The sequence below is a fragment of the Gigantopelta aegis genome, chromosome 2 (genome assembly GCF_016097555.1).
Source record: "Gigantopelta aegis isolate Gae_Host chromosome 2, Gae_host_genome, whole genome shotgun sequence".
Taxonomy (NCBI): domain Eukaryota; kingdom Metazoa; phylum Mollusca; class Gastropoda; order Neomphalida; family Peltospiridae; genus Gigantopelta; species Gigantopelta aegis.
In genome coordinates this window covers 27,227,593-27,357,419 of record NC_054700.1, presented here as the reverse complement: position 1 = coordinate 27,357,419, position 129,827 = coordinate 27,227,593, and the positions used below count along the sequence as shown (strand labels likewise).

The 129,827-nt window shown below is 37.2% G+C and overlaps 4 protein-coding genes and 1 long non-coding RNA gene across 12 annotated transcripts in view; 3 read left to right on the top strand and 2 right to left on the bottom strand.

The window, feature by feature from the left end:
* Window positions 1-3,195, bottom strand: part of LOC121383337 — a 32,504-nt gene extending 29,309 nt beyond the window's left edge. Inside the window, exons 1-3 of one of the 3 annotated variants that reach the window (XM_041513322.1) lie at window positions 2,958-3,195; window positions 1,309-1,372; window positions 336-477 (exon numbers count right to left, since the gene is read on the bottom strand). The gene's annotated coding sequence lies outside the window, so the exon portion shown is untranslated. The remainder of the gene's footprint in view (window positions 1-335; window positions 478-1,308; window positions 1,373-2,957) is intronic. The other 2 variants (XM_041513304.1, XM_041513313.1) reach the window with 2 other exon arrangements.
* A 5,283-nt stretch (window positions 3,196-8,478) lies between these two features.
* Window positions 8,479-41,633, top strand: LOC121383316 (treslin-like). Its single transcript, XM_041513270.1, has 19 exons — window positions 8,479-8,607; window positions 11,810-12,086; window positions 12,630-12,699; window positions 17,205-17,315; window positions 17,695-17,854; window positions 18,521-18,631; window positions 20,167-20,489; window positions 21,407-21,528; window positions 24,201-24,419; window positions 25,286-25,434; window positions 26,206-26,315; window positions 27,579-27,666; window positions 30,468-30,550; window positions 31,212-31,436; window positions 33,192-33,276; window positions 34,635-34,710; window positions 36,069-36,200; window positions 37,068-37,226; window positions 38,036-41,633. Exons 1-19 carry the CDS (start codon window positions 8,515-8,517, stop codon window positions 40,267-40,269), a joined length of 4,827 nt encoding a protein of 1,608 aa, XP_041369204.1. The 5' UTR covers window positions 8,479-8,514; the 3' UTR covers window positions 40,270-41,633.
* A 2,887-nt stretch (window positions 41,634-44,520) lies between these two features.
* LOC121383324 (arrestin domain-containing protein 17-like) lies at window positions 44,521-80,334 on the bottom strand. 2 transcript variants are annotated; one of them, XM_041513291.1, is made up of 8 exons: window positions 80,287-80,334; window positions 72,515-73,376; window positions 65,722-65,868; window positions 56,913-57,139; window positions 52,503-52,685; window positions 48,607-48,789; window positions 46,916-47,096; window positions 44,521-46,189 (listed from the first exon to the last, which is right to left on the bottom strand). In XM_041513291.1, exons 2-8 carry the CDS (start codon window positions 72,630-72,632, stop codon window positions 46,032-46,034), a joined length of 1,197 nt encoding a protein of 398 aa, XP_041369225.1. In that variant the 5' UTR covers window positions 72,633-73,376; window positions 80,287-80,334; the 3' UTR covers window positions 44,521-46,031. The 2 variants fall into 2 exon arrangements, with proteins under 2 accessions (XP_041369225.1, XP_041369217.1); XM_041513283.1 differs by lacking the exon at window positions 80,287-80,334 and adding an exon at window positions 77,830-77,848.
* Window positions 80,335-94,150: 13,816 nt separating this feature from the next.
* Window positions 94,151-119,075, top strand: LOC121383302. 5 transcript variants are annotated; one of them, XR_005959288.1, is made up of 6 exons: window positions 94,151-94,226; window positions 101,863-102,003; window positions 103,324-103,464; window positions 112,652-117,781; window positions 118,151-118,290; window positions 119,013-119,075. It is a non-coding gene; the product is annotated as an uncharacterized LOC121383302 (long non-coding RNA). The 5 variants fall into 5 exon arrangements; XR_005959286.1 differs by lacking the exons at window positions 94,151-94,226; window positions 101,863-102,003; window positions 103,324-103,464 and adding an exon at window positions 110,765-110,941 and having other exon boundaries at window positions 111,291-117,781; XR_005959287.1 differs by lacking the exons at window positions 94,151-94,226; window positions 101,863-102,003; window positions 103,324-103,464 and having other exon boundaries at window positions 110,765-114,575; window positions 114,925-117,781.
* Window positions 119,076-128,315: 9,240 nt separating this feature from the next.
* The window catches only part of LOC121383301 (alpha-aminoadipic semialdehyde dehydrogenase-like), a 53,964-nt gene continuing 52,452 nt past the window's right edge, over window positions 128,316-129,827 (top strand). The window contains exon 1 of the mRNA XM_041513235.1: window positions 128,316-128,680. Coding sequence (XP_041369169.1) covers window positions 128,483-128,680 — 198 coding nt within the window. The 5' untranslated portion in view covers window positions 128,316-128,482. The remainder of the gene's footprint in view (window positions 128,681-129,827) is intronic.

The window sequence follows — 129,827 nt, the reverse complement described above, 5'->3', positions numbered from 1 at the left end:
ATACAGATAGACAGACAGACAGATATACACACACACACACACACACACAGAGAGAGAGAGAGAGAGAGAGAGAGAGAGAGAGAGAGAGAGAGAGAGAGAGAGAGAGAGAGAGAGAGAGAGAGAGACAGAGAGACAGAGAGGGAGGGAGATAGAGACAGAGAAAGAGATGCCGACATACAGACAGACAGATAGACAGATAAATAGATGGAAAATGAATGATTATAGTTTTAAACTTTGTCATTTGTGTTTTAGTGTAATTTAACCATCTCAAAAGTTGTGGGACGTTATGAAACATAGCAGTTGAATATTTTAAAAACAAAAAATAACTAGCATACCTTACAAACAAAAGCACTATCACCAAACTTTTCTTTGCATTGTAGATCTAGGTTGAGAAGCTTGTCCGGTGTAATATATAAAATAATTTCCCAGGCTGAGTACTCTAGTGTTTCGTGTTCATTCAGGAAGCACTGGTGCCGGCTTTAAAACAAAAATTACTAATTCTATTCAAATAATGATTTTTATATATATAAATGTATTTGTAAAGAATATCGCAAGCAGATTGCTCTTATATGAAACTATTGCGTTTTAAATTAATTTTTGGAAACCAAATCTAGCTATCGCATCACCTTAACTGAACCATGATAGAGTGAAATCCATGTCATCTTTCTCGGCAATTTTAGTTTTTGAATTATGGACCATTGCCATACTTCAATTATTTGTTTACAAAATGTCATTAATAAATGGAGTATGGTGGTTATGAAGAAGGTTGAATAAAGTACATTTAGGGACAAATCAAATTATTTTTATTCAGGTAATACTTTATTAGACCATTAAATAGGTCAGTGGTCTGAGACAATATGCCTTTAAAGACCAAACAAATTCAACGACTTTTACCTGCCATTTTCAAAGACTTTCAAAGACTTTTACACAGCGGTCAAAGACAATAGAATGCGATAAAAATACCAAATCAATTCGTTTACGTTGTTGTCCATGGTAAAATAATTGAGCTTTTTGACATGCATCATGACAAATTAAACCTTATAACTGGAAAATATCAAATGCATGCAGCTGTAAAAGATATCATCAGTGCTTTGGCTATGATTTGTGAGAATTTAAAGACTTTTGAAGACTTTTATTACAATTCAAAGACTCAAAGACCTGAAAATCTTCTCTTTTTTTCTTTTTTTCTTTTAAATTAAAATACTTTTAAGGAATTAAAAGACCGCTACGAACCCTGCATGTGGTTTAATGCTATTGAAAATATATTTATTTATTTTCTTATGTCATTATCAGATCAAAATATTTCACCTTGGTTGATCCACATTCTCAATGTGTTCCAATTCCATGCCTGCATCATCATAAGAATAACCATCTGTAATGCAAAATATGTGCATGCTAATGGTGAATTTAACTACATAAAAACAATACCATCTGTGGCAACACTAGTGAAGATTGTCGATATTGAAACTCCATAAAAAGTTACCAATAACGTTAAGATATATCAATTATTTCTCTAGCTCTTATGACATTTACATAAAGATAGACAATAAGTGTGACCCTCGTGTAATACACAACAATGTTAGTTGTTCAAAATGTGACAATGTAACGTTATACCAATTAATATTCTATTACTTTTCCTTTTTCACGATTATTGTGGAATTCATATTATTATTGTATTTCACTGATTCAAAACCTATGTCAGCATAAGCGTATGAGACTGGGGGCAACTCCCCCCAGTCCTGGTGAAAATCCTCAAATTCGGGCAAAATGAGATGGCCTGAACACTTTTCGCCATATATTTCTATCATTCTACCCACAATATTAGGTGTAATCCATGTAAAAATGCGTGGCGATTCGCTTGCAACCATGTATAACTGTCTAGCAGTAATGCTAATATGAATAAACGTTGTAATTCAAATCCTGGCACTTTTTATTAATTCGGGCCAAAATCTGCCAGCCCCTCTACAAAAATGGGAGCCCGTACGCCTATGTAGGCCCTATGTCAGAAATTATAGTGGATACCACAAACTATCTAGGTTGTAGAATATTCAAACAACGGAGAGCTAAACAAACAGGGAACTGATTCGCCGTGTATCATAATGCCAACTAAAACCTGTTCCAGTTTGTTTATGTGGGTTATGTTTGTGAACTAAGAAGAAAGGGCGTTGTCCCAGGGTGTGGACGTGGTGTCTAAATATATCCCTTTATTACTACGTTCACGTTCACTCACGTTCACACACACACACACACACACACACACACACACACACACACACACAACACACACACACACACAGAGAGAGAGAGAGAGAGAGAGAGAGAGAGAGAGAGAGAGAGAGAGAGAGAGAGAGAGAGAGAGTTTGTTTGGTTTAACGACACCACTAGACGACATTGATTTAATAATTATCAACTATTGGATGTCAAACATTTGGTAATTTCTACATATAGTCTTAGAGAGAAAACCCGCTACATTTTGCCATTAGTAGCAAGGGATCTTTTATATGCACCATCCCAGAGACAGGATAGCACATACCAAGGCCTCTTTGATATACTAGTCGTGGTGCACTAGATGGAGCGAGAAATATCCTAATGGACCCACAGACGGGGAACGATCCCAGACTGGCCGCGCATCAAGCGAGAGAGAGAGAGAGAGAGAGAGAGAGAGAGAGAGAGAGAGAGAGAGAGAGAGAGAGAGAGAGAGAGAGAGAGAGAGAGCAGACAAAAACAAGGACAGAAGAGTGGTATACATAAACGCGCGCGTGTGTGTGGGGGGGGGGGGAGGGGGGATCGAAACCCTCTTTCTTAAGCAAATTTTCTTTTTAAAATGTTTCGGAGGAACATGATTTGACCCACGCCACCTCCCTCCCCCTTCCCTCATAAACTTCGCTCCCACAGTCAAGACCCTCTCTAGCTGCATAAGGACCAGAAGACACTCGGGTTACAAAAAACATTCTTACCATTGTTGATCCAAGACGTCTGCGTATGCCTAGTGACGATACAAATCATCGCCAATAAATGTAAAATATCCATCAGCCAATTTCAAATACAAATAAATCTTCACTAGCTTGTTCATAAAATCGAATGTGATTCACACCACTCAGAAGTTCATAATTAGCCTAAAATCCACGTTTATATATTTGTCTCGGCTACCCGTATGAATACCACACACTGTCTCTCCTGCATTAAGGTGTGTAATATCCTCACATTCTACCACCAACAGGGGTTGTCTCAAATTCGAATACTAGTAGTTATTAAGACCGCGTTTGATTTGAACGAACGCATACACGAGTATTGAAAAAGTAAGGGTTTTTAAAATGTCAAAAAACCCCACAAAACAGTTACATTAGTTATGGGACTCGAATTTCCCCGTTCCAACCAGTGACCTACGACTGATATAAAAATGACCGCGGTATGTACTTCCCCTGCCACGGCCTTTGATGTACCAGTCGTGGTGCACTGGATGGAGCGAGAAATAGCCCAATGCGCCTCCTGACGGGGATGGATCCAAGACCGACCGCGCATCAAGCGAGCTCTTTACCAATGTTTTACATCCCTCCCTGACAGAGAGAGAGAGAGAGAGAGAGAGAGAGAGAGAGAGAGAGAGAGAGAGAGAGAGAGAGAGAGAGAGAGAGAGAGAGAGAGAGAGAGAGAGACAGAGACAGAGACAGAGACAGACGGGGGGAGGGTAGAGAGATCTAAAACAAGTATGGGAGAAAAAAAAACCCATAGAGATCAAATAGTTGTATTTAAAATATGCTGAGGTGTCATTAAACAAGTAATTTTTTCCTCTTTTTTGACAAAAGAAACGAATATTTATGTGTGTGTGTGTGTGTGTGTGTGTGACAGGTAAAGTGAAGTTAAAAGTTCGGGGGAAGTGGGGGGGGGGGGGAGATATTAAACACAGAGACTGTGTACGGCAGTCTGTCTTAAACGCAGGTGTTTAAGCATTGTAAATATATTTAGTTACATGCGTGTAGGTCTAAAACAGGCGGCGTAAATTCGGCCCGTACTGTTTATTTTGTCACAATCGGCTAGGGGGCGGAACGTAGCTCTCTAGTACTGCGCTCGCCTGATGCGCGATCGATCTGGGATCGATTCCCGTCGGTGTGCCTATTGGGCTATTTCTCGTTCCAGCCAGTGCTTCACAACTGGTGTAACAAAGGCCGTGGTATGTACTATCCTGTCTGTGGGATGGTGCATATAAAAGATCCCTTGCTGCTAGTTGAAAAGAGTAGCCCATGATGTGACGACAGCGGGTTTCCTCTCTCAATATCTGTGTGATCCTTAAACATATGTTCGACGCCATATAATCGTAAATGAAATGTGTTGAGTGCGTCGTTAAATAAAACATTTCCTTCCTTCCTTCCAATCTTTGTGTCTATTCTCTGTAACTGGGATAGAGAATAGTCATCGTATATGCAACCTACTGATGATCTTCTTGACGTAAACATTATTTTACATTATCTGTGTTTTTGTATACTTTGAGGTTATCCCTAAGTGAAAGATGCCTTGCCAGTTAAAAAAAAATCAGGTATTTATATCCAAAACCACGCTATATGACAATTCATATAGAGCCAAATATAGCATACTCTCTCGCTCATATGACACGCAACACGATCGTTTATTGTTTGTATAACTGAATGAAAGCCGCTATATACTCGTGTTATTGTATGAAGAGATCTTTGTCGTTGGCAAGAACGATTCCCGAGTGTTAATCCTAATATGACATGGCACATTTTGTTAGCACATTAATTAATATACTGGCAAAATCTGAACCTTCAACAGTCTGTTTAAAACTGTTTAACAATATATATATTTTATAGCATATGTGAAATGATTTTTTAGTTTATTATTACATTATCAAAAGTAATTATATCACATGTAATGTTTTATAGTCGTGATGGAGATATTATTTTTATTATTTATTTACAATTTTAAAAAATGTAATTAATGGAGAGAGCGAGAGAGCGAGAGAGAGAGAGAGAGAGAGAGAGAGAGAGAGAGAGAGAGAGGGGAGAGGGGGGGGGGGGGGACAGGCTGTCGCCACACGTATACGATCGATACACTTACAAATAAAGCAGTAAGTTGACGTTTGCATGCACTTTCCTATAGATAGGACAGTATATACTATGTTCATTGATAGTGCCAGCCATGGGGTACTTGGCACTAGTTGGGAGTGGAAAATCCCGAATCCATTGAAGGCGATAGACCCTGCAACCATCCGAACCCCAGTTAATAACAAAAAACTACAACAAAAATACATTCCGTGTTTTCAATTATATTTCATATTTACATTATCAATTATAGAAACAAAGAAATTACATTCTGGAGCTTGTCTTGTATAACACATGACATGCCCTATCACTATCACAATATATGTATATCATATAAATTGTATTATGGTAGCCTCTGATAATTTTCGAGCTCGCTTATAACAAATATTTGACACATTAAAGGGACATTCCCGAGTTTGCTGCATTGTAAGATGTTTCAGACTAATAAAATATTTTTACGATTAAACTTGCATATTAAATATATTTCCTTGTTTAGAATATCAGTGTCTGTATATTCAATTTGTAAGAAGCCCAAACTGTATTTTGTCTTCAAATAATTTGTTATGTATGAAAAAAATAGTTCCTAGGAAATAAAATGAAATTTAACCTTATACAAATATTAGAACGATCAGAAACACGTTTAATATACAGCCACTAATATTTTATGCAGAAAAATATATTCGACATGTAATTACAGTCGTCAAAAAGTCTCTGTTAGTCGATAACATCTTAAAAATTGCAAGAAACTCAGGAATGTCCCTTTAATCACTAATACACAACTACATGAAGAAACCAGTCGGCACCTACGTACATTATATTTAACCGGAACATTATTGAAAAGAGGTAGGCCTACTGTCAGGTTTCTTCCTAGAGTGTTTATTATTGGTTACTATGTGAAAACTCGGAAATAATCAATGTAATGGTATTTAAAGTAAAACATAGCTAGGGTTATTGTTGTATTAGAGCGGTAATTATGTTTGTCGTTGCGTTTTTCGCTATAGCCTACAGTTAGCCTATCTCTGACGACAGAGAACGATCATAAACGCATGTAACCGTCCAAATGTCCGTCTAGCTTTCGAACGGCAGAGTATTCGGGCTATACGTCGAGACACCAGAATTGGCGTATGCAGTCATAATCATCAAACAAAAAAAGGTTTAACAGAAACTTTACACTGAAATCTGTTCAGTGTTCTGAAAACGCCAAAATTTCTACTAGTTTCTTTTTATGTGAAGATATTCATGAATGCTAAGTCAACGTCATTCCCATTCAAAAAGGCACAACGCCACATATTCATGCCGGTTGATATATAATAGAGGATACTCCCCTCATGTCTTGTGATAACTTAATTTATCAGCACGAGTGCTGATAAATTATGATATCACAAGACATGAGGGGGTATTCTTTTTATCATCCAATATCATTATTTTCATTTGCGACAATTGTAAACAATGTCAGTAATATGGGTTGAATGTCACTATATTTGGCAGCGGTATACTCGTTAACTTGCAGAACGACAGTGGCGTGACGTCACTAATGATAGGTTTAGCGCTGAAACATACTCAGTGATGTAACAAAAGAAGCGATATCTCCTAGGAGAATATCGCAGGAAATATCGCAAATTATAGTGCCAGCGATATCTCCTACAAAAGCTTTTAACGGATGATAAAGTAACATATCGAGCATGAGTGGAGGCTCTAAGTTCTATAACTGTACAATAAGAAAGAATACGGTAGATCTCATGACTATCTTCTTGTAGGCCTATTTATATTGTCGCTACTAGGGAAAGAGGGGTGCGATATTAGCCCTTCTTTTATTCATGGCTGGAAATATTCACAAAACTCCAGGTCCGATCCCAAATATCTCTATTATTAATATCAATGTTAGTGGTTTGCAATCCGACACTTCATTGCTAAAAGCAAACGTTTTGACTGATAAAACCTTCCATCTTCTCTTTATTCTTCTTGTTTCTCTGTTCTAATTTATATACAAATACTTACATTTTGACAGGTTAAAACTACAATAGTTTTTCTTTTTTCAACACTAAATGCACATATTGTATTTTTCTCATCATGTCCATGTTGACCAGTTATTAAATATATACTTTAATTGTAGGCCTATAGATAATGCAGGGAAAGGTATATAGACTACGCATATTGACCAATCCCCTATGTGAATACATAAACAGAAATAAATATTAGCATATTCATACACCATTTGAATTCGATTATGGCGGACTGGAATTAAAATTGCGCATAGGCTACAGTTTACAAAAACACGTATTATTTAAAATATCCATATAATTCAATGATAAACAACATGGGAAAAATAACAATGTCTGAATGTGAATATCAGCTAAGTTACCAGCTGATATACATGTAAAAATACACAATATTGCTCTAGCTATACAACTAACCAGACTATTTCATTCAAACAATCACACCACTATAATTATTATTATAAAATTATTAGATAGTCCCTATTAGATAGTCAACTCGATCCAACCCATACAAGCCAAATCCTGAGACCTAAATGTTCTCAATTTAAAAAAATAAATAAATGCTTGTATAATATCTGTTCCCAATGGTGTTTTAGTGCCAACGAGGACCTGTTCTATTAGCAATCCTAATTTGAAGCTGGGCAATTTAGTTAACATGGATTTCAAAGACAAATGGCATTTGTGTAGTGAGACCCTGCATATGTAGGCGGCGCATCAAAGTGAAATATTAGTTTGGGTCAATTTTTAAAATGGCGGCGGCAAATTATAAAAGTGATAGTTTAGACAGTTTGAGACGATTTGTTTGTAAATGAGAAATATTAACCGAGCAAACTATGGAAAATGAACCGGATCACTTCCAAGCTCTGTTTTTAATTGATACCCACTTAAATTGTAAAGGTCACTCCGATATTATTTCAAAATATAGCCGTGTTGTAAGTTTATCAGTATTTCGAGTTTTAAAGACATTACATTATTATGGTGTTAACCAGTCGTTGTCATCATCAGTGAGGCCCCTTTCCTGGTGTTACAAATTCTACAGCTCAAATTCAGATAAAGCACGTCTGCGTAAAGCATGCCTTACTGACTTTAAAGTAAGATATTTCGAAGAATTCGAAAGACAATTACACGAAAAATTGAAAATAGGAAATCCTCCCCTTTCAAAGCTTTCTCGGGAGTCAAATGAACATGATATCCCAGTGATACCAACCAAAGTTAAAGTGAAAAGTCATGCTGAATATCTTAAAGATGCTTTCACTGAAATTGTTACTGATATACTGTGGGAATCAAATCAGTGTTCACCAGTTAAGAAATATCCCAAACAAATACAGCCTTATAAACAGAGCATGCAGAAACCACGAACAAATTTAGTGTTTTTGTTTTCACAAATTCCATATAATCAGGTCAGTCTAAGGACATTTGCTGGAAAACGAGTGATTGATTCAGAAGTTCTTGTGGATTCATTTATGACGCCGTCACTACACGCCACATTTTCTGAACATGCTCGTTTGTCTTTGATTTGGGTTGATACTAGCTGCCTGCATGAAGTTCATCAGAGTGTAAGTGTTTTGTTAATTTCAAAAATGGTGAATCAAATTTTACACATTTCTACATGTATGTATAGAAATGCCATGTTGTTGCTGTTGTCGATTTTAGCACCACGAAATACTAAGAATGCTGACTTGACATGTTATTACAACTATTCCCCAATGATTAATAAATCAATGTGCTCTAGTCACAAACAAACTTTTAACTTTTTACATCAATTCCATTTATGTCTATTGTTTTTTTATTAAAAAATCAAAAAACAAAAACGATAGCTTATGAGATGTCACCTCAGTCTTACAAATATAATATTTTATCTTTAGAACAAATGTCATGATTATTGCAAGTTAATTTTATTCAGTGTACGTTTAACTGCAATTTGTATAAATACTGCATGCTCATTTCCCACAATCACGATCTACATGCGAAATTAACAAAGTTCAAGGAAATAAACGAAGCTGCAGTTAAGTATAATTCATTGATGAAAACAATTTTTTTTTTTTTTTTTTTTTTTTTTTTTTTACAAATTTCCATTCATTATTGAAGAGTATGTATATATGCCAAATTTCAGGAACATTCAGTATAGATCTGCTCATAGTTAGTGGGAATTATCCTTAATTAACGGTACTAACTAAATTTTTAAAAATTTCGATTTGCTTTTGTGGACTGCAGAGGAATATTACACCTGGTTCTGTTATATTCAGGGTTTAAGCTGTCATTCGCCAAATGGCCAAATGCGAATTAATATTATATTTGGTGAAAATATTTCATTATCAAATCGCCAAAAAGCTAATTCGAAAATCCTGTTTCATTATTTTCCGATATTTGTTTTTGAGGAGTATTTGTTAATTAATAGTATAATACATTAAAATGCATACAGGTCAGAAATAACAACTTCCGAGTAAACGTGAATGCAGCATTAGCCTCGCTATTTGTTATTTGTACATCTACTTTGCACATGCTTGTTTTGGGTCGCTTCCTCCAAGTGGCTGATGTCATGTGATTTCTTGCATGCAGAAAAAGCCGACATGTCTCAATTGACTGTTCATGGAATACCGCTTACCGGGTATATCATAAATTAGGATCAATTGTTAAAACGCTGATTAAAATGTTTAACTGTCTTTATTTTTGCTGAATATTTAACAATACTGTCATTGCAACTCCTAGCAATATATTTAGCGATAAACTGGGTGCAGTAAGCCTTGGCAGACAATTGCGATTTAGTTGCATGTAATATTTTTTATCATCGCACATATATAATTAGAAATGTTACACAGTAGCCATGAAATGCACTTCACAATGTAGATTTTAAAACTGGGCAGAACTGATGGATACATTAAAGTAGTAACTGGGCATGGACACCCATTTTCATTCATAAATTATGGGTTAGAAATAAATTCCTTTGAAAAGAGCCTTAATTTTGTCATTATATTTTTGGCTAATTGAAACCTGACCTTGGCTACAGATTTTTGGGTCAAATTAGCCAAATGGCTAATAATGTTTTAAGTCCAGCTTAAACCCTGTATATTTTGTAGAAAACATGTTGGGCTATAATTCTGTCCAATTTTCAGTTCACGGTCACGAGGGCGTCAAAGTGAAGGTCAAAAGCTCATCATACTTTAACTTACCTAGCTACATAAAAAATAATGGCAGATTTGGAATCCTTGGGCATTTTTCCAATTCAGAGATGCTATTCTCAAGAATGGACCAATGGTTACTTATTTATGGATGTTCAAATATAGGGTGCCCATGCATGTGCCAGCCCTCCCTATTTTTGTGATTTTTGTCAAAATGGATGGGCCGTAGCACCCAAACCGCTGATCAGGTTGAGCTCATCTTTGAAAATTAAGCTTTTTCAGCCAAAACGAAATTCCAGATAAATCTGATGGGGGGGGGGGGGGGGGGGGGGAGGATTAAGGTTAAAAATTCAATTATTTTGGAGTGATTTGACACAGAAAGATCCCACTTGCAAATTAAAAAATATTTTTACCCAATGGCTAATTTGGCTACTAAAAGCGCGAGCCCTGGCAATTATTAATTAATGGCATGTGCTCAACATGTATGGAAACAAAAATCTGAAGCTTAAGTTTATAAAATTTTATAATATACTCACACTGAATAAAATTAGTTTATAATAATTGTGAGATGAAATGCTATATTAATAATACATTGAGATGATATCACAAAACTGTCAAAGTTAGCTGGATTTTAAATACACCCTCAGTGTTTCTGCCAGAAAGAAATTTTTGGGTATGGCGATATGAAATTGAATGCAACCACAGTCAACTTGGCATGGGGGCTTCCCCCAGAAAGAAAATGGGTTAAGTTTAGGGTTAGGGTTAAGAAAATTGTACACTAATGATAAGAGTCATTAATTTTGTCAAAATTTTAACTTAAAAAAATTAAAATTTGGGTGTGGCACCATACCCGTTTTACCCTCTGGCAGAAACCCTGTATGGTGAACTTATTTCATTCACCATAGCCTATTAATTAAGACTCAGGGGAGTACTTTTGCGGGCCAAACAATAGTCTAAATGAAACAATAATAGACGGGGATTTCCCTGAAGCATTAAGCTTAAAGGGGAACTAAACTCAAATATGAGCCTTATGTGTTGAAAAGATGCATACCTGGAATGGTCACCAACACATACTGACACTTTAAGAAATGAAAAACTCGTATTTTTAGAGTTAATAAAAAAACGTGATTATTCCTGGGGGCAGCCATTTTCTTTTGTTTTCGTTGTGTCCGGTAATCTAGCTTGGGGAGAAGTGACGTCAGCACCTACCAACTTCTATATACACATTGTAAACAAACACAGTGCCAGAGCTAGCCCTGATACATACAGGTAAAAATATTGTGTTCAGAGCCCTCAAAAGTACCCGGTCTCCGGCGGCAAATCGCTGCCTGAAACAGCTTTTTCCGCCGCCTACTTTTCGTTGATGGTAAAAAAAAAGTGCTTTCTCTTCTTTAATGCATCTCAGAGGTTCGATTTTTCAAATGTTTCTTGGGGAGGGCCCCCAGACCCCCCGCTTTGCCCCCTGCTATCATCACTGTTGTAGCCTGCTACTTCTTAAACTATTGAGGGCACTGTGTGTTACATGGTTGTGAATGCTGAGTACATGTACATATTGTCATTGTTATGTACCTGATATACATGTACATGTATGCAATATTACATTCATGAGTAATAAAGTGTATTTTTTATTTATTTGCAGGGTACCCGTGATCCTGAAAGTCTAAAGATTATAGAATCATCTGTTGCTGCACTTGATGGAGCTGTGTTTTCAGTGGATAGCATCGTTTCTGTGTCTGGACCGTGGCTTTGTGGAAGATTCAAGTCACGTTCTAACATCCAAGACGAAGACTGCACCAATGGAGATATCAGGACAATTTCTATGGCCTCCATTTTGTCGGCGACCAGCGTGTTTAAAAATTGTTTTCAGTCAAAGCCTAAACACCATTGTGAAAAAATACACGGCAGTCTTACTTTATGTAAGGATTATATTTTGATTATTTTTTGTGTGTATTGTATTGTTTATTATTAATTTTGGCTCGCATACAGCACATATATGTATCAAGTTGCTAATCTGTAGAATTGTGTGTGGCATTTTGCTATTCTGACTTCCTAGCAGTGTGTCATCAACATTTAGTTAAAGTTCATATATATATATATATACATATATATATATATATATATATATATATATATATATATATATATATATATATATATATATATATATATATATACACACACACACCTGTTTTTAAACTTCAAAGAATGGTGATAAATCTTGACTGATGTGCATATAAAGTACTAAGTAACGGGGCCACACGAATCACTGTTATATCAAAGGCCATGGTGTGTGTTGTCCTATCTGTGTGAACTGCATATGTTTAAAATCCCATACTGCTAATAGAAACTTATAGCAGGATTCATGTGAAGACTTGTCAGAATTAGTAAAAAGTAATGTGTTGCAGAGCAGAACAGATCTGTTTATTAATTGATCCATTTATTTTCTTCCTATTTTCAAGCTGAAGAAAGCAAGTCCACAGAACTGTTTTTAGAATTAGTTCCAGCAGCAGACGAGCCTTCATTACACAGGTAACTTGTGTTAACAAGAAGAATAAATTAGTCTGTCACTTCTAACTAACAAAATCATTAGAATATTCATACATGTATGTAGAACAAGTTTGTATTGATACAAGTTGGAGTTGATGAAATATTATACTGTAAAACATGAAATAATGTGTGTATAAAATAATGCGAGAATAAAACCTTTCCAAAAATATATGTATTAATTAATGTGAGGACTTTTACCCAGTACATCATTTTTGGTTGGTGCAGTGCATACAGTTACCATTATGATTGGGACAGCACCTACATGTAAAAACTGGACATTATAAATATGTGGACCATATCTTGCATACCGATGCTTACAGGACTGTCAAACCTCACATGTAGAAACAACTTAGGATGACGGTGTGTCGCATACTATTACTAGGTAACTGTGACCTACTTTTTATGGTCTACTGCACATAACAGTAAATCGTTGTCCGGACCATATCTTGCATACAGGACCATCAAACCTCACATGTAGGAATAACTTGGGATGGCAGTATGTTGCGTACTATTACTAGGTCACTGTGACCTACTTTTCATGATCTACTGCACATAACAGTAAATCCTTTTGTGGACCATCAAACCTCACATGCAGGAACAACTTGGGATGGTTGTATGTCACATACAATTACTAGGTCACTGTGATACAAATAAATCAAATAATTTGTCTATATTCTGAACATCATAGGAAAATCTTGTTTAGCCTTTGAAGAAGTCAGGACCGTTTACTTTTTAATAAAGAACAATAACTTCTTCAGTCAGACAGCACCTTCTCCAATGGATACAGTATCATCAGTAATTGGTCCAAAACAAACTGTTCATCCATCCCATTGCAAAAAATTAACATAATTAGAATTGAATCATACCTGTAACATATTCATTAATATATCTATGGTTTTCCACCGGACTCCTGACAGGTGTATCATGTACCTCACAGGTACTCTTCTTGGTACTTGAAATTTTACTTATATATATTATATTGTTAGAATAACTATTTCTTTACATCTGAAATCAGGGCTTCTAGATTATGGTAGCCTCACTCCCATGGCTAGTGATGTTCAGTGTTGGGCTAGTAAATAACTACTATTGCCATGTCCGACGGCTAATGAATTTGTTTTGGTCAAATGTTGCAGTTAAGTCTTATTTTGTAAATATGAATATCCTGCCCCACCCCACCCTCAGTGTTAGTGGTTTTAAGCTCTATCTCCATATTTAGGTGACATATCCGATTATTAGTATTATTTAGTAAAATTGTATTAACGTAAAGTAAAGTAGGGCTGGTGAATTTTTAATCGTGGCTAGTACATTTTTTAAATCACTAATCCCGTGGCTAGTGGTTTTAAAAATAATTCTAGAAGCCCTGGAAATGTTTGTGGTCATCATGTTTATACATACCCCGTACATGTGTATAGAGCCACAAAATGCATTTTTTAATCATTCTAAAAATGCACACACCTGAGAATTACCAGTTACGGAGATGAGCTCTAGTCAGTGTTTTGAGAGTATTTCCCCATTCTTGGTTCATTCTATTGTAACTATATCCAGATGTGTTACCAGTTACGGAGATGAGCTCTAGTCCGTGTTTTGAGAGTATTTCCCCATTCTTGGTTCATTCTATTGTAACTATATCCAGATGTGTTACCAGTTACGGAGATGAGCTCTAGTCCGTGTTTTGAGAGTATTTCCCCATTCTTGGTTCATTCTATTGTAACTATATCCAGATGTGTTACCAGTTACGGAGATGAGCTCTAGTCCGTGTTTTGAGAGTATTTCCCCATTCTTGGTTCATTCTATTGTAACTATATCCAGATGTGTTACCAGTTACGGAGATGAGCTCTAGTCCGTGTTTTGAGAGTATTTCCCCATTCTTGGTTCATTCTATTGTAACTATATCCAGATGTGTTACCAGTTACGGAGATGAGCTCTAGTCCGTGTTTTGAGAGTATTTCCCCATTCTTGGTTCATTCTATTGTAACTATATCCAGATGTGTTTACCAGTTACGGAGATGAGCTCTAGTCCGTGTTTTGAGAGTATTTCCCCATTCTTGGTTCATTCTATTGTAACTATATCCAGATGTGTTACCAGTTACGGAGATGAGCTCTAGTCCGTGTTTTGAGAGTATTTCCCCATTCTTGGTTCATTCTATTGTAACTATATCCAGATGTGTTACCAGTTACGGAGATGAGCTCTAGTCAGTGTTTTGAGAGTATTTCCCCATTCTTGGTTCATTCTATTGTAACTATATCCAGATGTGTTACAAGTTACGGAGATGAGCTCTAGTCCGTGTTTTGAGAGTATTTCCCCATTCTTGGTTCATTCTATTGTAACTATATCCAGATGTGTTACCAGTTACGGAGATGAGCTCTAGTCCGTGTTTTGAGAGTATTTCCCCATTCTTGGTTCATTCTATTGTAACTATATCCAGATGTGTTACCAGTTACGGAGATGAGCTCTAGTCAGTGTTTTGAGAGTATTTCCCCATTCTTGGTTCATTCTATTGTAACTATATCCAGATGTGTTACCAGTTACGGAGATGAGCTCTAGTCAGTGTTTTGAGAGTATTTCCCCATTCTTGGTTCATTCTATTGTAACTATATCCAGATGTGTTACCAGTTACGGAGATGAGCTCTAGTCAGTGTTTTTGAGAGTATTTCCCCATTCTTGGTTCATTCTATTGTAACTATATCCAGATGTGTTACAAGTTACGGAGATGAGCTCTAGTCAGTGTTTTGAGAGTATTTCCCCATTCTTGGTTCATTCTATTGTAACTATATCCAGATGTGTTACAAGTTACGGAGATGAGCTCTAGTCAGTGTTTTGAGAGTATTTCCCCATTCTTGGTTCATTCTATTGTAACTATATCCAGATGTGTTACCAGTTACGGAGATGAGCTCTAGTCCGTGTTTTGAGAGTATTTCCCCATTCTTGGTTCATTCTATTGTAACTATATCCAGATGTGTTACCAGTTACGGAGATGAGCTCTAGTCCGTGTTTTGAGAGTATTTCCCCATTCTTGGTTCATTCTATTGTAACTATATCCAGATGTGTTACAAGTTACGGAGATGAGCTCTAGTCCGTGTTTTGAGAGTATTTCCCCATTCTTGGTTCATTCTATTGTAACTATATCCAGATGTGTTACCAGTTTGTAGAGTGTCTATTTTCACCTTAACGTTTTTTCAGTGCTAGCCCACCGGTCTACCAGGTTATAAAATCTGATAGCCCTCAGTAAAAATTGGTAGCCCCATAATTTTAATAAATTAAAAAAACTAAATACTTTATTTTTATTTAAACATGTTGTGTTAGGTGGGTTTTTTACGTGTTTAAGCGTCTTGTTGATTGGAATCCTGGAATATTGCTAATATGGTATCCGTAAAAGACAAAGAAAAAAAAAATGTTTTATTTAACGATGCACTCAACACATTTTATTTATGGTATATGGCGTCAATCATATGATTAAGGACCACACAGATAAAGAGAGAGGAAACCCACTGTCGCCACTTCATGGACTACTTTTTTCGAATAGCAGCAAGGGATCTTTTATATGCACCATCCCACAGACAAGGTAGTACATACCATGGCCTTTGCACTGGCTGGAACGAGAAATAACCCAATGAGCCCACCAACAGGGGACAAAGTAAAATACTAGATATAAAGCAAGTTTGGATGAAAGCCGATCTAGAGAGAAACAATAGAACTTGTCATGGTCATTGTTCACTAATTGGCATTTTAGAGATTCTACATGACACAAATTCTTTAACCATTCCTACAGTCATGTAGTGTCATGTTTAAATTTTAACTCTAGGTTATTTTTACCAATTCATGTTAATATGTGGTCAAATTGATGTATCTGTATACAGTATAGTTTATACAAAATCTTCAGTGTTCTTTGGCTATGCTGAGAACATTTTGTTCAAGATCACATTGCCATTCTCTGTGCAAGTCTTACAGCTTACTGCACAGTTCTAAAATATTAAATAGTAGTTGCTAATCACTTTTCAGATAGGGGTAGGACGTAGCCCAGTGGTAAAGCTCTCGCTTGATGCGCAGTCAGTTTGGGATCGATCGCCGTCGGGCCCATTGAGCTATTTCTCGCTCCAGCCAGACAACCATGACTGATACATCAAAGGATGTGGTATGTGCTATCCTATCTATGGGATGGTGCATATAAAAGATCCCTTGCTACTAATCGAAAAGAGTAGCCCATGAAGTGGCAACAGCGGGTTTCCTCCCTCAATATCTGTGTGGTCCTTAACCATATGTCCGACGCCATATAACCGTAAATAAAATGTGTTGAGTGCGTCGTTAAATAAACCATTTTCCTTCCTTTTTCACTTTTCAGATTGATAAGTAACTGTCACTAATTAAAACTTTGAAAAAAAAAGAGTTCCCTGCAATGTCATGTGAACTTCATTTACATTTTAATTTTAAAACAAATCAGCTGTTTTTGTCAATTGCTATTTACTTTCCTGTGTTCATGTGATTACAGGCATGAAGAAACCGGTGACACCTCAAATGATGTCTTTCCAACTACTTTGGCAACAGCTCCTTCCAGCTCCTGTAATGATAGGAGCATCAACAGCCGGCTGCAAAATCCAAGGTTAGAATTCAGACAGGTCTTATGTAGACTTTTAATACACATCTTACAGTTACTATTAACTTAAATATCCACAATGAAATCATTCTTATGAACATGAGGTTTAGTCATTAACAGTAAGAAGTGTAATAACACAGGTGCATTGTGATAATTAAATGTAGTAATTAGGCATTGTAAAACCAAATTTTTGTCAGGGATATATATATATATATATATATTTGGATCGATTAAGTTGTAGTTATCAGAAATCAATTTGAAACAGCTTAATATTCTTGCACTTGCATCTATGATAATGTATCTTTAACATATTATGTTAGACATGCAGTGATGTATCTGTGTGCATCTGGCATTGAGTGATTCTAACCATTGTTTTGTGTTTCAGATTTTCGGTGATAGCAAGTGTTGAGAAGACCACAGCACTGTCATGGCTAGTGCAGCCCAGTAGATCATACATTGTGTATGATGCACAGACACCACCGTTGTCCCAATCAGTCACGTTGTGTGACTTGCTGCTGGAAATGTCAAACTGTCAACAGATTTTGGTATGTGTTATATTAACTCATATTAACTCGTCTCTCAGATAATAGGGGTGGGATTGTAGCCCAGTGGTAAAGCATTCACTTGATATGCAGTCGGTCTAAGATCGATCTCCGTCGGTGGACCCATTGAGCTATTTCTTGTTCCAGCAAGTGTTCCACAACTGGTGTAACAAAGGTTGTGGTATGTACTATCCTCTCTGGGATGGTGCATATAAAAGATCCCTTGCTGCTTATCGAAAAAGAGTAGCCCATGAAGTGGTGACAGCGGGTTTCATCTCTCAGTATCTGTAGTCCTTAACCATATGTCCGATGCCATATAACCGTAAATAAAATGTGTTGAGTGCGTCGTTAAATAAAACATTTCCTACCTTCCTTCCTCAGAGAATACGTTTGTGAAAGATACTTAATATTTACTTTAATATGTACATTAAACCAATTCCTTGAGAAAGCAACATGGCACTGTCTACATCTAGATTCATTAATTTTGTTTGTCCTCTTTATGCCAGATGGTATACTATTAACCTAACATCAGAAGAAAAACAGTTAAAAACAGAAACCTTTATTTAGAAATTGTTCTATCCCATAGAGAACACAACATAAATTCTGTCCAAAAAATTGAAATAACTATCTAATGTCTTTTTTCTCTCTCTCTCTTTAAAAAAAAAAAAGGTTTTGCAAGTTCAAGAAGCTGATTATGTGTTGCCCAGTTTGGCAATACTGGACCTGCATACACTTGACTCAGCATGTATTTCCTTCCTTTCTATTGGATCAAGTTTGGAGGTAAGAAATACACCAGTAATCTACATGTAAATTAACATTCACCTGGTTGACTGAAATATTGGTCATGGACAGTTTTACTGTAATGCATTAATTCTACAAGATAGTATAATAGAATGATTGAAACTTAACAAATAATTCTGGCAGTGCAGACAGGGTCCACCTTGTTCAGGCACTCATCTAGGAGTGAAAACAATATTCAAGCAGAGTTGTCATTTAGCTTGCTCATTTCTTTCATCAGTGCTGCACAGGGTTTCTGCCTGAGGGTAAAACGGGTATGGCGCCATACCCAAATATATTTGCAGAATTGGTTTTTTTAAAGTTAACATTTAACAAAATTAATTACTGTTACCATTACTGTATGAATTTTTTAACCCTAATCCTAAGCTTAACCCATTTTGTTTCTAGGGGAGACCCCCGATATCCTCTGTTGACTGTGGTTGCATTCAGTTCCATAATGCCATACCGAAAAATTTATTTCTGGCAGAAACACTGGTGCAGACTACATACCCTTTTACCATGGATTTATCCAGGCCTTGTATAGTACCGATCACTGGCCCCTGCAAAATGTAATTGCCATTTTCCAGACTATAAATTGCAAATGTGATAAATTATTAATAACAAAGTAAATTAATTATATTCTTTAATATTACAGATGCATAAATTCATTAGTCCGAAAATATTCCCAATTATGACTAAAATTGCGCTAATAATCTCAATCCAATCAGCCCAGTGAAAAATCCTGGATAAATCTGTAAGCTCATTTTAGTTGTTTTTTCTGATTCGAATTTTGATATTTGGACCATGGTTTGATTTATTAACAATAGTTTTCATAACACCCCAGGGAGATCATCTGTGTGTGTTTGATCATAAAGTGATTTGGTTATGAAACAAGGTATACTGGTACCAGCTTATGTTCTTCTATTGTAGCTGGTGACTATGTTTGCTGGAAATATGGCAAATTATAAGTTTAGATGAGTGAAATCTGCTCTATAACTGCACCTGCGTATGTTCATCTCAGTGTTTCTGAAGTTTTATTAATTGTATGGTTTTTAACATGCATTGAGATCAACATCTATGGATGCAATTATATGAATGAGCAGTGTTTCTGCCGGAAAGAAATGTTTGGGTATGGCGCTATGGAATTGAATGCAACCACAGTAAACAGGGTATGGGTGGGTGGGTGGGGCCTCCCCCAGAAAGGTTAGAGTTACGAAAAGCATACAGTAATGATAAGAGTAAATTAATTTTGTCAAAATTGTAACTTTAAAAACAAAATCTGCAAAAATATTTGGGTATGGCGCCATACCCATTTTACCCTATGGCAGAAACCCTGCATTGAGTGAAATCAGCAAAACATTCAATTCCTTAGAATTCTTGTTGTAACATTATTGGAGGTTAATACTTGTACTACCACATGTTTATTTTCAAGTCAGCCCTGCTATGTACTCTAAAGTTATCATCAAGTTTTATCATTCTTGTTCCTGTATGTTATATTATTAACAGTATTTTCTGTTTTTATTTTCGTTGAAAATTAGGTTGAAAAAGCTGTGTTTCGGAAATTTCATAATGTCAGCCCAACATCTGATGACACAGAAGAGATGAAAGAACCTATTGTTGGTGTGAAAGATTTTAGAGTATCTGACATGAAGAGAATCAACGTAAGGGAAAGTAAGGAAAGAACTAAGAACATTGAGATGCATCTCGATCACATCAAAAGCAAGTGCAGCCTGCATGAGTCCAGTAGAAAGAAATCTGGTTGTGTTTCGCAATCATGGTACGACCCTCAAGTTCTCAATCCCTGGCACATAGCTGGCAGCACCAAAGGCTTGGTTTCTGTTATTGAAAAACTAACTGCAAGGTATGACAGTAACTGCATCTTAGTTAATTTCTTGCATGTCAATGATTGTTGTTAGTTTTAGTGCATTTACCCCCATTCTCTTGGACTGACTTCAACATCCTAGTAGCCAGGTAAATGACTTGTTCTAATTAAAGGGTTTGAACAAATCTTGAAACGTTTTTAATGTTTATCTATCTGGAAGGTCTTGTACTTCTGATTAGTGTAACAAGTAATTGACGATATTCCTTGCGTAACATTTATAGTACAGCCAACTGTCCAATTCATCACTCAGATCAGAATATCTGTATGAGACAATTTTCACAAATTCGAACAAAGAAGAAGAAGAAGAAGTATAGTACAGTAAACATGTTGTTGTTATGTGTGTGATATTGAAACTATTTCAACCGAGACACTTTGGCAATACGTGACTATGTCATCAAGACTCCATTCCATGAAACATTTGTAAACTTGGAGCACTTATATCATTCTAAAAAAAACATTTTTCCCTACAGCCAGTTGCACCATATATCTTGCATTCTGTTGTCTTAAGTTATTATAAAAATTTACAATTATTTATAGGTCTGAGGCCCTTGTAAAGTAGAAAAGATAAAATGGAAGTTAGATGAATACTTGATGATTTTTGTAAGAAGGGTACATACTCTTTGATAAGCTATTTGTTTAGTGAAAAACATTTTTATTTTGATTAGATCATTTGCAACCTTTGCATTAACATATGGGAGGTAACGCTTATGTATTATGCATTCGTCAGTTATTGTTTCAAAAATCAGCTGGCAAAGTCTCATGGATTTCTGATAAAACATTGAACAATAATGGCTGACTAACGATTGTGTAATGATATTAACACACGTTTACTTAATAAGTACACGTTTATTATTAGATAATGATTAATTTCATCTCAGTTTTATTTTTATTTTCAGCATAGATCAGCTAAATTTTCTCACATTGCCTGAGAAAGAGATTTTGATAAACATCCAGCAACAGTACAGAAAATGTAACCGACCATTTATTGTCCAAAAAGCAAAGACCGTGTCTGTTGAAGGTTTGTATTCATCTCCTAATTTACAAGTGTAAGGATGCACTATACCCGATACGTAGCTTGCAAACCGACCAATATCACAATACTTAATGAAACTGACCCAGTTGTTAGGCAGCAGTGGTGTAGGAAGATGCCAAAAAGGTGTGGGGGGGGGGGGGGGGGGGGGGGGGGGGGGGGGGGGGGGGGGGGGGGGGGGGGGGGGGGGGGGGGGGGGGGGGGGGGTGGGGGGGGGTGGGGGGGGGGGGGGGGGGGGGTGGGGGGGGGGGGGGGGGGGGGGGGGCACACTTTTATATTTACACACTTTTACACTATTATAAAGCAAATATAGAGCAAAATATCTGTGACGTGCCCCACTTTTGCGTGCAACATTTCACTGGTTATGTTTCCGCCATTTTATTCCTTACACTGGCACTCCAAGAGTTGTTACTCTTAATAGTTCTTCATAAGCACACGCATGTATTTTTCATTTTGAAGTTGTATTATGCCGGATAATAAAAATATATCAACATAAAATTTTAGGTGTGGAGTTAATGTTAGAAAGATCATTATAGAGGATTCGTCATGAGTGTTATTTAATATGGAAAATATCAACCAAGTCTTTGTTAATCAGTATTTGTTGAGGCTTCCAAAGTTAGAATCCCAAAATGAAGCAAACATGAAGATTATTTATGATGTGAAGTAAAAAAAAATAGGGATGCTATTGTTTTCAAAATATATAATCCTTAAGTTCTAAATGGAGTCATAGAATTAGGTCTATATAATATGAATGTTTCTTTTCATACTCAGTTGATTGAGCGCTCATCTAAGGTGCTTGCATCACAGGATCGAACGACCTCAGTAGATCCATTCAAATGATTGGGTTTTTTCTTGTTCCAACCAGTGCACCACAACTGGTCAAAGGCCGTGGTGTGTGCTTTTCTGTCTTTGGGAAAGTGCATGTAAAAGATCCCTGCATTAAGAAAAATGTAGCTGTTTTCCTCTCTTGACTACGAGTCAGAATGACCAAATGTTTGACATTCAATAGCCGATGATTAATTAATCAATGTGATCCAGTGGTGTCGTTCGCAAAACAAACTTTTTGTACATAACCCGACCTCTGACCTTTGGGCCTTTACACCTGTTCCTACTGTAGAATGTGAAGGTGAATGAAGTAGTTATTATGTTACCGGTAGTACAGACTGTAGCCACTTGATTGGCACTACGAAGTTTGGGCCAGTCCATGGAACTAGGGCAAAAGTGCTACAGGTCCGAGGTTAGGTTAAGTATTGATGAAAAGAGAAAACGTTTCTTCAGTATGTTAATGGAACATGTCATTAATCTCATACAAATTGATGTGCGAGTACACTTCTACAACACTAGGTCCAAACGTTTTGTGAAATGTTCGTAAAACAATTCTTAAGCTCTTATGGGGAAATGATACTATCGCTGAAATATACAAAGTGACATAACAAAATACCGTCTATATAGACTATAGCTATAGTCTGCTTTTAGTTTTCAAAACATATATTATTTTTACTTGTATCAATGTAGAGGAAAAAGAAAACAGTTTTGTCAAAAAGAGATGATGCTCTGTGAATATTTAATACAATTCTATAAAAATTATTTAAGAAGGCTGTGGTGTACTTTCATATTAGCCTAGTCATAAAATGGATGGCAATCACAGGACTGTCATTTTGGCTTCATATTCAATAAAATATCACATATCTAAGTGTGATTTGTTTGACTAGTTTGTCACGTTTGACAGGTAGTATCAGTACATGTACATACAGATGTGTGGGATTAATGACCAACACCCTCCACCCATCCTCCATTCCAACCCCAGCCGCACCCACATCCACAATGGAATCTTTTATGGAAAATAATGTTATTTGTACTGTTTGTGTTTTTAAGAACATTGTTGATCACTCCAATGAAGCTGTTTTTAAAACAAAAGTGCTCAAACGATTTATTGTGAATTTTTTATCTATGTATGGGGTACTTCAAGCTCTGACAGTAAAAAAGTTTCATTGGTGACAGTACATTTTTATTATCTCATATTGATTTACTCGCCCAGCATTACTATCTGTTCAAAAATGATAAAGGTGTAATGCCTTTTAGATCCTGTATACAACTGTAAAGTAAATAGTCAGTACAAATATTTTAAAGTCACTTTTTCCTTTACTTCCAATGTATTTAAAACTGTTTTAGTAGTGAACATATGTACTTGTGTGTCTGATGGATGTCATTTTAAGCAATGCAACTAATGTTCTCTTTCTTGCAGTACAGACAAGTTTAAAATTAAATATGGTTAATGGATATAAAACATGATTAATTCAACTGCACATGGAAAAATGGAAACATCATAGTGATTCATACACCTATTCACTTTATGGCCCGTGAATCAAAATTTTGTCCAGTGACCTATAATGTTTTGGGACATTCCAGCAATATAAGGATATCTTTATAATATTAGAAAATTTCAAGAATGTGTAATGACTTTTAAATTTTGACTAAATAGTATCATTTCCCCTTAATACAAATGTTTGCACAATGTTTTCTTTGGAGCAATTTTGATAAATCAGTACCTAGTTATATTCCACACCAATTTCCGACTTCTCTTGACATGAATATGTCACTGCACTCAGATTATATGTATTGCTGGTGATACCTTATATGTAATTGTTGTTATTTATTAGAGTCCAAAACTAGTGTCCCTGTTCCATCGAGTGATGTTGGTCAGCAGAAGTTGAGTCTGTGTAAACAAAAGTCTGGTCTGTTTCGAGGCGAGCTGATGGTAAAACGAAGCAGAGCAGTTGTCAAAGAAGGTAATAAATTAGAGGATAAACTGAACCAAACTGATGGCAGTGGCACGGATAAAGACAACTCAAGATGTCTGCTGGATGTACCAAAGATGGGTAAGAATATGTTTGTTTTTTACTTGGTTCTCTATTTGAAAGTTTATTTCTTTCAACTTTCGTGAATGTACCCATGTAAATTGGGAATCTTTTAGACAAAATGCATATAAGAGATGTTTATTAATAGTTTTTCTTATAAGAACATATTGGCTGACTACTGCATGGTTGCCTGTACATGACATTTGTTTACAATGTATATGATGCACACTTTTATCTTAACATCAAAACTTTCAAAGGTTAACGGTTGTGAATGGTGTGAAATTATAATTACAGTAACAATAACAGTAGTCAGCATTTCATTTAATGAGGTTGAAATTTTCTTAAAATTCATGTATGACCCCTGAGGTTTATAGAAATCATTCTGGTACATGCTGGGTTGTACTTTGTGATATATTTGCAGATTTGTATTCAATGTATGCCAGGTTATATTTAATTTTTTTTTTTTTTCTAACAACCTTTAACTCTTGATAAGTGACTTTCATATTTAGTATGGGTGTCTTTCAAATACATACCACTACAACGTCAAGACTATTTGAAGAGTTTAGGTGCAAAACACGATATATCCATTTTTTCATTTTCAGTAAAAGTTATTTTTTTAATTGGCGTATATCGCATTTTGATTTTTAAAAACCTGGGATTTACCCAATACAATTTCATAAGGATCAATCACGTTTTGCAGCAAATCAGCGGGCTTACAATTAGCCCATACTGACATACAATAATGGCTTTAACTAAAAACTAGAAAGAAAATGGTTTATATCGCGTTTTGCACCTGAACTCTTCATTTAGAACTTGGTAACAGGGTAGATTGAGACTTATACATATTAATAGAAAGATATTTTTCTTGTTTTTGTCTTGTGGTGCAGAGTTTGCGAGTGAGGGAGATCTCGGGCTGTACATTGAGGACGTGTACAACAAGCTGGTGGAGAGTAGCGGCGGTCTGGAGTTCGGTGTTCAGACAATAGTCACAGTCAGTCTGCACTTCATGAAACACCACAGCACGGCACACCCAGAGGTGGGACAACTCGTACAGTGTCTTATCACCACAACTGGCAACTTGTATGCCTTATCTAACACAGGGCTACATCTGCCATGTGACATACTCGCCAATTGCAAATTTTGATAACTATTGCAAATTTGGCAAACACAATTTGTTCAATAATTGATTTTTTTTTTTTTTAAATAGCTATAGGTTTTGCATTTTTGAGCTAGTTTGGCAATGTTCTGATAACCCAGAACTAGCCCTGTAACACAGTATTAAAAAGAATATTTTAACACAGCTCCTCGGCTGATTTCAGTGCTCACACTGAACAAATTGTCGTAAAGAGAATTTTCTTGAACATATTTTTATAATAAATGTAGATGCTATATACTATAAAAATTTTTTAGCACTTGGCTAATTTGGCTGTCACCTATCCTTTTACATGTTTAGACACTGAATCCATAAAGGCACTGACTCGATTTGTGAAAGATGTGTTGAACTCCTACAGCTTGCCAACTGTTAAATTACACATTAATTACAATATCATGTTTAAATTATCACTTTAGTCAAATCCAACATGTCTCTAGTTACTCTGCAGTTTGTAGCAGCTCCAGATAATTTTATGTGAAACGGAAAAGCCATGTACATCAAGAAATAGGGCCAGTGACTTTAAATTCTGTTAAAAGTTTTATTACCTTGAAGAAACAATTTTAAAATTTTCATTGGTATACATGTACATGTAATTGTCCAAAAAATTATGGAGAGAACATATTAGTTTATTTCTATAATAATTATTGATTTCAGAAATCTTTGATGGATCTGTTCGGTAAATACATTCTGCTATCAGCTGCAATACTGCGGAACAAGTATAAAGAGAACATGTCCAGTGGAGACAAGAATAACAAAATCACAGAGTAAGTGGTATGATGTATTCATTAAACATCCTCTCTGGGATGGTGCATATAAAAGATCCCTTGCTGCTAATCGAAACGAGTAGCCCATGAAGTGGCAACAGCGGGTTTCCTCTCTCAATATATGTGTGGTCCTTAACCATGTTTGACGCCATATAACCGTAATTAAATGTGTTGAGTGCGTCATTATAAATAAAACATTTCCTTCCTTCTCGGAGATGGACAGATCATGTGGACCATTCTCCCACATTGTGTCATTTTGCACAGTTACATTGTATGTCGTACCTTTATAAAAATATTGTTTTTATAGTATGATGATTTATAGTCATGTCTTATCTCTGGGGTCAGGTGAATATGTTTCAAGTTCAAGCAGCGATCTTTACGTAAGATTTTATTATTTTGATCAACTTTTTCCAGAACAGGGTCTGATAGTTGGTCAACACCGTATCAGATGGTTGGTCAGTCATCGAAAATTGTTAAAATGATTGATGTATATATATTTAAAAGACCGTGAACTAAAATTCTACAAAACATTTTCATTTGAGTTACAAAGAATGCCCCTGATACGTAATAGGTGAAAGTGAAATTTTGTTGAGGTTTTCTGTCGTCTTTCTTGACTTCGTCTCTCGTTTGTGCTGAACAGTGTTGTCTTAGGGGATATTTTGTTGAATAATTCCAGTGGTCCAAACTATGAATTCATGCAATTCTTATAGTGCATATTCTTACAAATATGACATTTCTGAATACTATGGTTCAGTGGGATAGTAATTCTTTATAAAAAGTTGTTACGCTGTTAACAAACAGTTATGGTGTTGACATCATTTATTAAAATGTTTTAAAATGTATATATAAAGAACATTTATTGACGCAGCTTTTTGAGTAGCCCATCAAGGAGCAAAATAGCATGAACATAATTCATTTATTTTAATAAGGAACAGTGAAAAAGCTTCCCTTTGCCATTAAAATATAATATTGGATACAATTACATATTCACACAATTAAATGGCCAACCCCTCAAAAAACTGAATATAGTCCAAGACAAGAAAGTGCTGTAGAGACTTAAAAACTCCACTCCATTGCCGAATGCCATGGGCACTAGCAGGGGTTGATGGCTGAGACAATAGGAGTGCACAGGAATATTTGGTTAGTGACAGCTCAGCACATTTTAATGTTGCAAATGCATTTGATTAGGCAAATTGAATTAGAATTTATATTTTTGTTTTTACTTGCAGAATTCTTAATAACTTCTTGTTTTCATTTTGGCAGGTTTCAGCTGCAAATCCTGCTCCGCCTTGAGTTAGAGTGTGCAGTGTTAGACACAGACAGTAACCGCACTGAGCAGGTTGTGGAAGAGGTATTTTCAGTCATGTTCAGTGTCTGTATGTGTGACTCACATGGATTGATTAGATGCAGGGCAAGAGTTTCGTGATCTTTCGCTAGGGAAATAAATCTGATAACATGTTCAGTGTTTGGGTACCATGGTGTCATCATATATGAGAAGGTTAAAACTTTGGTGTAACAACATTGATTAATAAATAATGGACTACTGGATGTCAAATATTAGGTCATTCTCACATATTCTGACGTGCTAAATTTTTCCATAAGTAGCAATTGGTATTTTGTATGCACTTTCCCCACAGGCAGGGCAGCATGTACAAAGAATAGCTTCTATGGAGGAGTTCAATTTTACAACTCAAGAACCCCGGGCAAACACTTTACCGACTGAGTTAGATATCGCCTTAAGGAAATGCAAGAAAGCACAAAACAATAGTTTGGTGCAGAGATGGGGCGATTGCTTGACAAAAATAATCAATTATGATTACGATTACTTAAGAATGTGATGATTACGATTACAAGAAAATTGAAAGTAATCAATTACGATTGTGATTACATTGTCCAGTAATCATTATTACAAGCACAATTACATTTCATCAAATATGCACTCATAGTGAAATAAAGTTGTCAACATGAAATTTCACAACCATACTAATTTCATTCATTGAAAGACAATGAATTATTTTGGATTATTTATTAAATCATTTTGGAAATTTATGAATATGTGTACACAGGACAAATTATTATTATTAATGATTCTTTTTAATTTACTAACCATTTTTTTAACAAATATTCGTGTTGTGGGGGATCAGTTTCCAAAACCAGATTTATTATTCTTATATTTGGATCATTGACAAAAAGGTACATCCATAACTACATGTATAATTTTATATAATAAAAAAAAATAATAATATTGAACTAAGCCATAATTAATAATTATGTGTCTGATCACTATTATTTTTTGTTTTGTATTGTTTGTATTATTTATACCATTTAATATCATCCACAAATGAAAATTAAAATTAAAATTAAAATAATTTATAAATAAAAAATAAATAAATAAAACTGATATCTATATATATTTGCTCAAGTTGCTGATTGCATATAACTTTTGACACTCTAAAAATTACTGCTATTCAAGTTTGAGATCGATTTTATTAACAAGTTTTTGCAGTTATGCATTTATTAAATTACTCAATTTTAAGAACAATATTAAACAGCTACTTTCAAATGTGTGTTTAGTTACGTGATTTGTGTCTGTATCTGTGACAGTGTGGGGATAACTGTCTGTGGAATCAAGTTTGATACGACTGACTGCCTGCTCGTCTGCAGTTATAATGACTAAGAAAAGTAAAGAAATCGTGTCACTGTACCGTTGGTGGACTTTCACACCTGTGATGGAATATGTATTGTCAAGTATTTCCTAGTTGAGAATTCAGAGGAGTGATAACACTGTACACGCTTTGAGAGGAAAGCAAGATTTTAATTTTTTATTATTATATTACTATTTTTTTGTGTATTACTATTTTTTGTGTGGCAAAGAATTATGGCAGGGTGACGATAATCAGGGTAATGCATTATTAATGATGGCAACAAACAGCAAGACGGCACAAAACTAGGGCAAGGCGCAGCTAACGCCCTTCTGTTTATTGCCAAATAGAACACTATTCATTCAGGTGCTTTTATAGCAAAAGTAAATGAGATGGATGCTATTATATGAATGTGTGACTTCATCCCCCTGGGGTGGGTGGGACGTAGCCCATGCGCGGTCTGTCTAGGATTGATCCCCGTCGGTGGACCCATTTGGCTATTTCTCGTTCCAGCCAGTGCTCCACAATTGGTGTAACAAAGGCCGTGGTATGTACTATCCTGTCTGTGGGATGGTGCATATAAAAGATCCCATGCTGCTAATCGAAAAGAGTAGCCCATGAAGTGGTGACAGCGGTTTTCCTCTCTCATTATCTGCATGGTCCTTAACCATATGTCTGACACTACATAACCATAAATAAAATGTGTTGAGTGCGTCTTTAAATAAAACATTTCCTTCCTTCATCCCCCTGGGTTTCATTCATTTGATAATCCAGTCATAATTGATTCCCTGTTTCACAGGCATATGATAGTAGTAGAAGAAGACAAGTTGTTTTAACATTGTGTCACATGCTGTACATAAATCATAGAATATAAATATATGAATATATACAAAGGTTAGAAAGTAAAACAATTTATTTCTTATAAAATACAATACTGATACTAAATTTCAATTGGGTTAATCAGTATATACGGACAGTTCTACTATTAGAATAGAAGACAATGGGATATCAGTTATATTGTCTACACTGATTGACAGTGCTGCAATTAATGCTAAACATACCTAATGGGTTTGGCAAATTATGAGTAATCATGAAAGTAATCGCTGATTATGATTACATTATCATTGTAATCGATTACGACGTAGGTCAGTGGTAAAGCGCTCGCTGGATGCGAGGTCTGTCTGGGATCGATCCCTGTTGGTGAGCCCATTGGGCTATTTCTCACTCCAGCCAGTGCACCACGACTGGTATATCAAAGGCCGTGATATGTACTACCCTGTCCGTGGGATGGTGCATATAAAAGATCCCTTGCTGCGACAGCGGGTTTCCTCTCAATATCTGTGTGGTCCTTAACCATATGTCTGATGCCATATAACCATAAATAAAATGTGTTGAGTGTGTCCTTAAATAAAACATTTCTTTCTTTCTTTTTAAAAACTTGTAATTTTTAATATTAAGTTTGACATATTATCCTTTTATGTAAATAAGTTTTTGTTATCTTTACATCTAGGTCGTGGCTTTGCTCCGGTCGTTGTCATTTATAACAGATTCTGGATTTGTTCCTGCTTTTCTCAACAAAGATCTTCTTACAAGGTAACTAGACACTGAAAATGTTCAGGCTTATCAAGCTTTTGTGACATCAGCACTACCAGATAGTACAATATGATGTTCACAAAGAGCAATTGCAGCCCTTGAAATATGCAGCGGCAGTCGGCAAAACCGCCTTTTATCAACTCAGAATTATGACTTATTTATGAAAACATTATTTAAAAGAATGGTATTTTAGCCACTTTAATTATTAGAGTCACTTTTTGTTGTTTTGTTAGTATTTTCGATCCCTGGGATGCACAAATGGTGGAAAATTCCAACGAATGAATGTAGTGGACTTGTGCAACATGAATGAGATCTCTTACCTACAGGGGACCCTTATATAATAGTAATATATCCAGTTTGGATTTAGGTTTATTCCTTTTTATTTCCATAAACTCTCCATAAAGAGACGGGGTGGGGAGAATGTCGAAACACCCTCCTGCTCAAAGCAAATTTTCTTCTTTTTAAAAAAATATTTTTTGGGTGAGCATGATTCGAACCCCCTTGAAATTGTGCTCTAGACACCACCACCCTACCCTGGCATAATTTCTTGCACACATCCTTGTGGCTGGTGTGACAAAGTATTAAACACTGTGACATCCTTGACATTCATGTCATATTTTCTGGCACAATATAAAGTTGTTTGATTTGATTTACGTTTCAGCTACAGGTCTACACTGCCAAAGCTGCTAGTGAGCATCTATGATGAGCTGATGCAGCCGCTGCCTGACATACTGGCAGGTTTCGGTTCACCAGAATCCAGTTTAAACCTGTCCGTTCTCAATCAGTCTGGTGCCAGCAGTCTCGCAGATGATGCTGTGTTGTCTGTGTCTCAACCAGTATCCGACAAGTCTGACATTCTGCAGTCACAGTCTTCCAGAAATCTCAGGTACTATCCTAATAGGTTTAATATCAGACATGTGCCAGATATAGCTTTTGCATCTAACTTTCTGAAGTCTAACCAAGTTTCCAAAGTGAAATTTGTCATTTTGAATGTGCGTGTTTTCAACCTTGTATTGTAAGAAAACAACTGGCCAAACAAATTTTTCTTGGATGTAATGTTTTTGGGACACATCTCAGTAAGCATTAATTACCTAAAGAAAAATTTGCATCAACATGAAAGCTTAATTTTATATTTTAATTAAGGATTGTCTGTTATTTCTTTCACATTCATTGAGGTATGGACAAAAAAAATCATCCGCAAGCTGTGTGAATCAGCGAAGCCTTTCTCCCTTAAGTTTGCGGATGATTTTTTTCTGGTCGTACCCAGATGAACGTAAAAGAAATAACAGACAATATTTATAATTAAATTTGAATCATACAGGCTAATAATAACACTAAAACGTCATACTTTATTTTGAATTATTTTTTATCCATAAACAATAACACTCAATAAGACAACTTGCACATATAAAATGATGTCATCAGATATGATGTTCCCTGACGATGTAATTTTTATGTTCATTGAAAAATTAACAAACTCCCATTGCTACATGTACATTCGGTCCAATGGGATGACGTTACGTTGTAATGAATGTAACAAAAATTTAATTATAATAGCTTACTTCACAAGTTTTGACTTTATTATTTACTTTGCTTTCGAAGGGTTATTTTTACTTTCACTGTCCATGAGTGATCTCAGTTTTCTTCTTCAGGTAGCTGTCATCAGAGTCATTGTCGACAAATATTTCTTTAATAATAGTTTTCTTTAACTTTTATTAAATAACAATATTCAACATGTTTAACCTTCTGACTACTGAATTAAGTTTTGACAAAAATTATGTTGAGGGGGTACAAATTTATAACTTTTGCTCACGTATTTTCACTTAAAACTTATATAAATACTAAAATAAAGTTCATATTTGATTCTGTAAGTATTATTTTCATGGGGTTTTCTAATTTTTATGATATTGTTGTTTAAAATTAGGCAGAAATCAATAAAGTTGCATTTATTTATGTGCATTTGTGCCCAGATATCCAGTATTTATGTCCATTATTCCCAGTAACTGGGTTTTTTACCCGATTTTTGTTTGGGGGGGGGAAATGAACTACGATTCATGTCCCAATATTTGTGATTTGCATTGTTGGTAAAACTGTCAAATTCGTTATCAAATTAGCTGTCACAATCAGCTGTCAACTCCTGAAAATGACCACAATGTTCGTCACTGTTGTCGAGCAAAAATACTTGCTGATAACCACTTTTTCAACTCAAAAATTTCCTGAAAACTAAAACAGCCATTATCAAGATTAGTCTTGATAGTGTTCTTTAATTATTTTGGTCAGTGCCATTTACAAAACAGAGGGAAATATGAATGAGTGAATGTACAGTTTGATGTCTGCTTGCAATATTCAGAAATATTTGACAAATATAGATCTGGTATGCACATTACGTTTGCACATTTGTTTATCAGATTACACTGGGATTTTAAGTTTATTTTAGTTTTAAAAATAACCAAATAACATTTACTATTGTACGGTTGTTGTGTGCAAATAATATTTACTGGTGGGGGAGGGAAGGAAATTTTTTTTATCTTTGATTAATAATAATTATAATTGCAATTATATTGTAGGATACACTGGCACAAGTTTACCAGACTAAGTTTTACATTTTATATAATATTTTGGTAATTTATTTATTTAACAGGAGTCGAAAGTTGTCACAACACCCAAGTATAGACTATGGTGTGAAGAAACAGATTGTGGTGATAAAACCTATGGCAAATAAGAAGGTATTACTATTAATTCACATCTAACATATTACAAATAACTATATGATCATTTTGTTATGTTGCTTAGAAATATCAGTATTTTGTTTTAACAAATGACGATTATCAAAGTTTTGCCAACATTCTATAACTCTAATATCTTTTTCAGGTTATTTTTGTTATCTCTGAAATGCACTGATCTCATAGCATTGTCTGCACACTCCTAGCTGGATGGTAATTGTAACATGTGCAAGGATAGTTATTTTAACATAGCCTAGTGGTAAATTGCTTGCCTGATGCACAGTTGGTCTGGGATCGATCCCTGTCAGTGGGCCCATTGAGCTATTTTTCATTCTATCCAGCACACAACTGGTATATTAAAGGCCTTGGTATGTGCTATCCTGTCTGGGTGATGCATATAAACGATCCTTTACTACTAATGGAAAAAGGAAGTGGGTTTCCTCCCTAAGACTAGGATGGTCACTGAAACGTGTCCAAGGATGGTCACTGCAACGTGTCCAAGGATGGTCACTGCAACGTGTCCAAGGATGGTCACTGCAACGTGTCCAAGGATGGTCACTGCAACGTGTCCAAGGATGGTCACTGAAACGTGTCCAAGGATGGTCACTGCAACGTGTCCAAGGATGGTCACTGCAACGTGTCCAAGGATGGTCACTGCAACGTGTCCAAGGATGGTCACTGCAACGTGTCCAAGGATGGTCACTGAAACGTGTCCAAGGATGGTCACTGAAACGTGTCCAAGGATGGTCACTGCAACGTGTCCAAGGATGGTCACTGCAACGTGTCCAAGGATGGTCACTGCAACGTGTCCAAGGATGGTCACTGCAACGTGTCCAAGGATGGTCACTGAAACGTGTCCAAGGATGGTCACTGCAACGTGTCCAAGGATGGTCACTGCAACGTGTCCAAGGATGGTCACTGCAACGTGTCCAAGGATGGTCACTGAAACGTGTCCAAGGATGGTCACTGAAACGTGGGCAAGGATGGTCACTGCAACGTGTCCAAGGATGGTCACTGTAAAGTGTGAAAGAATGGTCACTGTAAGGTGTGCAAGGATGGGCCACAATGACTCAAGATATTGAGCTGAGAAATAGTGTATAGCTTTATCATGTACTATTACAGATCAAGTTTGATGTTCATGGCGATTTACCCATTTTTCAGAGTTATGGCCCTTGAACTTAGGACATACGAAAATGTGTTGGGGCTCAGTATGGGACATGTATTGCTTTATCAGTACTCTCTGAATGTTTGTTATTATTAATATTATAGTGATTATGAAACTTGAAAGAAGTAATATTTTAAGACTTTTTCAATTCTGAAGATTTGTAATATTAATTGAACTGCTGTTAAAAAACATTCAGGATAAGAATCCAGCTCACAACAAGAGTGCTCAGCCGTGCACCAGAAGCAGGAAGGAGAATGTTAAACGGAAGTCGGGTATGCACGCTTTTTTACTTGTTAGCAAACAGCATTTATCTTTAGTGTTAGGGACGGGACGTAGCCCAGTGGTACAGCACTCGCTTGATGCACGGTTGGTTTGGGATCGATCCCCGTCGGTGGGTCCATTGGGCTATTTCTCGTTCCAGCCAGTGCACCACGACTGGTATATCAAAGGTCGTGGTATGTACTATCCTGTCTGGGATGGTGCATATAAAAGATCCCTTGCTACTAATGGAAAAATGTAGCGGGTTTCCTCTCTTTTGACTGTCAAAAATTATCATGTTTGACATCCAATAGCCAATGATTAATAAATCAATGTGCTCTAGTGCTGTCGTTAAACAAAACAAAGTTCTTATCTTCAGTGTTAGGGCATCTGCTAGTGTTTTTTGCTCATAATTATTATGTTTGCATTTACCATAGATTGACACCCAATAGCAGATGTATTTTTCATGCTGGGATGTCGTTGAATATTCATTCATTCATTCATTCATTCATTCATAATAACTAGTGCTCTGTATTCTGTGTTGAATAGTTCAATTGGCTTTTTCTGAATTCCACGAAGAATAATCTTATTACCAGGATTTCTGCCAGATGGTGTGGAGGGTAAAATTATGTACCCCAATATTTTGGATTATGATAAGAGAACGGCTGTTTAAATTTTGTTAACGTGTATGAAATGCAGTGCCCAGTTTCAAAACCGTTCTACACTGTAATCACCTAGTAGGTGTTTTGTTTTTATTATGTACCCTCAAGTTATTTTCTGGCAGAAAGCCAGATTTTATGTGATTATATATTGGGGTGATTATACTTCTGAATATTACTATGTCAGTGGTCATATTCACATGAGTTCCAGGAAGTTTTATGCCTGGATGACAGCCTCTACCACTCTCATTCCCACAGTACATGTAACTCTGATATGATCAAAAGGTAACTGCTGTATCTCCCACTGTAACTGAACCTCTAAGGCAACCAGAACATCCTCTAGACTGAAGGCCTTTCTAGGGATAAATTATTTCAAACTTGCATTTTTGTCAGTGGGTAAATCAGTGTCTGTTATTATTTCTGTGAAATGTTTTTCCAAGTGTCTTCTGTAATCTCTGTTTGAAAAGACATTGATTTAATGGATATGTTAATGTTTGCATTTTATTTTGAGAATGGACAAAGGCTGTGGTATGTGTTTTCCTGTCTGGGAAAGTGCATATAAAAGATCCCTTGCTACATTAGTAAAAAATGTAGCAGGTTTCCTCTAATTACTAAGAGTCAGAATTATCAAATGTTTGACATCCAACAGCTGATGATTAATTAATCAATGTGCTCCAGTTGTGTCATTAAACAAAACAAACTTTTATTTTCAGAGGTTGTGAAGGTTCGAAGGAACTTGTTTGAAAAAGAAAAGCCCAAACTGGAGAGATGTCAGTCTGTTGCTGTGATGGAGCATGTTAAAAGGACTCCCAGAAAGAAATCATCATTGTTTAAGAGTCCTCAGTGTAAGCCATGTTTTTCTTAGCAGACTGTTCTAATGCTTGGCACACACCTACCAATTAACGCCAACTCAGTGCTTTAGTCATTTGACTGAAAATGTGCACAAGCACACCAACTGACACAATGATCTTGTTGGTGTTGCACAAGTTATAATCTTGGCAAAATTGCAGATTAGAGGTGACCATCGTGGCTTTGCCTAACACACACCTTCTGACTGATCAGTCTTGTCAGTAGATGAGTACTCGGCATTAGTTTGTTGTCCAGTGGTTAACATTGGCTGTGGACAGTTCAACATCAGTAATAAAACTAGTGTTGTTCCTTGTATTGTGCACAACTGTATATAATGTGCACTCCCCACTTTAAATACTCATGTATTTTCTATGAAAAAAATATCTCCCGTTCTGTGATGTGCACTGATAAACTTATTACATAAAACTGATTGTGAAAGCCAATTTACCATTTTCTTCAGTACAATCAACCACTAATCAACAATTGGTATTATTTGGCTCTGGACAAATAATGACAACTTATCTGATCTTTTACTCTTTCCCTTCACCTACATGTATACCATGGACAGGTCTGTACATTCTAGCAGCAATTCAAATAACTATAATTCCACTGTGTCAAGTGTACTCTTTTCCGTTCATGTGATTTCCTCTTCCTTCTTTCTACTTTGCATATACAGACTAGACATGTTAGTGTCATACACACTTGTGGTTCTTATAATTATGTCCCTTAGTTCATCCGTTGCACCAAGTTGGTTTCAAAAAGGTTGCATAACACTGAATCATAGAAGGTGAATTAGCCATAACCTTGTTTCAAAATATTAAAATAATTATGACTGTTTAAAAATAAATGTTATTATTTCACAGCATCAAAATCACCAAGACTCCAGAAAAAAGTGGCTGAAACTCCATCACATAAACAGCTTTCTCATGCTATTTGGCGTAAGCAAGACGTTGAACGTAGGAGGGCCAATTCACTAGAAGATGTTCAGGTGGTGTCTGAATCTCCATTAAAAACTAGTCAAGGTATGTACCATCACAAAGCGATGACCCTACTTCTGTTGTCATCTCAACATGATATCACGGCCTGTGCTTATCAAACTTGTCCAGACTCTATCTCTAATGACAATTTGACATTAAGTGTTGCAGACTCTATTAGAGTCCAGCCTTGACTCTAAAAGTTTTATAAACACTTGGCCAGATGCTGAAATGACCACATTTGAATTCAAGATGAAATTCTTAACAACATGACTTTTTTTCAACCATTAAGGTGAAAATGATGGTAAAATATATCCATTATTGGAAAATTGCTGGATCTCATTGTCACCAATATTTAACTTCTAAAGTCTATTCTTCCAGCCATTGCACCATCATTGGTATATAAAAGGCTGTGGTATGTGCTATCCTGTCTGTGGAATGGTGCATATAAAAGATCCTTTGCTACTAATGGAAAAATTTGGCGGGTTTCCTGTCTAAGACTGTATGTCAAAATTACCAAGTGTTTGACATCCAATAGCCGATGATTAATAAATCAATATGCTGTTGTGGTGGTGTTAAATAAAACAAACTTTTTTCTAAGTCTGTTTCTTTGGAAAGATTTGATTTATTAGTTCATAAATATTGTAGGCTATTGTGATTTTCAGCGACAGTTTTCCTAAAGTAATAAAGAGAGATGTTAAAATGTAATTCAAAATAACAAATTAAAGAGCAGAGTTGTATAGGCTGAATAGCCTCTTGTTTTTGCTATACTTTCCTTTTTATTTCTATTACTTATAACTCCATTGACTTTAGTATTTGTGGAATTTTTAATTAAATGGATTTGATTGATATTTCAGGTAATATGAATAAGTATAGTCCAGCACGTAGTAAGCATGCGGTCAACATGCTTCGACGTTCATTTTACTCGGCACAGCCAAGGAATCGATCTCGAAATCTGACCAAATTCTTGGAGCTTGCACACAAGATAGGTGGAAGTCACAGCTTGTCATTAGGTAACAGACTTTCTACTGGTAACAGTTCTGATAAAAAGACCTCTCCAAACCAGTCCACCTTTCTGTTCTCTCAACTGCTGGGAAGTCCTTCTCCACGAGGCAAGACTCTTTTCGAAAACAATCAAGCACAATCTGTTGAGGATTCTCCATTCAAGAATACGCGGTCTAAAACGCCTACCAAGACCATTACCCGAATGCTATCGTTTGATAGCCCACAGAATAAAATGACGAACCAACAGAATAGTGATTCCGTAGATAAAACACCCAAAATACCATCCTCGGGGCAAGGTTTGTTGGCCAGTAGTGCATTGAGATCATCTCCTCACAACATGGTATTAAATCAACTTGAAATTACTCCAACCAAAGTCATCAGTAAAGCATTTTCCTCAGGCAGAACAACACCAAAGAAAATTGTTTCATCAGACCATGTATGTGAGGAAAGTCCTGGTAGACAGCAGTTGTCAGAAGAAAATGTTTTATGTTCTTCAGTTCGTATCACCAGATCAAGGGCTGATCTGAATTCACCTGAAACACCAACGAAATATTTTCGATCACCGTCGCAATCGGTGAGTTATGCAAACTCCCATGGCTCACCCCAGAGACACAGTGTTGGGTCATTCTTCAAGAGACTGGACTCCGAGCATCAGTGTTCCAGCCCATTCAAGTGTGCTTACCCTTCTCCAAAACGATCAAATATGTCCTCCACACCTAAACGGGAAGAAACTAATGCTGCTTGGTGTAGTTTGCAGTCAACTCCCAGAAGATGTGGAAAAACTCATGCCGAGTCTGTGAAAAGTCCAGTAACACCATCGACAACTCCTAAGTCATGCTTATCTTCCCCGCAGATTAAATCTCTCTTCAGGGTGTCTCCCGAAAAAAGAGTTCATTTTGGAAAGTCTGCAATAAGCAGTCTTGTTGATGACCATTTGGGTAGAACTGAGTGTCTTAAAGATACTTTACAGGAACAGAATGATAGCAAAATGAGTGTTAAAAATCAGCTTACCTCATCACCTACAGCTACTGGAGCAGGAACCAGTCTTAGAACTCCATCACCTTGTGGTAAACGCAATGTGAAAACTCCGGATTCCCTCGACAAGTGGCCAAGAAGGAAGAAGCGCTGGGTTTCCCCATTGGAAAAAGGTTCTTCATCTGTCCACACAGCGAAGGAACAGATAACTTTAAGACCATCTCTGCAAACTAATCAGAGTGATGGTTTTACTGCAGTGATATCCAGATCAGAAGCAGACAGAATGCAAAAGACTAGTTCATCCAGATCAAAGAAGAGATCTCGCCATTCTTCCCCAGCATCTTCAGTGAAACGACAGCGGCTGTCAGTAGGAACTACTGATTTGTTCAGTAAAAATTCCAACGAGCACTCCCACATGATATGTGACACTTCTATCGAAGATAGTGAGGACAATTTTGAAGCAGACATACCTTTTCAGTTGAAGTCAATAGCAGGCTACTGTTCCACAGTAAGTGATGATGTGTTTTTATCAGACAGCAGTGTGATATCTGACAAATCAAGTTGCCAACAAACTGAACATAGAGTTGGTTTTCGTCCTCAAGAATTGTTTGAAACTTCAAAGACTAGATCCCATTGTGACCAGAACCTTGCATCTGGAAGATCCAGTTCACCTGTTTTCAATACAAGTCCTCACAGACGATTATCACGGTCTCGGTCCAGTGCAGAAATCATTGGAGGTGAAAATAATAATAAATCAAGTTTGATGTCTACAGGAAGTCAGGGCTTTGAATGCAGTGTGAAGTCGTCACAATCTAAACAATTAGCTGGTGACGATGCAGTGTCGTCTTCACCAAGATTGAGAGGAAATGGAAATGTTTCTTGTGATCAGCATGATAAAACACCTTTGACATGCAACATTTCCCCACAGCATGTGAAGTTCTCTCCATCTGTATCGGCGAAGAGTTTGATTCATTTAATGCACTCACCCCTGATTCAGTCTCCACACTCCAATGCTAGTAGTTCCGAGTCCGATTGTCTTCGGTCACCATCATCCACATGGAGGCAGAGGAATGTAATGAAGTCTAAGAAGATGTTAAATTTACAGAATTAAGAGTCCAAGTCTTCACTGATGGCTTGTGCTGCTTGTCTAAACTAATCAAAATGGTCGACCCTTGCCTAATATGGTTAATATATAGTGAGTTCATTTTCAAAACGCGATGCATGCCAATTTTCAGATGTTGGCGTTAGCAATGAAGGTATATTGATGCTAGTACAACTTGACAATACCACAAACAACGTCTCCATCAAACCGCGATCGATGCCCATTGGACAAGATCTGAAAACTGTGCTTCATATCATGTATGCTATGGAAAGAAATAAGGGAACACCTCGAATTGTAGACCAAATTTAATTCACTACTAGCATAGTAATGTCTGTATTTCATACCAAGTGGTAATGTGGGATTGAATGTCTGTAGTGTTGAATGTGCTGCCTATATGTTCCCAGTCAACTTCTGACAATATGAATTGATTTTTGATGCAGTTATTATTTCTTGTTGCTATCTGTGTGATCCTTTATTTCTTTCCATCAGTATATATGTCATATTGCAGCAAAACTATTTTTACCCCTCAAAATGCCATAGAGGATTCGTCACGAGCCTCTAAAAATACTAATTATCATAGACTCATTTGATATTTCCACATTAAAAACCACGAGTAGCAAATTCTGTTTATCCTATAACACTTCTAACATAACATTTTAATTCAATATTTAATAAATCGAAGTTCTGAAATCGCCTCACTGGTAATATGATGTCATCACGATTAGCACAAATGTAGTTTGATGTCACACTTCAACAAAATCTCATCAAAACATTACACTCGGGTATACAAGTCTTGTTGGCTGTAAACAAATAACCTGTTGACAACAAAACATTTTAATCATATTAATAATGGTTAATATCTAATGGGTTTATGACATGGATATTATGGGGAAGTTATAGGATAAATGGATATATCACATTTTGGAAATGAACTCGTCATATTTTTATAAATAGTGATGAAACTTTGAACAAAAAATACTTTAATAAGCAAATTGAAATGGAGTTGGTTGACACAAATTTGGAGTTCACAAATGACCTATTAAAGTTTAGAATCTTTTATGTATAGGAGAACGATGTACCTCAATTGTAAAGTGCCTGTCTGATGTGTGATAGATTGTAGGCATTATTTTCTTTTCCAGCAGTGCTCTATGATTGTTATACTTATGAAAAAAAGTTCCTGTGCACCAATTAAAATGGTAAAGCGCTCGCTTGATGTCTGGTCGGTTGGCCCCAGTAGCAGTTGGTTGGCCCATTCGGCTATTTTTCGTCCCAGCCAGTGCACCACGACTGGTGGCCGTGGTATGTACTACCCTGTCTGTGGGATAGTGCATATAAAAAATCCCTTGCTGCTAATCGAAAAGAGTAGCCCATGAAGTGGCGACAGCGGGTTGCTCTCTCAATATGTGTGGTCCGTAATCATATGTCTGATGCCATATAACCGTAAATAAAATGTGTTGAGTGCGTCGTCAAATAAAACATTAAAAAAAAATTCTTTTCTACAACTGATAAGAGTAGTTTGGTGACAAAAGCTTTCTTCTCTATCCCTGAACTGTTACTGTTACCCATGGTTAAACAATGTGCACATATATATATATATATATATATATATATATATATATATATATATATATATATCAATAAACAAATGTCCTTTATCTCTGTATAGAAATTATACACAGTTGTATTTTGAAAAAGAAGTGAAGAAAGAAAGTAGAGGCCACGCAGCAGCATAATCTGGCACTGAATAGCTACATGTACATTGTATGTTGTAACATTTTCTTAGGTGCCTGTTGTTGAGAACACATGCTAACACATATAGGTGTGATAACAGTTTAAAGTGGAACAACTCGAAATCGATTACATTATGACCTATAAGTTGACCTGAAACTGATTACACTGTGACCCATAAGTTAGCTACAAGGGCTAGAACTGTAAATAAGTTTTAGTTTGAAAAGACATTTAAATTTGTTTTTGAAAATGTGTAAGAAATAGAATATTACATTTGTGCCTGTTAGATACTTTTTAAAACAACTTGTAAGATAAAAGGTATCAAATGGCCTCTCGTGTAATATTGTCGTATTGTCTATTTGTCTGTGCGACACTGACAATAACATTACATAAGTAAATATAACAATGGGTTGACAAGACAATTGAAGTGGTGTTGCGGGTAACAGTTAAACATATAAAATAGTGAGGCTGCTCCTTCCAACTTCTACAACATGATTTATAGTTAACTTGGTTGGTATACAAGTAGTGTAGAGTTTTAAATCCATATCTGTTTGATGAAAAGTGTTGTATATGTTTTATAATCATGTTATGAGGGCAGTCTTCCAGTGTATGTCGTAATGCAAAAGTGTTGATTCAATATTGTGCAGTTATGTCACCAAATATGACCCTTGGCTTGTAAAGATGGTAGTGATATGATATTGTATTAAATGATAACTTTGTATTACTAAAGGCAGGGTCACATGACAGTTGACTTACTACTTAAAGATCCAATAAAACTACTTGAAATTGAAACTTTAAAAAAAAAAATTCGGCAAATCATTTATTTATGTGTTCCTAGCCACAATTCAGCAAATACATACATTATAAATACATGTAATCCATCTTAGATGTTTGCAAAGAGGCCCATTGTAGGAAGTACATATATGTTGAAAAGGAACATAATATATATAATGTATATTTCAAGTCACTGTAGTATATCAACTTCTGTGTGACGCTGTCTTCATCCATCAGCATTTCAACACTGCTATTTTCAACAGACCTTCATGTTTTAATTATTTTGTAAATATGACTATTTATGACTAATCAGTAAATCATTAAAAAATGCTCAAGTTACTATTCTCTTTCACTATTTGTATTTGTTGATAAATCACCAAATAACACTTTGCCTGCCTCACCCACCTTTGACCTGCCGGTCTCCGCTTTGCTGGCATGCCCCACCCCATCATCACCATTCCCTATAATGTGACTCGCAGACAACGTGGGTACCCCTGCCCACAATACAAAATCCGGATTAGTGCCATACTGCCAATTACATTTGCTAGATATGTCAAGACTAATGACACCAGCAAAAGAACAGACAAATGTAGATTTTTGAAGATGTATAAATAAATGCACATGGTTTCCACTGCATCAGGGGCATGAATCTAGCTCAGCTTGTAAAGTTTTGTCTGAAGAACAGCGGTTAACAAGATCGGACCTTCTCGGTAGAATCATTAACTTTTTTCCGTTCCAGCCAGTGGTATGTCAAAGACTTGTATGTGTTCTCCTGTCTGCAGGAAAGTTCATGTAAAAGAGTTCTTGCTGCTAATGGAATGCAGTGCTAAATGTGGTGGGTTTCCTCTGAAGTCTACTTATCAGAATGATCAAATGTTTGACATGCAATAACCGATGATTAATTAAGCAGTGCGCTTTTGTGGTGTAATTAAACAAAACAAGCTTTACTTTACTGCTGCATGCGTTGGTGGATCTTGAGGGGGTCATGTCACCACCCCCCTCACCCCCTACCCATTTGAAGTTCTCCTTTCTGAGCATCTTTATTTCAAAGGGTTTTGGGAATTATACCCCCGGACCTCCCTATAGATCTCATTCCCTTTGGGAGCTCGGCTCTTTTGCCTCCCACAAACTCGCCTTTTTTACAATTTAGTGATCCCCACCCCCTGCTACACAATCCTAGATCCACCATTGATATTACCCAAGTAAAAAAAATGGACCCGGCGTGCTGCAAACGGTTTGCCACCTAAAATCATATCTACATATATCTAGGATCACAACCTAGGTGGACAACATTGCCATCAAGCTACTGGAAATTTGTAGGATGATGTTAAATATGATGCCCCTCTGCAAAATATGTGCAGTATTTTTTATGTGCCCATACATTGTAATCTGTCTCAGAGTTGGTCTCTTTTTGGAAAGTATTCACTTTGAAGTTGATTCAAAATTGATTTTTTCCAGGGAATCTGATGGTGGTGACTGACTTTTTTTTTTATAAAATGTGTCCAATATGACCACTTGGATCCCCCCCCCCCCCCCCAATTATTTGTTGGGGGGGGGGTCCACATGAAAACTTACTAAAAAAGATTTATGTTGGTCAATTTAAAAAATGTTTCTATCAATGTATATCAATTTAAGGATGGCCAATTCAATAAAATAATTTTCAGAATCCCAAATGGCCGCCATATTGTTCATCATTCAAAATGGCCACCAAAATAGTAAATTTTTCTAATGCATCAAATATATTTCAAATCCCCTTAATGTTATTACCTTGTATATTTATTAACACATCTTTGTTACATGTTGATAACTAGATAGAAAATAACCCGAAATGCCCGTTACAAATAGAGGAATATGGCATCTAATATACAGACTTGGTAGAACAAGTTCACAAAGAAACACAATACCTAGACTGAGTGTGTTACATTTATGCCTTTATATTGAGAATTTAATCGGAAAATAGTTTTTGAAAGTAGAAGTTTATTGACGACTTATTAGTTTCGTAAATTATAATAATGAAGTTTTTTTTCTTCTTTGGAGGGGGAGTGGGGGGAGACTTATCAACTATTCGATTAATAAATTATTAATTTTTATTTTTTATTTTTACCTTCACTTTGTTTCTTGCAAATTAGATATGGGAACTGAAGGGTGGGGAGGTGGGGGGCTGAATCCTGACCCCAAGACAAACGGTTTGATATATCTCAACCTATGTTGAACTTGGTGGTCTCTGCTGCTCTACTAATTATAATTTGTTCATTGAAAACAAGAAAGAAGTTTAATATCAAATCTGACAAAGGCAGAGCTTAAAATAAGGAAGTAAAATATAAAATATTATTTTCTTTATTATTTTATATTTTTTAAAATAGCAAACCAAAACAAATATATGTATGTGTGTGCTAAGAAATAAAAATTGGCTTGCTGGAAATAGAAAGGTTGGTGTGTGAAAAGTTAGGACCGATAAGATGTATTTTAGAACAATGTGGAATTAAAAAATATATAAATCATATAATTAAAAAAAAAAATCCCCCAAAATCATTGTATACGAATCCTTAGCTAGTAATCCTGAAAAAAATATTTTTTTACTCCTGTTTATGTTTTATAACTGCAATCAGGTTGCAAAACCTTTTTTATTGTCATTTGTAACTGCAAATATGACCAAACCGTCCACAATCCCACACCTGGCTTCGTCAAGGGCGATGTCACAGCCAATTAAAGTTTTCTAACCTATTGTGTTAAACTTCCCTTTAAATCATATTATATAATTGACAAATATTTACACAAAATGTTCCAAACAGAACAGTATCAAAACAATACTATATTGCCTTCAAAATGTCTCTAGGCATCTATATTTCAAAAGTTTCCCTTTTTATAAGTTTTGAACCCCACCCTTTTAAACATTCTGCATCTGCCCCTGGTTGTAACCCTACATTCTATTATGTATTATATATCCAACGGACCAAGGTATAGTATTTTATCTCTGTAACCAAAAAAACTAAAAAAAATAATAATTTTTAATTAAAAATATTTTCCAATTATTTATGGCAGTTCAGTTTAGATAGTTTATTTATTTACGTGCGCCTATAGTACATATTGACATCAGTTCTGATAATTTCAGTGGGTGATTTGAATTTAACAAATTCATCATCACAGCCGATAAGAACTCTTTAAAATCGATCTCCGGCATATGTTGTATATAACCGTGCATCAGCACATATCTGACGGTGTTGCTCCAGCTGGTATGTAAGAATTGGACATGACACGTTTGCCCTCATTCAGTCGGTGACAGAAGGCACGTACGGCTGTGGCTCGTTTCCCCAGTTGTAGTATGTATACTTGGGAGCGTATTCCAAGTTTCCTCTAGTGTATTCCGAATCTTCGTCGTCTTTGATATTCACTTTGCCAAATGCACATTCAGCATATGTTGGTGGTGCTGGAAAATATATTTTAAAAATTATAAAAACGTTTATATGACCTTTTCGAACAACTACAAAAATCATATTACAGGCTAAAATGTAAATGTAATTTAACTCTGTAAGGTTACACTGAAAGCTCCAATACACTGAAACACTATACAGTGAAACCTCTGAAAACCAGACCCTCTGTAAACCGGAACCCCCCCCCCCCCCCCCCCCCCATTCTAAGACTGCAGGCTAATAAATATAACAACAAAATAAAACCCTACATAAACAGTTCAGTTTTCAAGTAACAAATAATCTTTTTTTCACTAGGTAAATCCTAAACGCAGCAAATATAGTAAAAGTTAAACGTTAGGTTTAATATATACATAAATAGATATGTTTATAAAGACCTCAAATTACAGACTGTGTGGTTGGCCTGTGAGCAGAACTTTGTAAAACATAAACGAAAACCAGTGTGTCCAGTATTTGGTACATGTATAAGTGTGCCTGTATATATGTAGTGTAAAAGTGTTCCTGTATGTATATATACATGTAGTATATGTACTTGTTGAAATCGTCCTAAACACCAATTTCCGCTGTGTACATTGTGCGTGTACGATGACTGATTGTTTGATTGGTCAGGTGACTGATTGATTGATCGATTGTTTTTAGTACTGAAACAGCAAAAGTATTTGTACTGAAATGTATTTGTATTAATAATAGTATGTAAAGTATCCGTAATACAGATATCTACTTACGCATGTCTGGATGAGCTAAAGCTGGCGCATCCCCAGCTGCCGTCGCTTGATACATTTCACTGGATGCAGGAGCAGAAGGCATGCCGTACTGCTGAACTGTGCACTGCAGAGGGATTGACCCAATAATCACGTTTAACGGGACTTCTAGATCAAACGCCGGGCCAGCAGGGTCAACACATAGCTACAACATATAGAAGGTCAGTTTACAACCACGCCTAGATAAAATCACTGACAAATGTAGCACACAATTACAATTACCGTACATACTTTATCACATCCTGGGTCTTGAATAGTATCCGAGGGTATCATGCATTTGAATAAATAGAACCCGGTCTTGAACATAAGCTGGGATATTAAATACGAGGCACTTTTTAGCGATACAGTGGGGAGACGGAGTCCAGTGGTAAAGCTCTCGCCTGATGCGTGGTCGGTCTATGATCGATTTTCGTTGGTGGACACATTGGGCTAATTCTCGCTTTAGCCAGTGCACCACGACTGGTATATCAAAGATGTGTGTTATTGGTTTCCGTTCTTGAAGTCGGCTTACAGGAGTCGGGCTCTGGATCTCGGATGTGTGTTGATAATTTGTTTTGACGTGGTGTTCAACACCTATAATCTTTTGATCTGAACCAGGCTGTCTGTTCGCCATCGATTAGTGTGCTGCACACGTTTCCCGACCAGGCTGTCTGTTCGCCATCGATCAGTGTGCTGCACACGTTTCCCGACCAGGCTGTCTGTTCGCCATCGATCAGTGTGCTGCACACGTTTCCCGACCAGGCTGTCTGTTCGCCATCGATCAGTGTGCTGCACACGTTTCCCGACCCAGATCCCGTGACCAAAAACCTTATTTCCATTATCCTTCTCACAATATTAGTTGTTTGTAAAAATGCGTAGTGCTTCGTTTGAAATCTAGGGGCGGGACGTAGCCCAGTGGTAAAGCGCTCGCTTGATGCGCGGTCGGTTTGGGATCGATCCCCATCGGTGGACCCATTGGCCTATTTCTCGTTCCAACCAGTACACCACGACTGGTATATCAAAAGCCGTGGTATGTACTACCCTGTCTGTGTGATGATGCATATAAAAGATCCCTTGCTGCTAATCGAAAAGTAGCCCATGAAGTGGCGACAGCGATTTTTTGTCTCAATATCTTTGTGGTCCTTAACCATATGTCTGACGCCATATAACCGTACATAAAATGTGTTGAGTGCGTCATTAAATAAAACATTTCTTTCTTTCTTTCGTTGGAAATCTGTATAGTACAAGAGTAGGCTAATGCAGTTTTGTATAGGGGCGTCTAGTTTCTACGTATAGCGTTGGTACTGCTTTACAACATTAGACGTGGGACGGACTATAGGCATTGGTTTCCTCTTCAATCTGTTCCATATTGTGCTCAAAGTATTTGGGGTGGATACCTATTTCTGAATCGAAAATTTCCAATCAATCAATCAATCAACCATCTGACTCCTCTGAAGGTTCAAGCACGACTGTCTGGCACATTCTCCGAGATTCCCCGAAAACAAAATCCATTAGGGTAAACGTAGAGCTAATTTAAGGTAATTGACCAATCAGAATCTTTTTTAAAGTCATGGTAGAATAAACAATATACCTTTTGGGTTTTGTATGACTGGAGGGTTTTTCAGTAAGAAAAAAGAAATCCATGAGATTTAATTAAACAAATTTTAAAATCTCACCTTTACATAATAATCAATTTCGATGATTCTGCATCCGGGCAGTTTCGATGGCGGACATGGTGGTATCGGGATTGGACTGTCGGGCCAGACGTCTGTGTCTCCGGGATCCACCTCCCCGCGCTCAAGTCGAGCCACCACTTGACTCGTCGTCTTTGTCTTCTTTGTGGCGTGGTATTTTGTCACCTTAATAAGAGTAAAGAAAGTCTGTAGCGTGCACCCAATCCCATGTTTGTGTCACAGGCACCCACCTAACAACAACCATGCATTGGAAAATTGATGTGCACGGGCGTAGGAAGGTGCCAAAAAGTGGGGAGTAAGGTAGAGTCGGGCACACACACACATACATACATACATACATACATACATTATATATATATATATATATATATATATATATATAAAATCAGTAACGTCAATCCGGTTTTAAAAGTGTGGGGTGGGGTGGGGAAGCTGCTATATATATTTATAGAGAATAATACACGAGTGGCCGTTAGGTATCATATATCTCACAACGAGTTGTTTTAAAATATATCTAACGAACGAAAGCGAGTTTGATACGTTTTTAAACGAGTTGTGAGATAAATGGTATCTAACGGACACGAATGTATTATTCTATTTCTTACATATCCTCAAAAACCAGGTTTTAAGCAAATTTTAACATCTTTTTCGACTAACGGTTATTTACAGTCGTTGCACTAACTTACGCGTCACAGACACATCGATTGTCAGGTTAACTATATGTCACAGTGTGATCTATTTCCGCGGTGTTGCTTTTCATTGGCTGCATGGCACTGATGACCTGGTCATCACCTTGGAGCAGCCAGTCGTATGTCTTGAAATTGCTAATACACGTACGTGTGTAAACAACCCATGTGTTATAAAACAATAATGCATGGTGTTCTTACTAACGGGTGTGTAAGAAATTTATTTAAGGAATGTCTTAAGGAATTTATAGAAATTGATAAAAAAAATATTCATAATACAATTTTTATTTCTAATATATGATATTGACGAATGACAATACAAAAAAACTGGTGAAAACGCGCGCAAACAGACACACACACACACACACACACACACACACACGGGTGTCTCCCTCGTCCCCCATCGATTGATGTCCATGTCTATACACCTGGATAAATACCTATTAACATAAAATTTTGTTACAATTTCTTTATAAAAACGAGACTGACATGCCATAAATAGGTATTTTTGTATACATTCTACAATCCGATAGTTTCTTCTTTTTTTGACAAATTACAATGTCTATCAAAATGTGGTTTATTACGTTATCCACGTTGTTTTGTCGACTAGGTCCATTCATACTATATTAGTTATTATTTTAGACATTTATAGAAAGAAAAATCATCATTATGTACAAGAGTAATATACTGAACCGCAAAAGAAACGCGAGATTTTTAAATGTCATTTCTATATGGTAAATTATAACAATTTATTTCGGGGATGTAACTGTCAATATTACAAGACATGCTGGTTTATGACTGAGACCCAAATTGCAGGTACCCTTTCAACTTTCCATGAAACGACACGCCAAAACGCACCTGTCTCGAAGGCCGTGGGTGGCAGTCACAAACAATTGTCATGAAAACCGAAATGCACGTGCATCTCGTGGAGGTTATGGGTATAAAAACCAACTTGAACCGCGTTCCTGGCATTCGTAATTTGCACGCATCAGGTATGACCCGATTGTCAGCAGCGCAGAGAGAACAAGCTATCGGCCGATTGCAAGCCGGGCAGCGTGCCCTGGTTGTTGCTAACGCTTACAATGTCCATGTCAGCACCATCCATCGTCTACAGCAGCGGTACATCAACACCAACAGCACTGCAGACAGTCACCGCAGCGGGCGCCCCCGGGTGACCACGCCCAGGCAGGACCGCTACATCAACCGGCAACACCTCCATGATCGCTTCAGAACGGCCAGCATGACAGCTCGCGCGACCATTGGCACTGGACAGCGACCCATCAGTGACGACACGGTACGACGTCGACTGGCCGCCAACAACCTGTTTTGCCAACGTCCCGCTCGAGGACCTGTCCTCACCGCCCGCCACCGTCAGACACGACTACAGTGGGCTACACAGCACCAACATTGGCGGCATCAACAATGGAGGTTGATAGTCTTCTCTGACGAGAGCCGGTACTGCGTTTCCAACTCGGATGGCAGAGTGAGGGTGTGGCGTAGGAGGGGTGAACGCTACAGAGACGCATGTGTCCTGGAGAGAGACCCGTGGGGTGGCCAAAGCATCATGGTTTGGGGTGCTATAGGCCTGAATCAGAGAATTGGGCCCCATTTGTTCCAAAATGTTGGTGCAGGCAAAGGGAATGGCATCACAGCGCAGCGCTACGTTGACCAGATTCTAACACCTCACATAGTGCCCTTCTTCACGCGTCACCATAACCACGTGTTCCAGCAGGATAATGCTCGCCCCCACACGGCCAGGATCACCATGGACTTCCTGCGTCAGTACAACATCAGAACCATGCCGTGGCCGGCTCTCAGCCCTGATTTGAACCCGATTGAACACCTGTGGGATGAAATCCAGAGACGGCTTAACCAGGTGGTCCCACGGCCGACAACGCGTGTGCAACTGGAGGCAGCTTTCCTGAGGGTGTGGGCACAGGTGCCAATGGCTTTTGTGAACCGCCTCGTGCACTCCATGTACCGACGGTGTATGGCCGTTTTGAACACCCAGGGAGGACATACACGGTATTGAACATGTCACGCCCTACAATCTCGATGTGCTGGATCCCCCTACTACCTGAACACAGGCAAACGACCCAGAGACTGTGGTCAAAGTGCATCCAATAAATTGACTTTATCAGATTTTTCGAAATTTATCTTTGATATTAATAAATTGAAACATATTTTCTCAGCCACACATGTGTCGCGTTTCTTTTGCGGTTCAGTATAGTATTAAAAAGCAAAAAAGGAATGTCGGAAATGGTGCGACCTTTTTAAGGATGCTTATTACGTTATCGGGTTGTGTCGGAATCAGCCATTCATTCAATATCTTTAGTATTGTGATTTACTAAAACTTGAATTAAAATGTTATTTTAGAAGTGTTATAAGATAAATAAAATTCGCTACTGGTGTTTTTTTAAATATGTAAAATATCAACCTCGTCTAGTTAATTACGGCAGAGTTTCAACAAAACCCGATTAACATAGACTTGATATTTTCCATATTAAAAATACTCGTAACGAATCATCTATTTCTTACACACCCGTTTTGAGAACATCATGCATTATTTTTGGTAACACATGGTTTGTTAACACACGTACAAGACATACAGCTGGCTGCCCCTAGGTGATGACCAGGTCACCAGTGCCATGCAGCCAATGAAAAACAGCACGGTGGAAATATCGTTAGATACTTTTTAAAACAACTCGTGAGATAAATAGTATCTAACGGCCACTCATGTATTATTCTCTATATCTTGCATGATGCCCACAACAATAATAAACTCGTTCAAGACACGGGAAAATTTTCAATGACACTTTAGCAGCGGATTCAAGGACTGGAGATGACAATTTTTATTCTGCCCGTGTTTGCAGTACATATCTACTTTACTGGAAAACTTGAATTGAAGTCAACAAAAAAGACATTATTTTTTGGATGCTGCACATCGACTTGTCCCAAAATAGGGACAATGGCCCATTTTGTTTTACACATGTATTCAGGTGTGTGTGCAGGACTTTTAGGATGGTGTGTGTGTGTGTGGGGGGGGGGGGGGGGGGGGGGGGGGGGGTATAGATTGTGACGACCGAAGTTTATGGGGGAAGTCCCGTCATGCTCCTTCACAAAATATGTTGAGCAGGGGCAAATCCTCCCCTGCACACGCGCCTGACATTTTTGGATAAAATCTTGTTGTACCATTATAAATTCTGCATATGATTTTGCCATTCTTCGATTACTGTGGTTAATTATCTCCCCTCTCACAGGAATGATCTCCCCTGGAACATATCCCAACTTATCGAGAGTGAACTTGCAGGTGATTGGTCCAGATTTGCAACAAAGACAGCACAGAGTCTTAGATCCTGACCCTTGGGCTCCTTGCTGCAAAATAAAATAAAATGTGTCAATTACTAGTGTCTCAGTAGCGCACTTTGTTAAACCATCAACATAGCTGTTAAAATATTAAAGCGAAAGGCTGGGGATTGGGAAGCCGTATATTAATTTGATTTTCAACTTGGGGTGGTGTCTATGCATTATTTTTAGAGTAGGTCCGGTAATTTACTACCAATCATATTTAATCCAAACACACACCACCCTGCTCCGCCGTGCCTGAGTGCCACTGTTCCCCGTCCTATGCCTATGATCTACGGCAGGGGTCGAAATACTGTCATGCCGACATCATCACAGGCCGGTTGATTATTTTTGTCTATCGGATCGGCGATTATTTAACGTTTATATTCACATATAGACGTACGGGCTCCCATTTTTTTTGCACGAAGTAAAAGAAAATGTCAAAATCTGGACAACAACATTTATTTGTAAATCTCTACGTTTTTGCCCGAATTTTGTGGATTTTCACACACGACACCCACCACCACCACTACCACCATCATCACCACCCCTTCCCCCGTCTTGTACGCTTATGTCTTCACACATTAGTTTGAGTCAGTCATGTTTGGTTCAACAGGTTTTGAATTCTGTCGGCAGAATTTATAGCTTGACGAACCGAATATCCGGCAGGAATTTTAGCCAGTTTCAACCCCTGAACTATAAGGTATGTATATGTTGGATTTGTGTAGACCTGCTACTAACAGGGGGCGGGACGTAGCCCAGTGGTAAAGTGATCGCTTGAAGCACAGTCGGTTTGGGATCGATCCCCGTCGGTTGGCCCATTGGGCTATTTCTTGTTTCACCCAGTGCATAACGACCGGTATATCAAAGGCCGTGGTATGTGCTATCCTGTTTGTGGGATGGTCATATAAAAGACCCCTTGCTTCCAATGGAAAAAAAATGTAGCGTGTTTCCTCTCTAAGAATATATGTCAAATTTACCAAATGTTTGACATCCAATAGCCGATGATTAATATGTCAATGTGCTCTAGTGGTGTCGTTAAACGAAAGCAACTTTAACTGTTACCAACAATTCTAACAACTTATAGCTAGAATGAGCTTTAACGGCTCAATAGGTAGGTGTTATGCTATTAGTAGTAATACACCGACTTCTCTCTCACTAAACACACACAACTAATCATTAACTCACTGTCTTTACAAGCATAGATTAAACTCAGGCCGTATTCTCTGGCATATAAGGACATGTGTTCAATGGTAGGACATGATTTACAGGAGCAAATATAGTATAATTATAATATTGGTAGTAGTACAGATGTAATACAATTGCGAAAATTAGTAAATATGACATTTTATCAACAGTATATAAATATAGCTTATTAGCCATGGAGCCAGACTCGAAAAAGGGCTCAAAATCAGGTCCATGGTGAACCCTTCTGCTATACTTTTTATTTTTAAACAGCTTAGATATTCTGAATAAAGGACTGACTGGTCTGCAAGTCAATTTCTGTTGCGGAAAAAGGTTATCATGTAGCAACTGAAGGCATGTAGACCATAGCTTTGTTTACATAGTGATTTTAGTTGTCATGATAAAATGATATTTTTATTTTCCAACAATTTTATTATGCGATCTTGTGCCAATACCTGTGCACAGATTTTAAAAGTAAGAAAAAGTTATTTATTTGAAAAGTTGTAACTATTATATTTCATTTTTTATCTTTCATTTTAATGTTCTTTTATTTGTATAATACTATCGTCTCTCATAACTCTGTATTGACTGGCTTTTAAAATATTATGTATATTGTTTTATATTGTTATATAACATGTATGTAATTTTTTAAAAAGGTGAGACGGGAATAAAATATTGAATTACATAATGAACCGAATAGTGATTATGACATGTTGCTCATGCATGTAGCTGCATCCAAAGTTGTTCAATGCATCTAAAGGCAAATTAATTACAACTGAACAGAAAAAGAAAGGAATGTTTCATTTAACGACGCACTCAACACATTATATTTACGGTTATATGGCATCAGACATATGGTTAAGGACCACACAGATTTTGAGAGGAAACCCGCTGTCGCCACTACATGGGCTACTCTTTCCGATTAGCAGCAAGGGATTTTTTTATTTGCGCTTCCCACAGGCAGGATAGCACAAACCATGGCCTTTGTTGAACCAGTTATGGATCACTGGTTGGTGCAAGTGGTTCACACCTGTCCATTGAGCCTTGCGGAGCACTAACTCAAGGTTTGGAGTCGGTATCTGGATTAAAACTCCCATGCCTCGACTGGGATTCGAACCCAGTACATACCAGCCTGTAGATCGATGGCCTAACCACGACACCACCGAAGCCGGTCAATCAATGCATCTTAAAGGCAAATTAATTACAATTGAACAGAGATACAACTATAAATTAGGTTTCACTCATCTAGGACTTATACACAATTGACATAAATGCGAAAACTTTATATAAATGAAAACATTTAACGCTGACCTAAATGCTAATTAATAGTATTTTAGTTAAAAATTATAACTTGGAAATAACGTTTTGAATATGCATTGTGATAAACATATATAGGCGCACAAGTTTTATTGATGTATGACTTTTAGGTTTTGATAAATGGAGCTAAACGTAAATTTAACGTTCAAGCCATGTAAACGTTGACACCGTCGCCAACGTCGCCGGAAACGTAATACCTATATCTTGCTTTTTGTGTACGTCACTACAAGACAAAATTTAATTTTTTCATAGTATATTTACTTTATAACATATTATATACTGAGAGGCATAAATAACGCAATGGGTATTTCACTGAATATTTTCTTATAGAAATGTCAAATCATATATATTGAGTATATCGACAAATGACATATTGGTAACTACTGTAAGTGAAAGAGGATTTTGTTCAAATCAGAAAACAATTGAATAAAATGAGTTTTCAGTAAAAAGTATAACTTGGGTGTTTATTGCAACAACAGCATTGCATATGAGAATCGTTTTGCATGTGCATTGCCTGCTCTCGTCTCCCTATAAAAGCAACTATTTTTGTTTGTTTTCTGTTTCTATTTTTTTTTAATATTGCACGTTAAGTAATGTTAAAAAATTGATGTTTTATTGCCAAACAAATCAAGCTGTGTTTTTTGTTTAAAACCACATTTTATTTTTAAAAATTCCTAATTTCAACAATATCTTCTTTCAGTTACAGTTCTTACCATTATGTCATTTGTCTGCAACCTTAATATAGATGAAGTAACATTTCTATAAGAAAAATAGCGAAATATCTATTACGTTATTTATGCCTCTCAGTATATTCTGTTATTTTGCATTATTTGTGATACAACTTTCCATAAAACCAATTCGAAACATTAAAAAAGTTTCAGAAAATTTTATGGTGGCCATAAAATATGTGCCCTATATTAAATTCGCAATAGATTTCACAGAACAGACCAACATTTTATAACTTCTGAGATGATAAACTTGAAATCAGAAATGGTTTAAAACGTATAGCAGAAGGGTTCACCTTCACCAAAAAGTCCAGCCGTAGCTCCCTGACTACATCATATGATAATAAATACGTTATATGTTTGCTACATATAGAGTTTGGGGTGGGCGTGTACGAAACAACATCCATGAAACGATTTCGAGAACTTAATTATACACGGTACTAGAAGTGAGAAATATACAATGTTCAAAACTTTCCTGTGATTTTGTTGTTGATGGTATTTGGCTATGTACGATTCAAACATTAAAGTTGTACTGAATGCATATGTCTTTGTTTAAAACATGCCAGTAAGTTGGATGTAGTACTGCTTGTCATTTTAACAGTGTGCCCAGACTGTGTATATTAGTACTGTTTGTAGGGGCTACTGCTTCTTAAATCTATTCTGATTTCTTTTATTAGTTTGCATGTTGTTGTTTTTTTAAATTACTAATTATGTGGGTGTTCATTAGTTCATTATACTCATTAGAGCCAGATAACCTAGATAGCTGAGGTGTGGGTCCAGGACAACTTCCTTGAACCGGAATTGCAAATATGCACGGAAATAAATTGAAATGAATAAAGTGAATTTCATCAGTCCACATTAATTATTATTATTATTAGCGTGCGTGCGTGTGTGTGTTTGTTTAATAGAACTGAAAAAGACATAGGATTTTTTTCTCTGTTTTTGTTTTTGTTTGGGTGTGGGTGTCAGTTCAACTACAATTATACGTATATGTGAGAGCATCTGTTTAGAAGTATAGTAATATTCTTACAACAGCGGTTGGTTCTGTGTTTAAATCCAGCAGGTTTATGACCGTAAACGCCTTCTTCGTGTTGTGGTCAAACTTCCAGGGTTTGTCTATGACGCAGCTCAGCCAGTAGCGCACACGGCCGACAGAACCCTCGAAAGATGATGGTATGTCACAAGGTAACTGGAAGTTGAACTGGTAGCTGTATCTGCCTGCAGGTAGCACTGGGTTGTCCCCACTTTGACCTTCAGCTGTTTGTGAAGAGAATCAAAGAAAGACATGTTTTATTTAACGACGCACTCAACACATTTTATTTACAGTTATATGGCGTCAGATATATGGTTATGGACCACACATATACTGAGAGAGGAAACCCGCTGTCGCCACTTCATGGGCTACTCTTTTCGATTAGCAGCAAGGGATCTTTTATATTCACCATCCCACAGACAGGATAGTACATACCACGGCCTTTGTTACACTAGTTGTGGAGCACTGACTGGAACGAGAAATATCCCAATGGGTCCACCGACAGGGATCGATCTTGGACCAACCGCGCATCAAGCGAACGCTTTACCACTGGGCTACGTCCCGCCCCTTTTTGAAGAGAATCAATTCCATTATATCATTTCAACCATATTTCTGTAGGGGCGCAGGTGGTTAGGGTGGGGCGTCGACTTTTAAAATGATATACGAAGATGACGCATATAATAACAATCTCAGAATAATCTAATACGGCTGTACTCAACACTAATAGGTGGAGCATATATGGATTGAACCACGATTACAGTACTTCCATAACTGAGTTTCTCGTCTTATTTATGAGGCGTCAAACTCAGTTATAGAAGTAGGCCAACTATAATCAACGCGATAACGAAACAACGCGATAACAAAACAACGCGATAAACGCCATATTAAAAACCACTGTGCGAACACTACTTGGACACGGTTCACATGTAGACAAACACAAGTTCAAATTCAGTTTTCAGCAAAACGCGATACGATTGTTTGATTATATATCGCAGATTGCAGAGAAACTGGCGTAGTACGGTGGCTGGGAAAGGACATCACATCAAATTATTTTTCTTCATCGATCGATTTAATATCTCGATTGATCGACTTACTATCTCGATCGATCAACTTACAATCTCGATCTATCGACATACTATCTCGATCGATCGACTTACTATCTCGATCGATCGACTTTCGAACTCGAGGCTTTCCGTCAAGATAGGCGACTGGAATACCATTATAGGTTATACTACACCATATAAAATCCCATAGGCAACAATGTTCACGTTTGTAGTTAAAAACACAATATGCAGTATATCAACCAAACTATGACATTCATCTAGGTAATCATCCAACACATAAATACAGGCCACGACATGTACAGGTCATTTTTTTTCTTTTCCATAATTGGAGAAGAACTAATCCCCATTCCCTTTACCCTATGAATTTGGTCGGGATAATGTGAGCAGGTATGTATACGCTGTACTAAAAGCCACCCACTGTTCACAACTCTCAAGTGCACCCACTGATGCAATAGCTACGGCAACTACGTCTGTATCTGTAGCAATTGGGACATCTTGGGCAGTGCTCGGCCCAAGATGTCATTGGGACATCTTGGGCCAAGAGATGCCATATACTTTGTTACATTTGCTTAAAGGGACATTCCTGAGTTTGCTGCATTGTAAGATGTTTCTCTTAAAGGGACATTCCTGAGTTTGCTGCATTGTAAGATGTTTCTCTTAAAGGGACATTCCTGAGTTTGCTGCATTGTAAGATGTTTCTCTTAAAGGGACATTCCTGAGTTTGCTGCATTGTAAGATGTTTCCGACTAATCAAATATTTCTACGATTAAACTTACATATTAAATATATTTTATTGTTTAGAATATCAGTGTTTGTATATTCAATGTGTTTCTGGTCGTCTTAATATGTGTAAGAAGCCGAAACTGGATTTTATCTTCAAATAATTTGGTACGTACGAAAAAAAAATATTTTAGGAAATAAAATGAAATTTAACCGAGTACAAATATTAGAACGATCACAAACACGTTTAATATACAGTCACTAATATTTTATGCAAAAAAATATATTTGATATGTAATTAAAATCGTCAAAAAGTCTCTGTTAGTCGATAACATCTTAAACATAGCAGCAAACCCAGAAATGTCCCTTTAAATCGTTCAAATTGTTTTGTTCAACGACACCTCTAGAACACATTAATGAATTAATAATCGGCTATTGGATGTTAAACAATTGGCAATTCTGACACGTAGTCTTGACAGGTAACCTGTCCCATTTTCCCATTAGCAGCAAATGGTATTTTATATGCACTTTCCCACAGAAAGGACGGCACATACAAAATATTTTGATATGCCAGTCATTTGGCGCTGGTTACACCATTTAAAGGCATGTGGACATTTTAAAACTGTGCCTGCCCAAACGAGTGGGATTTTCGCTCGGTTGCACAAACCATGACCTTTGTTGAACCAGTTATGGATCACTGGTCGTCGAGATATTAAGTCGATCGATCGAGATAGTATGTCGATCGATCGAGATAGTAAGTCGATCGATCGAGATAGTAAGGGACCGTAACAAAAGTATATTGAAGCCAGAGAGACTAAGTCACTTAGTCTTGATTCTGACCCCCCACCCCCCTCAAAAAGACTAAATGGGCAGTTGACTCTGGCTTCATCCAAATTGACGTTACAGAACAAGGTTTGGAAAAGACCAAAGGAAGACAGTAGTAATATAAAAAATACAAACAGTATTTATTCATGAATGCACATAGTGAAACAATGTTTTTAAACAGTGATATGAGGCCAACCAAGGCACTCTGAAAGGCTTTGTAACTATTAAACTATACATCCAATGACAATATGCCCATTGGTATCTTTCATCAGACGCCAATGACATAAGCTCCAAGTTGGCCTATTTCTCAAGTCATATTTTCCAGCAATTTGAGATAATTTATGCTTCTTTTCACTTCTTTTTTGCTGTTGCAATTGCCGTTTTTCGGCTCTATTCTGGAGGTAGTGACATACCTTTATGTGTTTGTCTTTGTCAGCGGGTGACAAAAACACATAGCTGCAGCCAAAGGTGCATGCTTCCCAATGACCCCGAATTGATGGACAGTTTTTGTCCACATTTCCAGGATCAGCTGGATTACCTTTCATACCAATGTATGTCATCTAACGTTCTGGGAAAGACGGATCAGGAGTTGGGGAGAAACTGTGTCCACCTTGTGTGTAGAGGTTGGACATGAAGGCTGCAGCTTTTGGTGGCTGCCTTGAACAGTGGGCGCAGGATTTCAATTGACACTTCACAAACTCTAATCCATGGCACCTACGTATGCAATGTGACATAAGAAATGCCATTTCAGTCTTGTACGAGGAGTCCTCTGTTACCTTTGGTTTCGAAAAGTAAGCTTTAATTCCCTCGAAGTCATTCTGGGGATATGGCTGGTCATTACACAATACTGGATGAGGAATAACCTCAAAAGTGTCATACGTCTTGTTTTTCCAGTACGAGCCGGCTATTTTACAAGCATTGTCGAAGTCCAATCTGTCCTTTACCTCTGGATCATCAGCATACTCTGTATCCGATTCAACATGCCTGGGTAGTACAACAGATGTCAAATCCTTTGACCTAGGTGCTCAGGCATGCTCAATCGGATTTTCTTTCGAGTTCCCAGGAGCATGCTGGGTGATCCCAAGATAGTCTAGATTGAGACTTTTCCACAAATTGCCATAAATATACATATTATGGTAACAATTGACAGACCAATCTGGGCCACCATCAGTGATTAGGCCTACAGCATGTTTATCAGGAAACTGAGTTTTGAGGATCTCATGTAGATCGTTAGCATGATTCTGTGCTGTTGAGCTGTGATAACGAACAGGGCGAAGGTATATATGATGGGTCCCTGTGCGAGGAACTACAAAGTGTAGCCTACCTTGGCTATCTCGCACAAACTTATTTTGACTTTCATCATTCAACTTTCTACCAGGTGGTGATAGTGACCTACTGCGGGATAAAGACAAAGAAGGACCTCGTTTGGGGGAGCAACTTCTTGCTCTAATACAAGGTTGCCTTGCTGGTGACTGTCCCCTTTTCTTTTCTAAGATCAAATAGCCAGATGGATTTAGTTTGGCGTTGGGCTCTGGAAAATCATGATCCTCATAATTTGGTTTGTCTTTGTTCATGAAAAATCGATCAATCTGGTGATATCTGGAGACTGCCATGGTACCTACGTTTAGTTTATTCATGTCGTCACATGATATCAGAACTCTTTCCTGTGAAAATATCCTGGTTTGCATGGGCAGTAGGTCGACAATAAATACCCTGGCCAGTGTTTTGAAGCCTTTTGGGTTGTGTTTGTATGATGATTTTCAAGTTCAAAGCAAGTGAAGCCAAAAGTGATAAAAAGACTAAATGGAGATGTTGAAATCGTAAACCCCCTCCCCCCCCAGACTAAGTGACTTAGTCTCTCTGGCTTCAATATACTTTTGTTACGGTCCCTAAGTCGATAGATCGAGAACAATAATTTGATGTGATGTCCTTTCCCAGCCACCGTAGCGTAGTGTTTATGGTGGTTTGGAATAAAACGTATTTAGGATTGGGTGTGTATAGTGCCGTTTATCGCGTTTTGCGATTAATTCTTCTTAAATAATTATATATATATATATATATATATATATCCATCAAATGGTCCACAATATACGGTCATATAAATATCGTATTTTCCCACTTCATCTTTATAGCCGGGGATATAATAATACATTGAAAACTGTTATAGCACACTTCTGACGTCACTGTAGTTGCTATAGTTAATTGCAGGCTTGCGACGGTCTCGACTATGATATTGACATCATTCCACGTCACTGTAATGGACATCGCTGAATTTTGTTAACCTTGATTGTGAAGCGATTACAACCATATTTAACGTTTGTTATAAAGCACACTTTATGGATAATAAAAAATTTATAACATTCGTTGGAGCCCATAAGAAATTTATGAAACTCGTTTGTAAATTGTTTTATACCCTCGCTCTAGCTCGGCACTCCCACTCATGCAATAATCGATACACGTGTGTGTGTGTGCGTGCGTGTGTGTGTGTACATATACAAATACATAACACACACACACACACACACACACACACACACACACACACACACATATATATAGTGAAACTTCTCTAAACCGGACATGCATGGGAACAATAATTTTGTCCAGTTTTAAGAGGTGTCCGATTTTTAAGGATTTGCATTGATACAAAACCTTTTGTTGTCGTTTGTTTCCACTGGTATCCTATTCAAATTAGGCTGTATATATGTATTGAAGATGAATCGAACAGTTAATATTCCAATAAAGAACCTTTGACTTAAGATATTTTAATGTTTGCTTATATAGGACTATTTTTAAAAACGTTTAATGAGTTTAATTTTATCATCGGATGATAGTTCAATACGGTGAAGTTTAGGCTGGACGTTCCAAAATGGCAATGAAACGCTACTGACATCTTTTCGGTACCGAAAAGGCAACATTACTTTTGCCTACTCTTTAGTGTGCTAAATAACGGTTTAAAAACAAATTCAAATTCAAACACTAGAAAAACATTGTTTTGTTAATCTTTGAAGCAAACTATAATTATGTTTGTTATAGATATCAAAGCTGTCACGTGATGTACAGTTCTGTAAACAAAATACTAGGAGCACGCATGGGCATCCCCTCACTTTTCAACGCCGGGGGACAATCTATATAAATGCCCCCCCCCCCCCCCTTTTCGTTTAGCAAAAGCAACAACAACAACACCAGCAACAACAACAACAACAATAACAGCAACAACAAAAAAAAGAAGCAACACACGTACTGCTTTTGGTCGGTTTTAAAACATAGATAACTATTTTGTTAAACTGTCAGACATCAACGTTTTGATTTGCAATTTGGATTTGTTTTCTTTAATTAAAAGTTTAACCACTACTGTGTAGCTTTATGATTTTCATTCACATTCCTTTCTTACACACACACACACACACACACACACACACACCCCCCCCCCCCCCCCCCCCACACACACACTTTTAAAGCCGGATTGACGCCCATGGGAGCACGTAAAGGCACGTGTAACGTTTTTATATATAGTGAACTATGGCGCTTTCCGATGCAAATAGTGAGGAAATTAAGAATTTTAAAATTTTAGATTAAGTTATGTAACACAAATAATTGTATTTTACGGGCTGTTTATGTATGATTGACAACGGTCTGGTCGTCCGGTTTTCAGAGGTACAAACTGCACAAAATGAATAGTTTCGGACTAAATTATTCGTCCGCTGTTCAATTTAGAGAGGTTTCCGGTTTAGAGAGGTAAACTTTAGTGTTAAAAGATGCGTAATTCACAAGACTTTGGAAAACGTCCGGTTTTGAGAGAATTCCGCTTTAGAGAGGGTCCGTTCTTGGGTGGTTGTTACTGTCAGATATAAAACTCATCACCGTTTGTACATTTTAAAACGTAAATCATGTGGCTCTTCACAGTGAATTCCTTTTAATATATATTAAAGGGACATTCCTGAGTTTGCTGCATTGTAAGATGTTTCCGACTAATGAAATATTTCTACGATTAAACTTACATATTAAATGTATTTTCTTGTTTAGAATAACAGTGTCTGTATATTCAATGTGTTTCTGGTCTTCTTAATATTTGTAAGTAGTCGAAACTGGATTTTGTCTTCAAATTATGTCGTACGTACGAAAAAACATATTTTAGGAAATAAAAAAAATGAAATTTAATGCCCGGCGCAGACGAGCGTTTTTTAACGCATGCGTCTTGCGTTAAAAAAACGCATCCGTACGAACGCAGCAAAAACACGTCTGCGTTGCGTTTTTTAGCGCTGCGTCGATTTTTCAAATATCAAACATGTTTGATTTTAGACGCACAAACGCATCCGTCTCCTGCCGCATCCGTCTAAAAACGCACGTGTGCGCCTACTTGCGTCTGCGTTGCGTTCACATTTTTATATTGACCAATCATCTGTCTATATATCTGTATATAACGAAATTAACAATTATTGGTTTCAGTGATGGTGAAAACAGACCATTAAAATGACTAACATGTAAATGTTTCAACACAAATAATTTCCATCTGCTCATCTTTGAAACAAAGACTAGGCATGTGTAATTAATGACATTTCTAAATAGATGAAATTAAAAAATATAAATTATTGCATTCATTGTACTATGCCTAATAATAATAATTAAAACAAACAATTGTGAAATAAGAAAGATTTATATCGTAATAGTATATTGTACATAATGTTTTAAATAAAGTTTATTATGTTTTAAAATGTATTAATAAATTATATTTAATCTTTGTTATTTTTCCTAGAGTAAAGTATAAATAAATTAATTAATAAAAGAAATCGTCAGTGGATCGCAGGAACGCATCGCAGGTAGGCGCACACGAGACGCATCCGTCTGCGTTGAGCCTGCGTTTATTAACGCAGACGCATGCGTTAAAAAACGCTCGTCTGCGCCGGGCATAACGTAGTACAAATATTGGAACGATCAGAAACACGTTTAATATACAGCCACTAATATTTTATGCAGGAAAATATATTTGATATGTAATTACAATCGATAAAAAGTCTATGTTAGTCGATAACATCTTAAAAATTGCAGCAAACTCAGTATAATGTCCCTTTAAATGTTGAACCTTTTAGCAAGAGTGACGCAACACGTGTCCACGAGTACCACACGTTTTGTAACTCAGGGGGATGTGTCGTGTTCTGAATACTAGTATTTCACATTTGTTAGCATCTTCTTTAAATTTGCAGACTCAGGTTTAAATTTTTATTATTGTGAATTTATTTAGAATATTCATCATAGTACCGCTTTATTGCAAAATGTCCAAATTGTTGTAAGCCTTTAGAAATAATTCGGTATAATTGCTGGGGTTTTGTGTAGTAGCAGCAAAACGCTACCAGAATGCCATGGACTTCAATGGGCCCTGACATTTCCCCCACAGAGCACGTCTGGGACATGATCGGAAGACGTGTACGGCGACGTCAACGGAAACGCCGGCTACTTTAGCTGAACTTGGCCAGGCGCTGCAAGAGGAGTGGAAGATTGAAACGTAGGCTGCCACGTGGAATAAACAAATGTTTGACGAGTGGTGGGGGTATTACCCATTATTGACAACAGACGTGCATTTATTCCTAGACCATGATCTTCATATGATACTTCTTTAATTGGCTGTTATTTCCTATCCTACATTCCCCTACTTTGTTTAAAGAGTATATATACTGTGTTAGTGTTAATATAAAAAAACCCCATACAAACAAGGGGATAAAAAGAGAGAAAAAAAAAAGACAGAAAAAGAAAAAAATGTTTTATTTAATGACGCACTGAACGCAGTTTAGATACGGTTATATGGCGTCGGACATATGGTTAAGAACCACACAGATATTGAGGAAGGAAACCCGCTGTCGCCACTTCATGGGATACTCTTTTCGACTAGCAGCAAGGGATCTTGTATATGCACCATAGACAGGATAGCACATACCACGGCCTTTGATGTACCAGTCGTGGTGCACTGGCTGAAGCGAGAAATAGCCCAATAGGCCCACTGACAGGGATCGATCCCAAACCGACCGCGCACCAAGCGAGCGCTTTACCACTGGGCTGCGTCTCGCCCACACACACACACACACACACTCCACCCCATCCCCCACCCACTCACCCCATCCCCCACCCACTCACCCCCCACCCCCCCCCCCAAAAAAAAAAAAAAAGAAAAAAAAAGAAGCTTGTGTATTACAATAGGATACCTTTTCCAAAGAGGACGAGGACGCTGTTGAAGTACTGTTCTGAAGCGCTGTAATGTCGTGTGGTTGTTCGTCTGTTCTTGCCGGAACCCGTGGAATGTCGCTCTGTCCAGTGAACCTGGGACCCACCGTAAAACTGGAGTCGTATTCCTGTCAACGGAGCATAACCATCAATTAAATTGTTTAGCTGTAAATACAACACAAATATAATAGTTGGAATGTTAAGCTATTAATTCCTACCGACAGGAGACGGACACAAATTAAAAAAGCAACTGAAATAACTTCAGAACGCGTACGAAAGTGGGTAGTTTAGTTTGGAAATAATTTTTAGAGCGGGCTGGAACGTAGCGCTTGTCTAGGTTCGATCCCTGTCGGTGGGCCCATTGGTCTATTTCTCGTCCCAACCAGTGCACCGCGACTAGTATATCAAAGGTCGTGGTATGTGCTATCTTGTCTGTATGGTGTTGCATATAAAAGATTTCTTGCTACTAATGAGAAAAAAAATGTAGCGGGTTTTCTTTCTAAGACTATAATATAATATGTCGAAACCTCAGGTACCCCCAAACAGAAACCCCTATTACAAATACTATAGTTACATCTATAAAGAGTAACGTTACTATAACATATCTGACGTTATGGTTTGGGGATACCTGTGGTCGAAACTACCAAATGTTTGATATCCAATAGCCGATGATTAATAAATCAATGTGCTCTAGTTGTGCCGTTAAACAAAACAACCATTATAACTTTTAGAATACATGTGTCACAAACTGTGTTTAAATCTTCTTAAACATTCACGTTTATATTTGATCAACGTACAATTTGATAATAAAATTCTCTTGTGTGTGTATATATATATTGTGTGTGAACATCTGCTGTGTTGATCAGCTTGTAGCTTAAAGCAATAAAATAACTGAAGCGACTATTGCACCTGAGACACACATAGATATATGGACTGTTTGGTTAGGGATTTTTTTAAGGGTTTTTTAAAAAACGTGTCTAAGAAACAATAAAGATGATTACCAACAACATCATTCATCATTTCATTTTCAGTTCAACTTATTTTCGTGCTTATATCCAATTATGGTTCAAGCACGCTCTCCTGGGCACACACCTCAGCTATCTGGGCTATCTGACCAGGACAGTGGGTTAGTTGTTAGTTGGTTAGAGGTTAGCGAGAGAGAGAAGAGGGTGTGCAGTGGCCTTACACCTACCCACTGAGCCCTTAAAAACTCACTTTGGGTTGGAGCCGGTACCGGGCTGCGAACCCTATACCTACCAGCTTATAGTCCGATGGCTTAACCACTGCGCCACCGAGGCCGGTTCCATCACATACGAGATTCACTTCAACTACCCATATTGTCGAAATACCAAAACCTCACGTGTCGCCATTGTGTTTTAAAAATCAGTGGCAGTTTAGGACCATATTATGTCGGAAGCTCATGTCATTTCGTTATTTCTTGATATGTTTATAAGAACAATAGACGGAATCAATGGGCGATCACTAACGATTTGTGCGGCGTGCTTCAAACAATTGTAATTCTAGCAGTAATTTATACCGGAAAGCCAGTGCATTTTTCTCACACGCATGGTCCATTAGTCGTGGTATGTGATACGTTGAATATATGGCACGCACCACACAAATATAGCCATCAAGGTCACATTGAAAAAAGGTCTGGTAATTTATTGTAATTTACTGGTCGAGTGACGCCCTCTTAGGTTTCAGGACAATGCGGGGAATATGTTAATTTAAAGTTAAAGTTTGTTTTGTTTAACAACACCACTAGAGCACAATGATATAGTAATAATCGGCTATTGCATATCAAACAGTTTGTAATTGTGACATATAGTCTAAAAGAGGAAACCTGCTACATTTTCCCATTAGTAGCAACGGGTCTTTTATATGCACCATCCCACAGGCAGGATAGCATATACCACGTCCTTTAATATACCGGAACGAGAAATAGCCCAATGGACCCACTGACAGAGAATCACAGACCGACCGCGCATCAGGCGAGCGCTTTACCGTTGGGCTACGTCCAGCTCACGTATGTTAATTTAACATGGATTGACCACCTGGGCCCTTTCCCACGAAGCGATTTTAACGCTAAGATCATCTTAACTACAGTTATGCACTTGATAGTGATCTTAGCGCACATATCGCTTCGTGGAAAGGGGTCCAGGGCAATTACAGCTGGAGACTTCGTTAGGAGGGGAAGGGGGAGGGGGAGGGGGAGGTAGTACCCTCAAATCGTTTTACAGTTTAAATGATAAAAAGAGCGAATTTAAAACACCTCGGATGTACCTTACAAAGGCGTTTACAAATACAAGCGTTTTGGCGAGAATTGCCACTGTCTTGTTATTTTATAGTTCACATATTTCTATTATTATTTTTATTGTTGCATGTGTATATTTATTTATTTGTTGCATATATATAATCCTCTGGTGCCACACACATATTTAACTAAGATCTGTTCTGTTCTGTTACTGTTTCCCCCCTAATTATGTCTAGCTTTTCATAGATATTAAATATACGTCAGCAACAAACTTCTATAAAAAGTAATGCTCGAGATCCCCAACCCCCTTCTTCTAGATATACTTATTACACGTGAAGTCACAGAATTCAGTACCATAATGCGCCATACGTACCGTGAAGTCACAGTATTCAGTGCCATATTGCGCCATACGTACCGTGAAATCATAGTATTCAGTACCATAATGCGCCATACGTGCCGTGAAGTCACAGTATTCAGTACCATAATGCGCCACCCGTAACGTGAAGTCACAGTATTCAGTGCCAGTGCCATAATGCGCCATACGTAACGTGAAGTCACAGAATTCAGTACCATAATGCGCCATACGTACCGTGAAGTCACAGTATTCAGTGCCATATTGCGCCATACGTACCGTGAAATCATAGTATTCAGTACCATAATGCGCCATACGTACCGTGAAGTCACAGTATTCAGTACCATAATGCGCCACCCGTAACGTGAAGTCACAGTATTCAGTGCCATAATGCGCCATACGTAACGTGAAGTCACAGTATTCAGTGCCATAATGCGCCACCCGTAACGTGAAGTCACAGTATTCAGTGCCATAATGCGCCATACGTAACGTGAAGTCACAGTATTCAGTGCCATAATGCGCCACCCGTAACGTGAAGTCACAGTATTCAGTGCCATAATGCGCCACCCGTAACGTGAAGTCACAGTATTCAGTGCCATAATGCGCCACCCGTGAAGTCATAGTATTCAGTGCCATAATGCGCCAGTAAGTCACAGTGAAGTCACAGTATTCATAATGCGCGCCATACGTACCGTGGAGTCACAGTATTCAGTGTCATAATAAGACATACGTACCGTGGAGTCACAGTATTCAGTGCCATAATAAGACATACGTACCGTGGAGTCACAGTATTCAGTGCCATAATAAGACATACGTACCGTCGAGTCACAGTATTCAGTGCCATAATAAGACATACGTATCGTGGAGTCACAGTATTCAGTACCATAATAAGACATACGTACCGTGAAGTCACAGTATTCAGTGCCATAATGCGCCATACGCACCGTGAAGTCACAGTATTCAGTGCCATAATAAGACATACGTACCGTGACGTCACAGTATTCAGTACCATAATAAGCCATATGTACCGTGAAGTCACAGTATTCAGTGCCATAATAAGACATACGTACCGTGAAGTCACAGTATTCAGTACCATAATGCGCCATCCGTAACGTGAAGTCACAGTATTCAGTGCCAGTGCCATAATGCGTCATACGTAACGTGAAGTCACAGTATCCAGTGTCATAATGCGCCATACGTACTGTGGAGTCACAGTATTCAGTTATTCAGTCCCATAATGCGTCATACGTACCGTGGAGTCACAGTATTCAGTGCCATAATGCGTCATACGTACTGTGGAGTCACAGTATTCAGTTATTCAGTCCCATAATGCGTCATACGTACCGTGAAGTCACAGTATTTAGTGCCATAATGCGTCATACGTACCGTGGAGTCACAGTATTCAGTGCCATAATGCGTCATACGTACCGTGGAGTCACATTATTCAGTGCCATAATGCGCCATACGTACCGTGAAGAGACAGTATTCAGTGCCATATTGCGCCATACGTACAGTGGAGTCACAGTATTCAGTGTCATAATGCGCCATACGTACCGTGAAGTCACAGTATTCAGTGCCATAATGCGTCATACGTACTGTGGAGTCAATTATTCAGTGCCATAATGCGCCATACGTACTGTGGAGTCACAGTATTCAGTGCCATAATGCGTCATATGTACTGTGAAGTCACAATATTCAGTGCCATAATGCGCTATACGTACTGTGAAGTCACAGTATCCAGTGCCATAATAAGCCAATACGTCATGGAAATTATGTATGACTATTTGGGAATACATGTATTCCAAAATTACGACTACATTTCCTGACAGTGATGTCCTGAAACTGTAACATACTTTTGTACACACGCAACATGGAATACTGCGTTCGGATCACATCCCTCGTGGCATAGGCTAAACCCATCTTACATTATCTCGATTAAATAATTTGATCTAGCAATCAAATATACCGATCATTAAAAATACATGCCGCTGGTGTACTGTGAAGATTGCTCTGTTTCATTTCGATCAGGTTGTTCACTTTAAAATTCAGTTAAATCGATATATGAAATAGGTCACATAGCAGACCTTCCTAATGGTTCAACTGGTGCCGTTTGCTTTGCGTAGCACAGTGGTAAAGCGTTCGCTTGATGCGCAATCGGTCCAGGATGGATCCCCGTCGGTGGACCCATTGGGATATTTCTCGTTCCAGCCAGTGCTCCACAACTGGTGTAACAAAGGCCGTGGTATGTACTATCCTATCTGTGGGATGGTGCATATAAAAGATCCCTTGCTGCTAATCGAAAAGAGTAGCCCATGAAGTGGGGACAGCGGATTTCCTCTCTCAATATCTGTGTGGTCCTTAATCATATGTCTGACGCCATATAACCGTAAACAAAATGTGTTGAGTGCGTCGTTAAATAAAACATTTCCTTCTTACTGTTGCTTTGCGTTGGGTGTTTGTCAGTTTTCTTGTTGATATTCTGTTTTTGTTATTTGTTTGTTTGTTTCTTTGATTTTGTTATATTCAGCTTCTTCTTTTTCTTCTTTTTTTTGGGGGGGAGGGGTGTGATGGGGGTAGGTGGACGTGGGGTGGTGGTGGTACGATTTTATTATTGTCAATACAGCAGTGTTTTCATATAAGCGACGTCGTTCATGGTAGCCCAGCCGTTGCCGCGCACATTAAACATGAGAACAATTTTAGGCGGAAAAAAAACAACAACAACACTTCCCCCCAAAAAAACCCCCAACAAAAAACAACAACCTCACAACGACATACAAAATGAATACAAAAAAACAAATCTCTAGGTAGTTTCGATTCAGTAGATTTTGTTCACCGTTGATGGATAAAGCGTTTATTTTAAAACTTCATCTTGTTATAATACTATATATAATAAACTAAAATTGTTGTAACAATCTGAAAGATACAGTATGAAGAATATTTTATTATCTAACAGTTCAGAATAAACCATCCGTATAAATTAGTTTTCTTACTATTGCACGCCATACTTCGATATCGTTTGGATAAACTCGATCTTTTGTAGGCTTTTGTTTAGTTTTGTTTGTTAAAACACACAGACAAATATATGGGGATAGAAGAAAGGAAGGAAATGTTTTATTTAACGAGGCACTCAACACATTTTCTGTACGGTTATATGGCGTCGGACATATGGTTACGGGCCACACAGATATTGAGAGAGGAAATCCGCTGTCACCACTTCGTGGGCTACTCTTCTCGATTAGCAGGAAGGGATCTTTTATATGAACCATCCCACAGACAGGATAGTACATTCCACGATCTTTGTTACAACAGTTGTGGAGCTGGAATATATGGTGATATATTTGTGTGTTGTATCTTTTTTATCAGACCGCCGACAGTGGCCGTGAATGGTGATAACACAGGATTAACATGTATTTCTCTTTGTATATTGCATTAGTATAAAATGATGCGACAGGGCGAGGCTAGACTGTCACACAGTTATGAAAATAAATTGAGAATAATACACGAGTGGCTGTTAGATACCATTTATCTCACAACGAGTTGTTTTAAAATGTATCTAACGAGCGAAAGCGAGTTTGATACGTTTTTAATCATAGAGTTGTGAGATAAATGGTATCTAACGGCCACACATTATTCTATTTCTTACATATCCTCAAAAACCATGATTTAAGCTAATTTTAACATCTTTTCCGACTAAAAGTTATTTATAGCCGTTACACTTGTAGCTAATTTACGCGTCACAGACACATGATTGTCAGGTTAACTATATGTCACAGTGTAATCTATTTCCATCGTATTGTTTTTCATTGGCTGCATGGCACTGGTGACCTGGTCATCACCTAGGAGCAACCAGTCGTATGTCTTGAAATTGTCAACACACATACGTGTGTTAACAACCAATGTGTTATCAAAGATAACACATGGTGTTCTCGCCAACGGGTGTGCAAGAATAATTGTGACGTTGCTAGCCTGTCGAATCTTGATACGTTTTAACAAGCCGTATAATTTAATGTTCGCTTAGCATAAGACAATTTCGCTAAGATAATTTCCAGTCTTCACGTTGATGTGACCTTCAGTCTTAAAAAAACTACCCATTGTAAATTCTTTAATTTTCATATTTTATTTTTTTAAATATATATCAAATAGGTTTATATTCATTCATATTACTTACCTCTCATTTTCATTTCTTCTGACAATTCCACAATCACATGACCTTGAAGCATTTGTCCCGGGTAATATACACATTGTTGATTACTCAGTACTATTTCAAATACAGTTAATTTACCCATATCTCCACCGGTGAGTTATAATATTGATAGCTAAGTTATGAATTCCCCGTAATGCAGTATTGTGTTCACAACCAATCCCATCAACCGTTTTGAACTCTACGCGAAGTTATCGTTGTACAATTTTTGGGTATGTTTGGGATTTTTTCTTGTAAATCAAAAGAATTTGCCAGCAGTTTGCTTTAATTAAAGGAGAGTTTTAACTGTAATGATATGATGGTAACAGCCTATAACAATAGAGTATTCATGACTTGACGTCTTTTCACGCTTGTAAGCACGTTAATCCAAACACGATAACCTCTGTTGATCTTACACTGTGTTAACAGCAGAATTTTCTATTGCTCGTTATCTGCTTAAATTGTTTTTCAGTAACATGTCTTATGAGAGACTTATTTCTTGTACTCGTTGCTTCGCACAGAAACAGGTAAAATCCAATTCTTCATTTAGCTGACAAAAGTCAACACGATTTAATTATCTGTAACCTTTCCACTGGAAACATAATCCCCGTCTTCTAGTTTGTTCTTCATCGGATCAATAAATGTAGTTATGCCGTGGTCAGAATATCCGTGAGACCAGGTGAAAGGAAAGTCGTAGACCAGTTGAAACGAATGTCGTAGACGAGGTGATACGAATGTTTATAGACGAGATGATACGAATGTCGTAGACGAGATTGATGACTTCAACAGACAGCGTTGTGGAGACCACCACGGACAAGCAGTGTGTTGTTGTAATCAATACACCCACAGACTGAAAGGACGAAATCAACTTCTAATTGACCATATTGCTTTCAAAGATCACCATTAGTTATTTACTTATTCATGTTTAGTTATTTTGGTAAAGCTGTGTACTCGGATGAATGAAACAGATAGTATAATTTGACTTTTTAATAAACAATATGAAATATAGGCCTGCTGTATGTGGGATAATTAAGATAAAAACAAATGCTAATAAATAAATAAATAATAATAATAATAATAATAATAATAATAATAACTAATGATAATACATATATATATAAAAGCATAAAAGGTAAAACGAACAAGAATAAAAACCAAAAAGAACAAATAATATAATGTCCATTCATATTAATATATAAAAATATACAACACAATACAACCAACCCACCACCACCAGCCACAAAAAAAAGAAGAAAAGAATTCAAAACAAACAAATAGAAAACCACACACAAATAAACCCTCAACAACAATGAAACAAAATACGTATGTAATGTAAGTAAGTAGGTATATAAAATGAATCGAACGTGGATAAGAAATATCAGCCATACATTTGATCAACTTATTAATATTTAAAAATATACAACGCAATACAACCAACCCACCACCACCAGCCTCAAAAAAAAAAGAAGAAAAGAATTCCAAACAAACAAATGGAAAACCACACACAAATAAACCCTCAACAACAATGAAACAAAATACGTATGTAATGTAAGTAAGTAGGTATATAAAATGAATCGAACGTGGATAAGAAATATCAGCCATACATTTGATCAACTTAAGGGTCAAAGGTTAACAATGATCCGCTGGTCTTCTCAAAATCTGTGTGGTCCTTAACCATATGTCTGACGCCATATAACCGTAAATAAAATGTGTTGAGTGCGTTGTTAAATAAAACATTTTTTTTTTCTCCATCAAATAGCTCCATTTTAATTGCGATGAACCGCTTTCTCGTATACAATATACTCCCACTACATACCAGCCAGTCGGTATGAACACTTGCCTTTACTGTGTATACCCGCTGGCTTTGCATATGCTATATGTGAGCAACGCCAGTAACACGCCTGTACTTAGTTGCTATGATTAGTAGGAGGCCTATTCTGCGTATAAGCGCGTGACAGTGTTTACGGGTGACTAAACAACTATATATATATATAGTTCTCTATTTCGCAATATTTGACGCTACACTTACAAGGCTAATTTCGAAACTGACAATGGTGGTACTATAGCAGCCGACAGTATGTCCAGAAACTGTTCCTCGGCGCTTTGTTTAGCAAGATACAGAGACGACAGACCAGTGTTAGTAATTGCTTTTCCTGCAGATGGTACCATGAGGAAAAGAGACAAAACTGAACTTCATTCTCAGAGGGAACACAGAGTTGAGAATATTTCTCAACCGCCAGGAACCAGCAAAACTGTTACTGTACTGTTAGCGTGTACAAACTGTGTTGGTAGCATTTAAGTGAATGTCTGCAATTATCTTAAAGGGACATACCCTAGTTTTTAAACACTAAGGCATATTTGTCACTATTAGAGCCGTTTATGATCACTGAAATCAAACATTGCTTCTATTTTATTGTTCAGATTATCCATTTCCGTAAAAAAAGAAGTGTTTCTGGTTATCCTGGTGTTCCTAATACCACAAAATGCTTTGCTTTTCATATTTTTAAAAACACACGTGCGTATGAGAAGCAACTGTTATAGAGTCGCGTTTTAGTCTATTTTTAAGGGTATTTCAACATCACAGACTCTTGTTTCACTCTGCTGTATCCAAATTTGTTACAGGTTTGTAAATAAACCAAACTTAGTGTCCATTTTTACGGGTTGAAACTAGAGTTTAGGTGAAAACTATACCTTAGTGTTTAAAAACTGGGGTCTGTCCCTTTAAGTCAGGTTAATTAAAGTCACTGGTTCGATGATTTCCTGACACAACAGAAACCAATTATAAAGTCGATTCGTAATCTGATGAGCAAGGAAATCAGGATTGTGGTATTATTCTTACATTATTAGTATTTATTTTGATAGTATGATTTGATACTGAACGAGAGAATCTTTAGGAGTGCACGAGATATACATATACCCATTGTAAAAAACATGTAATTTGTGTAATTGTAGCAGAACCATAAGTGAGATTACGTTAGTATACATTTCAAATACGTTTTCATATTCTGGAAAAAAATTCTCAATGGAAGGCTTAAGTCACGTATACCTAACTTAAGAAAATATATTTCATTTGTGTAAATTGTCGGTATAACAACTATCTCTGTTGGAGTGGAAATAACATCTTACCAATAACGGACACTTAGAAACGATATAAATATATAATGTTCTCACAGAACATTAATTTAGCAAACTTCCCATTTTTTTTAAAATCCCAGGAGAGAATAAATCTCAATACTTAAAATAGCGTTTTCTGGCAATTAAAAGAATGGGCCACACATCACATTAAATTATTTTATCATCTTCATGTACAATGTTGGGTTCGGATCCCAGTCGAGGCATGGGATTTTTAATCCAGATACCGACTCCAAACCCTGAGTGAGTGCTCCGCAAGGCTCAATGGGTAGGTGTAAACCACTTGCACCGACCAGTGATCCATAACTGGTTCAACAAAGGCCATGGTTTGTGCTATCCTGCCTGTGGGAAGCGCAAATAAAAGATCCCTTGCTGCTAATCGGAAGAGTAGCCCGTGTAGTGGCGACAGCGGGTTTCCTCTCAAAATCTGTGTGGTCCTTAACCATATGTCTGACGCCATATAACCGTAAATAAAATGTGTTGAGTGCGTCGTTAAATAAAATAATTCTTTCATGTACAATGTAAATCTTAACTTATTGGCAATACTGCAGCTTAAGGTTTGTTTTAAAAATAATCATATTGGTAACTAATAATTATCCCCAATCCCGGCAAAATTAGGGGTGATCAGTGGCGTACTCAATATCATTGTTTACTTGGCTGCCAGGTGCCCCCCCCCCCCCCCCCCCCAATACAAAATCCTGCCTACGCCACTGTACAGAAACGAATACAGGGTGGGGGTAGGGGCTTCGAACCCCCTCCCCCTTTAGACAAGATGCCCTTTTGCCTGTTTTTTTCTTTTAGCACGGCTGTATAATTAGATCGACCCCTTCACCATGTTCGTGAAGAATGAACAACAAAGCGCCTGAGATATATAGAGGATAATAAACGAGAAATTATGTCCCGAATCAAATCATTTTTAGTTGTCGCGAGCTTTAGCGAGTGACAAATGAAAAGTATTTCACTCGGGACATACATTGATAATAACTGGTACTGAGTTTGCTATTCTATTTATTACCCCAGCTATGTTTTCTCTAAACGCCTTTATTTTAGGCCCACATGCACGTACATGTAGGCTATAGAAATAACGTAAACCACTTCACACATTGTTCTGGGTATTGCTATAACTTTGCATTTTAATTACGTTCACATATAATTTTCAAAAACAAAAGTTATCGTTATTCTGCTAAAAATATAAATAATGATTTGCGTTAAAACGACATTTTGTTATAAATTTAATATTAAAACAGTTGTGGACGCAAACTCATTAAAATACATGACGTCATTTTGTGTGTTTGCCAAATCGCGATGATGTTATATTTAGTACCGACAAAGTCATTGGTGAAAATATGGAAAATATTTTCCCTGTTATGAGTATAAAAATAAACATTTTCTTCATGGTATATCAACTGCACGAAAACAGGAAGTACTAGTAATGAAAGTTGATCGGTTACCACCGGTATCAAAGCAATAAACGTCTATCATAGACTGCAGTCTTATAATGACATACTTTCGTGTTTGTCTCGTCTTAATAAAGGGGGAACAAGGCGGTACAGGCCCACAGTTTTGAAACTTTGAGTAAAATGATGGAAATACATGGTGAAACGTTTTCAGGTCAGCTTATTTTCCCAAATATGTCCATAATTTTTGACAGAATGTGAAGGTTTGCTCCACATTTGGGGGGGGGGGGGGGTAGCTAATCACCCATCTCGAACGCGAATGCTAATAATATATCGGTAACGAGTTTCAATTACAATCTCTCGCTTATGTCCCTTTCCAAATCTGCGGGTAACACATGTAAAGAGCGTGGTTTTGTAAACACGAGTAAAACACACACGTGTGAAATACACCACGGGTGTATGTCTTGGTCAGGTTTTCCAGCGTTTTACGTAAACCAGTAAACTTTAAGTTGCATTTGGCGATTTGGCGAACGACAGCTTAATCACACCTTTATACATCTCAAGATTTTCAGTAGAGCAGGTGCACTGAAATCTAAATTTATACAGCTTAGACCTACTTTCTTATCCCTTCCATCCACCTACAGGTGGATTCAGTATTAGTAGTAAAAGAGATTACTTCAAAGCAAACAATATTAGTATGTATTGCATATAATGTATACTACAAAACAACCCGCAAATATAAACAATTCAACGAGTAAGGAATAAAAATTCTACTTGCGTTTTGTTAGTCCCTCTGTGTGCGCTTAACGAAACTAATCTCATACGCTGTGTTACGCCCAATAACCCTGTTGTGACTTCTAAGTGACACGAATTTACACCAAGCCACGTTTGTTGTGGAAACGCTCGGATCTTTCGATAATACAACAGTTCATTTGAATGAGTACACACATCTACTGAATCCGGTTACGAAGGGGTTTCCACGATACACCATATAATTCTCCCTACACTATGCTTTGTCATTGACAGCCACACGCTTTATCCACACTGTCATGAAGATGCAACGAAGTCAATTACTCTTGTTTCCATGACGCTAGTATATAAACCTACACAATAACATACAGCTAAATAATTTGCTTAACATTTACATATTAATCTTCTAGGGGTTTATTAGAGGCATATTAAGCGATGGGCTCCTAGGTCATAGGTGGTGACATTGATTACACTAATAACTGTTGGTCATCATCATGGTCATAGGGTTTAACGTGCACATACGTGTTGTTGCGCACGCCTGTCATGGGCGCAGGTGTAGACTTCCGCCGGCGCCTTCGTCCAGGACAGGAAATGGTTTGGGGTGGGGTGGGTGGGAGCGGGAGTCTCCCACGCTGACATGTGCAAAGGATCACAAGCAGCCCGACCAGGGTCGATAGCGGGCGAGGGTTGGAGTTGGTGCAAATGTCCCGAAGGATTAGGTCCACGCAAACAAGGTTGCATAATTTCGTGAGGTGAATGTGACGCATTATTTGTAGCGGTTCATCGCAATTAAAATGGAGCTATTTGATGGAAAAAAAAAAAATGTTTTATTTAACAACGCACTCAACACATTTTATTTACGGTTATATGGCGTCAGACATATGGTTAAGGACCACACAGATATTGAGAGAGAAAACCTGGTGTCGCCACTTCATGGGCTACTCTTTTCGATTAGCAGCAACGGATTTTTTATATGCACCATCCCACAGACAGGGTAGTACATACCACGACCTTTTATATACCAGTCGTGGTGCACTGGCTGGAACGAGAAATAGCCCAATGGGCCCACCGGCGGGGATCGATCCCAGACCGACCGCACAACGAGCGAACGCTGTACCACTGGGCTACGTCCCGCCCCCATTTGATGGAAAGAAAGAAATGTTTTATTTAACGACGCACTCAACACATTTTATTTACGGTTATATGGCGTCAGGCATATGGTTAAGGACCACACAGATATTGAGCGAGGAAATCCGCTGTCGCCACTTCATGGGCTACTCTTTTCGATTGGCAGCAAGGGATCTTTTATATGCACCATCCCACAGATATACCACAGCCTTTGATATACCAGTCGTGGTGCACTGGCTGGAACGAGAAATAGCCCAATGAGCACACCGACATGGATCGATCCCACACCGACCGCGTATGGAGCGAGCGCTGTATCACTGGGCTACGTCCCCCCCCCCCCCCCCACACACACTGTTTGATTGACTTAGTTGGTAGAAAATTAAAAGAGTAGCCTATGTGGCGACAGCGGGTTTCCTCTAAAAAAATCTGTGTGGTCCTTAACCATATGTCTGACGCCATATAACCGTAAATGAAAAATGTGTTGAGTGCGTCGTTAAATAAAACACTTCTTTCGTTTTTTTCTTTGGTTGAAAATTAGATCCTTGCTTAATGATTGGTCTCCCATAGGTGTTCCGTCCTTAGTCCTTTTGACTATATATAGTCATACCTGTCCTTAGCAGCCACCTGTAATCAGCGGTCACCTGCCTTAAGCGGCCACGTTTTTCACCCAAACGGTTTTTAATGTAAATGCACCTGTAATAAGCGGTCACCTGTCTAATGCAGGCCAACGGCCACCTAACTCGGATCGCAAATCGCTAAAATACCTCTATTAAGCGGCCACAGTAAATGTTTACTATTATATAAAAGGGACAAAAGGTGCAGCAAATAACGGATCTTCACACCTTCAGGAATACTAGTGGCCTTTCACATCCGACATCTCAACTGTATCAATTAAAAAAATATGACTCTGGAATGCATCTAATTGCCTCTGGGTAGGCTAAGCTTGACATGTGTAGATTCACTTACTATGACTGAATTGAACTGAACTGAACTTTATTTACACTCTGGCCGTAATTCAACGGCATATGATGTACATTGTAAAAATATAACTACGTAAAACAATCATAAACAAGATGGCACATTATCAATAACATTGAGCCCGTTCTGTAGAGAATAATACATGAGTGGCCGTTAGATAACATTTATCTCACGAGTTGTTTTAAAATATATCTAACGAGAGAAAGCGAGTTTGATACGTTTTTAAACAACGAGTTGTGAGATAAATTGTATTTAACGGACACTCGTGTATTATTCTATTTCTTACATATCCTGAAAAAAACAGGTTTTAAGAAAATTTTAACATCTTTTTCGACTAAAAGATATTTACAGCCATTGCACTTGTGGCTAACTTACCCGTCATAAACACATGATTGCCAGATTAACTACACGTCATAGTGTAATCTATTGCCACCACAGCCACACGCTTTATCCACACTGCCATGAAGATGCAACCAAGTCAATTACTCTTGTTTCCATGACGCTAATATGTAAACATACACAATAAAATACAGCCAAATAATTTGCTTAACATTTACATATTAATTCTCTAGGGGTTTATTAGACGCATATTAAGCGATGGGCTCTTGGGTCATACGTGGTAACATTGATTACAGTAATAACTGTTTGTCATGATCATGGTCATAGGGTTTAACGTGCACATACGTGTTGTTGCGCACGCCTGTCATGGGCGCAGGTGTAGACTTCCGCCGGCGCCTTCATCCAGGACAGGAAATGGTTTGGGGTGGGGTGGGTGGGAGCGGGAGTCTCCCACGCTGACATGTGCAAAGGATCACAAGCAGCCCGACCAGGGTCGATAGCGGGCGAGGGTTGGTGTTGGTGCAAATGTCCCGAAGGATTAGGTCCACGCAAACAAGGTTGCATAATTTCGTGAGGTGAATGTGACGCATTATTTGGATTGGTTCATCGCAATTAAAATGGAGCTATTTGATGGAAAGAAAGAAATGTTTTAGTCAACGACGCACTCAACACATTTTATTTACGGTTATATGACGTAAGCAAATTTTAACATCTCTTTCGACTAAAAGATATTTACAGCCATTGCACTTGTAGCTAACTTACCCGTCACAAACACATGATTGCCAGATTAACTACACGTCATAGTGTAATCTATTTGCACCACAGCAACACGCTTTATCCACAATGTCATGAAGATGCAACCAAGTCAATTACTCTTGTTTCCATGACGCTAATATGTAAACATACACAATAAAATACAGCCAAATAATTTGCTTAACATTACATATTAATTCTCTAGGGGTTTATAAGAGGCATATTAAGCGATGGGTTGCTGGGTCATACGTGGTGACATTGATTAAACTAACATGTTTGTCATGATCATGGTCATAGGGTTTAACGTGCACATAGATATTGTAGCGCACGCCTGTCATGGGCGCAGGTGCAGACGTCCGCTGGCCCCACCGTCCAGGACAGGAAATGGTTTGGGGTGGGGTGGGTGGGAGCGGGAGTCTCCCACGCTGACATGTGCAAAGGATCACAAGCAGCCCGACCAGGGTCGATAGCGGGCGAGGGTTGGTGTTGGTGCAAATGTCCCGAAGGATTAGGTCCACGCAAACAAGGTTGCATAATTTCGTGAGGTGAATTTGACGCATTATTTGGATTGGTTCATCGCAATTAAAATGGAGCTATTTGATGGAAAAAAAATAAATGTTTTATTTAACGACGCACTCACCACATTTTATTTACGGTTATATGACGTCAGACATATGGTTAAGGACCACACAGATATTGAGAGAGGAAATCCGCTGTCGCCACTTCATAGGCTACTCTTTTTCGATTAGCAGCAAGGGATCTTTTATATGTACCATCCCACAGACATACCACGGCCTTTGATATACATATACCAGTCGTAGTGCACTGACTGGAACGAGAAATAGCCCAGTGGGCACACCGACGGGGATCGATCCCACACCGACCGCGCATGGAGCGAGCGCTGTATCACCGGGCTACGTCCCGCCCCGCCCCCTGTTTGATTGATTTGACTTAGTTGGTCGAAAGTTAGATCCTTGCTGGAACCTTGCCTAATGGGGCCCGCCATGGTTCTTCGAACTATATATATAGTCATACCTGTCCTTAGCAGCCACCTGTAATCAGCGGTCACCTGCCTTAAGCGGCCACGTTTTTCACCCAAACGGTTTTTAATGTAAATGCACCTGTAATAAGCGGTCACCTGTCTAATGCAGGCCAGCGGCCACCTAACTCGGATCGCAAATCGCTAAAATACCTCTATTAAGCGGCCACAGTAAATGTTTACTATTATATAAAAGGGACATTTTAACAACAGCGACAAGGTGCAGCAAATAACGGATCTTCACACCTTCAGGAATACTAGTGGCCTTTCACATCCGACATCTCAACTGTATCAATTTAAAAAATATGACTCTGGAATGCATCTAATTGCCTCTGGGTAGGCTAAGCTTGACATGTGTAGATTCACTTACTATGACTGAATTGAACTGAACTGAACTTTATTTACACTCTGGCCGTAATTCAACGGCATATGATGTACATTGTAAAAATATAACTACGTAAAACAATCATAAACAAGATGGCACATTATCAATAACACTGAGCCCGTTCTGTAGAGAATAATACATGAGTGGCCGTTAGATAACATTTATCTCACGAGTTGTTTTAAAATATATCCAACGAGAGAAAGCGAGTTTGATACGTTTTTAAACAACGAGTTGTGAGATAAATGGTATCTAACGGACACTCATGTATTATTCTATTTCTTACATATCCTCAAAAACCAGGTTTTAAGCAAATGTTTACATCTTTTTCGACTAAAAGTTATTTACAGCCGTTGCACTTACGCGTCACAGACAGATGATTGTCAGGTTAACTATATATCACAGTGTAATCTATTTCCACCGTGTTGTTTTTTATCGGATGTATGACACTAGTGACCTGGTCATCACCTAGGAGCAGCCAGTCGTATGTCTTGAAATTGTTGTGTTATGTGCTATTTGTTATAAAAAATAACACATATTCTTCTGACCAACGGGTGTGTAAGTGTAAGAAAGATAAAAAACGTAACGCTGACTTGACATAGGTCCTACATGTCAGAGCCGTTTGTAACTGGTAGTGGTAGGTCAAATGACGTTTTACAAAATGTTGAGGGAAAGAGACTGGTTGCGTAATTGTTGAATTACAAATGCTACGGGAATATCAATACCGCAACGTAGGCCTACGTTTAACGAGTTATTTATGAAATAAAAAAAAACAATAATACTGTAAGAGAGCTAGACGGACATTTGGAAAGTTATACGCTCTCATTCCAGTCAGAGACCAAGCTATGTAGGCCTATTTCTTTTTTCAATCGCTGCCAACCAAAGAGTAGTCAAACATTCCCACTCTAATACCTCAACAAGCCTATGTTTGACGTCCAACACATTTACATCAATCATTTTTGAGTTCCTTGATTTAAAAAAAATAAATCCAGATATTAATCATTAATACACACACTACAGAAAGAAACCCGACAGCACCCACATTTAGCTAAGCTTCGGCAAACTTCGGACAGCAGAATTCTAAGTTCGCCGACATAGGCTACCTCGTGACGTAGCGTCACACGATCCCCCACTCAGCCATTCCGTCTTACAGGGGCCGTCTCATACAATGATACGACAAGTGCCCGACAATCACCCCCCAAAAAGTTTGTTTTGTTTATCAACACCACTAGAGCAAATTGATTAATTAATCATCGGCTATTGGATATCAAATATTTGGTAATTTTATTATAGTGTTAGAGAGGAAACCCGCTATATTTTCCTATTAGTAGCAAGGAATCTTTTATATGCATCATCCCAGACAGGATAGCACATGCCTATGAGTTTCCATGAATATATGTGTGATATCCGCCAACTCCCGCTTGGGTGTGGTTTGTATGGGTGTGAACATTGTCAAAAATGCATCCAAAATCATGCAGTTTGGACACATTATTATGAATGTAACACAAATCTTTAAAAATAAGTCCTTCTTTATAATTATAACCCTTTTTGTAATTTCCTTTAGACTAAAAATACCTGTATCTTTCTTTATTTTTAAACCATAGGTGGGTATTTTGGATGTCATGGGCTGGTATGTATAATGTTAGCTGAAGATTCACAAATAACTGTGGTCTGCTACCGTAAGGTGTTTGGGCCTTTTTTTCTGAATATGCTTGTATTCCATTTTTAAAAATCCAACAACACCTACAGATTGTTAACAATAAACAGGACACAATGTACCACTTCCCATGTATATAGTTAATGGGAGGAACCTCCTAAAGGTAGGCTACTGTAACAGTAGGGCCTACCACCTTTGCATCTGTAGTGATTTCCACTGCTATTTTTAGCTTCACCGGTGTCATTTGCTGAATCCACTGGACACAAATGTATTACTTCATGGGGAAATGGTTGGTGCCATTGTATTCCTAAAGAAATAAAATTAAAAAACCCATCGCTTCAAAAATCATGATGGTTACCATGGCCACCTTAAGGTAGCAATATACAGTTAGCTTCCTTGTGTACCCGGGCGCGCAAAGAGGTCGCTTGTTGATTTTGCACAGATCCATGCTTGAAGGCTAATTATTTGGAATAGGAAGTAAATTTTTAAGTTTAGTGATAGCCAAGGAGTTATTTTAAAAAACGACAATAGTTTGTCGCCAGCAGTGCAAATGGTTTAGCTGTAATGAGGCTTGGTATTCATACACCTGATTTTCCTTGTGATTAAAGAAAGAAACACGTTTGAAGTGGTGAAAGAGAGCTTTATTCTAAACTAAAACCTATTAGCTCCAACTACAAAAAGCGCGCACATAAACAACATAATATTACAGCATCATACCATGATAAAGATACTGACTACCAGCGCATCAATTATTATTGGTTGCTGTATCAACCGCACACAAAACATACATAATATTATTGCATAATGTTATACATGTATATACCAATGTAATGATATCAGATCGCCTAGTTATTAAAATGTTGTATCAAGGGTGCACCTATAAAAGTTGTTGGTTCTTTGTTAACAATTATTTAACCTTAAATAATCCCTATCAATGTCATTTTGTCTTCGACCTTACGAGAGGGCAAAAAGTCTGTTTGTCCCAATTACCAATACTAGTATAGGACCGATGTAGTAGTAGGATGCTTTGTTATAGGTGTTGTTGCATTCGGGAAACCAGCTGAAAACGTTTCTGTTGCGTTATGTCAATGTAGCTGGTAAAACAGTCTGATTTCCAATCACCCATAAACTTAATGTCTTGTGCTGATAATCCTACAGAATAGCACCATGTTGCACCTCCCCGTCTAAAGCTGTGACCGGAATATTTGGCCGCATCATAACCAGCCAATCGGAGACACTCTTTTATGCGTCCGACGAAAACCGTGGCTGTGAGTGGTCGGTGAGTTGCACGAACAACGGTCCATCAGGCGGAGCCTGCGGGTTTAATTCCAAAGCAAGGAATAATGCTTGTACTGGACACAACACATGGTTTCGCAATCGTGGCAGAGGAATGTCCAACACGCGTTCTTTATTTTGAATTGTCTTAGTCCATCGAATGTGAATATTGGTACCCCATCCGTAAAACATAATGTCCTTTCGTCGTAAATGCCTGGAATTATCAAAGTTTGCAAGAGAGGTTGGAAGCACATTTGATCGTCTCAGTAGCCCATAAAACATAAGTAAACAGGCTGCCCAAATGTTAGCATCAACCGTTTGATGCAAGTTTAAATTCCGAAGAATGTGTTCCAGTAACGCTGGTGTAATTGGCATCTTCCGAATAACACTGTCACCTAATTGACGGCGTATACCTTTCAGGATATGAGTAAGGTCAAAGTTTGCTTGTAGTGGGTTTGGCAAGCCCCATTCCAAATGTAATAAACGAATAATGTTCACGTATTGCTTGATGGATGCATGTTTCAGCGATTTTGCAAGCAACGCGACATACCGACAAATAATTACAGGTGAAGCTGGGACAGCACAATATCCCAGGGATTTGCAGCACGCCAAATAAGAGTCCCGGTGAGTTCTGTACGCTCGTTTAGTAGAGCTAGCGAACGCATTTTCCTGGAAAGTCCTGATTTGTTGATCAAGGCTGAGCTCCAACCGGCACCGCCCTGAAACGAACACAGGTTAATGATAAGCTAGTGAGGACAATCTATAAGCGCCATTATTTTCATGTAATCGGGACACAGCATCGGCAAGTAAGTTAGCGTATGCAGGATAATAAACTGCTCTCAGTCGAAAGTTATATGTCGCTGACAGCCAGAAGACACGACGTAGTGACGCCATAACCACTGGGTTTTTTTTATGAGCCTTTATTTATGATGGCCACTGCAGCTTGATTATCTGAATGTACATACACTTTTTTGTTTTTCCATAACGGTGCCCATCTGGCAACTGCTGGTTCCAATGCCAGAACTTCTTGGTAGTTGATCGGCAGATCCGCTGCCTCGGTACCCGCTCATGGGGTGTGAACAAAATCACCGCAGTAGTATGCCCCACCTGCTAGGGGGCAAGCATCGATACTCACGGGTGTAGCTGGTCTTTGGTCAACCATAGGCATCGGTCCATTGAACACTGATATGAACTGGATCCACCACATTATATCACCTTTCAAAATTTAGTAATACGTGATCTGTGCCATGGACATTTCAGACCATTGGCTCTGTCAATTAGGCGTCTCATGAAGAAGCGTCCTCCATACACGCATTGGGTTATCCAATTTAACTTGCCCACTATGCTTTGAATCTGGCGCTTAGTAATTTTGCCATTACTTAGGGTTTTCACTAACAGCCCTCTCAATTCTGTTATCCGATCGTGTGGAATACTCGAGGTCATTGCCAGTGAATTTAGAACTACTCGCAAAAAAGTGAGGGTCTGTGCTGGGCCTTCAAGTTTATTGCAGTTAATGTGAAATCCTAATTTCCGTAACAGCTGCATTAAGATGTTTAGAATGTTCTGGCATTCGTCATAGGATTTAGCGATAATTAAGAAGTCATCCAAATAAACCACAATGTCCTTGTATCCCTTTTCCGCCATAATAGCCCTGACTGATTGGGTAAGTCTATGGAATATTTCCGGTGAACTCGACACCCCGAAAGGTAGTCTCTCGTCTATCATATACGTATGGTGAGTATCTCCGGAAAAACACCATTTTAAGCCCGTTGCTCGATAGTTAGATGGGTGTATTTTAACTGACCGGTATGCATTGGCCAGGTCTAGCTTTGCCATATAACACCCTGGTGTAATAAGATCGACAGCATCTTGCAGTGTTTGGTACTTGAATGGAGAGTTGTATGCAAAGTCATTCACGGCTTTCCCGGGAGGGTGGCTGGCATCATGAATAATACGAATTTTTTCCGAGTTTTTCTTAGGTATAGCCCCAAGGGCGGAAACAATATTTGGTTTCCCGTTAACAATTCTGTACCGTCCATTTTCAAGTTCCGTTTTGATTTGTGCTTCCACACGCGCGCGCATTTCACTGCTAGTTGCCGATTTATAATTGTCGACTTCAGCTATTTCCTTAACATCCTGAGAATTTAAAATATTAAATCCCTCACGAATACCATTCACAATAAAATCTCGGTCATGGAAATCGCGAGACAGTTCGCTCTCCCAAGCTGCCAAGTTTAGGGCAGACGTGTGCCTACCCGTTACTCCCAGTTTTTTGCCTGCTGTGGCGATGCGTCATTGATAACCTGCCGCGTGGGGTGACGATAGATACACTTGGCCCCAAAAGAACAGTTGCCTTTTGCCTTGAAGATTTTACAGTCTTCTCCGCGTTTTTTACGGCTTCCAGGTGACGTTTGCGATACAAACCGGGGTTTCTTGCGTGTTAAGATTTGGATTTCCATATGTGGAGCAAATGTCCCCCATTTAAATTGGTGCTCGGCCTGCAGTTCTCTGTAATTGTAGTCAAAGTCCAGCACACTGTTCCATTCGTACTTTTCAGCAAATTCGAATATTTTAGTAGTGTATGCCAGGTAGTATTCGAGCTCTGCCCGGTCGAGCGTGTTTAACGTTAGTAGCTGGTTCAGCAGACGGCAATTGGCGGCACCCCATTCTTCAATAAAAATACCTGCATACTGATGGTCATCTTCCGTTTTAATCAGAATGTGCTCATTATCCGAGCCCCTGGTTTTGAGCACAAAATCTTTACGCCGGGTTTGCCTTCTGTTTTTAGCCTTTTCTGTTAAAAACTGAGTTACATGCAAAGCCTTTCTAGCCTGCACTTTCATGGTCAGAATTGTCCGTGGGTCCATAACGGAGTTGGCTGATGGAGTTAATACCGTTTTATTGTGTCCCCCCGCAAGCAAGCAATCTAGCCTCTTACCTGCTTGCGACAGTCCGTCCGTTTGTTTGCGGATATCTCTGATTGTGATATCAGGAGATTCCTGATCTTCCATGCTCCACGTAGTCAATTGTTGGGCACCATTTTCATTTTTCATCTCTTCTATTGATGACCACAGTAACTTGTATTGCCCCAGAGGCAACCCGATTTCTTTAACGTCTCTGGCATCTAATAATATGAGCACTTCTCTAGAAATTAGTTCTTCACTGCGCAAAACTTGCGTTGTTTTTCTGGTTAGTCCAAGCTCTTTCGCCCATGTATCAAATTTAAAGTTCACACTTTTCTCTGCTCCACTGTCCACTATCTCAGGTTGTGGTGTGACAATCTCTTCCGTCGCAGCCATTTTTCGCAAAATCTTAATCGTTATTATAAGTGTATTTTCATCATATTAATAGTAAATTAGCAATTAAATTTGCGCACAGCACAAGAAAGCTTGACCGCTGTACTGGTCTGCAAGATAGAAAGTGACTTTCCCAGACACCGTGAACTCTCTTTCACCATATCAGGGCAGTTGTTTATAAGCAACCGCTGGGCCTGGTCTTTCTCTCTCTAAACTAAATTAAAGTTTTAATTCCACCAAAAGTTGGGCGCGATTATTTTGGGTAAGTTTCAAACAAGCTGATTTTGTGAAAAATTGAATAGCTAAACCTCTATTCAAATGTGGGTTTTTGTAAGGTTTGATGAGCAAATTTTCCATAAATATATGTGTTATATCCGCCAATTCCCGCTTGGGTGTGTTTGTGTGGGTGTGAACATTGTCAAAAATGCACCCAAAATCATGCAGTTTAGACACATTATGATGACCGTAACACAAAAAATTAACTTAAAGTATTTTAAATAAGTATGCATAAATCTCAGCTAAAGATTCACAAATAACTGTGATCTGCTACCATAGTTACAGGGGTAGCATTAAGGATTTCCCCCCAGGAGTCAATTTTTTTCCATTGGGACTCATTTGCTCATTTCTCCAAAACCACGAGTCCTTTTTTTGTTGTTGTTGAAAATAACAGCTTAAGAACACGTTTCCATAGTTTCAGTCAAGACGGACAACATCAGTTGTATTTAACAGTTGTGCATTCATCAAAATTGATTCCATCATGTACCAGTTGGCATGAAAAAATAATAAAAGTAACACTTACTGGACTGAAGTAAAATACTAGTGGTTTATCGAACAAAGAATTAATGTGAATTACTCTACTATCGACTATACATCTGAAAGTAACTTACCTGACCCTTTATTTTGGTACCAAACACGATATGTTTATCTTAAATAAAAAGTTTCAAATTCCCTTTATTTTGACACCAAACTCGATAAAACATTGATTTGATACCCCCCCCCCCCCCCCCCCCCCCACTAACCCTGGGGTAAGAATACCTACCCTAGGAATATGAATACACAGAGGCAAGGAAATGTGTAACCCCTGTGTTAGCATTTCAGGAAAAAACATGGGACGTAAAGAACAAAAAAATAATTTGCTACGCAACCGCGGTGCGTGCTGGTTTGGGCCATAGGCAAAGAGAAACTGTGTCACGGCCTATCGCTGAATGCAGCCGTTACACAAATAGCGCAGTTTAGGGCCTTTTGACCTAGAAAATCGCAACTCTCTTAGGAGAGGGGCGGATTAGGCCTATAGAGGGTTCCGCGATATGTGCTAAAAATAGCAATATCACCCATACCTCTGTGCGGCCGGCCATGGTAGAGGGCAAACAATAGCGTTTCATTGTTGTATACAAATACGAGCTTCGCAGTTTAAGATTTATAACTTAAGTACTTTAAACAAAAATTTTTTTTTTACTGTTAGTAGACACTGCATTATTTTGATAACATGCAGGGTTATTTTGATACACTGGATAAGACGGCAAAAAGCAGATATGGAAAAAACTGCATAATATAATATTGGGAAGCAGGTAGGCCCCTACCGTCGTGGGTAGCTAAACTTATTAATGCTGCAAACCTAATTGGAATTCCTACGCATCTATCTTCAACTCCAGAATTACCGACTGCATGCACTTTAGGTGAACTCGTAATTAAATGCGAGCAGTACTTTTTGCAGTATATTACGACACAGCTAACATCAAACAAAAATTCTAACAAATATGGTAATAAAATGCGCACATATATGTCATTCAAAAAAGTTTCGAGTTCAGTTGAGTCCTATTTATTACATACCAAAGACTATGAAAGCAGAAAAGCTTTTAGTAGGCTTCGTTTGAGTTCACATTCACTTATGATTGAAAAGGGAAGATACAAGAAACCACCTGTCCCTGCGAATGAGAGATATTGTCCCAACTGTACCCTAGAAGTTGAAGACGAATATCATTTCATTATGACGTGCCCTATATATAATGCTTTTAGAAATGATTTACATCATAAAATAATAAAACAAGAATCACATTTTTCTTTTTTGACTAATAATGAAAAATTCTTATTTCTTACACGCAACAATATTCCGGAATTATGCCCTATCATTGGCAATTTTGTAAAGAGATGCTTTAAGTTGCGTGAAAGCATATGAGTTTGAAGTAATTTCAAATTGTTTGCATTTCACGTCTGTATAAACTAATGGAGAATGTACGAGGGTGTGTGGATTCGTGACAAATAATTCACGAACGCCATAGTTGATGGGTTTTTTTTATGGCTCTACACTTCTGACAATATTTGCTTTTACCTAAATATTACTATCACTATTAATAAGCTTCAATTAACTAGTAACTTGATTCAGATGTTTGTTCATTAATTAATGTATAGTTATGTTATTTGTTGATTCAGATTCGGGGTTTGTTCATTATTCTAATTCTTAGTCTTATAGCAGGACTCGTATATACTGACTACAAATCGCCGGTGGAATGCGCTTCAGGGGTGACCATTTCTATAATCATGTACGTATGCGATCTGATAAAATTACCCAAACGCTTTTTTCGCCAAGCTCTTTTATAGTTCTGATGTTTCCAGAATTGTAAAAGTTTGGATACAATGAACCGTTTTTGGTGTGGTTGGGAGGAATGTAATTGGATCCATGAAAATTTCAGTCCATGTGTACGTGCATCGGTGATGCATTATATTCATCCACAGTCGCTTTATTATTTTCGATAAAGTGTGTAAATTCCTTTGTGCCCAGTGTAATTGTAAAGTAGGACTTAGCAGAATCACTGTCTTATATGGCATCACGAAATTTATATTGAAGGCCTACTGTAAGGTTGCCCCCCAGGACCCCGAGCCTATGAATGTTAGCCTTCACGAACTTCTGTTGACTATGCACCACTTAAAAACATTAACTTCACTACATCTAGAACTTTAAAAAAAACCCCAGCTGGTGAGCAAGAAAAAAATATCAACTGCTGTCCAGTTCCACTTGACACACGTTTAATGTGGAAATGAAAAATCCTCAGAGTACTTTGCTCAAAGACTGTACCAGAACTGCCGACTGATCCATCAATTCTGGTGCTACACTTGACAAATCAGATGAAGATCCAGCACTATATTGTATTTGCGATGATTGAATGATCGCATGCGATTCAGGAGACTGTCCCCACAAGCCATTTGAATGGTTTCATTTTTCTTGTATGAAATTAAAGAAAGCACCCACTGGAAAGTGGTATTGTATTGGCTATAGGAAGGGAGTGGGCAGTGAAGAAAGTGAAATGTTTTAATAAAACTAAAAGAAAATAACTTTTCAAATACAAACTACTGTACACATTTACAGGTATTTAGTATCACTGGTGATGGATTTATGAACATTGAATTTAATTATAAAACTATGTGAACTATGACAAACTCACCAAAGAACTCACCAAAAAACACGTCTGCAGTTTTCTTCTCAATACTAACTGATATGAAACCCAAGCTGCACTGATGAGCCCTGGGAGGGCGAAACGTGTACAGTCAAAAAATGGGGGGGGGGGGGGGGGGTGACGAATTACAGGCCTCAATATTGCAAGTTAAATTCAGTTATGATGATTATAATTTAACAACACTTTTTTAGTGATTAGTTATTTTGTCAGCACCTATATAGGTGTCATTACTTTGTTACATAGGGTCTGGGATGTAGTCCAGTGGTAAACTGCTTGTCTGGTGTGGGATCGATCCCTGTCTGTGGGCACATTGGGCTATTCCGTGTTCCAGCCAGTGCACCACGGCTGGTATATCAAAGGATGTGGTATGTGCTACCCTGTCTCTGGGATGGTGCATATAAAATATTCCTTGCCAGTGATAGAAATAAGCACAATGTTTTACTAGTCCACAGGACAAGTACATCTAGAAATATACTTGTCCACCAATATTGTCACCTGTCCAAATAACTGGTTTGTTTTATTCAAGTAGATGGACATTGGTTTTGATTGTTCGAAATGAAGATGCATTGAACAATACACAGAGTTACATTTTATCCCCCCCCCCCCCCCCCCCCCCCCCCCCCCCCCCCCCCCAATAGATTACACTTGTCAGGATAAACGGATAAGTGTTGATTTTGTACGTGTCTTGCTACTTGGAAACAAGTAGTGGGTTTCCTTTCTAAGACTGTAAAAATTAACAAATGTCTGACATCCAATAGCCGGTGATTAATAAACAATATGCTCTAGTGGTGTATTTTGAATGGTGTTTATCAAATGACTAATGCAATTTTTACTTTTTGGTGGAGGACAGTCAGGTTTTTTTTTTTTTTTAAACTGTTCCAAAACTGGGCAGCACATACCACTCAAATGGTAATCAATTTGTTTAAAAAAAATTTGCGCACAAGTACTAGGTAGAACACAGGCGACCAATATTTCTTACACCATTATCTAGTTCATTAACATGTTTCGCCCCTCCCAGGGCTCACCAGTGCAGCTAGGGTTATTCACTAATCAATGCCTGAAAATTACCAATATTCTCAACAGTGACTAGTAATAAACTGCAAACATGTTTGGAGGATTATTTTTGTTAATATATAGAGTTCTTTTTGGAAATAATTATTTTTCAAGTGAATCTGTTTTGAATGTATTTTTTCCCAGGGTATTCAGATGCTAATTATAAATCTCCTAATAAAACATATTTACAGGTGTGTGATGACATTTCCATTCTTCAGTCAAATGGAACAACTGATGAGTACGTATTTGTAACGGCAAAACACACACACAATTTTATCAAAAACTGGGTTTGAACTGTCAGTTTTTGTTATAAGATAATCAATAGGACATGTCCTAGGTCCGATCGGTTTATAGCTGAAACTTAAGCCAAAATGAAAAGTTTGGGCCAAAGCCTGCTTCGTCTTTCACTTTTTTCTTTAGTTTCTTCACCCTGGTGCGTGATAATGCTAGGAAGCACCCCCCCCCCCCCCCCCCCCCCCCCCCCCCCCCCCCCCCCCCCCCCCCCCCACCCCCCCCCCCCCCCCCCAAAAAAAAAAAATCCTCGTCTCTCCCGTAGCGGGCATTACAACTGACAATGCCACAAGTAGTCGGCATTATGTTGGTTCAGGACGAATGAAATCTAACAAAAAGATTCGACAAGTAGGCCTAGCTATTATTAGGTGTTGATGCCTTCCAACATGGCCGACCGCTATGGATCGTGGGTAATCTAGAATGACGCGTAACCCTCTATAGGTAAAAAAAAACCGTGCAGGCACTTATTCACTTAAATTCCAAATATGATTGTGCAAATGTTCTTATTTAAATTTTCTTTCTTAATTTTTTAAATGTGCAATGTTCTTAGTATTATTCATATATATAAAGAAATAAAGAAGTAAAAAAAAAAAAAAAGTAAATACTGTGCACACGCCACAGGAACATCGACTGTTTCCGCCAAATAGAAAAACCCTGACACGTTTCCAATGACGTAACTAATTCAATTGTATGACGTATACTAAATAGGCTTAGCGACGAAACTGGATAGATCTACGAATTTAGTTTTCACATTTATTTTTAGCATCCACATAGAAAGGTAAGATCCAACAACCGTGGGGGTTTTTCTTCTAATAAGCAAATATTCATATACAACCGTGTCCGGTGTATCGGCGCACTTGATATTTTGCTGAAGTATGCTTAGGAAGTTGTCATGTTGTCGGTGTTTTTAACGAATTAAAGTTCAATTTCTTTTTCAATGGTTAATCAAGTATCAACATATTTATTGTTACGGGTGCAATTGTTTGTTTTTTTTGTAGAATTATCAATAATTATATCATAATTTCAAAATAAAATAAAAATAAAATTTCGGTTATTTTTATTTAAACTGAAATGGAAAACACAGACAAATACAAACAAAACGGAAAATTTTACACCTTAATTGACAGTCATTCCAGCTCACATTGTTGTAAAAAATAAAAGTGAAATAAGATCCACTGTGTGCACAATCTACCCGAGAAAAATAAAATCCATGTAAGCATCTTAGCCATGCATGACAATGAACATGTATGCATCTACAGTACTGTGCCACTCAAGAAAACGTTTCCGAAACTGATCATGAAATGGGTTATGTGTGATCGTTCATTATCATAGTACCGTATACGCAAATATTTTCGCGGCTAAAATAATTCGCGATCGGGCTTTCATTTTACATTTTCGCGAGAAATTATTTTCGCGATTGTGTCCCCCGATAATAAAATCAAAATTACCCATATTTCATTTGCCAAACAGCAAACTCTTTTCAATGAACGATTTCATGCACATGTTGTCAGCGAGACGTCAATGTTGTATGTATGTCTGATAAGATGTTATTGATGGAACACGCACATGCGATACAGAGAATTGAAAAACGCAAATATCAGAAAAAATAACTTTTAATTGTTGATGGTACCCAAACACTTCCATTCAAGGTTACAAAGAAAACAAACAAAACTGAGGTTACGTAACAACAGACTTACGCGCAACTGTGTGTCACTTGGATCAAATCCACGTGACCAGGCAGGTTTACAGAATCACGTGACCTTGCGGACCTCTGACTGCTTGATTCTTATTTGTTGTACTTTGGCCACCAAAAATAATTTTTTTTGTTTTATTTAAATTAATAGTAAGATTGTTGTCATTACAATATATATCTAGCTGATCAAGGAGCTGTTGTAGACCATGTATTCACGGGCGTAGGAAGGTGCCAAAATGTGTGAGGTGAGGCACACACACACACGCACACAATTATAAATATATATAAACTATTGCTGCTGCTGCAAATTATGCCCCCCCCCCCCCCCCCCCCCCCCCCCCCCCCCCCCCAGTGATATTTATTCAGGAGTTATTTATTCTTCTGTGGGTCCGAACATAGGCCCCTTCTCAAAAGAAAGTGGCACTGAAAATTCCTAATTTCTGTGTAAACAAATTCCCAATATATATATATATATAATATATCTATATTCCATATAAAGTATATTATATATATATGTATTGTATTTCTGTTCCAATAAAGTAATTTAACAGTGGTGTACTGCATTATTCAGTGGTTTGACAAAAAAATTATACAAAAAAACAAATCGCTGATAAATCCCTAAATAAATATAAAACCAGTCTCTGGTCAATCCGAAGTTGCAAAATTGATGCAGCGACGCAGTTTGGTTTGTTTGTTTGTTTGTTGTTTGGTACTTTGTCTGTTTTTGTGTGTGTGTGTGTTTTTTTTTTTTTTTTTTTTTTTTTTTTTTTTTTTTTTTTTTTGAAAGCATAGATTGGGACAGAAACGGTGAATTTATACTTTTTTTTCTTTTTTTTTCATCTGCTTTGGTTCCGCCTGTTGTGCTGTCGGCATGTGCTTTGCATGAATGTCTATTATAAACTACCCAGGTATTCATTGATTAATGACCATTCCACGTGGCCTAGTGCTGAGTGTGATATATGCATATCTTACAAACACTCCTAAGGAGTACCTATAGTCGGGAAATCATGACAAATCGCTCGAAGCGTTAAAGGGTAGGGAAGAGGGGCAAAAATGTATATAAAGATATAACTTTTGCACCTTCACCCTCCCCCCCCCCCCCCCCCCCCCCCCCCGACACACACTAGAGGAAGGAAACCCCCAAAAGAGATTATGCCCCTACACAGACACACTCCAGATATCGTTCCTACGGACATGCACTACTACCTTACGAAACCCACAATTCCGACGTTATTATCTTCACAGGTGATGCAAAGAAAGAAAGAAATGTTTTATTTAACGACGCACTCAACACATTTTATTTACGGTTATATGGCGTCAGACATATGGTTAAGGACCACACAGATTTTTTAGAGGAAACCCGCTGTCGCCACTACATGGGCTACTCTTTCCGATTAGCAGCAAGGGATCGTTTATTTGCGCTTCCCACAGGCAGCATAGCACAAACCATGGCCTTTGTTGAACCAGTTTATGGATCACTGGTCGGTGCAAGTGGTTTACACCTACCCATTGAGCCTTGCGGAGCACTCACTCAAGGTTTGGAGTCGGTATCTGGATTAAAAATCCCATGCCTCGACTGGGATCCGAACCCAGTACCTACCAGCCTGTAGACCGATGGCCTAACCACGACGCCACCGATGCCGGTTTCAGGTGAAGCAATGCCATTACAAAAGTTAAAGGATGCCCCACATCGTCTCTAGGTTACAGAAAATAGGACAAGAAAATAGATATATAGTATTGCCTTTGCAAAATTTCGATATGGTGTTGCTCCTATTCGGTTAAAGACCGGCCCATGGATATGAGAATCTGCCGGCGGATCCACGATTCTGTTGAGGAGCACAATTTATGTTTTTATAAAGTGTCCGTTTTTATGAGGATCTTCGTTTTAATTTGTTCCAAAATGCTCAGTTATGTTTTAATTTTTTTTTAATGTTGTTACCTAATTTAAAAAAAGTTATGTATTTTAATGTCAGTGCCTAACCTTGCATTTGTAACAGCCAAAACCTGTTTGTTTGTATTTTACAATGTTGTAGAGACATAATAGTGTTGTTATTATTTCAGTATTTTAATTGTATTTACTTGTATTATTTAACTATACTGTCTCATAATTTCATAATGGCTTATGTACTTGTTAATAAATTACCTACCCGTCTATATTGTGACAACACACTACACCTGTATGGCTGGGTAAATTAATACCAACGACTTTAAGTAAAAACTAAATAAATCTATTATGACGCTAGTTATATATTTACTATATTACAATGAGCATGAAATTTAAGAACCAAATTAACCGATTCTGTAGTAACATGTTGACAATTATAAACCTATGGCTTTTATATTGTTCAATTTTTTTTCTTCGATAGTTTGCAAATGTTTAGGTTGATTAAATAAAACTATTGGGAGACATTCCAAGCGTACGTTTGTATTTACCTATCAATAAACTGATTAGAATTTTAGATAATCACCTAAATGCATTAAAAAAAAAAGAAGAAAAAAAAAGAAGAAAGAATACGCGCTAATTCAATACCACATTTTATTTACAATAAATGTACATCGTCAGACATGATTTGTTGACTACAGAGGTAGGTAAACTTGGATCGTGGCGCCCATGCTTTTTCGCCTGTCGTTTTGCGAAAAATTCTGGACTGGTGGAAGGGACTCGGGGAGTGCTAACGGTCCACTGGCTGCGTGCATTTAGCGTGAGGATGGATTCGTCAACTGAATCCCAAACTACACGTGTGAAGTGCGCGTGGTTTCAAGTCACAATAATAATGTGAACTCGACGTTTTCTTTATTGTTTTCTTGTCAACAGAAAACATAAAACAAAGCGTGTAGACGGTATAGTCCATAGACCACGATGTTGGTAACATTTGTTGGCAACTTGGTACGAGTATAGACTGTATAGTACTAGGGTCTCCACGAGTAGCTCAGTTGGTTGAGTGCTAGGGTCTCCACGAGTACTCGAGTACTCGGGCACGGGTCGAGTCTAGCAAGACTAGAGTCCGTTCACAGGACTCGAGTACCCGTACAAGGTGGAATCAATTATAATACACTGGACAATGTAGGACAATAATTTCAGGCTTAGATAATCAACGATATAAGTGACACAATAATTATAAGATCATGCGCTAGTTTCTTTTTTTAAACTGGCCGTCCATCCATCATAACACTAAATATATCAACCAGTTTCTAAATGCAATACAATGACATGATTTGGCATCCATGTTCAGCCCTGGAATTAAAATGCATAATTCTATTTAACTTTATTCTTTAATCTCATCATCATCTAGTGTAAATGTCGGGTACTCGGGTCCGGGTCGAGTTTGACCCTCGAGTACTCGAGTCCCATAGTTTGGACTCGTGTAGGCCCTATACAGTACTACTATACAGCCTATACTCGTGGTTGTCTTTAGGGCCTCCACGAGTCCAAAATATTGGACTCGGTACTCGAGGGTCAAATTAGACCCGGACCCGAGTACCCGACACTTACCCTAGATGATAATGAGACTAATAAGGAATAAAGTAAAATAACATTATGCCATCTTAAATCCATCACTGAAAATGGATGCCAAATCATGCCACTGTACACATATTGCATTCCACACATTTGACTTTTGTTTCCCCTATATGTTTTATAGCCCTATAATGTAACTGGTGATATACATATGGCAAAATAACGTTAAAAAATATAATTAAATGAAAGTGCTCTTCCTTGCACGGATACTCGAGTCCTCCGTACGGACTCGAGTAGTGCTAGACTGCCCGTGCCCGAGTAGGCCTACTCAAGTACTCGTGGAGACCCTAGTTGTCTTATGGAAATGTTAACAATAATGTTAGCTTTTAACATAGCGCAATAACGTTTTGGCTGGAATAAAATAAATCTGGTTTTTATTTTATTTTTTATTTTTTTATTTTTTATTATTTTTTTGGGGAAGGGGTATTTTCCATCGTAAAAAGTGTGTGTGTGTGTGTGTGTGTGGGGGGGGGGTTACATTTGCACGTTGGTCCCCTCACTCCAAAAAGTGTGGGGGAGGACATGTCCACGCTCGATTAATGTAAACATTTGTTTTTGAAAGCGTGCTGTTTTCGATACCCCCTCCCCCCCCCCCCCCAACAAAAAACATTAAAACAATTATTAACGGAAGTTCCAATCGGCTGCAGATACTAGTACATAAATGAATGAATAAATGTTTAACGACACCCCAGCACGAAAATTCACATGAGCTACTGGGTGTCAAACAAAGGTAAGTACAGGATTAGTCTTCCGCAGAGACAATTCTTCATAAAAAATGTGTACAACAGACTAGAGGACGACACATTTACAACTGTATAACCACTACAAGGATATAGAGGATAATAAACGAGTTACCAGTTATTATCAAATTTGTGTCCCGAGTGAAATAATTTCCAGTTGTCACGAGCTTTAGCGAGTGACAAATGAAAATTATTTCACGAGGGACATAAATTTGATACCTGGAACCGAATTTCTTATTCTATTTATTACCTCAGCTATTTTTTTCTTCTAAAAACCTTTATTTTCCACGCACATGCACGAAGACCAACCTGTATAGAAATGATGTAAACCACTAAATACGCACTGTTCTGAGAATTACTATAACGTTGTAATTTAATCACGTTCATAGATAATTAAAAAAACACACAAGTTCTCTTTATTCTGCTTCAAACTCTATAATGAATTGCATTAAAATGACATTTTGTTATTAATTTAACTCCAAAAACAGACCCGTAAACGCAAACTCTTTAAACTACATGACGTCATTTTGGGTTTGTCAAATCGTAATGACGTCATATTTAGTACCGACAAAGTCATTGGTTTGTAAGCAATCAAATTGTCCAATAGTATCGTTCGTTAAACCAATGCAGAATATTTCTCACTGAGAAAATATGGAAAATATTTTCCCTGTTATGAGTGACCGCTGGGGTAATAAAAGTTAATCCAATACAGCAAAAACTGGTTACAAACCTCACCAAACGAGGGGAAGTAAAAAAGTTCCACTAAAGGTTGCAGGCCCGTAGGAACCGGGGGTGGAGTGTGGTGGTGGGGTGTGTGTGTGTGTGTGTGGGGGGGGGGGGGGGGGGGAGGGGTGGTGGTGGTGCTGTACGGTTTTTGTTGTTGCCCTATATACAATTCAATTCAAATAATTTATTTCATATATGAATCATATAAAATGGAACATAATAAGAACATAAAATTATTATATGATATGAGATATATAGTAATAGTAATGATAATGATAATCAGGATTGTATAGGCGAAGGGGAGCAACCCACACTGTGTATGTATATATGTATGTATAATATTTGTAAAATTTAATAGTTTAAATTATTATTTTTTGATTGGTAGGTTATGGCCCCGTGCTCCCCCCTCCCCCCACTACGTTACTGATCGGATGCGTATGCAATATCGGAGATTTCTTTTTTAAGTGTGTGTGTGGGGGGTAGGGGTGAGAGTGGGGGTAGGGGCAGTGATCCTGGTCGCCCGAGACGTATAACGGGGTCCTGAGGCATGCTCATCCAGAAAAATTAAAACAAGTTGGATTGTTTTAAACGTGTTTTGTTGACATCTGAATCTCAAATTTTGCCATTTTAAAACGATAATGTTTAAACTATTTTAAGGATTATATTGTGCAGTATTATATACCAAGAATTTTGTATTTTTCAAATTTTTAGATGACCTTAGAACTATCAAATTTCACCGGTTAAGTTTGTGTTGTGTTTTGGGGGGGGGGGGGGGGGGGGGGGGAGAGGGGGCAATTATTAGGGTCCGAGATGTCCAGGGGGGCTGGGGTCGGGGGATAATTTAAAAATTGAATAACTTTACACGTGATTTCTTGGCATTTAAATCGGAAAATTAGCCATTTTTAAATAATTATTTTGCATAGTATATAACCCATGAATGTGTTGGCTTTTTTTTTTTTTTAAGAATTAGATTATTAAGATGGCCTTAAACACACCAGATTTTACACGTTAAATCACCGAGTTAGGACGTTGGGGGTGGGGTGGGTTGGGGTGGGGTTAATGGTCAGGGTCGTTATTAAACAAAACACGTTTAAGGGGGGTCAGGGGAATTGTTTTAATTGGATGGCTTTATTACTTGGCAATAATTTATTTATATACATGTAGTATTTTAACACAAGACTTTAATTAACTATTTTTTAAATTTAGATTTCTTGGTATATGAATATCGAACTTGCCCACTTTTAGACAGTGACTTTAGTTGCTCTTTTCTAGTTTTATATAACAAGAATTATTATTTAGATGGTATGAAACACGACAGCTGAAGTTATATAATACCAAATGTTGATGTACAATTATTGAATAAAGTTTCACAATTTAAAACCAATCTTTTCCTCAAGAATTGAGTTCGAAATGTTATGTAAAAGATAAATAGTTGTTTTCTGTCAGTTCATGCCATAAATTCAAGAGATAGAAGATATTTACCATCGGGCTGGTGACAGCTGAAGATGCAGCTGTCAAGCATACATTTTTTTCGTTAATAAGATGGTGATGACATCTGGATTGACTTATTTTGAAATATCTTTTCCTGAACAATTTAATCTTTCTTTTCGTTGGTGCCACAGGGACAAGAGATGGAAGATATTTATCATGACTGGAAATCATGCTGGATGGTTAATTACTAAATAAAAATTTCTTATTTTGAAATATCTTTTCCTGAACAATTTACTCTTTCTTTTAGTTGGTGATACAGGGTCTAAAGATCGAAGATATTTATCATCGGGCTGGTGACAACTGAAGACATACCTGTCAGACATAAATTTCTTTTATTAGCATTATGACTGATGAAATCTATACTTATATGAAATGAAGTATTTTAATGGTAAGTAGCCTTCCTTCTTGATTTTTGATAATTCGCGTTTTAATTGTTGTGGTGAAAAATTCAATTATAATTGTTGAGGAAGTTTTTCTGCACTGTTTGTCAGTAGAAGTGGGTAATACAAAAAGGTGGAAGATATTTATCAGTGGACTGGTAACAGCTGAAGACAGCTACATGACATAAATTTCTTGAAGATATTTACTATCGGGTTGGTGACATCTGAAGATGCAGCTGTCAACCATACATTTATTTTGTTAGTAAGATTGCGGATGACATCTGGATTGACGTGAAATCATGCTGGATGGTAAATTACAAATTAAAAAATGTTTATTTTTAAATATCTTTTCCTGAACAATTTACCCTTTTCTTCAGTTAATGCCACAATGACAAGAGATGGAAGATATTTATCTACAGGCTAGTGATAGTTGAAGGCATGGTTACGAGAGTTGGAACATTTTATCAACATTTTGGTGACAGCTGAAGTTATATAATATCAAATGTTGATGTACAATTATTGATTAAAGGTTTTCAATTTAAAAACAATCTTTTCCTCAAGAATTGAGTTAGAAATGTTCCGTAAAAGATAAATAGTTGTTTTCTGTCAGTTCACGCCATAATTTCAAGAGATAGAAGATATTAACCATCGGGCTGGTGGCAGCTGAAGATGCATCTGTCAAGCATACATTTTTTTTGTTAGTAAGATGGCTGATGACATCTGGATTGACTTGAAGTCATGCTGGATGGTTAATTACTAAATAAAAATTTCTTATTTTGAAATATCTTCTCCTAAAAATTTTACTCTTTCTTTAATTGGTGTGCCACAGGGACAAGAGATGGAAGATATTTATCATCGGGCTGGTGACAGCTGAAGACGTAGCTGTCAAACATAAATTTCTTTTATTAGCAGTATGACTGATGAAATCTGTACTTATATGAAATGAAGTATGTTAATGGTAAGTAACCTTCGTACTTGATTTTTGATAGTTCATGTTTTAATTGTTGTGGTGAAAAATTCAATTATAATTGTTCAGGAAGTTTTTCTGCACTGTTTGTCAGTAGAAGTGGGTAATACAAAAGGTGGAAGATATTTATCAGATGAATGGTAATAGCTGAAGACAGAGCTACAAGACATAAATTTCTTGAAGATATTTACCATCGGGTTGGTGACATCTGAAGATGGAGCTGTGAAGCATACATTTATTTTGTTAGTAAGATTGCAGATGACATCTGGATTGACATGAAATCATGCTGGATGGTTAATTACTAAATAAAAAATGTTTATTTTTAAATATCTTTTCCTGAACAATTTACCCTTTTCTTCAGTTGATGCCACAATGACAAGAGATGGAAGATATTTATCATCGGGCTGGTGACATCTGAAGACGTAGCTGTCAGACATAAATTTCTTTCATTACCAGTATGACTTATGACATCTGTACTTACATGAAATGTAGCATTTTAATGGTAAGTAACCTTCCTTCTTGATTTTTAATAGTTCGCTTTTTAATTGTTTTCGTGAAATATTCAATTATAATTGTTGAGGTCGTTTTTCTGCACTGTTTGTCAGTTGAAGTAGGGAATACAAAAGATGAAAGATATTTATCAGTGAACTGGTAGCAGCTGAAGACACAGCTACAAGACATAAATTTCTATCATTAGCAAGATGACTGATGTCAAATGAAATTGCACGAAATGAAATGTCTTAGAGTTCAGTAATCATTTTTCAATATTCTTGATAGTTCGCTTTATAATTGTGTGTTTTACTGAAAAATTATATTGTTATTGTTGAGGAATCTTTTCTACATTGTTTTTCTAGTTGATGTGGGGAATGCAAGAGATGGAAGATATTTATCTACAGGCTAGTGATAGTTGAAGGCATGGTTACGAAAGTTGGAACATTTTATCAACATTTTGGTGACAGCTCAAGTTATATAATATCAAATGTTGATGTACAATTATTGAATAAAGTTTTCAATTTAAAAACAATCTTTTCCTCAAGAATTGAGTTTGAAATGTTCCGTAAAAGATAAATAGTTGTTTTCTGTCAGTTCACGCCATAATTTCAAGAGATAGAAGATATTTACCATCGGGCTGGTGGCAGCTGAAGATGCAGCTGTGAACCATACATTTTGTTCGTTACTAAAATGGCTGATGACATCTGGATTGACTGGAAATCATGCTGGATGGTTAATTACTATATAAAGATTTCTTATTTTGAAATATCTTCTCCTGAACAATTTATTCTTTCCTTAATTGGTGTGCCAGAGGGAAAAGAGATGGAAGATATTTATCATCGGGCTGGTGACAGCTGAAGACGTAGCTGTCAAACATAAATTTCTTTTATTAGCAGTATGACTGATGAAATCTGTACTTATACGAAATGAAGTATGTTAATGGTAAGTAACCTTCCTTCTTGATTTTTGATAGTTCACGTTTTAATTGTTGTGGTGAAAAATTCAATTATAATTGTTGAGGAAGTTTTTCTGCACTGTTTGTCAGTAGGATTGGGCAATACAAAAGGTGGAAGATAGTTATCAGTGGACTGGTAATAGCTGAAGACAGAGCTACATGACATAAATTTCTATCATTAGCAAGATGACTGATGTCAAATGAAGTTGCACGAAATGAAATGTCTTAGACTTCAGTAATCATTTTTCAATATTCTTGATAGTTCGCTTTATAATTCTGTGTTTTACTGAAAAATTGTATTGTTATTGTTGAGGAATGTTTTCTACATTGTTTTTCTAGTTGATGTGGGGAATCCAAGAGATGGAAGATATTTATCTACAGGCTAGTGATAGTTGAAGGCATGGTTACGAAAGTTGGAACATTTTATCAACATTTTGGTGACAGCTGAAGTTATATAATATCAAATGTTGATGTACAATTATTGAATAAAGCTTTTCAATTTAAAAACAATCTTTTCCTCAAGAATTGAGTTTGAAATGTTCCGTAAAAAAATAAATAGTTGTTTTCTGTGGGTTCACGCCATAATTTCAAGAGATAGAAGATATTTACCATCGGGCTGGTGACAGCTGAAGATGCAGCTGTGAAAAATACATTTTTTTCGTTACTAAGAAGGCTGATGACATCTGGATTGACTGGAACTCATGCTCGATGGTTAATTACTAAATACAAATTTCTTATTTTGAAATATATTTTCCTGAACAATTTACTCTTTCTTTTAGTTGGTGCTACAGGGACAGAAGATGGAAGATATTTATCATTGGGCTGGTGACAGCTGAAGATGCATCTGTCAAGCATACATTTGTTTCGTTAGTAAGATGGCTGATGATATCTGGATTGACTTGAAATCATGCTGGATGGTTAATTACTAAATAAAAATTTCTTATTTTGAAATATCTTTTCGTGAACAATTTACCCTTTTCTTCAGTTGATGCCACAATGACAAGAGATGGAAGATATTTATCATCGGGCTGGTGACAGCTGAAGACGTAGCTGTCAAACATAAATTTCTTTTATTAGCAGTATGACTGATGAAATCTGTACTTATATGAAATGAAGTATGTTAATGGTAAGTAACCTTCCTTCTTGATTTTTGATAGTTCGCGTTTTAATTGTTGTGGTGAAAAATTCAAATATAATTGTTGAGGAAGTTTTCCTGCACTGTTTGTCAGTAGTGGTTAATACAAAAGGTGGAAGATATTTATCAGTGGACTGGTAATAGCTGAAGACAGAGCTACATGACATAAATTTCTATCATTAGCAAGATGACTGATGTCAAATGAAGTTGGACGAAATGAAATGTCTTAGAGTTCAGTAATCATTTTTCAATATTCTTGATAGTTTGCTTGATAATTATGTGTTTTACTGAAAAATTATATTGTTATTGTTGAGGAATTTTTTCTACATTGTTTTTCTAGTTGATGTGGGGAATCCAAGTGATGGAAGATATTTATCTACAGGCTAGTGATAGTTGAAGGCATGGTTACGAAAGTTGGAACATTTTATCAACATTTTGGTGACAGCTGAAGTTATATAATATCAAATGTTGATGTACAATTATTGAATAAAGTTTTTCAATTTAAAAACAATCTTTTCCTCAATGAAGTTGCACGAAATGAAATGTCTTAGAGTTCAGTGGACTGGTAATAGCTGAAGACAGAGCTACATGACATAAATTTCTATCATTAGCAAGATGACTGATGTCAAATGAAGTTGGACGAAATGAAATGTCTTAGAGTTCAGTTATCATTTTTCAATATTCTTGATAGTTCGCTTGATAATTGTGTGTTTTACTGAAAAATTATATTGTTATTGTTGAGGAATCTTTTCTACATTGTTTTTCTAGTTGATGTGGGGAATCCAAGAGATGGAAGATATTTATCTACAGGCTAGTGATAGTTGAAGGCATGGTTACGAGAGTTGGAACATTTTGTCAACATTTTGGTGACAGCTGAAGTTATATAATATCAAATGTTGATGTACAATTATTGAATAAAGTTTTTCAATTTAAAAACAATCTTTTCCTCAAAAATTGAGTTTGAAATGTTCCGTAAAAAAATAAATAGTGGTTTTCTGTCAGTTCACGCCATAATTTCAAGAGATAGAAGATATTTATCATCGGGCTGGTGACAGCTGAAGATGCAGCTGTGAACCATACATTTTTTTCGTTACTAAAATGGGTGATGACATCTGGATTGACTGGAAATCATGCTGGATGGTTGATCACTATATAAAGATTTCTTATTTTGAAATATCTTTCCTGAACAATTTATTCTTTCTTTAATTGGTGTGCCACAGGGACAAGAGATGGAAGATATTTATCATCGGGCTGGTGACAGCTGAAGACGTAGCTGTCAAACATAAATTTCTTTTATTAGCAGTATGACTGATGAAATCTGTACTTATATCAAATGAAGTATGTTAATGGTAAGTAACCTTCCTTCTTGATTTTTGATAGTTCGCGTTTTAATTGTTGTGGTGAAAAATTTAATTATAATTGTTGAGGAAGTTTTCCTGCACTGTTTGTCAGTAGACGTGGGTAATACAAAAGGTGGAAGATATTTATCAGTGGACTGGTAATAGCTGAAGACAGAGCTACATGACATAAATTTCTATCATTAGCAAGATGACTGATGTCAAATGAAGTTGCACGAAATGAAATGTCTTAGAGTTCAGTAATAATTTTTCAATATTCTTGATAGTTCGCTTTATAATTCTGTGTTTTAGTGAAAAATTGTATTGTTATTGTTGAGGAATCTTTTCTACATTGTTTTTCTAGTTGATGTGGGGAATCCAAGAGATGGAAGATATTTATCTACAGGCTAGTGATAGTTGAAGGCATGGTTACGAGAGTTGGAACATTTTGTCAACATTTTGGTGACAGCTGAAGTTATATAATATCAAATGTTGATGTACAATTATTGAATAAAGTTTTTCAATTTAAAAACAATCTTTTCCTCAAAAATTGAGTTTGAAATGTTCCGTAAAAAAATAAATAGTGGTTTTCTGTCAGTTCACGCCATAATTTCAAGAGATAGAAGATATTTATCATCGGGCTGGTGACAGCTGAAGATGCAGCTGTGAACCATACATTTTTTTCGTTACTAAGAAGGCTGATGACATCTGGATTGACTGGAACTCATGCTCGATGGTTAATTACTAAATAAAAATTTCTTATTTTGAAATATATTTTCCTGAACAATTTACTCTTTCTTTTAGTTGGTGCTACAGGGACAGAAGATGGAAGATATTTATCATCGGGCTGGTGACAGCTGAAGATGCATCTGTCAAGCATACATTTGTTTCGTTAGTAAGATGGCTGATGATATCTGGATTGACTTGAAATCATGCTGGATGGTTAATTACTAAATAAAAATTTCTTATTTTTAAATATGTTTTCCTGAACAATTTACCCTTTTCTTCAGTTGATGCCACAATGACAAGAGATGGAAGATATTTATCATCGGGCTGGTGACAGCTGAAGATGCAGCTGTGAACCATACATTTATTTTGTTAGCTAGATTGCTGATGACATCTGGACTGACGTGAAATCATGCTGGATGGTTAATTACTAAATAAAAAAATGTTTATTTTGAAATATATTTTCCTGAACAATTTACTCTTTTTTTTAGTTGGTGCCACAGGGACAAGAGATGGAAGATATTTATCATCGGGCTGGTGACAGCTGAAGACGTAGCTGTCAAACATAAATTTCTTTCGTTAGCAGTATGACTGATGAAATCTGTATTATATGAAATGAAGTATGTTAATGGTAAGTAACCTTCCTTCTTGATTTTTGATAGTTCGCGTTTTAATTGTTGTGGTGAAAAATTCAAATATAATTGTTGAGGAAGTTTTCCTGCACTGTTTGTCAGTAGTGGTTAATACAAAAGGTGGAAGATATTTATCAGTGGACTGGTAATAGCTGAAGACAGAGCTACATGACATAAATTTCTATCATTAGCAAGATGACTGATGTCAAATGAAGTTGGACGAAATGAAATGTCTTAGAGTTCAGTAATCATTTTTCAATATTCTTGATAGTTTGCTTGATAATTATGTGTTTTACTGAAAAATTATATTGTTATTGTTGAGGAATTTTTTCTACATTGTTTTTCTAGTTGATGTGGGGAATCCAAGTGATGGAAGATATTTATCTACAGGCTAGTGATAGTTGAAGGCATGGTTACGAAAGTTGGAACATTTTATCAACATTTTGGTGACAGCTGAAGTTATATAATATCAAATGTTGATGTACAATTATTGAATAAAGTTTTTCAATTTAAAAACAATCTTTTCCTCAATGAAGTTGCACGAAATGAAATGTCTTAGAGTTCAGTGGACTGGTAATAGCTGAAGACAGAGCTACATGACATAAATTTCTATCATTAGCAAGATGACTGATGTCAAATGAAGTTGCACGAAATGAAATGTCTTAGACTTCAGTAATCATTTTTCAATATTGTTGATAGTTAGCTTTATAATTGTGTGTTTTACTGAAAAATTATATTGTTCTTGTTGAGGAATCTTTTCTACATTGTTTTTCTAGTTGATGTGGGGAATCCAAGAGATGGAAGATATTTATCTACAGGCTAGTGATAGTTGAAGGCATGGTTACGAAAGTTGGAACATTTTATCAACATTTTGGTGACAGCTGAAGTTATATAATATCAAATGTTGATGTACAATTATTGAATAAAGCTTTTCAATTTAAAAACAATCTTTTCCTCAAGAATTGAGTTTGAAATGTTCCGTAAAAAAATAAATAGTTGTTTTCTGTCAGTTCACGCCATAATTTCAAGAGATAGAAGATATTTACCATCGGGCTGGTGACAGCTGAAGATGCAGCTGTGAACCATACATTTTTTTCGTTACTAAAATGGCTGATGACATCTGGATTGACTGGAAATCATGCTGGATGGTTAATTACTAAATAAAAATTTCTTATTTTGAAATATCTTCTCCTGAACAATTTACTCTTTCTTTAATTGGTGTGCCACAGGGACAAGAGATGGAAGATATTTATCATCGGGCTGGTGACAGCTGAAGACGTAGCTGTCAAACATAAATTTCTTTTATTAGCAGTATGACTGATGAAATCTGTACTTGTATGAAATGAAGTATGTTAATGGTAAGTAACCTTCCTTCTTGATTTTTGATAGTTCACGTTTTAATTGTTGTGGTGAAAAATTCAATTATAATTGTTGAGGAAGTTTTCCTGCACTGTTTGTCAGTAGACGTGGGTAATACAAAAGGTGGAAGATATTTATCAGTGGACTGGTAATAGCTGAAGACAGAGCTACATGACATAAATTTCTATCATTAGCAAGATGACTGATGTCAAATGAAGTTGGACGAAATGAAATGTCTTAGAGTTCAGTAATCATTTTTCAATATTCTTGATAGTTTGCTTTATAATTATGTGTTTTACTGAAAAATTATATTGTTATTGTTGAGGAATTTTTTCTACATTGTTTTTCTAGTTGATGTGGGGAATCCAAGTGATGGAAGATATTTATCTACAGGCTAGTGATAGTTGAAGGCATGGTTACGAAAGTTGGAACATTTTATCAACATTTTGGTGACAGCTGAAGTTATATAATATCAAATGTTGATGTACAATTATTGAATAAAGCTTTTCAATTTAAAAACAATCTTTTCCTCAAGAATTGAGTTTGAAATGTTCCGTAAAAAAATAAATAGTGGTTTTCTGTCAGTTCACGCCATAATTTCAAGAGATAGAAGATATTTATCATCGGGCTGGTGACAGCTGAAGATGCAGCTGTGAACCATACATTTTTTTCGTTACTAAGAAGGCTGATGACATCTGGATTGACTGGAACTCATGCTCGATGGTTAATTACTAAATAAAAATTTCTTATTTTGAAATATATTTTCCTGAACAATTTACTCTTTCTTTTAGTTGGTGCTACAGGGACAGAAGATGGAAGATATTTATCATCGGGCTGGTGACAGCTGAAGATGCATCTGTCAAGCATACATTTGTTTCGTTAGTAAGATGGCTGATGATATCTGGATTGACTTGAAATCATGCTGGATGGTTAATTACTAAATAAAAATTTCTTATTTTGAAATATCTTTTCCTGAACAATTTACCCTTTTCTTCAGTTGATGCCACAATGACAAGAGATGGAAGATATTTACCATCGGGCTGGTGACAGCTGAAGATGCAGCTGTGAACCATACATTTATTTTGTTAGTTAGATTGCGGATGACATCTGGACTGACGTGAAATCATGCTGGATGGTTAATTACTAAATAAAAAATGTTATTTTGAAATATCTTTTCCTGAACAATTTACTCTTTTTTTTAGTTGGTGCCACAGGGACAAGAGATGGAAGATATTTATCATCGGGCTGGTGACAGCTGAAGACGTAGCTGTCAAACATAAATTTCTTTTATTAGCAGTATGACTGATGAAATCTGTACTTATATGAAATGAAGTATGTTAATGGTAAGTAACCTTCCTTCTTGATTTTTGATAGTTCGCGTTTTAATTGTTGTGGTGAAAAATTCAAATATAATTGTTGAGGAAGTTTTCCTGCACTGTTTGTCAGTAGTGGTTAATACAAAAGGTGGAAGATATTTATCAGTGGACTGGTAATAGCTGAAGACAGAGCTACATGACATAAATTTCTATCATTAGCAAGATGACTGATGTCAAATGAAGTTGGACGAAATGAAATGTCTTAGAGTTCAGTAATCATTTTTCAATATTCTTGATAGTTTGCTTGATAATTATGTGTTTTACTGAAAAATTATATTGTTATTGTTGAGGAATTTTTTCTACATTGTTTTTCTAGTTGATGTGGGGAATCCAAGTGATGGAAGATATTTATCTACAGGCTAGTGATAGTTGAAGGCATGGTTACGAAAGTTGGAACATTTTATCAACATTTTGGTGACAGCTGAAGTTATATAATATCAAATGTTGATGTACAATTATTGAATAAAGTTTTTCAATTTAAAAACAATCTTTTCCTCAATGAAGTTGCACGAAATGAAATGTCTTAGAGTTCAGTGGACTGGTAATAGCTGAAGACAGAGCTACATGACATAAATTTCTATCATTAGCAAGATGACTGATGTCAAATGAAGTTGGACGAAATGAAATGTCTTAGAGTTCAGTTATCATTTTTCAATATTCTTGATAGTTCGCTTGATAATTATGTGTTTTACTGAAAAATTATATTGTTATTGTTGAGGAATTTTTTCTACATTGTTTTTCTAGTTGATGTGGGGAATCCAAGAGATGGAAGATATTTATCTACAGGCTAGTGATAGTTGAAGGCATGGTTACGAGAGTTGGAACATTTTGTCAACATTTTGGTGACAGCTGAAGTTATATAATATCAAATGTTGATGTACAATTATTGAATAAAGTTTTTCAATTTAAAAACAAACTTTTCCTCAAGAATTGAGTTTGAAATGTTCCGTAAAAGATAAATAGTTGTTTTCTGTCAGTTCACGCCATAATTTTAAGAGATAGAAGATATTTACCATCGGGCTGATGACAGCTGAAGATGCATCTGTCAAGAATACATTTGTTTCGTTAGTAACATGGCTGATGATATCTAGATTGACTTGAAATCATGCTGGATGATTAATTACTAAATAAAAATTTCTTATTTTTAAATATCTTCTCCTGAACAATTTACTCTTTCTTTAATTGGTGTGCCACAGGGACAAGAGATGGAAGATATTTATCATCGGGCTGGTGACAGCTGAAGACGTAGCTGTCAAACATAAATTTCTTTTATTAGCAGTATGACTGATGAAATCTGTACTTATATGAAATGAAGTATGTTAATGGTAAGTAACCCTCCTTCTTGATTTTTGATAGTTCACGTTTTAATTGTTGTGGTGAAAAATTCAATTATAATTGTTGAGGAAGTTTTTCTGCACTGTTTGTCAGTAGGATTGGGCAATACAAAAGGTGGAAGATATTTATCAGTGGACTGGTAATAGCTGAAGACAGAGCTACATGACATAAATTTCTATCATTAGCAAGATGACTGATGTCAAATGAAGTTGCACGAAATGAAATGTCTTAGACTTCAGTAATCATTTTTCAATATTGTTGATAGTTAGCTTTATAATTGTGTGTTTTACTGAAAAATTATATTGTTCTTGTTGAGGAATCTTTTCTACATTGTTTTTCTAGTTGATGTGGGGAATCCAAGAGTTGGAAGATATTTATCTACAGGCTAGTGATAGTTGAAGGCATGGTTACGAAAGTTGGAACATTTTATCAACATTTTGGTGACAGCTGAAGTTATATAATATCAAGTGTTGATGTACAATTATTGAATAAAGCTTTTCAATTGAAAAACAATCTTTCCTTCAAGAATTGAGTTTGAAATGTTTCGTAAAAAAATAAATAGTTGTTTTCTGTCAGTTCACGCCATAATTTCAAGAGATAGAAGATATTTACCATCGGGCTGGTGACAGCTGAAGATGCAGCTGTGAACCATACATTTTGTTCGTTACTAAAATGGGTGATGACATCTGGATTGACTGGAAATCATGCTGGATGGTTGATCACTATATAAAGATTTCTTATTTTGAAATATCTTCTCCTGAACAATTTATTCTTTCTTTAATTGGTGTGCCACAGGGACAAGAGATGGAAGATATTTATCATCAGGCTGGTGACAGCTGAAGACGTAGCTGTCAAACATAAATTTCTTTTATTAGCAGTATGACTGATGAAATCTGTACTTGTATCAAATGAAGTATGTTAATGGTAAGTAACCTTCCTTCTTGATTTTTGATAGTTCACGTTTTAATTGTGGTGAAAAATTCAATTATAATTGTTGAGGAAGTTTTTCTGCACTGTTTGTCAGTAGGATTGGGCAATACAAAAGGTGGAAGATATTTATCAGTGGACTGGTAATAGCTGAAGACAGAGCTACATGACATAAATTTCTATCATTAGCAAGATGACTGATGTCAAATGAAGTTGCACGAAATGAAATGTCTTAGAGTTCAGTAATCATTTTTCAATATTCTTGATAGTTCGCTTTATAATTCTGTGTTTTACTGAAAAATTGTATTGTTATTGTTGAGGAATCTTTTCTACATTGTTTTTCTAGTTGATGTGGGGAATCCAAGTGATGGAAGATATTTATCTACAGGCTAGTGATAGTTGAAGGCATGGTTACGAAAGTTGGAACATTTTATCAACATTTTGGTGACAGCTGAAGTTATATAATATCAAATGTTGATGTACAATTATTGAATAAAGCTTTTCAATTTAAAAACAATCTTTTCCTCAAGAATTGAGTTTGAAATGTTCCGTAAAAAAATAAATAGTGGTTTTCTGTCAGTTCACGCCATAATTTCAAGAGATAGAAGATATTTATCATCGGGCTGGTGACAGCTGAAGATGCAGCTGTGAACCATACATTTTTTTCGTTACTAAGAAGGCTGATGACATCTGGATTGACTGGAACTCATGCTCGATGGTTAATTACTAAATAAAAATTTCTTATTTTGAAATATATTTTCCTGAACAATTTACTCTTTCTTTTAGTTGGTGCTACAGGGACAGAAGATGGAAGATATTTATCATCGGGCTGGTGACAGCTGAAGATGCATCTGTCAAGCATACATTTGTTTCGTTAGTAAGATGGCTGATGATATCTGGATTGACTTGAAATCATGCTGGATGGTTAATTACTAAATAAAAATTTCTTATTTTTAAATATCTTTTCCTGAACAATTTACCCTTTTCTTCAGTTGATGCCACAATGACAAGAGATGGAAGATATTTACCATCGGGCTGGTGACAGCTGAAGATGCAGCTGTGAACCATACATTTATTTTGTTAGTTAGATTGCGGATGACATCTGGACTGACGTGAAATCATGCTGGATGGTTAATTACTAAATAAAAAATGTTTATTTTGAAATATCTTTTCCTGAACAATTTACTCTTTTTTTTAGTTGGTGCCACAGGGACAAGAGATGGAAGATATTTATCATCGGGCTGGTGACAGCTGAAGACGTAGCTGTCAAACATAAATTTCTTTTATTAGCAGTATGACTGATGAAATCTGTACTTATATGAAATGAAGTATGTTAATGGTAAGTAACCTTCCTTCTTGATTTTTGATAGTTCGCGTTTTAATTGTTGTGGTGAAAAATTCAAATATAATTGTTGAGGAAGTTTTCCTGCACTGTTTGTCAGTAGTGGTTAATACAAAAGGTGGAAGATATTTATCAGTGGACTGGTAATAGCTGAAGACAGAGCTACATGACATAAATTTCTATCATTAGCAAGATGACTGATGTCAAATGAAGTTGGACGAAATGAAATGTCTTAGAGTTCAGTTATCATTTTTCAATATTCTTGATAGTTCGCTTGATAATTATGTGTTTTACTGAAAAATTATATTGTTATTGTTGAGGAATTTTTTCTACATTGTTTTTCTAGTTGATGTGGGGAATCCAAGAGATGGAAGATATTTATCTACAGGCTAGTGATAGTTGAAGGCATGGTTACGAGAGTTGGAACATTTTGTCAACATTTTGGTGACAGCTGAAGTTATATAATATCAAATGTTGATGTACAATTATTGAATAAAGTTTTTCAATTTAAAAACAAACTTTTCCTCAAGAATTGAGTTTGAAATGTTCCGTAAAAGATAAATAGTTGTTTTCTGTCAGTTCACGCCATAATTTTAAGAGATAGAAGATATTTACCATCGGGCTGATGACAGCTGAAGATGCATCTGTCAAGAATACATTTGTTTCGTTAGTAACATGGCTGATGATATCTAGATTGACTTGAAATCATGCTGGATGATTAATTACTAAATAAAAATTTCTTATTTTTAAATATCTTCTCCTGAACAATTTACTCTTTCTTTAATTGGTGTGCCACAGGGACAAGAGATGGAAGATATTTATCATCGGGCTGGTGACAGCTGAAGACGTAGCTGTCAAACATAAATTTCTTTTATTAGCAGTATGACTGATGAAATCTGTACTTATATGAAATGAAGTATGTTAATGGTAAGTAACCCTCCTTCTTGATTTTTGATAGTTCACGTTTTAATTGTTGTGGTGAAAAATTCAATTATAATTGTTGAGGAAGTTTTTCTGCACTGTTTGTCAGTAGGATTGGGCAATACAAAAGGTGGAAGATATTTATCAGTGGACTGGTAATAGCTGAAGACAGAGCTACATGACATAAATTTCTATCATTAGCAAGATGACTGATGTCAAATGAAGTTGCACGAAATGAAATGTCTTAGACTTCAGTAATCATTTTTCAATATTGTTGATAGTTAGCTTTATAATTGTGTGTTTTACTGAAAAATTATATTGTTCTTGTTGAGGAATCTTTTCTACATTGTTTTTCTAGTTGATGTGGGGAATCCAAGAGTTGGAAGATATTTATCTACAGGCTAGTGATAGTTGAAGGCATGGTTACGAAAGTTGGAACATTTTATCAACATTTTGGTGACAGCTGAAGTTATATAATATCAAGTGTTGATGTACAATTATTGAATAAAGCTTTTCAATTGAAAAACAATCTTTCCTTCAAGAATTGAGTTTGAAATGTTTCGTAAAAAAATAAATAGTTGTTTTCTGTCAGTTCACGCCATAATTTCAAGAGATAGAAGATATTTACCATCGGGCTGGTGACAGCTGAAGATGCAGCTGTGAACCATACATTTTGTTCGTTACTAAAATGGGTGATGACATCTGGATTGACTGGAAATCATGCTGGATGGTTGATCACTATATAAAGATTTCTTATTTTGAAATATCTTCTCCTGAACAATTTATTCTTTCTTTAATTGGTGTGCCACAGGGACAAGAGATGGAAGATATTTATCATCAGGCTGGTGACAGCTGAAGACGTAGCTGTCAAACATAAATTTCTTTTATTAGCAGTATGACTGATGAAATCTGTACTTGTATCAAATGAAGTATGTTAATGGTAAGTAACCTTCCTTCTTGATTTTTGATAGTTCACGTTTTAATTGTGGTGAAAAATTCAATTATAATTGTTGAGGAAGTTTTTCTGCACTGTTTGTCAGTAGGATTGGGCAATACAAAAGGTGGAAGATATTTATCAGTGGACTGGTAATAGCTGAAGACAGAGCTACATGACATAAATTTCTATCATTAGCAAGATGACTGATGTCAAATGAAGTTGCACGAAATGAAATGTCTTAGAGTTCAGTAATCATTTTTCAATATTCTTGATAGTTCGCTTTATAATTCTGTGTTTTACTGAAAAATTGTATTGTTATTGTTGAGGAATCTTTTCTACATTGTTTTTCTAGTTGATGTGGGGAATCCAAGTGATGGAAGATATTTATCTACAGGCTAGTGATAGTTGAAGGCATGGTTACGAAAGTTGGAACATTTTATCAACATTTTGGTGACAGCTGAAGTTATATAATATCAAATGTTGATGTACAATTATTGAATAAAGCTTTTCAATTTAAAAACAATCTTTTCCTCAAGAATTGAGTTTGAAATGTTCCGTAAAAAAATAAATAGTGGTTTTCTGTCAGTTCACGCCATAATTTCAAGAGATAGAAGATATTTATCATCGGGCTGGTGACAGCTGAAGATGCAGCTGTGAACCATACATTTTTTTCGTTACTAAGAAGGCTGATGACATCTGGATTGACTGGAACTCATGCTCGATGGTTAATTACTAAATAAAAATTTCTTATTTTGAAATATATTTTCCTGAACAATTTACTCTTTCTTTTAGTTGGTGCTACAGGGACAGAAGATGGAAGATATTTATCATCGGGCTGGTGACAGCTGAAGATGCATCTGTCAAGCATACATTTGTTTCGTTAGTAAGATGGCTGATGATATCTGGATTGACTTGAAATCATGCTGGATGGTTAATTACTAAATAAAAATTTCTTATTTTTAAATATCTTTTCCTGAACAATTTACCCTTTTCTTCAGTTGATGCCACAATGACAAGAGATGGAAGATATTTACCATCGGGCTGGTGACAGCTGAAGATGCAGCTGTGAACCATACATTTATTTTGTTAGTTAGATTGCGGATGACATCTGGACTGACGTGAAATCATGCTGGATGGTTAATTACTAAATAAAAAATGTTTATTTTGAAATATCTTTTCCTGAACAATTTACTCTTTTTTTTAGTTGGTGCCACAGGGACAAGAGATGGAAGATATTTATCATCGGGCTGGTGACAGCTGAAGACGTAGCTGTCAAACATAAATTTCTTTTATTAGCAGTATGACTGATGAAATCTGTACTTATATCAAATGAAGTATGTTAATGGTAAGTAACCTTCCTTCTTGATTTTTGATAGTTCACGTTTTAATTGTTGTGGTGAAAAATTCAATTATAATTGTTGAGCAAGTTTTTCTGCACTGTTTGTCAGTAGAAGTGGGTAATACAAAAGGCGGAAGATATTTATCAGTGGTCTGGTAATAGCTGAAGACAGAGGTATATGACATAAATTTCTTGAAGATATTTACCATCGGGTTGCTGACATCTGAAGATGCAGCAGTCAACCATACATTTATTTTGTTAGTAAGATTGGTGATGACATCTGGATTGTCGTGAAATCATGCTGGATGGTTAATTACTAAAAAAAAAATTTTTTTTTTAAATATCTTTCCCTGAACAATTTACTTTTTTCTTCAGTTGATGCCACAATGACAAGAGATGGAAGATATTTATCATCGGGCTGGTGACAGCTGAAGACATAGCTGTCGGACATAAATTTCTTTCATTACCAGTATGACTTACGACATCTGTACTTCATGAAATGAGGCATTTTAATTGTAAGTAACCTTCCTTCTTGATTTTTGGTAGTTAGCTTTTTAATTGTACTGGTGAACAATTTAATTATATAATTGTTTAGGAAGTTTTCTGCAGTATTTGTCAGTTGAAGTAGAAAATACAAAAGATGGAAGATATTTATCAGTGGACTGGTAGCAGCTGAAGACAGAGGTACAGGACATGAATTTCTATCATTAGCAAGATGACTGATGTTAAATGAAGTTGCATGAAATGAAATGTCTTAGAGTTAAAGGGACATTCCTGAGTTTGCTGCAATTTTTAAGATATCATCGACTAATCGAGGCTTTTTAACGATTGTAATTACATATCAAATACATTTTTCTGCATACAACATTAGTGGCTGTATATTAAACGTGTTTTTTATCATTCTAATATTTGTACTAGGTTAAATTTCATTTTATTTCCTAAAATATTGTTTTTTCGTAGGCACAAAATTATTTGAAGACAAAATCCAGTTTGGACTTCTTACAAATATTAAGAGAAGCAGAAACACATTGAAAATACGGACAGTGACATTCTAAACAAGAAGATATATTTAATATGTAAGTTTAATTGTAGGAATATTTTATTAGTTGAAAACTCAGGAATGTCCATTTGAGTAATCGTTTTTCAATATTATTGATTCTTCGCTTAATAATTGTGTGTTTTGCTGAAAACATTATATTGTTATTGTTGAGGAATGTTTTCTACATTGTTTTTGTAGTTGACGTGGGGAATCGAAGAGATGGAAGATACTTATCTACAGGCTAGTGGCAGTTGAAGGCATGGTTACGAGAGTTGGAACATTTTATCAACATTTTGGTGACAGCTGAAGTTATATAATATCAAATGTTGATGTACAATTATTGAATAAAGTTTTTCAATTTAATGTTGTTTTTTGTCAGTTCACGCCATAATTGCAATTTTGTTAGTAAGATGGCTGATGACATCTGGATTGACGTCATACTGGATGGTTAATTACTAAATAAAAAGTTTATTATTAAATATCTTTTCCTCAACAATTTACTTGTTTTTTTTCAATTGATGCCACAATGACAATAGGTGTGTGTATTAGTGATTTTTGTAATCAAGGAACTCGAAAATGATCGATGTAAATGTATTTGACGTCAAACATAGGAGTGTTGTGGTATTAGAGCGGGAATTTTTGACTACTCTTTGGGTGGCAGCGATTGAAAGAAAATTACGTAGCTTGGTCTGTGACTGTAAGGAGAGCGCATAACCTTCCAGATGTTCGTCTAGCTCTCTTACAGGTCGGTCTGGGATCGATCCCCGTTGGTGGGCCCATTGGGCTAATTCTAGTTCCAGCCAGTGCACCACGACTGGTATATCAAAAGCCGTGGTATGTATTATCCTGTTTGTGGGAAGGTGCATATAAAAGATCCCTTGCTGCTAATGGAAAAAAGTAGCCCATGAAGTGGCGACAGCGGGTTTCCTCTATCAGTATTTGTGTGGTTCTTAATCATATGTCGGACGCCATATAACCGTAAATAAAATATGTTGAGTGCGTTGTTAAATAAAACATTCAAACATTAAAACCTCTCTTCTTACAATCAGAGTACTTCAGCTCCAGCCGGAGTATCATTACACAGTAATCATCAGACTGGCGATAAAACATATAGGCTCACCTGCTGTAATTTTGTTTATGAACATCTGTGTCTTTTGTTTTGTCATCGCTATTGTACTGAAACATATCGCATGAATTACTGGTTAACTACAACCGGTTTTAGTACCCGGTACATACGTTTGTTATATTGATCTGCTTGGAAGCCCAGAGAATTGATGAACATCACAAGCGATCACAATGCTATAATAAAGTCAACGTACCAAACAGACGATGAAAATGGTTGTATTGTAAACATTTCTGGACATTTGATATATTGCTGTAAAGCGGGTCATAGATAGTTTTGTAGTGAAAAGAAGGTAAGTTATAAATAGAAACATAATGTTTGAATGAAGAGTTAGTTCAACACTGATCGTCGTAATTGGTCTGTTCGGTGATTACTGATGAAATACATGATGGAAATGAATCACTGCAAATAACAAGACGTCCAACCTACGTCACTTTGATTAATCATGTACCGAGTGTAATTTGTGCTTCGTTACTCCAAATCCCTACGTCACAAAGGATGAATTCGAATGGTTCGACCACGAGTAGAGTTTTCTTGCTAAACATATTTTACAGTTGTTCAAGATGTCATTAGTGCACCCATAAACGGACGAGACGGGGGTGGGGTGTCAACACACACACACACACACACACACACACACACACACACACACACACACACACACACACACACACACACCCAGTGCTGGAGTAAAACATCAAATTCGGGCAAATATGTTATAGATATTCGCGAAAAATGTGTTGGCCTGAGACCTTTTTGCCATGCATTTCCACCATTTTACCCTCAGAATTAGTTGTAATCCATGTAAAAATGCGTCGTGATTCGTTTGCAACCCTATATAGCTGTTTGGTAGTAATGATAATGTGAATAAATGTTGTCCAGATTCGGGCACTTTCGTTTAATTAGGGCAAAAACCAGTCTACCCCCCCCCCCCCCCCAAAAAAAAAAACAAAAAAAACAGGGACCCTTACGCCTAGAGTCTGATCCTTATCTCCAGCCCGGAGACCTAGTATGATGTTAAAATAGGGAACGTCTTGTAAGGTTTAATCATACTGGCAGAGGACATAGTTACTCCGAATACATACCCGCATTGACTAAAGAATTGATATAGTAAGGTTCATCAATTACATGAAATAACAAAATTGAAATTAAGCGTGAGGAGTGTACCAAAAGTTATGATAGAACAGTCTCAGGAAATACATGACTGAATTTAGCTTCTATAATATGCCAGATTACAGTCACTGGGTTTGAACGATACCAGATCACTCTGAAACACGTGTTTCAAGTAAACCCATTGTTTTCAAATTATATGGAAGAATTGTTTAATTTTCTAAATAGCAAATTTCAATTAATGACATGTTCCAGGGAAATATGTATATAGCATTGTTAGTATGATACATGCATTAGCATGTCAAGAATGCAGTTTGGTAGTAATGCTAATATGAATAAATGTTGTTATCCAGATGCGGACCGAATTTGCCCGAATTAAACTTGCACCGACCAGTGATCCATAACTGGTTCAACAAAAGCCATGGTTTGTGCTATCCTGCCTGTGGGAAGCGCAAATAAAATATCACTTGCTGCCTGTCGTAAAAGAGTAGCCTATGTGGCGACAGTGGGTTTCCTCTAAAAAAAAGAACAGTGTCAGAATGACCATATGTTTGACGTCCAATAGCCGATAATAAGATTTAAAAAAATCAATGTGGCGTCGTTGAATAAAACAAACTTTACTTTACTTTTTGTCAGTATTGGAGCCGTTTATGATCACTGAAATCAAACATTACTTGTATTTCCATACAACCGAAGTGTTTATGGTCACCCTGGTGTTTCTAATACCACAAACGGCATTTTTCACATTATTACAAATGCACGTGCGTCTGAGAAGTAGGCTAACGGTTATAGAGTCTACTTTTAAAGGATATTTTCCTGTTTCAACACAGCAGACTCGTGTTTTACTATATTGTAACTTTATATGTTACAGGTTTGTAGATTATAAAGTTAGTGTCTTGTATCTATGGGTTGAAACTAGGATCGGAGACTTTAAAGCAATTGTATATAAATTGTGAAACCATTGATTGGTTACCCCCACCCGCTACCAACACTAGTCGAGCGGACCCCCTCCCACCCACTCCAAACCCTTTCCTGTCCTGGACGGAGGAGCCAGCATTGGCCGAAACTTGCACCCATGACAGGCGTGCGCTACAACAGCTTGCTCTGAATGTGCACGTTAAGCCCTATGACCTGACCGACTGATTGGTGAGAGCAAAGTGGTTGGATCCAGTAGAAGAATAAAGAGCTGATGTTTCGTGTAATTGTTAACTGACAGGAAAAATATGAACTGAATAAATAATTTCTTTGAGGCTTTTAACAGTTCGCTGGACATTGCTCGCCTGATGCGTGGTCGGTCTTGGATCGATCCCCGTCGGTGGGCTCATAGGACTGTTTCTCGTTTCAGCTAGTGCACCAGTGCTAGTGTTAACGTTCAACAAAACAAACTAGTATGTAGGTCGCAGAATTGGATGCATTGTAAGAAATCTGTGGGTTGCACATCTGTGCAAATACTGTTATCCATTTTCAGTAAATTAATATAGTCCTGCAAACAGCCATAAAAGAGGTTTAGTTTTTGAGTAGGTGGTCACGGAAAGGTAACATTTGTTCTCATGGCTAGGCATTATTACAGGGGTGTTGTGAGCATGAAACCACTTGATGACAGCGTCCAAAATGTATGCGAAAAAAATGGCGTCTATTTTTCAAGATGACAAATATTTCAGAATTTAACATGCATAACTCGGTGGCTGTTCCAGCTAGGAATATGTCTTTGGTGGCACATCCTATGTTTCTGGGGTCCAGGAACATGCAAATAATATTTACAAGCTGTTAATTTTACCCACATTTAAATACCCAACGCAAATAATGTGTTATTAGCTTTGTGAAAATGTCGACAAATGGCCCTCACTTTTTTTTCCACAAGCTATATATATATCCGGTCCCATTTTCATCCCATTTATATTAATTATCCTACCAAGGAACTCTACTTTCCTCAAAATCAGCTTGAAATGTTAGGGGTTTAAACATAAGCCAATGCTGAATCTAACAATGCTGAAACCTAACAACAAAAAACCCCCACCAACATTAGGGTCTCCACGAGTACTCGGGGTACTCAAGCTCGGGCCGAGTCTAGCAAGACTCGATTCCGTTCACAGGACTCGAGTACCCGTAAAAGGTGGAATACAATTTTCAACTATAATACATTGGACAATGTAGGACAATAATTTTAGCAGTAGATAATCAACGATATAAGTTACACAATAATTATATGACCATGCGCTAGTTTCTCTTTTTAACTGGCCGTCCATCCATCACTGAACATATCAACCTGTTTCTAAATGCAATACAATTGCATGATTTGGCATCTATGTTCAGCGCTGGAATTAAGATGCATAATGCTATTTAACTTTATTCCTTAATCTCATCATCATCTAGTGTAAGTGTCGGGTACTCGGGTCCGGGTCGAGTTTGACCCTCAAATACTCGAGTCCAATATTCTGGATTCGTGGAGGCCCTAACCAACATTTGTTTGCAAGTAGATTTGCTGATCCATCAACATGTGATGTTTGCCGCATCCGTTCTTTGACAGGCCTAGTCATCCCTGTATCTGTCTAATATTCAACTGTGGTAAACCCACTAAAACCAAAAGTATTCTTGGGACTCTACTCTCGATCTATCAGACAGATCTAATAAGAATTCGCCCCCCCCCCCCCCCCCCCCCCCCTCACACACACACATACACACACTCCCTCGGCGATCATCCAATCTCGGAAAGCATGGGATATTTTCCAACACACTGACGTATGCAGAACATTTGCTGCATTAGGGAAAATGTAGCGGGTTTCCTCTGATGACTGTGTGTCAGAATTACCAAATGTTTGACATCCAATGGCCAATAATTAATTAATCTATGTGCTCCATTTGTGTCGTTAAATAAACCAAACTTTAACTTTACCATGTCAACTGTTTGAGAGACTAACTGGCCGGCCTTCAGCACCACTAATTTACCAGCGATGTTGACCACACATGTCGCCGTTTGATCCCCAGCAGCATGAAATGGGTATGGCATAGCATGATCACCTATAATAACATGTTCTCCATGTCAGGCTCCATCATGAACTCAATCATGGGCCAACTAATAATGCACCTAAACCGAACAGCCGAATCCGAGGGTAACCCAACCTATTGTGCCACTGCCACTTTTTCCACTAGTACTGAGATAACTTGCTCTCCTATGGTCTTCATACCCTTGTACAAGTCTAATGTCGCTCCACAAGTACTAAAAATTGAGACCCACAATATACTGTCCTTGATGGGTGTCACGTACATCTGACTCTCAAAGATCCACCCAAGGTCAACCGGACCGCGTCGACGATGGCCCGCTCCATTCGCAACTCATGACCTGCCATACTGACCGAATAGCCTTTGGTATTACTTTCAATGCCATATTTATCCGCTATCTACTCTGGATATAACCAGCATATGCACCGAGTATATGTGGTCAATCATGGGCGGATCCAGGAAATATTTTTAGGGGGGGACCAAAAAAGAAGGGCACATTGACTCGTCAAAAGGGCACCTTACTACAAGTTTTGATATTTACAATTAATATGAATTCCTACAGTTCTACGTCATAATATACTAGCAATAATGAAGTAAATTGGCGTCACTCGCGTTAGAACCTCAATGGGGCCCCATTGAGACTCAATAACACAGACACATATCTGCAAGCTTGCGCATGTACACGAAAATCTTGATTTCATTTATCTACAATATAATTATTGTTTACTTAAAAAAAAAAAATTCTACAAACAAAAAGGGCACTTGGACATTTTGAGGGCACTTGAACAATTTTTGGGGGGGACGCGTCCCCCTGGTCCCCCCCCCCCCCCTTGGATCCGCCCATGTCAATACTCACTGGTTTAAACAATCTAAATAGGTAAACACAATTGAATCCGTGGAACTCTCTAATTCTGAACCTTCAGTTTCTGACCCCTCGCCCTTCCTGGACAAACCTTAAGGGGCCCTTCATCTTGCAGACTCCTCAGTCCTTTCATTTATCGTCTATCTAAGCTGTCACTAATACCCACTTACCCCCAAACAGAGGTTTCCCTTGCCCCTGCAGCTCTATATCTACAATGTAGCACCGCTGTTAAAATAGTCTCTCTTCAGCCACCTCACTCGTTGCCTTGACGTATATGCCCACGAACCCTGCAACCAACCCCTTAAGAGCCTTACAGGGTGCTATACAAGCGATACTCGTCAGTAGACAGTCTTTGCTGCACTGATATGGTGGTCAATTAAGAAACTCCATAATTGATCTCGCTCCAGCCAGTGCACCACGACTGGTACATCAAAGGCCGTGGTATGTGCTATCCTGTCTATGGAATGGTGCATATGAAATATCCCTTGCTGTTAATCGAAACGAGTAGCCCATGAAGTGGCGACAGCGGGTTTCCTCCCTCAATATCTGTCTGGTCCTAAACCGTATGTTCATAATTGATTATCACAGGAATATTAACTGTAATTGTTCCTTCAGTTTGAATAATATAACTGATGTGAATATGCTGGGGTTTAGGCTAGTTTTCATGTATGCACAATTAATATGCTGCGTTTTGGGTTTGTTTTTATGTGTACACAAAGAAAACTGATATTGAGTAGGTATTAAATGTAAAATTAGCTATTTGCAATCTTTTCCGATGAACACGACAATATTTTAGATCAATTTGCCCTATATGCAGGCTTGTAAGAAAATATTTTGAGGGTGGGCACATGTCTAGTAGTCTCAAGTAGGGGGCACAAGCCAGATTAGTATCTTTATATAGGGTAGGCCAGAACAAAAACCGTCTTAGAGGGAGGAGGGGGAGCACCGTTCCTATTGGCCTGATATAACATGACTATAGTCCGTCGCATCATTCTATGAAAATGTTTGGGTTTGTTTTGTAAATAATTTCAGGGTTTTTTTTTTACATAAGACGAAAAGTAAAGTGTTTTGGAAATAACATAAAAATACTATTTTTGCGTGCAATTTACAAATCAATTAGCTCAGAAATAAATAAGTTGTAGTAAATTGCATAGCATGAAAAAAGGCGTTCTCTGTAGGACGGACTATAGTATATTACATCAATGTGATCAAACGGTTTCAAGTTTTACTCAGAAGGGTCAGTCCTATAGCTGTAATTTTTTTCAATTATTTGAAGTGTAATTTAAGTGTAAAACCTGTAACTTTTAGGTTTTCTATTTACTGCTTAACATCCTGGTGGACTGAAAACATCAAAATGAATATTTAACATTGGAAAAAAATGCCTTCAGCGATTCATGTATCAGGACCAGTCTCCTTCATATTCCATGGTCAAAAGTTTGACTGCAGAATTCCATTGTGGCAGGAAATCTATTGAAGGCAGGAATTGGACATCGAAAACCCAGGAAAACGTCAAGAATGAAACGAATTGTGATGGAGGATCGAATAATGACAGTGTGACAGATTGTAGACATTCTGGTGCTTAGTTATGGATAACAGAAATTCATTCTCCATGAACATTTGGGTATAAGTAAAGTCTGCGCTCACTGGATGCCGAGAATGGCGACTTCCGAAAAGAAGCTAAAGCAGATTTGATGTTCGGAGGAGAATCCGAGCTGATGAATCTGGACTGGGAACGTTTCAAGCAGCATTTAGTGGCCAGGTATCAAACACAGCTTCATTACTATGACCCTGAGTCCAAGCAACATTTGTAACGGTGGAAACACGTCAATTCTCCAGCATAAAAGAAATTCAACGTTCAACCCAGTGCTAGCAACATGGGCGTCACTTGGTGGGGGACCTGGTGGGGGGGGGGGGGGGGGCATGTCCACCCCCACCAACATTTTGGAGTTGGAGGACCAAATTGCAAATGTCAATACCCTTAACTCCTGTTGTGTGCTAGAATTTCATTATCTTAAAAACAAAATAAATAAATAACCATAATAACAAAAATACAATCTACAAAATAGTCGAAAATCATTGTTTTAAAAGATCCATTTTTAAGTTCCAGACGCCAGGAAAACGCGTTTTAGGTTTTCAGAGATTTCAAATTTTCCTGGGAGCATGTCCCCGGACGCCCTTCCACTCCTTTCAAAACAATGGCGCTTCAAGCCTTCAAGCAATTTCATATCGAGAGAGGTCGAGAGAGAGAGAGAGAGAGAGAGAGAGAGAGAGAGAGAGAGAGAGAGAGAGAGAGAGAGAGAGAGAGAGAGAGAGAGAGAGAGAGAGAGAGAGAGAGAGAGAGAGAGAGAGAGAGAGAGAGAGAGAGAGAGAGAGAGAGAGACAGACAGACAGACAGACAGACAGACAGACAGACAGAGAGAGAGAGACAGACAGACAGAGACACAGAGCTAGAGACAGACAGACAGCTTTTAACATGCCCCTATAGATATCACTAAGGTTTCGGGCATGTCCATCCCGGGCCCGACGTCTGGATAGCCATGCAGTGGTCTGACCCGGGACAGAATACTAATGGGTAATTTGGAATATTACTTCTAATAGGGGAGTGGGATTTTAATATTAATAAATTACCTTTAAAAAGCGCAAGCGAATGAATAAAAAATTAAATTAAAAATAATTTTTCCTAAATTATTTAATTAATTAATCTGAATTAATTTACGCGTAAAATCGGGCGTTCCACAATAAAAAGAAAATTAAATAATTATATGACCAAAAAGTGTTTAACCCTAAGGAGGTGAAGGAGGAAGGTTGGGCATAAGCATCACAGGGTTATTTAGCGAGTAAAAGGCTCCATCAAATACCTAGTCGAACCCTCCCACTCGAAATGCTGGTTACGGCCCTGACATAATGAATAAGTATAGCCATGTGAACTAATGTTACCCTGCCGGTACCGGTACCCCCCTATTCAGGTGGCCGTGTTTGCAGGACTAATATGCTTTTATTTAGTATACACTGTACACGATAGAATAAAAAACGGACTGCGATTTTCAGTAAAAAAGAAAAGAAAAAAGGGTTGCCTTATATAAATATCGTAAATGTTATGTGACCCTCCCTTACCCGCTTTCAGACAGTTTATGTAAGCTTCCACACTTTTTATAGATGAAAGAGAAGTCGGTGTAGTGATCCGTTGAGTCGTGAAACTCACTCTTGGTACGAGCCGGTACCGAGATACGAACCCAGTACCTACCAGCCTTAAGTCCGATAGGTTAACATTACACCGCCGAGGCAGATGTCTAGGGGTGTTGATCCACTGCTTAGATCTGTTTTATTAGAAAATGTTAACATTACCAGCACTGAGCACTCAGTTTGATATAGCAGAACGTGAACCGAGTTCATCCAGACCGGGCAGTAAAAGATCCGCTAGACATGTTTATGCATTTCACGGTAAACCAAATAGTCACGTCGAGAACCAATCAAATAGTTCGCGAACATTAGCGAAACTTTTGCTGGCTGAACTTGGGGAAGGTTGGACCGAAGAGCATCTAATTGGAGAGATTTACACAGAAAGTAACACCAATGGCTACTATTACTCGTGTCTTGCACTGCGTCAAACGTCACTTTGTTTCTCGTATTTCCTTTTCACCAAGCAAGAGATTATATTCTGCGATGTCAGGGATGTTGATAGATGAACCAAAATACTCATGGATCAAAGAGCTTGGCTTGTCTGCACAGAATAACGGTGTTTACTATGGAGTTTGGGGAGGCTCTGGTGAGGTGAGATTTAGTTTCAGATTTATTATTTTATACAAAAAAAACCCCCCAACAACAGCAAACAAAAATCGCCACAGAAAATTAAAAGCTTTCATTTAAATTTTATTTGTCATAATTTTGGTTGGTGTATTTTAGCATTAAACGAGAAGTTTGCCAAATGATTGTAGGACACATTCTAAACTGTACTGCTTAAAGGTCAAGGGAGTGGAGGTGTGACCAATGGAAAACCGTATGCAGGTACACATCTACAAATGGTTTCTCTATACCAAATAAAATCCCGTAGACGACAATGTTAATGTATGTAGTTAAAAACACTATATATTCAATTAAAAAAAAAAGTTTGTTTTGTTTAATGACACCACTAGAGCACATTGCTTTTATTAATCATCTGCTATCGGACGTCAAACATTTGGTCATTTTGACACAGTCATACTACTCATAGATATTAGGAAACCAGCTACAGTTTTCAGTTAGTAGCAAGGGATCTTTTATATACACAGACAGGATAGCACACACACAGATGTAATATATATATATATTACGGAAGGACTTTCCTTTGGCACTGTCACTAACCCTAACCTTAACCCTAACTCTATGATAAGTATTTATAATGTTCTTTATTATAGCCTACGCTATGTGACAGTGCCAAAGGAAAGTCCTACCCACAAAGTTTCGCCAAATTATTTATTAAAAATAAAAAATTACAGAAAACCAGTTATTTTGTAATAAAATGTAGTAAAATTATTTTGCCAACTCAAAATAAAAATCGGCAGTTTATTTCAAAATTCGCAATTGCCGAATTTATCGACTGCCAGAGCTAGCCCTGAAAATGGAAACTTTTATTACTTATTTTCAACATAACTAGATGTTTTTACACCACTAATTTGCACAAAATTGTAGTACTTTGTTTTACTGGTACGCCATACATACATGTATGTTTCAAGCACACAGCTACTTGACACAGTGGTAGGCCTACTATAGTCTGGACCACATTGTTAACGACTTCGATAAATTACTCTCCTACCTTTATTTACCATTAAATTTCCCCCACATGTTGTCAGAAAACCCATTACAACGACACTGATTCCACATACTAGATGATAACTATGTCACCTATATCGACTTTGCTAAGATCGCATATGACGGGGAA

Coding starts and splice junctions, on each gene's coding strand:
- LOC121383316 (XM_041513270.1), top strand. CDS start 8,515: ATGACGCCGTCACTACACGCCACATTTTCTGAACATGCTCGTTTGTCT. Junction 8,608..11,809: donor TGCATGAAGTTCATCAGAGT/GTAAGTGTTTTG, acceptor ATTTATTTGCAG/GGTACCCGTGATCCTGAAAG. Junction 30,551..31,211: donor AACAAAGATCTTCTTACAAG/GTAACTAGACAC, acceptor TTTACGTTTCAG/CTACAGGTCTACACTGCCAA.
- LOC121383324 (XM_041513291.1), bottom strand. CDS start 72,632: ATGGGTAAATTAACTGTATTTGAAATAGTACTGAGTAATCAACAATGT. Junction 57,140..65,721: donor CCTCGTCCTCTTTGGAAAAG/GTATCCTATTGT, acceptor CTTCACAAACAG/CTGAAGGTCAAAGTGGGGAC. Junction 46,190..46,915: donor TTTAGCTCATCCAGACATGC/GTAAGTAGATAT, acceptor TATATTTTCCAG/CACCACCAACATATGCTGAA.